The 144,179-nt window shown below is 38.7% G+C and overlaps 6 protein-coding genes across 11 annotated transcripts; 1 reads left to right on the plus strand and 5 right to left on the minus strand.

The window, feature by feature from the left end:
• The first annotated feature begins 24,046 nt into the window (after positions 1-24,046).
• On the plus strand, positions 24,047-92,736 carry LOC138912397 (uncharacterized). Of its 6 annotated transcripts, none has more exons than XM_070213175.1 (3): positions 24,047-24,553; positions 91,524-91,811; positions 91,892-92,736. In XM_070213175.1, the coding sequence occupies exon 3, from the start codon at positions 91,936-91,938 to the stop codon at positions 92,584-92,586; it is 651 nt and encodes a 216-aa protein (XP_070069276.1). In that variant the 5' UTR covers positions 24,047-24,553; positions 91,524-91,811; positions 91,892-91,935; the 3' UTR covers positions 92,587-92,736. The 6 variants fall into 6 exon arrangements, 4 of the variants coding, with proteins under 4 accessions (XP_070069276.1, XP_070069275.1, XP_070069277.1 ...); XM_070213174.1 differs by having other exon boundaries at positions 91,524-91,795; XM_070213176.1 differs by having other exon boundaries at positions 91,537-91,795.
• LOC138912117 (uncharacterized) lies at positions 58,937-59,584 on the minus strand. The gene has a single exon (XM_070211974.1). The coding sequence runs from the start codon at positions 59,582-59,584 to the stop codon at positions 58,937-58,939; it is 648 nt and encodes a 215-aa protein (XP_070068075.1).
• On the minus strand, positions 60,918-61,658 carry LOC138912118 (uncharacterized). Its single transcript, XM_070211975.1, has one exon. The coding sequence runs from the start codon at positions 61,656-61,658 to the stop codon at positions 60,918-60,920; it is 741 nt and encodes a 246-aa protein (XP_070068076.1).
• Positions 64,739-66,464, minus strand: LOC138912119 (uncharacterized). The gene is made up of 3 exons (XM_070211976.1): positions 65,679-66,464; positions 65,493-65,600; positions 64,739-64,819 (listed from the first exon to the last, which is right to left on the minus strand). Exons 1-3 carry the CDS (start codon positions 66,462-66,464, stop codon positions 64,739-64,741), a joined length of 975 nt encoding a protein of 324 aa, XP_070068077.1.
• On the minus strand, positions 67,279-70,437 carry LOC138912120 (uncharacterized). The gene is made up of 3 exons (XM_070211977.1): positions 69,652-70,437; positions 69,466-69,573; positions 67,279-69,087 (listed from the first exon to the last, which is right to left on the minus strand). The coding sequence occupies exons 1-3, from the start codon at positions 70,435-70,437 to the stop codon at positions 67,279-67,281; spliced, it is 2,703 nt and encodes a 900-aa protein (XP_070068078.1).
• LOC138912121 (uncharacterized) lies at positions 71,814-74,315 on the minus strand. Its single transcript, XM_070211978.1, has 3 exons — positions 73,530-74,315; positions 73,344-73,451; positions 71,814-72,965 (listed from the first exon to the last, which is right to left on the minus strand). The coding sequence occupies exons 1-3, from the start codon at positions 74,313-74,315 to the stop codon at positions 71,814-71,816; spliced, it is 2,046 nt and encodes a 681-aa protein (XP_070068079.1).
• Positions 92,737-144,179: the final 51,443 nt, after the last annotated feature.

Below are 144,179 nucleotides of genomic sequence, written 5' to 3' on the forward strand. Positions count from 1 at the left end.
TAAACATTAACTTAAGCAATAGCGATGAGAGTAATGAAAATAATGAAATTGCTCCTGAACAAGTAGAGTTGGGTTATTATCTAAAACAGATAGGGAAAAAAACGAGGAAGAAAAATCAGCAGAAGAAGAAGATGAACCTGTTCAAGACAGGGATTCTGAACCTGAAGCTAAAATGAACCCACATGAATTAGAACTGTGGAATTATCTATATAGGCAACGGGTACAAAACCAATCAAATAAAATATACTCACCCAATTTATAAAAAATTTCCAAAAAAATTTCCCAACACACCCAAATATTTTATATTTAATACTCAATTTATTTGAAATGTATTTGTTATTCGTTCAACTTAATGTTATACTAACAAAATATAAGCATTTATATATATATTGCTTAAGATTTATATATATTTTGTTAATTTTTATTGTTCAACACATCTTATTAAACTTACTAATTAAATAATTATTTTGTATCGTTAAATCTAAAATTGTTTCTGTTTTTTGGGATCGGGGGGCAATTCATTATAAAACATTTCAAGTTCAAGCGACTTGTAAAGTAAATCATGTTCAACATTTTCAATTTCTGTTTTTAGGCGCTTGAGTAAAGTTTTTTGTTGCTCAGTCTGGAATTCAAGACAAATTTATAACAATAAACCTTAGGACGGAGACCAACAAACTCTGACATTGGTCTACCATGAAGCTCATCTTTAAAAACACCTAATACCGCTTTATTGCATATTTTAAAATTATATAAGTTGGCTCTTTCTTCGGAATAACCAGATGTATCAAATTTGAATTCTATATCATTCCGAATATCTCTATAAATATCATCAGTTTTAATTGTGTAGATGAAGGAATCTGTATCCATGTAATTTAATCTTATATTATCTTGAAATTTCGGTTTCATATACTGATAATGGAAATTATACATGTTCCACTTTGATAACTCTAATACTGTAAACCCAAGATACATGGGTTTATCGTATACATATAACATTCTTCTCATTTGAATTGTATAGAAATAATTCTCTAGTTTTGTAGCACTTTGAAAATTAAATTTGGAAATTAATGCTCGTGCTCATAATGTTTTACGACCACTTTTATTATTATTATTATTCTGTGGAGGATCCCAATCACAAACTATTTTAATGTCAACGCGATTCTCGATATTTTCTAGGGTTTTACCGTAGACTGCATTATTTAAAAACTTAAAAAAATCGTTTTCAAATGAATTTTTAGCTTTTTGACGATATTGGGTGTTAAGGTCTATATACGTTTTGAGCCAAGGTTTTTGCTCAAAACGTATCCCTCTATGAATTTTTATTAGCTGCAACCCATTAAGCAAACATTGCTGTAAATTTTTATAATGAATGATATAATTTGTTTTATTTCCGAGGTCGGCAATTAATTTTTTTACTTTTTCGCTATTAGTGGCTAACTTTGTTGTTGAACAAAACGGTAAATCACTATGTAAATCATGGATACTGTATGGATAGTCCGAATCCACTTCTAAAATATAACCATAATGTCCATCGCTTGGAATATTTTCTACTACCAAATTTTCTATGTCTATGGGAGACAACCACTTAAACCCTTGGTAAGGTAAAGGTTGAGACATTGCCCAACCATACAAATTATTTGCATCTAAATACATTAAAAATGATGACTCTTTACTAGCATCATAATCACTTAAATATTTATTATTTGCTTTACTATATCTGTGACAGCATTGTACCAAACCACCCCGAATTCCACTTTGTATAAATTTATACATATCAATATCAGTTATTAACTGTAACTCAATTTGAGTGGTTTTCAGCATTGCCTGCCAAAATAAACCTGGTGTTGTATAAAAATGAGCTGGGTCAAGAGAATAAATTTTCATGCAAATTAAACGGAAATTTTTAAAAACGTCAGTTAATAATAATACATCAGTTTTTAAATAAATCTCTAGATAGTCCTTTAGAGATTTACAGGAAAATTGTGTCCAAACTTTAACAGCATGACTATAATCCTCTTGAGAACAATGCTTTTCAGTAAACTGATTATAAAATTGGTCCCTTGATGGTAAACTAGTTTCCTCTAGTCTATGCTCTGAATCAATATATTCATATGGGAATACACCCTTCTTCCGCATAAGCCTAAATTCATTTTCACAATTAAAATGTGATCTTACTGATTTAAGTTGATCATCTTCTAAATTGGACGGTAAGGCATCTAGACTAGATGACATAAATCTAAATGTGTCTAGAAACCTTATCTCAAAACTGTTTCCACATTCATTTTCAATTTTTTTCATTAGTGCTCCTTGTTTATGGGAATAACTTTAATTTCTCCAGGTATTAATGTTAATTCTTTGAAAAACAAGTGACAATCATACTTGGAGAAATTGTGGAAGAAAACTGGGATAAAATTAGACCTTTTCAAATCTAAATTACATTTCGAATGAGCTGCACCCCTGTACCTACCTGTATAATGACAATGATCTCGAACCCTATCATCCGCTGAAGCCTTCTCACAAATATGACAATTGAGGGCAAACTCAAAATCATATTCATCCTCTGGATTCATTACTATGGGAACAATTTTACTCAAATAATTTGTATGAATAGTTTTTAAGTTATTTACAAGGGAATTGACAAAATTTATGGCTGAATTACCTCCCGTTTGCATTACAAATTTATCTAAGCTAGAATCATATGCACACTTTATAAAGTAAGCATATGAAATTGGTACATGTTCATTTACATTAAACAGTTTAGGACTTACATCAATATTTTTACGTCGAAGTATACACTCGAAATCTGCATACACTGCGAACGGAACTTTTAGTTGATGACGATGTGCCGTATACTTCAATGTCGAATTATATGGGTTTGGGAGAGTGACAACCTTTCTACTGCAAAGCTCCTTGTGGCGAAGTGCGTGACTTGCAGTTAATGAAAAATTTAAGCAGGTATTACAAAACCATGTCAGTTTCTTATGTAGACTTTTTTGTGCAGACATTAGTCTGTTAAATAAAAGAAAAATAAAACAAGTAATGTAAAATAATAAGTAAAAGTAGGTCTATAACGAGTAAAATTCATACTTTGAAATATTTTTTATCCATGTGTAGTGACCGAATCCGTTTCCTTCCAGGAAAAGTATATTTATGTGCGTCGGCTTTTCAACTCCCGATTGATAAAGAGGTCCAATTATAGTTTCACTTTCCTCATCATATCCAAAAAAGTTAATACTCAATGTAACGTTTTTTTGAATGAAAATGTCTATGTCCTTTATTTTGAGCGGGAATGTTAACCCACTGAAGTCCAAATTTATTCCAGATGTTAAAACAAATCTTTCGGCCCTTATATCAACTTTATAGGTGTAGCTTATACTAGGGTTACTTGATACCTTTGTAAGGGCCGAAATCAAAGTCCATTTAAAGCAGTATGAGTCATTCTTATTTTGGACATTAATTATTGCTTTTTTCGAAAAAAGCTTGGGTGGTGTTGGGATAAATGAGGAACCAGAAAGCGGTTTAAATTGATTGAAATTCATTTCCAATCGAATTATGCGGAGTAGGGTCCACCCGCTATCCCTTTCCTGAAACTCTTCCATTTTTATTTTCAGATGGTCTGAGTGATTGTTGAATATGCGGTCTAAATCCGAGTGGCTTGTAACAACTTCCATTTTGCTTTGGAATTGTTTAGTCTCCGTTTTTAAATCGTCATCTTTCACGAGCATATATTCCGCAAAAAGCTCAAAATTAACTTTACCGGACATGTAGCTTTGAAGCACATTAAATAAATGAGATTTTAAAGCCTCTCCTGCTTCGAAGAGGAACTCTTCCGGGTATCTTAATTCCTCTCCTTCATTAACAAACATATAATGAAGGATTCGACCCTTGAATCCATCCGAAATATTTTTGATTCTTCCATCCAAAGGTACCATAGCGTTCATCTTGTGGTTCGCGGTTCGTGCATGGTGATTCCATTGAACTCCCACCGGGATGAAACGACGGCATGACTCACAATATTTTTGGGTTTGGTTATTCATTTTAATTTTTATTTTGGAAAGAATTACAATTGTAATTAATTTGTAGATTGTTTTAAATTTTTATTTTCTTTTCACAAAGTCACTTGTAATGTAGTTAATTTGTAGATTGCTTTAAATTTTTATTTTCTTTTCACAAAGTGACTTATAATGTAGTTAATTTGTAGATTGTTTTAAATTTTTATTTTCTTTTCACAAAGTCACTTGTAATGTAGTTAATTTGTAATTGTAATTTAATTGTTCTCACATAGACACTTTTCACGTTGATAAGATCACTTTACTGTTTTTCGAAACTAGTAAAAAAAGTAGGTCACTTCAAGAAATTTGAAAACACTGATCTGAATTTGGTTAAATTCTAGCTTAAATATAACTTTGAGGTTAGATTATTAGTATGAACCTAAACTTTAGTTTGAAAATTAAAAAATTCAAAGTTTTGATTGGTTAATGAAAATATTAATATAGGAAATTAGAGTTGCAACGAATTGATTGGTTGATGAAAATATTTTCCTTAAATTTAATATAAGAAATTAGACTTGCATTATTTTCATTGGTTGATTCCATCGAATATTTGATGGCGAGGGAGGGGTGAAAGTGAACCGTGTCCTAGCAACCAGGTTGTTGACTACTCGGTTTCTAATCACATTTGCATTTGTCTAACTAATTTTCTCAAAGGGATGATCGCGAGGGAAGGAATGGTGGTGGAAAATTTTTGCTCCCCATATGAAGAGGGGATAAAAGTGAGAAGTTACTGGGAAGAACCTTCAGTTCGAATTGAAAGTCTGGATTAATAATATCAGCAGCAACATAAGTTTGGAATAGCAACAAAACTACAGCCAAAAATCAACAAACCAAATCAACAAAACAACTATACAACAAACAACTAATCAACAACCAAAAATCAACAAACCAAATCAACAAAAACAACTATACAACAACCAAAATCAACTATACAACAAACACCTAAGCAACAACCAAAAATCAACAAACAACAACATAATCAACAGACAAACAGCGCCAACAACATCAAGAAACAACAAGAAACAGCGCCAACAACATCAAGAAACAACAAGAAACAGCAGCAGAATGAATAACAACCACGTGTATAATGAAATCACCAATTTCCTCGAAGAATTTGGTGACTCCATTTTTGAGGATCATCGGGAGTCCCTGGAGATGGACTTCTCCAATCTTCAACAGATAAATCGAGTCGGTGAGAGAGAATCTAGGTATGGTGTACATATGCTAACATGTCCCTGGGCCGACGATGACGTAAGAGAGGGCCCGGATACATGTCAATGTCACCAGGCACCATACATTAGAATTAAAGCTATTGCTTTAATTAACAAATACAAAAATCTTAACCTTAAATTTACAAATAAACAAGAGAGAACGCTATAGTCGGGTTGTTGTCCCGACTATCTAATACCCGTCACTCAGCTAAAGGGAGTGCGAACGCTGTGTCGGGTTGGTGTCCCGACTAATAATCGTAACTCAGCTAAAGGGAGTGCGAGGGAGATAGATATATAATTTTTGATTGCGTATAACTTTTTAATGAATGGTCCGATTTGAAAAATGTCTTTTACATTTCGATAGGTATAAATATACACAACAAAATTGCATTTATACTTCTCGGAAATCTTTAAAGATGTGGGCGCAGGACACATTTTTAAATCGTTAGTGGACAATTGTGGGCGTTAGAAGGGGCGTGGCGCTCGGCTAAAATAAACTTGCGCTTCGTAGGAGGCCCAAGAATACGTGTGGGAAATCTTAACTTCTAGCTTTTGTAGGTTCCCAGATCTCAGCGTTCATACGGACGGACAGACAGACAGACAGACGGACAGACGGGCATGGCTAGATCGACTCGGCTAGTGATCCTGATGAAGAATATATATACTTTATAGGGTCGGAAACGCTTCCTTCTAGCTGTTACATACTTTTGCACGAATACAATATACCTTTTTACTCTACGAGTAACGGGTATATAAACGCAGTTTTTAGGCAATTTTAAAATCTATTTTTTTCAAGTTTTTCAACTTTGATGGAAATTACAAAAGAACTATTTAATAGTATTTTTTTATATTTTACGAAAACGGTTTTTGGACTTTCTTCTTGATATTAGGAAAGTTGTAGCTGCGTCCGCGTGTGTCCGCGGTTTTAAGAGCCAAAAAAAGAAAAAAAAGGCATGGTCCAAAGTGTTGTTTTTGTGTCGATCCCCTGTAAAATAAAGAGCTGTTTTCCGAAAATCCGTAAATGTGTTATTTTTTTAAACAAATTTAAGTTTTTTAAAATTTGTTTTAATGTTTTCACTGAGTTTTCACTTAGTTGGATTTTAACGAAAAAAAAAACACAAAAAACATTATTTATTTTAAAAATAATAATAATAGTAAGAAAAATAATTTTTAAATATAAAATTTAAAAAAAAACTTTTAAATATTAAACTAAAATTAAAAATTAAATTAAACTCGTTTTAGTCGAAAAAATGAATCTGATCATCAATTTTGACTTTGCCGATTTGTAAGGACGCCTCTGCCACGCCCACTCTCCGTATTAAACATTAATTTTAAAAGTAGATCAGATATTTGTTAAACGCCTTTTAAATAATTTAATTATCTCTATTGGTTCCAAGGTTATGATTTATTAACAAAAAATGTCGGTTTTGTTGCTCTAACAACGTGAAGACATCCCTTAAAGAAGTTTGGTTAGGGCCGAATCCAACTTCTGATGCAGGTCGTCTTTGTTGGTTGCTTTAGAACTAGTATTTACCTCCACCACCCAACCACCCATGGTCATACCTTAAAGTCTCGCAAGTTGATTGCTGCAAATTGCTGCGAACAAATTTTACAAGTCTTTGCTTGCAGCAAAATGGTTGCACTAGTGTTTATGCGTGCAAATATGTACCTAGCTTTATCCCTTCTTTAAATTAAGATCAGCCTTCGACGTCACATGTTATGTATGCGACATCATTGGACAGTGTGATTTTGGCTACATCGATCGTAAGTGTACGAACCACTTCTTGACTCTGAGTCTCAAACTTCATAACAGAGGACCTTGCTGACCGTAGGTGGGTTACCAATTAGATATCTGCATGAATAACAAAAAATACGTATTCGAATTGACAATACTCAAAATGAGTTGAATGAGTTGGAACCAGAGCATGTAAAAAACAGTTGACTATTTCTAGCTGTCTCAAAATTACTCTCACTTTGGGACCCTTTGAGCAAATAGTCACATAGAAACTGTTTATTTCCTTTCAAAGGATTTTTGGTCTTTGCTTAACCAGCAACCGATTTCTTTGTTTCTCGATGGACAATTTCTTAGGAATTTACGTGCAGAAGATTATCGGCGGAAGTGCATGGTTCTCTTGTAATTGCATTTCAAGTTGCGTGTTTTGCTGTAAAAACAAAGCAGCATTTGAAAATTATCGATGTCAGTATCGATATTATCGATACTTTTGGTATTTTTCAAACATCGATGTTTATCTGTAACATCGATGTTTTTCTGACTTTTTATTAGAGAAAAACCAACTGATTTCACTCTTTAATTTTGAGGACAAAAATAACTTTAAATACAAAATCACTTAAAGTGGCGACAAATTACCATAAAAGAACCGCGAGTTCTTGGTATCTTATTCTTCTTTGGTACCATAGATATTATAAAACATCTAAAAGAAGGCGAAAAGAGCATAGGTTATGGCATAAAATGGAAAATAAAAGAACCGCGAGCTCTTATGAAGATGAGGAACTTTGGCTTTTTTTAATACCAATAACAAAGTCTTGGTTACAGCAAAGAGTATACATTATACAGAGGGCGCATAACTCTGACTTTCTGTTCACACTGTTGTCGGCAAGGGGAAAAGGGGAATGAGCTTGTTCTATTTTTAGGTTTCGTTTATTGAGTACACAATGCATAAGTGTAAGTGGGCTTTGTGTGCATGTGTGCGAGAACGTGGCAACACAATTTGGACCAAATTTCATTTTTGGCATTTTGACAATCGAGGGCCAAGAACTTTTAAAAGTCGAAAAAGGTTTTCTGCCCATAACATCCAACTCGGTCTATGGTCGTGCTGGCTAAAGCGTTCATCAGAGATGTTGATGCGTGTTCGATCCCCGCAAAGTTTTTTTTTTGTCTCGAAATATATGGGCACTTCCACCAAAAGGTCCACCAAGCCAAAAACCTTGAAACTTGAATAAAACTGATTTCCACATGATTTTGCCCCATTATTAGTTTCTAAATAAATTGATTCTGACTAACTAGACTAACTAAATATTTGGAGTATAGTTTGATTATATTTATGACAAACGCCACCAATATACACAAAAATCAGTTTTAGGCTATTTTTTTTGTTATTTTTTGGACCTGTCTTCAGTTGTTAATTTATCCATTAGGAATGCTAATATGTGACATTGTTTTGTACTGAATGATTCATTTACATGTTAAACTATTAAGTTAAAAGCAAAACATCCGGCAATTGAGGTATAGAGGTAAAGAAATCCACTTTACAAAACAGTCGGAAAAAATGTCCCGAGCGACATGTCCCGAGCGAATGTGTTTGAAACTGCATACCAAAAAAATGGCAAACAATTTTTGAGTAAAACCAAAACCATTTCATAGTGACATGTTTGGACAACATTCCAAAAAAAAAAAAAAAACCCATTCAAATATTTCACCAGAATTCTCTAAATTCTGTTGCCCATTATTAAAATTATAATCCATTTTTTTCCAATTTTTTTTCAACTTAAAAGGTGTGCAAATGTCCCGAGCGACATTTTGGAAGTGCCCATATTGTTTATTCAGCTTTTAACATCAGCTCATCAGCTCGCATCATTCATCGGAGGATCAAACCACAGACCGGCTCTCCGGGAGCGATTCGCCGCGTTGGTGGCAATATATCCAGAGGCATCTAAACAAAAGGTAGTGACCAACCGGTATCAACTCTTCATACGGCGACATGAGTTCTCCTCGCTGGAAGTGTTGACACATCTAGCCACCGCCTTCGAAATTGCTCGGGACCGGGACCCTGTCCGAAACGCAGCACTAGTTCCACCTACAGGAGGAAGCTTCACTACAAAGAGCAGCTCTCAGTCTGGCCCCCGAAAACAAAAGCCGGTACTACCAACGACGACGCCTTTCGGCACACCGAATCCAACGATATCAAAACGGGTTATCGCCCAGAAGGCCAAACCACCCATCGACGCCTGCAGTCGCTGCGGTAAAGTGGGACATTTCGTCTGGGAATGCCAGAACACATCAGTCCTATGCTGCTGGGACTACTGGAAACGTGGTACCCGTACCATCGACAGTTGCCACTAGTCGGGAAACTGCCAGGGTCCTGGCACACGCAAAGAGTAAGCGGCGACCCACTCAGCGCTCCCCCACCACTAGATCCACCGCTCCGTTTGACGGGAGGCAAGATCGTCGCCACAGTTACCATCGAGAGGCACCATCGGCGACCATCGACACGGGCGCCTAGAGAAGCTTCGTCAGCAAAGCGGTCGCAAACCGACTCGACTCGGGGCGAAACATCAAAGAAGTTCGCACCCCAATATCTCTGGCGGACGGATCCCCGAAAGAAGTCACCAAGGCCCTGCACGCACAGGTGCGCCTGGACCGTCAACATGACCCTCCTGGTCCTGTCAACAATATTGAACGAAGTAAACCTCGGGACTAGCTTCCTAGCTTCCTAGCCTGCACCTAGCTCCGCCTGCCACACGAAGAGCAGAACAGCTACCCGAGCGGCTACCCAGCGGGAGCAAAGGACCAACGAGGGAACCACAACAGATCCCAACCCGCACAACGATGGAAACCGGCAACCCGGATGGGGTGCATGTCATAACGCCCGGTGTCATAACGCCCGTGGGCGTTATGACACACTCAAAAGTGTCATAGGGCCCGTGGGCCTTATGACACACTTCAAAGTGTCATAACGCCCGCAGGCGCTATGTCACTTTTTTTGAGGGCCTTATGACACACAGGAAAGTGTCATAACGCCCTCAGGAAAAAAATATATTTAACTAATACTTTAGTAATTAATGTGATTTCTTTTAGATTTTTATGTCAGTTTTGGGTGAAATTTTCTGCTGACCGTTTTTTAGAGTTCCAATTTTATATTAGTTTAGATTATTTATATAAGTAAAAAAGTCGTATTCAGGTTGAGCGCGCGCAGTAAACAATAATGCGGCTTGCACTTTTATTCAAACAAATTTTTGTCTGCGCCCTTTATAACATTTTATTGAAATACTTGTAAGTGCGAGTAACATAGAGGCAATGTAGTAATCAGTTGTGTATAATAATTCAGCGATGAGTAATGTGGTAGAAGTCAAGTATTTGTAGTGAGAAAAAGCGCCGCAGACAAAAATTTTTTTCCAAAAAAATCGCGCGATTTTTTAGAAAAAAAATTTTTGTCTGCGGTCTATTTAACAATTTATTGAAATACTTGTAAATGATTTTCAACTATCTGGCTGCAGTTCGGGCAGAGCATTAGAGAGTTTTTTGAACGCTGTTCCAGATTTTTGAAGCACTCAAAGCATATTTTGAAGTGCCAACATGGAAGGAAAACTACGTCCTGCGGCCTATCAATGCAAATAATACATTTTAGCACGTCAGCCATTTGGCTGAACTGCAAAGTATTTTCCACATCTTCTGAATCAGAACCGGAACATAACTCCTGAAATGTTTAACTGACTAAAATATGAAAAAGCATGAAAGGTATCATAACAAACGGTACTCTCTTCTCGGTAATCTCATTGATTCGAATGGGCTTTACAACAAAAAGTAATTCTCTTATCGGTATTCTCATTAACTCAAAATGCATTTTAGAATTTTTTAGAAGTTGCGGGCGTTATGACACTTTTTAAAGTGTCATAACGCCCGGGGGCACCATGACATTTTTTGAAAGGGCGTTATGACACTCGTAAAAGTGTCATAAGGCCCACGGGTCTTATGACACTTTTTAGTGTGTCATAGCGCCCGCGGGCGCTATGACACCGGGCGTTATGACACGCACCCACCCGGATGTGCCACGATCTCCCCCGGGAAGCCCGCAAATAATTGGGAAGTACCAGCTACTCGCTCAATCGAATGCGGAATACGTTCGGTGGCGCAATCCATTCCGGAGTCACAGCCCTCACGGACACTTGGCCACAGTCGCAGAACCCCCGCGTCATCGACGACCAGGTGCACGAACTGTTACAAGACCATCAACAAAAAAATCAATCAATAGTTCGATTTTATATCGATTTTTTACGTTGGGAAAAACGGGTATTACAGCCCTGTTAGAGCCCTATTGTGTCAGTTAACAGCTGTAAACGGCCAAAAAAACACCGGTTTTAGGCGTGTATTTTTAACGAAGCCATTTATGCCAGCATCTTTGTATTTTTTCTAACTTTTTTAACTTTGGCGAAATGTAGCTTCTAAACTAATGAATGGAACTCAATGCAGTGTATAAGAAAGTTGGCGGACATTCTATTACCTGTAAAATGAGTTATTTATGGTTAAAATCGGTTAACCACAACTCAAGTTAGAAATTAAAAAAGTGTCAAAAACGTTTTTTACACTTAAAAAAAAATTTTATCCCTAAAAAAATTTTAAGTGCCATTTTCTTAATCAGGTAGACGTATCTTATCGGAAAACAAAGGTTTCATTCATGGTATATTTCATCGATTTTTTTTTGTAAACTGGTGTAATTGATCGCCAAATACTGCAGAGAGCTTCATTGGTGTTTGAATTAAGAAAATCCATTGGTTTTTGGCTTTTAATCGTTGCCATGAAAGGGATTTCGACGATGTAACAGTTTAGAGGTTTACGCCGATGGATCGGCGTCGGCGTGGGGGTCTAGAAAAGCCGGCGGCCGGCGGCGTACGCAGTAGAAACAAAATTTGTTTTTTAAATAAAAGTTTCCTCAATTTCTTCAAATTTTTATTTATTTTTCTTTTTAAACAGAATAACATAATTAAGCGAACATAAAAAAATTAAAAACAATTTAAGACTTCTTTTTCTGAGAGATCATTGATTACATTTTCCCTACATTATTTAAAAAAAATTAAACAGAATTCTTCTGCGAGATCAATATCTAAATTTTTAAACTTAAAAATATGAATAAACAAAAACATAACTTAATCTTTCTTTGCATGTTTTTAAACTAAACAAGAGAGAACGCTATAGTCGAGGCACTCGACTATTAGATACCCGTTACTCAGCTAAACAACTTAATATGTTTTTCGCCGCTCGATTTTTACCCAGGGATCTCTTTCTAGAAGAGGCTTTCTAGAACTTTTAATTTTGCCAATTCTTCCGTCTCTCTCTAGCGCAGGTGAATGCACTTGTTAAAAACGTATACGAGCAAAAAGAGACAAAATGCGCGCCCCATTTCAAGTGACCACAGAAAAAAAGGCAGATTTTTTCCAATGCCATTTCCTAGATGGCGCTAGTGTATATTGTATTGCGCCATCTACCGCCTGATATTGGTACTACTGGTCATGAAATGCGGAAATGTAGGCGGTGGCCAGGTTTAAGCGTTTATTGGCTTTGTGGGCGTTAGAGTGGGCGTGGCAATTTTTTATTTGGCCAATCGATAGGTATTGACGAAGCGAATACATATCAGTTACTATTTTCATAATTGCTTCAAAACTGTGGGCGTTAGAGGAGGCGTGGCACCTTTTTGAAACAAACTTGCGCTGCGTAGGAGCTCCTAGAATCCTAGACAGACAGACAGACAGACAGACAAACAGACAGACAGACAGACAGACGGAAGAAACTCCCAGTTGTACCCAAACGAGGCGTTTCTGCCTCACAGCTGGGAAATGTTCAGACCGCTGCTGGGGGGCGTAAGATACTCTCAGTTGTCCCACATAGGAAGCAATTGTTTGTTTCAAGATTTACGCCTGATACCACATCTGAGGATGTTATGGAATTTATTCGAGAAAAATTCCCATCCGAGGATATTGCGGTGGAACAATTTAGATATTCATATGCCCGTAGGATATCGTCCTTCAAAATTTTTGCCCCGCCTGATGGGATTACTATACTACTTTCTGAAAGCTTTTGGCTTAATGATGATCTCGTAGTCAAAGAATTTTTTCCAAATAAACAGAGAACAAATAACAGGCCTTCCACGGCGCCAAAAAACTAAAAAGTTTATTTTTGGCTTACCAAAATGTAAGAGGACTTAACATGAAGCTACCCAAGCTTTATGCTGACTCCTCGGCATTTACGGACGATATCTTGGCTTTCACTGAAACTTGGCTGAAACCAGAGATAACCGACTCTGAAGTTCTGTCTAACAATTTTAATACCTACAGAACCGATCGCCTTTTCCGTAGGGGGGCGGCGTTTTAATTGCCGTCACCTCCACCATAAGTTCTGAGAGAATTCGCTCTCATGCCTCTAATGACATTGAATTTGTTTGTGTGAAAGTTTCCCTGCAATCCTTGTCTATTTTTATTACATATTCGTATATTCCGCCTGGCTCTGACCTAATAATTTATGAGCAACATCTATCTACTATTAAATCTATTCTATCCTTTTTTTCCAATAGAGACCTATTCATCATTTTGTGTGACTTTAATCTCCCTGATATATCTTGGTCCCCCCCTTCTGACTCACTTGTCGCTCTACCTTTATCTACCCATGATTTTGTGGATGGCCTTTTAGAATTATCGTTACAGCAAGTTAGCTTTATACGAAATTCATTAAATAGACAATTACATCTTGTGCTTGTTTCCGAGCCGTCTGAAGTCACAGTATCTAGAATTGACGCTCTTGTGGTACCAGAAGACCGATACCATCCAACTACGGAATTGACAATTTGCCTCCCCTACCTTGATACCCTCTCTCCTTTAGTTTCTCCAACTAAAATGAGATGCTTTCGGAAATGTGACTATAATAACGCATTCATTAAAAAAAGTGTTTAGAACGCTATAGAAAAGTTCAGTTGCACTTTCGATGTCCACACAGTTATAAAGATCTGTCCAATCGTATTGCGAAATCATTAAATTATTTCGCAATACGATTGGACAGATCTTTATAACTGTGTGGACATCGAAAGTGCAACTGAACTTTTCTATAGCGTTCTAAACACTTTTTTTAATGAATGCGTTCCTGATAGGCTTCCTACAAAGCTGAACAGGCCCCCCTGGTTTACAAATGCGCTTCAAAGACTAAAAAATCTTAAAACAAACACTTAGTATAAAAAGTATAAAAAATCGGGTAAGCCATCTGATTTTTCGAAATATGTGGTGGTTCGATCTGATTTTAATGTTCTTAACAGTCATTGCTATTCCATGTATTTAAATCGTTGTAAATTTGAATTTACAAATAATCCGAAGCAGTTTTATAACATTGTCAACGCAAAGCGTAAGTCATCAGCTTTGCCTTCATCGGTTCGATTTAATTCAATGGAGGCATCGACTGACTCTGAAATTGCAGATTTATTTTCCGACTTTTTCCAAACTACTTATAGCTCTTCTTCATGGTCAGATTCAAACTACCTTAATCCCTTAAAAAGGGCAAATTGTATTTTTTCACCTATAATTATCGAAAGTTCTCTCTTAAGAGATTTAACAACAACAACGCCAACTTACTCTCCCGGTCCTGATGGACTTCCTGGGTGTGTGCTTAAGTTTTGTGCATCAACCATTTGCAAACCTATTCTTAAACTCTTTCATTTGTCTATTTCATCATCAGTTTTTCCAACTATCTGGAAGGACTCTTTTATTATTTCACTTCATAAAAGGGTGCGAAGGCGGATGCCCAGAATTATAGAGGTATTTCTAAACTGTCGGCAATTCCAAAAGCCTTTGAACGTCTCATCACATCCCATTTGCAACATTTATGTTCCTCGCTAATATCACCGTGTCAGCATGGTTTCGTTAAGCGAAGATCGACTACCACCAACCTACTTGAATTGTCATCTATTGTAATTAATGGATTTAACAATAAATCACACACCAATTCATTGTCGGTCGCGTGTAGACGTGTTTTTTTAGCGCTCCGGAAAAACAAAAGAAAAACAATCTTTCACCCAGTTGAAAACGTTCGACAATTTAGAACGGCGTGGTCTTGCGTTTCGCGATGCTAATTGCATATTGTAAACTATAGTTTTAATTAATTAATTAATTAATCTTTACGCACTAACAATAAGCAAATGATTAAGAACGTGGATCAGCGCACTCAACGCCAAAAACAACAAGACGAAGCCCGTGAAAAAATTCAGAGAGAGCAAGACAAACGTCGTCTTTCTTTGGCCCGCAACAATGCTTATTTCTCTTTTACGAATAATACTCTAGAACCGAAAGTGCAAGAAAATGCAAGTTTACTGACCGCCGAAAACCAGAGAGCTAGTTCTTGCTCTCCCGCCCTGCTTCTCAACGCTCAAACGCCATGGAGTGAGCAATGCAAAACTCCAACCGAGCTTCAGCCACCTGGTGCAACAACAACAGCAACTACTACGTCAACTACAACGGCCTCTGTCGCCAACATTGCAATAACGACTCCACTCTCTCCTTCTGCAGCGGGTAAAGCAACAACACTATTAAGTGCAAAAATCGGGTCAAACGGCAAAAACAAAGCTACGGTTGAAGAAATGACAAATCCGCAAGCGGGTTCGGCCATGCAGACAGGCATGGATCGCTACATAAATATTTCCAAGCGCAAGCTAACGCCCTCAAAAAATGCTGACGGCAATAAGCCCAAAGTAAACCGTACCAGCAAAGGCCCTAAAAATCTCGGGCCACTAAATGGAAATAGATTTTCCATTCTGGCGGAGCACGAAACAGAGTCTGAACAATTAGCCCCAAGGAAACTGAAGCCGCCACCTATCTTTATTCGGGAGAAGACCTCGAATGCCCTAGTCAACAAAATAGTTGAGCTAGTCGGAAAAGATAGCTTTCATGTTATTCCGCTTATGAAAGGGAATATAAGTGAAACTAAACTGCAAACCAGAACTGAAGACGATTTTCGAGCAGTGTCAAAGTACTTAAACGATGCCAAAAAGAATTACTACACGTACCAGCTAAAAAGCTGCAAAGGCTTGCAAATTGTGCTTAAGGGAATAGAACCCGATGTGACCCCCTACGAAATTACAGAGGCTTTAAAAGAAAACGGTTTCTGTGCAAACAATGTTATAAACATTATGAACAAAAACAAGAAGCCGCAACCACTACTGTGCACCCGATCTACAAGTTGCAGTACCTGCTGCATCGTAGGATCACAGTAGAAGAGCCGCACAAACGGAACGGGCCAGTGCAATGCACGAACTGCCAGGAATACGGACACACCAGGGGTTACTGCACCCTCAGGTCAGTATGTGTAGCTTGTGGAAACATCCACGACTCCGAGCCCTGCCCTGCCAACAAGGAAGACTCTCTCACTAAAAAGTGTGTAAACTGCCAAGGAAACCACACAGCAAACTACAGAGGCTGTCCAGTCTACAAGGAGATGAAAAGTCGGATGCAACGAACGACAACGGCACGCTACCAGAACACACAGAATAATTACATGAGATCACAAACGACACCGGAAGTTTTCTTCGCAAAAGCAGCCAGGTCTTCATTTGGCCCTTCAATTACCACCAACGGCATTTCTTACGCCAGTGCTCAAAAGTCAGGCACAGCTCACATAGAACCGAAAATGGATAACATCCCGCAGGCCATGGGACATCCCCAAAGTGACATGGAAACTATGATGATCACTTTGCAACAAAATATGATGGAATTTATGTCCTTCATTAAAACCACCATGCAAACCCTTGTGCAAACCCAAAACATTTTGTTAAAAATACTCGCAGCTCAGCAGTCCAAATAAACTATGCCTGCCTGACTTAATTGATTTTGCTGTGACAAAAAATATTTCTCGCAATCTAATATCTGCAAAATCGCTTTTGGATCTATCATCGGACCACTCACCAGTGCTAATAACTCTTCTTGAAAGCCCGGAATTAACCCTTGGAGGCTGACGTCGCATCGAACCAACTGGCTGAAGTTCAAAAAGTACGTAAGTTCCCACATTGAACTGACTCCACAGCTCAACATCAAGGAGGACATCGACTGCGTTGCCGATGCACTGGAGTCAGTACTCGTCGCAGCAGCCAAAGTCTCTACACCGCAAGGGAGGGATGGGCGCACACACCAACACAAAACTAACTTGGAAATCGAACAGCTTGTTTTGGAGAAAAGACGTTTGAGACGTGCTTGGCAAACCAGCAGATCGCCATCCTCGAAACAAAGTCTTAAGGAAGCTGGTCGCAGACTTACCAGGGCCCTAAGGCACGAAGAAGTAGAAGCACAACGCCAGTACATTGAGAAACTTTCACCCACCAGCACCAAGCATCCCTTGTGGAAGGCCCACTCAAATCTAAGTGCGCCGTCCGAAACAGTAATCCCCATAAGAGACTCTTCAGGCAGCTGGGCCAGAAGCGACAAAGACAGAGCTTGTTCATTCGCTTTACACCTTCGAAATGTCTTTCAGCCAAACCCTGCAACAAATTCATTCGCACTACCGTCGCCGCCAATTCGAATCAAAACTGAGACGGACCCAATTCAGTTTCAACCAAACGATGTTGCAAAAGTCATCAGCGAGCAATTGAAACCAAAAAAGGCCCCAGGCGGTGATCTAATAACTGCGAAAATGCTAATTGAACTCCCAAACTGTGCAGTTGAGGTCATTTGTAAACTCTTTAACGGGATTACACGACTTGGCTACTTTCCAAAAAAATGGAAAAAATCGGAAATCATAATGATCCCAAAGCCAGGAAAAATCACACAATACCAGCTTCATACAGACCAATAAGTTTACTCTCGTGTCTGTCAAAACTGCTCGAAAAATGCCTTTTGACACGCATAATCCCATATCTGAAAGAGCACAACGTTATTCCGGCACATCAATTTGGCTTTCGAGAAAGCCATGGAACAATAGAGCAAGTCAACAGATTAACAACGGAAATACGGTCTGCATTCGAATATCGAGAATACTGCAGTGCGGTATTCCTTGATGTTGCACAGGCTTTCGATCGAGTCTGGCTTGATGGTCTTATGCACAAAATCAGAACTATTCTGCCGGAAAACACTCATATGATACTTGAATCGTACCTTTACAACAGAGAATTCGCCGTGAGATGCAACACTACAACATCCGACGATTACACTATAGAGGCTGGAGTTCCCCAAGGTAGCGCCCTTGGTCCAACTCTATTTCTCCTTTACACCGCAGATATTCCCACGAACGTCCGGCTAACTACTTCCACATTCGCAGACGATACCGCGATCATAAGTCGGTCCAAATGCCCAATTCAGGCAACAGCACTACTAGCTGATCACCTCGTGGTAGTGGAGAGGTGGTTATCAGACTGGTGTATAAAAATAAATGCGCAAAAGTGTAAACACATCACTATGGACGGCAGTCCATGTAGTGACGAAGCGCACCAGGAGAGTGTGCGAAGGCGACTACTATATATACACGAAGAAATGAAAATCTACTATCTAATCTCAAAAACGGCTCTAACGATTCTCTTTAAAACCTTAAACTGTATAGCCCTTGAGATTCCTTAAATTTTGGTATATAACACATTACTGTAAAAAGTCACGTTTAAAAGTTATTTTTATACGAAAATAGCCACGAACAATTAACGCTCCCTGAGTATTGAATTTTGTGTGAGGGTATCCGAACTGTATTTTAGGGTCATGGAATCAGTAAATTTGCACCTAAGAGTTCCATATAGGAATCTTTTGTTCTACGACTTTTGGAAAAAGCCGCTACTTTAGCGGGAAAAAAGCTAAAAATGGCTAAATTTCGTTAGTTTGTAAGTTCTAAACTACTAAAGGTACAGACATGTGCCATACCTCGTTTAAAAGGTATTTTGAAATACTTTTTAACTTAATTTGTTTAAATACAATGGCTTACAAATTATGATTGACCAATTTAAATTTAAATGTTTATATTAGCACCTATGAGAGCAAAAGTAAACAAACAAAAACTTCTGATATCAAATAAAAACACCTCTTAACGAGGTAAAAAACTAGTGACGAACGCACCTTCAACATACAAAAGTTCTGATATCAACATTTGTGACGAAAAATTATTACACTCGTCATTAAATAGACTTTCTAATATTTTCTCATTCGGCACGCTGCAATAGAAAATGCCTGTGAAGGGAAAAAGGCTGGAATAGTTTGCTAGGGCGGGCCGAATGAGAAAATATTAGAAAGTCTATTTAATGACGAGTGTAATAATTTTTCGTCACAAATGTTGATATCAGAACTTTTGAATGTTGAAGGTGCGTTCGTCACTAGTTTTTTACCTCGTTAAGAGGTGTTTTTATTTGATAACGTTTACTCTTAACAGACAAACGTGTCCCCCGCTAACTCTGAATAACACGCCACTTCCACAAGCTGACGATGTAACGTACCTTGGCGTTCACCTAGACAGGAGACTTACATGGAGGAAACATATCGAAGCTAAGAAAATTCATCTAAAACTAAAATCCATTGGCCTCCATTGGCTCTTGAATGCTCGCTCCCCCCTCTGCCTGGACTTTAAGGTCCTGCTCTACAATTCAACGCTTAAGCCAGCCTGGACATACGGCTCCCAGTTGTGGGGAAACGCGAGCAGCAGCAACATCGACATTATCCAGCGAGCACAATCAAAAATCTTGAGAACTATCACTGGGGCACCTTGGTATGTTCGGAACGACAACATCCACAGAGATCTTGGCATTCTGCCCGTAAAAGACAAAATATCAAAACAAAAAGCGTCCTACCTCACCAAGCTAACTTCCCATCCAAACCAACTCGCCAGGGGGCTAGCCAGGGTCTCATACCGGACCCGATTGCAACGAAATGACCTTCCAGCTCAGCAATAGTTATTAGAGCCCTTTAATCTCGCGTCAGTCATCATGACTGTTAGATAGTTTTTTAATTAAAGATTTTATATACTTATTGTTAGTCTCAATTTAGAGAAGATCCAATAAATAAAATGCATACGTAAAAAAAAAAAAAACAATAAAATGCAGACCGACGTTATATATACAGATTTCAGTAAAGCCTTTGACTCCGTTAACTTCTTTTATTCAAACTAGACTTGCTTGGGTTTCCATGTAATCTTTTAACTTGCATTTCAAGTTATTTAAATGGGAGGACTCAGAGGGTTATATTTAAGAACGCTGTTTCTAAAATGATCCGCGTGACATCTGGAGTGCCCCAAAGTAGTCATCTAGGCCCTTTGCTGTTTACTTTGTTCTTGATCTTCCCTCTATCATAACAAATTCTTGCGTACTAATGTATGCTGATGATGTTAAGCTTTGTTTGACATACAATAATATAGAGTCTGGTTTCGGCTTACAATCAGATATTGATAATTTTCAAGTATGGTGTGAGTATAACCTCTTAAATTTGAACTGCCTGAAATGTAACGTAATGACCTTTCATAGGGGTACTCCTACGTTTATAAGTTATTTTCTTCAGAACTTGCCACCATATTCAGTAAATGATTTAGGCGTTTTTCTGGACCCGGAGCTTAAATTTGACTGCCACATAATGCTGACTGTCAACAAAGCTATGAGTGTTTTTGGGTTTATAAAGCGTTGGTCAAAAGAATTTGACGACCCTTATATAACCAAATTACTATTTACCTCCCTTGTCCGTCCTATATTGGAATATTGTTCTTCGGTTTGGAGCCCACAATACCAAGTGCACATTGACCGTATAGAGTCGGTACACAAAAGATTTCTTATTTTTGCTCTTCGTAGTTTGAACTGGGATCAAAACGTAAGGCTACCTTCCTACCAAAGTAGATTACTATTGCTTAATTTACCTACACTTGAAAACCGTAGAATAATGCTTGGTACTATTTTTATGCAAAATCTTATAAGAGGTGATCAAATAAAAACACCTCTTAACGAGGTAAAAAACTAGTGACGAACGCACCTTCAACATACAAAAGTTCTGATATCAACATTTGTGACGAAAAATTATTACACTCGTCATTAAATAGACTTTCTAATATTTTCTCATTCGGCCCGCCCTAGCAAACTATTCCAGCCTTTTGCCCTTCACAGGCATTTTCTATTGCAGCGTGCCGAATGAGAAAATATTAGAAAGTCTATTTAATGACGAGTGTAATAATTTTTCGTCACAAATGTTGATATCAGAACTTTTGTATGTTGAAGGTGCGTTCGTCACTAGTTTTTTACCTCGTTAAGAGGTGTTTTTATTTGATATCAGAAGTTTTTGTTTGTTTACTTTTGCTCTCATAGGTGCTAATATAAACATTTAAATTTAAATTGGTCAATCATAATTTGTAAGCCATTGTATTTAAACAAATTAAGTTAAAAAGTATTTCAAAATACCTTTTAAACGAGGTATGGCACATGTCTGTACCTTTAGTAGTTTAGAACTTACAAACTAACGAAATTTAGCCATTTTTAGCTTTTTTCCCGCTAAAGTAGCGGCTTTTTCCAAAAGTCGTAGAACAAAAGATTCCTATATGGAACTCTTAGGTGCAAATTTACTGATTCCATGACCCTAAAATACAGTTCGGATACCCTCACACAAAATTCAATACTCAGGGAGCGTTAATTGTTCGTGGCTATTTTCGTATAAAAATAACTTTTAAACGTGACTTTTTACAGTAATGTGTTATATACCAAAATTTAAGGAATCTCAAGGGCTATACAGTTTAAGGTTTTAAAGAAAATCGTTAGAGCCGTTTTTGAGAAAAATAAAAAAAAGCTAAAAAAAAAGTTTTAAAAAATTGTCTTTTGTTCATATTTTTTTAACTGTTACATTTACACAAATTGCATATAGAAGGCGTTTATAGCATTTCAAAATACCTTTCCAACGAGATGCAGCACAAGTCTGTAGCTTTAGTAGTATATAAGTTACGGCTTTCCGAATTTTAGCTATTTATAGCTGTTTTCCCGCTAAACTAGCGAGTTTTTCCAAAAGTGGTAGAAGAAAAGTTTTTGATATCGATGTGATGAACGTCATATCAAATTTTAAAAACTTAAAAAACATGTTTTGGACAAACTGACAAACTGACAAACTGACAAACTGACAAACTGACAAACAGAATTAAATTTTCATTTTGGGAAGATGAAGAAAATCGTATTTTGGCTATAACTTTTGAACGGAGCGTCGGATTTTGACAAATGACCCCTCATTCGACGGGTATTTTTAAAAGGAATACAAATAAAACATTGCGAGGGGGCATTTATCCCCACCGGCCCCAACAGCTCCAAATTTCGAAATTTTCACTTTTTCACTTTCACCGCTCTCTCTCCCAAGCCAATTGATTTTCTTAAAGTCTTGGTATGCAATCCTGTTAGTTTTCGTAATACCTTTCGATAGGTGTATCATTCATTATGATCGGACCATCACAGTAGATTTTCATTTCTTCGTGTATATATAGTAGTCGCCTTCGCACACTCTCCTGGTGCGCTTCGTCACTACATGGACTGCCGTCCATAGTGATATTGATTCTGTAGAACTGGTAAACCGTTTAACTTTTAATGTTCCCGTTAGACTAACACGAAATTATTACCCTCTTAATTTGCCTCGATGTACATCAAATTTTACTCTGCATGAGCCCTTTCGTGTTTTATGTAATAATTATAACAATCTTTATCATTTAATTTGCACTTCTACATCTATCCCTGTATTAAAAACTAAAATTTTGTCTCATTTGCTTTAATCTTAGTTCATAATCTTTATAATCTTTATATGTCCCGTCTCTATTTGTCTCATGTATTTTCCCCGCGAACTCGCATTTTTGCCCAAATTGATAAAGGGTCCCGCGCGTAACAAGCACGTGCTTGGTATCGTTGGGCCACTTGTTTGTACTGCTCGTAGTGCATCAACGTCCATCATATACATCATATATATATATAACACCCTTAATAACTTTCGAGGGAACCCCATAGGATTAAGTTTTTTAATAAGTACACAGTGGTTTACCGAGTCAAACGCTTTGGAAAAATCCATATAAATAACATCAGTTTGTTGCTTATGGAGAAAGCCACGGTTTACCAATGAGGTAAGCTAAAGCAAATTGGTGGTAGTAGATCGGCACTTGGTGAAGCCATGTTGACATGGCGAAATAAGCGACCGACATTGATGCTGCAATTGACTAGTTATTAATTTTTCGAATAATTTAGGGATAGCACTGAGCTTAGCAATCCCACGATAGTTAGCAATAACAGACCTATTAGCGTTTTTTTAACAGCGGAACAATGAAAGATTCCTTCGAAGCGTATGGAAAATTACATTGATTTATAGAAATATTAAAAAGGATTGTTAGAGGAAAGAAAATTTGCACAATTTTTTAAAATACAGAACCATATCCGCTCCTGCTGAAAAGAAGAGTTTCAAGGCGATGGAGAACATCAGCTTCGAGAATAACCGGATTAAAAATTGAGTCCAGATGTGGTAAACAACGTGGATAGTTAAAATCTTTACTACTATCAGCATTGGTATAAGTTGATTGAAAAAAAAATCAACAAATATATAAGAAATACCATTTTCATCAGAAGCAACAACAGAATTAAAAAAAACAAAGAGGGAGGAAAGTATTGAAACTTTTGTTTGGCATTCACAAATGAATAAAATAGTTTCGAATTACTTTTAATGTCACTTTTGCAGTGAGGTAGCTATTGTACCATTCCGAATTATGTTTTAAGTTGTCTGATTTGACTACCGAATATTTGGCATAGTCCGTCTGCGAGCCAGTTTGTTTAAATCGTTTAAAGAGTTGAGGAGTTAGGAGTGTTATTAAGCTCTGAAGTCTAGTTGGATTTAACCGCAATAAGGACCCCCCACCACGACGACACGGACGATCATTTCTATAAATAAAGTAGTTTTTAGACAAGATTTCACTATCATTTACAGTCGAGTTAAGCCAGGTTTCAGAGAAAGCAATAACATTTGCATCAAAAGTAGTACTATCTAGAAATAGTTTAGAGAGCTTACTTAGCAAACCTCGAACATTTTGATAGTGAATCAAGAAGTCTAGTCTTTTGAAGCCGTTGAAACATTACGCGAAGCAGCAGGGGTTCTAACTGTCGAATTGTCTTTTTTCAAGTACTCATGCACAATAGTATTTTCTGGTCAAAAACTCAAACAAATAATTTTACTAAACAGCCCATCCGGAACATGAATTTTAAAGGAAGAGTAGTCCCCTCTGAGTTTATAAATAAATTTGGTGATGACGACAGCATTGGGATCAGTAACGGAGAGTCGTGTGTCAATATGATGTCTTACATCATTCTCGGTTGCAGAAGCCAAGAGTCTCGACACAAAAATACATTTTTTGGGAGCCAAGGCCGCCAGAGTAACAGGTGCAGGAGATCTTTCAGTGGGTGGACTCCGGGCAGTACCCACCAGAGCCTTCACAGGGGCAACGGTTGGTACAGCCAAAGAAGTTGCAGCCGCCGTTTGGTCAATATTAGCGGTTGTCGAATCGGTTCTAGTTGGACTCACGCCTGCATCAGCATGATCACAAACGCCTGGATCCGAATCGCCCCGAACTTCCTTCAGGTACTGTATGTATGGGCTTTACCTATTCCCTTTGAAGATATAACGCTATGAATCAACCAACTAACTTTTTAGAAACGCTTTCCTAAATCATTAGCACTTAGCCCCCAATACAAATGTAATTAGACATCTCTAACCATTGACCAGCTTACTCCACTCTTTTTTCTAATCTTACTCCCAATCCAGTACTGTGCGTTTTTTTGGACAATTAGTGGCAATGTGTCCCTCCTGACATCTGTAGCAAGTTACATTTTCCCCTCCATGACGAGGCTGTCCTGAACGCCACTCCTTTCCAGTCGCCGAAACCTGGGATCCCATTTCAGATCTACAGTCTTGCTTTTTACGACCTGGTTTTCCACACTGATAGCATTTGTGTTCCACAGTTTTAGCACGCTTGGAGTCCGGTTTCCAGTTTGATGTAACAGGGCGCTCCTTCTGCGCTGAAAATACTGGCAGCTCCGCTTAATGTTGATTGTTTACAAGCTTTGTGTGTTTGTACACACATTTGTTCAGAACTCAAATTACGCAAAATACGCGGCTCGCAAAAACAGGCAAGCTTTCACCGATGCTTGGACTACTATTAAGAAGATTCAAAATCACGGCAGCTGATGTCTCTGATGTCTCGTATCGCGGCTCAAATAATTGCCGGATCTGTTGCCAATTTATTCCTGGGTAGCATATTTGTGATAACCACTGGGCCGCTGGGCCTTCCAAAGCTTTACTCTACCGTAATATAAGAGCGCTGTCACTTAATGGACTTGCTCGCAAAATTATGTCAGCCGTAGCGCACCACTGCGTGGCATCCACCCCCGCAATGTCCGGATTGTATTTTGGCAAGCAAATCTCGCTAGTCTGTTGTAACTCGTTCGACTTTGTTGCGACCCACACCAATTGTCACGTAATAGATTCACTATTGCAAATATGTAATCCTTCTTCAAATCAGATTTTTTTGTAAAAGTTATGCTTCTTGAAAATTGACAAATTTACCACTTAATAAAAACAAGAGAGAACGCTATAGTCGGGTTGGTGTCACGACTATCTAATACCCGTCACTCAGTTAAAGGGAATGCGAACGCTGTACTCGGGTTGGTGTCCCAACTAATAATCGTAACTCAGCTAAAGGGAGTGCGAGGGAGATAGATATATAATTTTTGTGGGCGTTAGAAAATTAAAATAAAATTGCGCTGCGTAGGAGGCCCAAGAATATGTGTGGAAAATCTTAACCTTCTAGCTTTTGTAGTTTCCGAGATCTCAGCGTTCATACGGACGGACAAACGGACAGACGGACATGGCTAGATCGACTCGGCTAGTGACCCTGATCAAGAATATATTTACTTTATGGGGTCGGAACCGCTTCCCTCTAGCTGTTACATACTTTTGCACGAATACAATATACCCTTTTACGGATACCCTTTTAACGGGTATAACTATTATCGCTCACGAAGCGTCCTTATTATATTCTTCCTCCTGATGGGGTCTTCTTTTCAATTGATGATCCTGGTTGGGGTCGTCTCTCAATCTGTGCCTTCCTTTAAAATGTTTTTTTCAATTTTCGGTCTTCTTGTAGCAAGGGATTGCCCTTCAGCCAATAATTTTTTCCTTTTTGGTTGATGATGTTTTGTTTTGTTGTTTTTAAATGTTTAATTTTTGATGTTGTTTTTTTTTTTATTTTTGATTGTCCGGAGAAGTGAATTATGTTTTGATCACTATTTTTAATGGGAGTAATTTTGAATTAACGGTGATTATTTCTTTTATTAATTTCCACCTTTTTATTTTTTAGTTCAACACTAATTTTTTTATTTCGTTGGTTATATTTTTAATTAAGTTGAATATTGTATTTACTAGTTTCCTCCTTATTTTATTAGCACAAACTTTTTTATTTCGTTGGTTGTATCTGGGTTTGTTGGCCGCACAAATTCTTTTTTTACTTTAAAATGTTATCAGGATTTCGTTTTAAAGCCTTGCTTTAGAATTTTTAAACGCGCGGCCCCACTTTGGGCGCCAATTAACTTTCTCCTTAGTGAGTTTATTAAAAAAATTTGTTTTATTTTTTAATTTCACTCATTCACTAATCAAATTTTTTTCATAGGTCGAACTTATTTCACTGCTCACTGCTTTATACTTTTTAAACTTCTCGATTCGATTCATAAAAACGGACTGCCTGGACTCAAGTTCAATCATCAATAATGAAAGCTCGGCTTAAGAGATTAATCTCAGAAAAACTGATTAAGAGAATGACTCAAGAGAGTCGGAATAATAGGATGATGAAATTAAACAATTACATTTGAAACTGAATTTCTGCCGAAAATTGGTGTTTATCTTAGCGGACTTCGGACTTCGGACTATTATTTTCCTCTTGTATTTCTATATTGGATTGCCGTGGCTTGAATATTAAAAACTTTCTGTATTTGATTATAAGCATGAAAATTGATATTTGAGTTTGTTTAATTTGAATAAAAGGATTTAGTATGTTAATATTATCGAATGAGAGCTCGGAATCATTTGACATAGGGGAGAGGTCTGTAGGTTGGGACGGTCTGTAAGTTGAGACACTCAATTTTCTCAAAACATATCCACTAAAAAAATTGATTTTTTTTGTAGTCCTTTTTAGTGACAAAACTTTTGGGGAAACATTATGAGCCAGGCTCTAGCCAGATTTAAGCTGTGAGAGTCGTGTACCATTTTTCACCAAAAAAGTTTTTGTCTACTTTATTCAAAATTCCATTTAAAACAAGACAGAACGTTATAGTCGGGTGCCCCGACTATCAGATACCCGTTACTCAGGTAAAGGGAGTGCAAGGGAGATGGAGATAGAGATAGAAAACTTTGATCACGCATAACTTTTTAACGAATGGTCCGATTTAAAAAATTTCTTCTACATTTCGATAGGTATTGACAAACACAATAAAACTGCATTTTTACTTTTCCAAAATATTAAAATATTAAAAGTTTATAGTTTCCGAGATCTCAGCGTTCATACAGACAGACAGACAGACGGACATGGCTAGATCGACTCGGCTAGTGATCCTGATCAAGAATATATATAGTTTATAGGGTCGGAAACGCTTCCTTCTACCTGTTACATACTTTTGCACGAATCTAATATACCCTTTTACTCTACTAGTAACGGGTATAATCATAAAAAATACAAGGAAAAATATTTTGAAAATTTAGATAATTTTTTTTGCAGTTATTATTAATTTTGATTGGGGAAGAACTTTGCATCAAAACACTTTTGTTTTAGGCCCCAGGAAAAAAGTTGAAAATTTGACTTTCGCAAAATTTGTTCACTTTTCAAAGGGGTCTTAATGGGTTAAGAAAATTTTTGTGTCATTTAAACGGAATTGAAGTGCTCTTTCTATAGGTGCCAAAAGTTTATATTATAAGTTCAAAATATAAGTACCACCCCTGTATAGTACTCATTTCTGCATTTTGCGACGTGATTATCAATTAATAATTTTCCATCATTATGTGAAATGGATCTTGAATTGTAGACTTCCCAACGGTCGATAATAATGGGGTATTTTATGTATATAATTAGAATATCCTCGTGTAATGCGATTTTGAATTCGGATATATCAAATAGGTCAGTTATAATTACAGGCTTTTGTTCATGTTTATAAATTTCTTGTAAGTTTTCATTGCTTAGAATTTTAGTATTAAATACATCAATTTTTGCAATTGTAATTGTATCCATTAAATTCATAAGATCGTACGTAATTAAGAGGAGACGATATTTTTTCAGTGGAATTTCTTGATTTTCAAAGGCTGTTGTAAATACTTCAGATAGAGTTTTTATTTCTTTAAATATTTTTGAATTAATGACGAATTGATCATTACTATTTTGTAGGGTAGTGTAGGGTAATTTGACGAGTAGGGTAATGTGACGAACTCGTCGAATCTCACATATGACGTCACGACAAAAATTCCAAATAAATGTAGTCGTCTCCTCTTATCGTGTCGACAATGTATTTACAGTAATATTAATAAGAAGTCCCGTAATTTGTTCGTGAGGTAATTTTCGCTAAAAATGTGATGCGCAAACTAGCAAACCCATTCAATTTACTTGTGTTTCAGCAGTGCCAGAGCAAAGATGAGTGGAAAATAAAATCAGGCAAATACAACCCTAGTCAAAAGTATTTTCTAAAATGTGAATGTTAACTGTACTCATATTTTGAACTTATAATATAAACATTTTGGCACCTATGGAAAGAGCACTTCAATTCCGTTTAAATGACACAAAAATTTTCTTAACCCATTAAGCACCCTTTGAAAAGTGAGCAAATTAGACAATTTTTTTTGAAAATAAAATTTTCAACTTTTTCCCTGGGGCTTAAAACAAAAATGTTTTGATGCAAAGTTGTTCCCCAATCAAAATTAATAATAACTGCAAAAAAAAAATTTCAAAATATTTTTCCTTGTATTTTTTATGATTTTTTGAAAATAGCTATTTTTGCCGCTTTTTCTTCCTTTTCATACAAAATTTTACTGAGAGGTCTCCATTCAAAAAATCATAAAATATGCAAGGAAAAATATTTTGAAACATTTTTTTTTGCAGTTATTATTAATTTTGATTGGGGAACAACTTTGCATCAAAACATTTTTGTTTTAAGCCCCAGGAAAAAAGTCGAAAATTTGACTTTCGCAAAATTTGCTCACTTTTCAAAGGGGTCTTAATGGGTTAAGAACATTTTTGTGTCATTTAAACGGAATTGAAGTGCTCTTTCTATAGGTGCCAAAAGTTTATATTATTAGTTCAAAATATAAGTACAGTTAACATTTACATTTGTGAAAATACTTTTGACCACCCCTGTATATGGACGTATACACGAGATCTTTATCAACAGTTTTTGGTACCTCGCGTTTTTTTCTTTTGCGCCGTTTGAGAGTGACACCGATTTTGCTCCAAGTCTACCTTGTAGGGTATCGTGACGAACTTTTTGTAGGGTATTGTGACGAACTTTTTTTATTCAAGAATTTTAACTGTTATCGTTGATTATTTGTGAAAAAAATATAATAAAACCAGATAACATTTACTGCTGCAGTTTTATTGTTGTTTTTAATAGTGACGTCAGTTTAATTAAATTTTAAAAAAATTTGCACTTTGACCATTTTTTTTATTGTAAGTTTGGATATTATCTTATTACTTCTTTCTTTTCCGTATCGAAAATAACTTTTCCGTAAATAATATATAAAAAAATGTATTTTTTTGTTTGCTAAAAGGATGGTTTACACCAAACGCTGTGGAATTTGGCTACGTTGAAATTTCGAATCCAAATTTTTTTAGAAATATGCTCAGTAAATGTAAGTAACTTTCTGCTTTTACACTTTTAAAAAATATTGATTTTTGGAGAAGTTACATTAAAGAACAAATCGTTCGTCACATTACCCTACAACTTTTGAAAGTGCAAAAAAAGAAGGGTTCACGCCAAACGCTGTGGGATTTAGCTGCATTGGAATTTTGAATTTCGAATTTTACAGGGATATGCTCAGTAGATGTAAGCAACTTTCTGCGTTTACACTTTTGAAAAATATTGATTTTTAGAAAAGTTACATTCAAAAACCGAATCGTTCGTCACCTTACCCTACACTCCCCTATTTATCTTATCTTATTTTGTATTATTATAAAATCATCATGATCTGGTGTTCCTGCTATCCATTTCCCAATAGTGCCTAACTCATTAATACCGCGTTTTGATCTATTGGGTATAATTTGTGAGATAAGCATTTTGATAAATTTTAATTCGTAGGATATTTCTCAAGGAAAATTCGGGCTATTTTTTATAAATTCCGATTCAAGATTAATTATTTTTTTATAAAAACTTAAATTAGTAGTACGAAATAAATCTGCGAATGATTCATAAATTAATTTTCCTTAACTACTTGTTTTTTGTATCTAGAATTAAGCTTATTTCTTTCCCCATGTTTCTTTTCGTAAATTATTTCACCTGCGTGATAGTGTTTTTCTTGTCTACCTTTATTATGAAATTCTAACATTCTCTCCCTTCGCCCAGCCGAAGCTTATATACCCTTGCAGATAAAGTAAATACCTATAGTTTAATGCTCACTCGGTGCAAATCCAGGGATTCCAGATTCGTGTCTATTTAAATTTTGTTTGTAAGTTGTCAAAAATCAAAACGCCTACTTCCTACAAAGTTACAATGAATTTTCTTATATTTGTTTGAATATTCCTATGGGAGCCTTAAGACATATGTACTACATGCAATAGAAAGAAGACTTTCGGGAAAGTTTCATAGCGATAGCTTTAAAACTGAGAGACTAGTTCGCATAGCAACGGACAGACGGACAGAAGGACAGACGGACATGGCTAGATAGACTCGGCTTTTGGTGCTGATCAAGAATATATATGTGGGCGGAAACGTCTCCTTCACTGCGTTGCAAACATCTGACTGAAATTATAATACCCTCTGCAAGGGTATAAAAAAATGTTATAATTCTGTTAATACCACGTATTATTATTATACACATGCATAATACACTTGCATTATTATTAGAAAAAATCACGGTTAATTTGTTTAATTTTAATTTCCGGTTTTCATTATTAAAATGCAATTTCAGACTTAAGGATCCTCCTCTCAAGAACTCGTGGTTTATTTATTTGTGATCATTGAGTTGCGTCACATGTCTAGAAAGACACCTATTTTAGTCAAATATATTCACGGTTTCTTAAGAATTTTTTTTTTTTAAATATCCAATGAGGAAATACTAAATAATAGAACAAACCTTTGTTCCCTACTAGTTTTTGGTACTAAAGAAGAACAAACTCCTCCTCTTCTAAAGAATTCCCGGTTGATTTTTTTTTTTTGATTCTTTGCCGAAATCGCTTAAACGGTCTTTGTTTTGTTTGTTGTTGGTATGAAGAACGAAAGTTCCTCCTTTCCCCAATAAATCGCGGTTCTTTCATTTTCGATTTTATGCCTTAACCTATGGTCATTTTCCCCTACTTTAATTGATACTATACCATAAAGAAGAAAAAATTCATCCTCTTCTTAAGAATTCGCGGTTGTTTTATGTTCGATCCTTGAGCGATTTGGACGCTCAAACGATCTTCGAAAAGCGACCAATTCTTATCGAAGGCTATAAATTACTGGTTTCTTGAGATTTTTTTAATAGCAAGTTGATTGCTGCAAATTGCTGCAAACTAATTTGATTTTTTGAATCATGTATACCTAGCTTAAGAGTATTTATTATTTTTTTTTGTGTTTTGGTATTGCTTTTAGGAGCATTTTAAAATTTTTTTTGGTTTTTGTTTTTCTATTTTGTAATTACTATTGATTAATAAAGGGTAACACTATTAGTAAATAGATAGATCTTAAAAAAATATTAAAAATATTACATATTAGTGATTTTTGATCGACCTACGTTTACTATTGAGTAGGGGAGAGTGGGGCAATTTCGTCACTGGGGCAATTATGTCACCTGCAATATCTCGGAATCCATAAGTCGTAAAAATATATAATTTTTTGGTTTTAGTCCTTCAAAACGGCATGACACAACCAATGCATTTTTTTTTGCACAGAAGGTCAAGATAATTAAGCTATAATATTAAATGTGTTTTAATAGTTCAAAAGCTACATTTAATTCTCGACGAAATTTTTTCTGTATGCCATAATTGAAAAGGGATAAGATACAGTTTTTTTATATAATACAGTGTGCTATAATGTGCATTTCTGCGTTAGTGATTTTTAACTTCGCGCCTAGTTTCGGAAGAAAAATAATTATTTTCAAAAAAGTACTGTGTGGGGAAATTTCGCCACCCTACGCTAAGGGTAAATTCGCACCTATTTTAAATACATATCTTTATATTTGACGAGCTGGCTAACGAACAGACTACCAGCAGCAGCAACAAATATAGGACGTCAACAAAAATGGTACGCTTGATCAGTGTAGGATTTCCCCTAGTATATTGGCTTTACTTTTTAATTTTTTATAAATCACCAAGGTAATTAAAAAAAAGGGGAATGTCACATTTTAAGGCTTGGTGCTAACCGGATTCAACAATAAAAATATAAATATGATAACGTGTCTCAAGATGGAAATTATTTTATTATTTTTTTTTATTTTGTAGCTTTAAAGCTTAATTAACTAAAATAATAAAATAAAAGAAATATGGGCACTTCCATATTGTCTCTCGGGACGTTTGCACACCTTTAAAGTTAAAAAAAATTGGAAAAAAATGGATTATAATTTTAATAATAGGCTTTTCTTTTCACTCTTCCCAAGCTCTATTTTGTGTTTTTCGTTAAAAAACTGTCGTATTCGCTCGGGACAAAAATAGAAGTGAATTTCGGGGAAGTTCATTCAACAACAGAATTTTAAGAATTCTAATGAAATATTTGAATGCGTTTTTTTTTTTTGGAATGTTGTCCAAACATTTCACTATGAAATGGTTTTGGTTTTACTCAAAAATTGTTTGCATTTTTTTGGTATGCAGTTTCAAACACATTCGCTCGGGACATGTCGATCGGGACATTTTTTCCGACTGTTTTGTAAAGTGGATTTCTTTACCTCTATACCTCAATTGCCGGATGTTTTGCTTTTAACTTAATAGTTTAACATGTAAATGAAGCATTCAGTACAAAACAATGTCACATATTAGCATTCCTAATGGATAAATTAACAACTGAAGACAGGTCCTAAAAATAACAACAAAAATAGCCTAAAACGGATTTTTGTGTATATTGGTGGCGTTTGTCATAAATATAATCAAACTATACTCCAAATTTTTAGTTAAGATCAGGATCAAACTATTTAGAAACTAATAATGGGGCAAAATCATGTGGAAATCAGTTTTATTCAAGTTTCAAGGTTTTTGGCTTGGTGGACCTTTTGGTGGAAGTGCCCATATATTTCGAGACAAAAAAAAAAACTTTGTGGGGATCGAACACGCATCAACATCGCTGATCAACGCTTTAGCCAGGACGACCATAGACCGAGTTGGATGTTATGGGCAGAAAACCTTTTTCGACTTTTAAAAGTTGTTGGCCCTCGATTATCAAAATGCCAAAAATGAAATTTGGTCCAAATTGTGTTGCCACGTTCTCGCACACATGCACACAAAGCCCACTTACACTTATGCATTGTGTACTCAATAAACGAAACCTAAAAATAGAACAAGCTCATTCCCCTTTTCCCCTTGCCGACAACAGTGTGAACAGAAAGTCAGAGTTATGCGCCCTCTGTATAATGTATACTCTTTGCTGTAACCAAGACCTTGTTATTGGTATTAAAAAAAGCCAAAGTTCCTCATCTTCATAAGAGCTCGCGGTTCTTTTATTTTCCATTTTATGCCATAACCTATGCTCTTTTCGCCTTCTTTTAGATATTTTATAATATCTATGGTACCAAAGAACAATAAAATACCAAGAACTCGCGGTTCTTTTATGGTAATTTGTCGCCACTTTAAGTGATTTTGTATTTAAAGTTATTTTTGTCCTCAAAATTAAAGAGTGAAATCAGTTGGTTTTTCTCTAATAAAAAGTCAGAAAAACATCGATGTTACAGATAAACATCGATGTTTGAAAAATACCAAAAGTATCGATAATATCGATACTGACATCGATAATTTTCAAATGCTGCTTTGTTTTTATAGCAAAACACGCAACTTGAAATGCAATTACAAGAGAACCATGCACTTCCGCCGATAATCTTCTGCACGTAAATTCCTAAGAAATTGTCCATCGAGAAACAAAGAAATCGGTTGCTGGTTAAGCAAAGACCAAAAATCCTTTGAAAGGAAATAAACAGTTTCTATGTGACTATTTGCTCAAAGGGTCCCAAAGTGAGAGTAATTTTGAGACAGCTAGAAATAGTCAACTGTTTTTTACATGCTCTGGTTCCAACTCATTCAACTCATTTTGAGTATTGTCAATTCGAATACATATTTTTTGTTATTCATGCAGATATCTAATTGGTAACCTACCTACTGTCAGCAAGGTCCTCTGTTATGAAGTTTGAGACTCAGAGTCAAGAAGTGGTTCGTACACTTACGATCGATGTAGCCAAAATCACACTGTCCAATGATGTTGCATACATAACATGTGACGTCGAAGGCTGATCTTAATTTTAAGAAGGGATAAAGCTAGGTACACACGATGCAAAAATTTGATTGCTGCAATCAAATTTGCACGCATAAACACCAGTGCAACCATTTTGCTGCCAGCAAAGACTTGTAAAATTTGTTCGCAGCAATTTGCAGCAATCAACTTGCGAGACTTTAAGGTATGACCATGGGTGGTTGGGTGGTGGAGGTAAATACTAGTTCTAAAGCAACCAACAAAGACGACCTGCATCAGAAGTTGGATGAAGTTTTTACTATTATTATTATTCTTAAAATAAATAATGTTTTTTGTGTTTTTTTTTCGTAAAAATCCAACTAAGTGAAAACTCAGTGAAAACATTAAAACAAATTTTAAAAAACTTAAATTTGTTTAAAAAAATAACACATTTACGGATTTTCGGAAAACAGGTCTTTATTTTACAGGGGATCGACACAAAAACAACACTTTGGACCATGCCTTTTTTTTCTTTTTTTGGCTCTTAAAACCGCGGACACACGCGGACGCAGCTACAACTTTCCTAATATCAAGAAGAAAGTCCAAAAACCGTTTTCGTAAAATATAAAAAATACTATTAAATAGTTCTTTTGTAATTTCCATCAAAGTTGAAAAACTTGAAAAAAATAACGTTTGGAAAATAACGCATACCTTAGAAATGCCGCGGGCAACCTGCAGTTTGTTTTGTTTATTTTACTCTAAACTAACTCACAAATCAGTGGAAACAAGAAGAAAAGCGATTCGAGACCTAGATTTTAAAATTGCGTAAAAACTGCGTTTATATACCCGTTACTCGTAGAGTAAAAGGGTATATTGTATTCGTGCAAAAGTATGTAACAGCTAGAAGGAAGCGTTTCCGACCCTATAAAGTATAGATATTCTTCATCAGGATCACTAGCCGAGTCGATCTAGCCATGCCCGTCTGTCCGTCTGACTGTCTGTCTGTCCGTCCGTATGAACGCTGAGATCTCAGAACCTACAAAAGCTTGAAGTTAAGATTTCCCACACGTATTCTTGGGCCTCCTACGCAGCGCAAGTTTATTTTAGCCGAGCGCCATCATATTGACGCACGACTCTCCGTTACTGATCCCAATGCTGTCGTCATCACCAAATTTATTCATAAACTCAGAGGGGACTACTCTTCCTTTAAAATTCATGTTCCGGATGGGCTGTTTAGTAAAATTATTTGTTTGAGTTTTTGACCAGAAAATACTATTGTGCATGAGTACTTGAAAAAAGACAATTCGACAGTTAGCACCCCTGCTGCTTCGCGTAATGTTTCAACGGCTTCAAAAAACTAGACTTCTTGATTCACTATCAAAATATTCGAGGTTTGCTAAGTAAGCTCTCTAAACTATTTCTAGATAGTACTACTTTTGATGCAAATGTTATTGCTTTCTCTGAAACCTGGCTTAACTCGACTGTAAATGATAGTGAAATCTTGTCTAAAAACTACTTTATTTATAGAAATGATCGTCCGTGTCGTCGTGGTGGGGGGTCCTTATTGCGGTTAAATCCAACTAGACTTCAGAGCTTAATAACACTCCTAACTCCTCAACTCTTTAAACGATTTAAACAAACTGGCTCGCAGACGGACTATGCCAAATATTCGGTAGTCAAATCAGACAACTTAAAACATAATTCGGAATGGTACAATAGCTACCTCACTGCAAAAGTGACATTAAAAGTAATTCGAAACTATTTTATTCATTTGTGAATGCCAAACAAAAGTTTCAATACTTTCCTCCCTCTTTGTTTTTTTTAATTCTGTTGTTGCTTCTGATGAAAATGGTATTTCTTATATATTTGTTGATTTTTTTTTCAATCAACTTATACCAATGCTGATAGTAGTAAAGATTTTAACTATCCACGTTGTTTACCACATCTGGACTCAATTTTTAATCCGGTTATTCTCGAAGCTGATGTTCTCCATCGCCTTGAAACTCTTCTTTTCAGCAGGAGCGGATATGGTTCTGTATTTTAAAAAATTGTGCAAATTTTCTTTCCTCTAACAATCCTTTTTAATATTTCTATAAATCAATGTAATTTTCCATACGCTTCGAAGGAATCTTTCATTGTTCCGCTGTTAAAAAAACGCTAATAGGTCTGTTATTGCTAACTATCGTGGGATTGCTAAGCTCAGTGCTATCCCTAAATTATTCGAAAAATTAATAACTAGTCAATTGCAGCATCAATGTCGGTCGCTTATTTCGCCATGTCAACATGGCTTCACCAAGTGCCGATCTACTACCACCAATTTGCTTTAGCTTACCTCATTGGTAAACCGTGGCTTTCTCCATAAGCAACAAACTGATGTTATTTATATGGATTTTTCCAAAGCGTTTGACTCGGTAAACCACTGTGTACTTATTAAAAAACTTAATCCTATGGGGTTCCCTCGAAAGTTATTAAGGGTGTTATATATATATATGATGTATATGATGGACGTTGATGCACTACGAGCAGTACAAACAAGTGGCCCAACGATACCAAGCACGTGCTTGTTACGCGCGGGACCCTTTATCAATTTGGGCAAAAATGCGAGTTCGCGGGGAAAATACATGAGACAAATAGAGACGGGACATATAAAGATTATAAAGATTATGAACTAAGATTAAAGCAAATGAGACAAAATTTTAGTTTTTAATACAGGGATAGATGTAGAAGTGCAAATTAAATGATAAAGATTGTTATAATTATTACATAAAACACGAAAGGGCTCATGCAGAGTAAAATTTGATGTACATCGAGGCAAATTAAGAGGGTAATAATTTCGTGTTAGTCTAACGGGAACATTAAAAGTTAAACGGTTTACCAGTTCTACAGAATCAATATCACCTCTTATAAGATTTTGCATAAAAATAGTACCAAGCATTATTCTACGGTTTTCAAGTGTAGGTAAATTAAGCAATAGTAATCTACTCTGGTAAGAAGGTAGCCTTACGTTTTGATCCCAGTTCAAACTACGAAGAGCAAAAATAAGAAATCTTTTGTGTACCGACTCTATACGGTCAATGTGCGCTTGGTATTGTGGGCTCCAAACCGAAGAACAATATTCCAATATAGGACGGACAAGGGAGGTAAATAGTAATTTGGTTATATAAGGGTCGTCAAATTCTTTTGACCAACGCTTTATAAACCCAAAAACACTCATAGCTTTGTTGACAGTCAGCATTATGTGGCAGTCAAATTTAAGCTCCGGGTCCAGAAAAACGACTAAATCATTTACTGAATATGGTGGCAAGTTCTGAAGAAAATAACTTATAAACGTAGGAGTACCCCTATGAAAGGTCATTACGTTACATTTCAGGCAGTTCAAATTTAAGAGGTTATACTCACACCATACTTGAAAATTATCAATATCTGATTGTAAGCCGAAACCAGACTCTATATTATTATATGTCAAACAAAGCTTAACATCATCAGCATACATTAGTACGCTAGAATTTGTTATGATAGAGGGAAGATCAAGAACAAAGTAAACAGCAAAGGGCCTAGATGACTACTTTGGGGCACTCCAGATGTCACGCGGATCATTTTAGAAACAGCGTTCTTAAATATAACCCTCTGAGTCCTCCCATTTAAATAACTTGAAATGCAAGTTAAAAGATTACATGGAAACCCAAGCAAGTCTAGTTTGAATAAAAGAAGTTAACGGAGTCAAAGGCTTTACTGAAATCTGTATATATAACGTCGGTCTGCATATTATTGTTAAATCCATTAATTACAATAGATGACAATTCAAGTAGGTTGGTGGTAGTCGATCTTCGCTTAACGAAACCATGCTGACAAGGAATTAGCGAGGAACATAAATGTTGCAAATGGGATGTGATGAGACGTTCAAAGGCTGTTGGGATTGCCGACAGTTTAGAAATACCACTATAATTCTGGGCATTCGCCTTCGCACCCTTTTTGTGAAGTGAAATAATAAAAGAGTCCTTCCAGATAGTTGGAAAAACTGATGATGAAATAAGGTCAGTCGAGCCCCACCCCGCACTACTCCGATCAGGTTAATTTTTTTTTCAAAATTTCGTGCTAATTTGGTGCTAATTTCGGGCCTTATTTGCGAATTTCGTGCTCGAGTGAAAAACATTTTTTTAAATACCCAAAATGCGGGGTGTAGAACGGCAAACGGCCTACACCCCGCATTAAGTTCTGATCATACTAGATGAAAATTAAGTACCACATAATTTTGTGCTAATTTTGTGCTGGCTAAATCCAAAAGCGCAACTTTCGTGCTCAAAGGGAACATTTTTTTTTTTTAAATTTTCAAAATGCATCTTGTTCTGATCATACTAGATGAACATGAAGTACCACATAATTGTACCCGTTTATGTTATTAGTCTAAAATTAAATTCTTTGAATTGTACATAATTCTATTATTAAAGATGCATTTTTATTACACAAACAAAACTTCTGCACTCTTCAGTAAATTATCTGTAAGGATTAAAAATGCTTGCATTAAATTCGTTTTTCGGTCTTTTCCTTTCTTATTGGTTCTATAGTTCATCCTTCCTGTTGACTCTTCAGCAATAAAATTAATTATAAAGTTAAATTAAATAAAAAAAAAAACAAATTAATAATTTTATGATACACAAATAATATTTATTATATAATATAAAACGGTAAAGTTTAAAAATTGTGGTAAGTTGACCTCACCCGTAAAAGTCTATATAAGTAATTTTAGTTATCACTGCGGTCGGCAGTCAAAAACAGTGCCCAGTGTTGTTGTTGGTTTGAAGTTTGTCCTCGAAGAAGGTGGTTTAAGTGAGAAGCAAGCTGATCGACTTGACAAGTTAATGTTAAAGTTCTGACTGTAAAGATTAAACGATTTCCGAGCTCATTTTTTACCAGTTCTCAGACCGAGATTTCCATAGCAACAGGTTGTTGTTTTTCCACCCTTATTTTTCCACCCTTGTTGTTTAAAAGTCATTAAATCAGTTACTTTATTTGAATGAAAGCAGGAATTTAATGCACAGGTGTGTATGTTCCAAAACGTTGTACCTGTTCATAGTTATATTTGATTTTATCCCCTAAGTATTTCACAATTTCTTTTGGTGGTTGTAAATTTCCAAAACTATCAAAATAGAATATGCTGTTTTTGTTTTTGTGGTAAGCTACCCAATGTGTACCCCTTGATTTCGAGACACCCAAGTTAATCACTCCACTCTCATTATTTTTAGGTGTTTTAGGGAGAGAGTCTCTCATAAACACTCCCCTAAAATGCGGTACATTTCTTTGTGCAAATTCCATTATATCTATATTTGTTAATGCTCTTTTGGGTAGCTGACCAATTAGTTTTTTTGTTTCTTCATTCTCCCACCACGACTGTTGTATGGTTTTAGGTATAAGCCGTAACCATTTTAATGGTGTTTTAAGTATAGACCTTCACCCACGGAAACTTCTTCCATCTTTCGGTTGTGTCTTTTATTTTCTTCTAGCTGTTGCTTAGCAATTTTTGCGTTTGTTATTAATTTTGCAACACTAGAAGTTCCTGAAGCTAAACTACCTATAGCACTTAATGCAGTTAAGATGAGTACCAGTGGTAAAAAACCCCCCACTTTGGGAACATTAATTATTCGAGGAACTTTAACGTTTTTCTTAGATCCGATTGAATTATGTATTGCTTTACGTGCAATTTTAATTGCATTAACCACATCCAGGGGTTTTCGTTTTTCCAATTCCCGACTCGCTTCTCTTACAACTGAGGATAGTTATTTATTTTATTTTCATCCTCCTACGCTTCCTCTTCTTCTGTTCTTTCTTATTTCGCTTCCGAACACCCATTCCAAAATGTTTCTTTGCTTTCATAATATTAGTTACAAAATATGCTGCTGCTCGCTCCTTAAGAGAACTATCCTTCGCCTTTACTCGCTCCCAAGCCTTGTTAATTAATTCAGAATCTGCCTTATGTCGATTGCTTAGATCCTTGTTTTGTGAATAGGCAATATCGTGAACCTTGCAAGCTTCATCCAACTGATTAATTCCGTGATCTCCACGCTGTAATCGCTCTGCAAGCTTTACTGTAGTATGCACATATATTGAATACCCACTGTACCGAAAGTACTTAAAGGGTACGCACTGTAACACTTTGTTGCAGTGTTTACATATTTCAAGTCCCGAAATATGAACCGATCGCTATGGCTTAGCCCGCACACAGAAAGTGCTAGCGTCGGCATAATTGCAGCGAACAGACAGCATATGCATACCCCCTCGCGCCACCACTTGAGAGCGCATAGCAACATATATAAGTACATTCCTTTATACATAAGCATATAGGCACATAGCCGTCTCTCTGCCGCCGCCTGCGAGCAGCGCAGCTACGAGACTTAGCCTTAACTAGACTTAAAGAATATTGTAAAAATCAGAGACACTTCGATCGTTGGAGCGGCACCATTGCTGCTCCGACTTAAATGAAATAAAACTAAAAAATAGATACAAAACAAGACTTTTTTTAAATTAACAATTTGAAACTACGGGAGGGACCTATTACATGGCGACCGTGACTAGAGTCACAAGGAGAAGCGGATCGGGAGGATTATGGCAGTAACACTGGAGGAATATATTTCATACAAGGAGGATATACAAAATAAAAACCCGTCTGAGTGAGTAGAGTGTGCGTGATGGTACGTAGAGGACAGAAAAATAAAATTAACAAAAGAATAGCCCGCCTAAAGTGGCTACTGTGGCTACTACCTAAAGTGGCCTGTGCGATGACCGGCACCGGTACCGCCTGAGCCCTTAGGCCCAGGACATCAGCAGCTGAGACAACAAGTGTGAGGGGCAGGCCGCCCCTTATGCCAGCGAAGGAGCATCAGCGAGCCAACCGGCGACGACCAGCTGATGCAGACAAGGACGACGACATCCGAGGCCAACTTTAAATATGAAATAAATTAAAATAGAAAATCATATATGGGCCGTTCTTTTACAAACCGAACAGATTTGGCCAAAAAAAAAATTTCACATTTTTGATTTGCCTGAAACTTTTTTTACACGTACTATTCGGAAAATAAGTAAACACGTGTATCAGGATTTGACCGAAAAAAAATTATTTTCCTAGTTAGAATTTTTTTAAGTGTGCCAAAAATTGTCAAATTTGAAAAAGTACCCTCTCATTGAAAATCTGTATCTCCGGTTATATGAATCCAATTGACTTCATGTCTTTTGCATTAATTCCTCTAAAACCTCTCCTTTCAAAATAAAATTTCTTAAAAAAAAATTTTTTTTAATTTCTTAAAAATAAAAACAAAATAAGATTTCAAAAAATTTTTTAACTATTGCCCCCACAAAAAAAAAAAAATTTTTTTATTTTAACACTTGCGTCATATTGTTAGTTACAATCGGTTTTTGTAAAAAGTTGGAGCCACTTTTAGTTTTTAAAATATCGAATTTGTTTTAGCAAGGCCTCGGCTTTTTTCTATGAAAAAACGTCGCAGCAAGTAGATCTACTCTCTCACTCTTATCGGATCCTAATGGAATTTATGTTTTTTCATTGTTTACTAGTCCTTTAACAATTGTTAATGATTAAAAGTTAAGTTTTAAGTTTTTTGACAATTTCTGAATGACAAAAAGTAAAAAGTCATTTTTTAATCAATTAAAAACTTACAACTATTTATTTAACCGTCTATTTAATAAACAATAATTTTAAATTTATTTTATTTATTATTTTTTTATATTATGTAATTTAATAAACATTTTTAAATATTTATTTTTAAATTTAAAAAAAAAATTAATTAAATTTTATAATTTTTTATTTTTATTAAATAAATTTTTTTAAAAAAATATTTAAAAATGTTTATTAAATTACATAATATAAAAAAATAATAAATAAAATAAATTTAAAATTATTGTTTATTAAATAGACGGTTAAATAAATAGTTGTAAGTTTTTAATTGATTAAAAAATGACTTTTTACTTTTTGTCATTCAGAAATTGTCAAAAAACTTAAAACTTAACTTTTAATCATTAACAATTGTTAAAGGACTAGTAAACAATGAAAAAACATAAATTCCATTAGGATCCGATAAGAGTGAGAGAGTAGATCTACTTGCTGCGACGTTTTTTCATAGAAAAAAGCCGAGGCCTTGCTAAAACAAATTCGATATTTTAAAAACTAAAAGTGGCTCCAACTTTTTACAAAATCCGATTGTAACTAACAATATGACGCAAGTGTTAAAATAAAAAAAAATTTTTTTTTTTGTGGGGGCAATAGTTAAAAAATTTTTTTAAATCTTATTTTGTTTTTATTTTTAAGAAATTAAAAAAAATTTTTTTTTAAGAAATTTTATTTTGAAAGGAGAGGTTTTAGAGGAATTAATGCAAAAGACATGAAGTCAATTGGATTCATATAACCGGAGATACAGATTTTCAATGAGAGGGTACTTTTTCAAATTTGACAATTTTTGGCACACTTAAAAAAATTCTAACTAGGAAAATAATTTTTTTTCGGTCAAATCCTGATACACGTGTTTACTTATTTTCCGAATAGTGCGTGTAAAAAAAGTTTCAGGCAAATCAAAAATGTGAGGCAATAAAAGGTGTTCGGTTTGTAAAAGAACCGCCCATATGTATAAGAAAAAATTGTAAAATTGAGCGGAACCACTTTCTTCCCGATTAGAAGTGTAGCCCGTAAAGCTATGCGAAACCATAGGCAGGAAAATTGTAAACTTAACAAAACAACACTAAAGAAAAAATTAATTTAATTTTGTCTCATTAATGATTTCTAACAATAGTATAAGTAAGACATTCCCTATTGATCAAAGAAAGTCATACATAAATGGCATAAGATTTCAAATAAAAGAATTGGATAAAATTCCCAATATGGGATTAGTAGAAGTTAAGTCAGTGGATTCCACTGCTAACGTAATAAATAAAATTGAATTGCAAAATATCGATTTCAAACTAACAAATATTTTATTATCAATAATTGTTTTTTTTATGAGCGCATTTATTTTATATAAGGCCTATATGTTCCACAATAAATGTGTATCAAAAAGAGCCATTAACAGAAGCCAGGCTAATGATCTGGATAAAATCTAATTTAACGAGCGCAAAACAATTGCTATAATTACATATAACACAAATTTTTTTTTTAATTAAACCAAAATTAAATTTTAAACACAAATCGTATATGTATGAGAGATAAAATACCCGTTTATATATATGAGAATTAAAATACCCGTTTAAATAAACAAATAAATAAAAATCATTAAAAAGAAAAATTAGTCAAAATGAATACAACAGAGTGCCTTAGAGTTACATTGACCAACGAGTCAAATTTTTTGAGAATAGGGTATTAGCTTTAATTAGGAACAGAGCAGAGCCTCTATTAATTGCAGATTTTGAGTACGAATATATGAATAGGTACGATCTTGAATTCTCTCCACTTGTTCATTGCGGCAGAACGCAAAAGGCAATAGTACTGTCTACCGTGAGAAACTGTAAAGTGTTCTCCGAAATTGACATACACCCAGTCTTAGGACATATTAACGTGCTAAAAATTATGCACAAGTAAAAAGTAAAAAAAAAAAAAATAATGACTAAAAATTGAATATGGAATGGGAGCAATTAATACTCCATATCCGAGAATTAAAAGAAACATTTGAAAAGTCTTACAAATGTGTAAGCCAAAAAAGGCAAACACAAAAAGAAACAGTAGATAAACATGCAAAAATTCTTGTAGATTCGTACAATCAGGCAAGAACCCTAGTGCATAAAAATAGGGAAATAATTAACAAAACAAACTTATCAAAATTATCCAAAATATTGATAAGGTTGCGGGCAAACCTAATAACTTTCAAGGATAAGTATGATTTAAAAATATATATCCCGACAATTTTAAATACGCCCTTAACATTAGACCAACAAAAAGCACTAGCAGAAGAAGAAGATTCAGATACAAGCAAAGATATCGAAATATCCCTGCATATCCCTGCAATCCCTGCATTTATTTCAGCAGAAGAGTCAGAAACAGAAGAAGACGAAAATACAGATTCAGATACAAATATAGTAGAAACAAAAGAAAACATAATGGCAGATCCAGTTGCCCAAAGGGCATATATTAAAGAAATATCGAGTGCCATCCCAGAGTTTAATGGGCAAAGGATACACCTTCAGAGATTCGTAACAGCTTTGAAGTTGGTTAACCTTACGAAAGGTACATTCGAAATTTTGGCTGTAGAAGTCATTAAATCCAAAATAATTGGATCAACATTATACAGAGTCCAAAACGAAACAACAATAGAAGCTATAATTAAAAAACTGCAAGATACTATAGTCGGAGAAACATCCGACGTAATTAAAGCCAAAATGGCAAAAACAAGCCAGAAAGGTATAACTGCAGAAAAATTAACCACAGAAATAGACAACCTACGAAAGCTCCTAGAAGCTTCGTATATTGATGAAGGCCTATCGGCTGAACACGCTGACAAATTCAGCACTAAGGAAGCCATCACCACAATGGTCAAAAATTGTGAGCATGGCCGCCTCAAAACAATATTGGAAGCAGGCAATTTTGCAACTATGAATGAAGCCGTCACCAAGTACATACAATGTAGTACTGAAATGACATGCAATGCCAATTCCATATTGTACACCCAACGTGGAAATAATTATCGCGGTAATAATTATAAAAACAATTATCGCGGTAGAGGTAATAATCGAGGTAATTATAACAATACCAGATATTATCAAAATAACGGATATGATCAAAATAACGGATATAATCAAAAAAATGGTTATAACAGAAATAATAATAACCAAAATAACAATTATTACAGATACAACAACCGTGGTGGAAATAACCGCGGCGGAAACAGCCGTGGGGAAAACAACAACGGTAATGGTGGTAACAACAACAACCACAATAACAACATTAGGGTAGCCCAAACAAATTCGGGAAACTCCCAAATACCTTTAGATACACGACAGTAAACAACATCAAAATTCACACTTTAAATCTCAGTCAAAATACATTTGTCACCTTCACGAACGTAGCAACAGGAAAAGAATTAGTTTTACTACTAGATACAGGCGCGGAAATATCCATAATGAAGGAAAATTCCGATCATTTTCAAAACATTCAAGATAATCACATCATAAACATACAGGGTATAAGTAAGGAAGTTACCAAATCAAAAGGCTTAACTTCTATTGAAATTCAAACTTCTAAGTACATAATTCCACATGATTTCCATATCGTAAATATGCAATTCGCTGTTCCATGTGATGGAATACTAGGAATCGATTTTATCAAAAGATACAACTGTCAATTAGACTTCAAGCCGTCTGAAGACTGGCTTATAATAAGACCAAATAACCTCAAATATCCGATTTATGTTCGAATAACATACAGTTCTGGCAACAACTCTCTAATTCTGCCAGCAAGATCCCAAGTCGTCCGAAAAATAGAAATAAATTCAGAAGAAGACAGCGTCTTAATTCCGAATCAAGAAATTCAGCATGGTATCTATATCGCAAATACCATAGCAACAGTATATATAAGATTACTTAATACCACAAACACAGATCAAGTAGTTTATATCAAAACAAGAAAGAAAGCTAGCTTCGGCCAGCCGAAGCTTAAATACCCTTGCAGATCATTCATCATTTAATTAACAAATCGCAAAAATGTTCAATTAATTTCATTAATCTCATTAATTTTCCGATCGTTCCTATGGCAGCTATATGATATAGTCGTCCGATTTTGATCAAATTAAAATTGAAATTCGGAAATATTTAAAAAGAGCCATATCCTAGAGTAGAAGATAATACAATAAAAACCAAAGAAGCTAGAATTTATTTCCTATTACTTTTCCATTAATTTTCCGATTGTTCCTATGGCAGCTATATGATATATTAGTCCGACTTTTTAAATATTTAATTCGAAATTCAGAAATACTTAAAAAATAACATCCCCAAAATTAGAAGGTAATATTTCAAAAAACACCGTAGCTAGAATTTTTTTAACGTTTTCTTTTCCGATCCTTCCTATGGGAGCTATAAGATATAGTTGTCCGATCCGGTTGGTTCCGACATATATACTACCTGCAATAGAAAGAAGACTTTTGGGAAAGTTTCATCCCGATAGCTCAAAAACTGAGAGACTAGGTTGCGTAGAAACAGACAGACGGACAGACGGACATGGCTAGATCGACTCGTCTAGTGATGCTGATCAAGAATATATATACTTTATGGGGTCGGAAACGTCTCCTTCACTGCGTTGCAAACTTCTGACTGAAATCATAATACCCTCTGCAAGAGTATAAATATACATCATGAACCACTTTCAAACTACGAAGTAGTAAAAACGGATTTAGAAACCAGACAAAAAATTGTATTATCCCAACTTTCCGCCACAATTCAATGAACAGCTTACAGCATTATATACCCAGTATAGTGATGTATTCGGACTAGAAACTGAATTGATCACCACCAATAATTTTTATAAACAAAAGCTGAGATTAACTGATGATGAACCCGTATATATAAAAAATTATAGAAATCCTCATAGTCAACAAGACGAAATTCAAAAACAAGTCCAAAAACTCATCAATGATAAAATAGTGGAACCCTCTGTATCACCTTATAATAGCCCACTGTTGTTAGTACCAAAAAAGTCACTTCCAAATTCGCAAAATAAAAAATGGCGATTAGTAATTGACTATCGTCAAATTAATAAAAAACTCTTGTCTGATAAATTTCCACTCCCTAGAATCGATGATATTTTAGATCAACTAGGTAGAGCAAAATACTTCTCATGCCTTGACTTAATGTCAGGTTTTCATCAAATTGAATTGGTTGGATTGAAAAAGTTCACGGGATATAACATCCTTTTCAACAAACAATGGTTCGTATCGCTTCACGCGATTACCATTCGGTTTAAAAATAGCGCCTAACTCTTTCCAAAGAATGATGACTATAGCTTTCTCTGGATTAGAACCTTCGCAAGCATTTCTTTATATGGATGACTTAATAGTCATAGGTTGTTCCGAAAAGAATTTAACTGATGTTTTCAAGAAATGTAGGCAACACAACCTTAAGTTACATCCTGAAAAATGTTCATTTTTCATGCATGAAGTCACTTTCTTAGGACATAAATGCACAGATAAAGGAATCTTACCCGACGACAAAAAATACGACGTCATTCGAAATTATCCAGTCCCACATGATGCGGACAGCGCTAGAAGATTCATTGCATTTTGCAATTATTCCAGACGCTTTATAAAGAATTTTGCTGAATACTCCCGTCACATAACAAGATTATGTAAGAAAGATGTTAAATTCGAATGGACAACAGAATGTCAAAACGCCTTCGAACATCTTAAATCAGCATTAATAAACCCTACTCTGTTGCAATACCCAGATTTTAGCAAAGAATTTTGCATAATCACAGATGCTAGCAAATACGCTTGTGGAGCAGTTCTAACGCAAAATAAAAATGGACTACAGCTTCCAGTTGCATACGCATCAAGATCCTTTTCGAAAGGTGAAAGCAACAAGAGTACTACGGAACAAGAATTAGCAGCTATTCATTGGGCAATAACACACTTCAGACCATATATTTATGGTAGACACTTCACTGTCAAAACAGACCATAGAGCACTTACCTACTTATTTTCAATGGTAAAACCCAGTTCTAAACTTACACGAATGAGACTTGAATTAGAGGAATATAATTTTACGGTAGAGTATCTAAAGGGCAAAGATAACTATGTAGCCGATGCGCTCTCTAGAATAACCATAACAGACTTAAAAAATATACAAACAAACAATACAATTCTGAAAGTCACTACCAGAAACCAAAGTAGACTAAAATCCTGCGCAGGAAAAGAACAAATAGATCTGCATAAGCAATCTATAGAGAAAGCTTCAAAGCCCAACGTATATGATGTCATTAATAATGATGAAGTACGTAAAGTAGTGTTTATTTAAGCACGGAAAGAAAATTACAGTAAGATATGATGTGAGCGATTTGTATACTAATGGAACCATTGAATTAGTTCAATTCTTTCAAAGGCTTGAAAAGCAGGCCGGTATTCACAAAGTCAGCCAACTCAAAGTGGCACCGTGGGAAAATATCTTTGAACATGTTTCAATTGATAATTTTAAAATTATGGGCAATAATATATTGAAATCATTGAGAGTAGCGCTACTCAACCCGGTGACCGTAATAAAAAATAATAAAGAAAAAGAAACTATATTGTCTACATTCCATGATGATCCAATACAAGGTGGTCATACAGGCATTACAAAAACCTTGGCCAAGGTCCAGAGACACTATTACTGGAAAAATATGTCCAAAGACATAAAAGAGTACATAAAGAAATGTCCTAAATGCCAAAAGTCGAAAACGACTAAACATACCAAGACCCCACTAACTATAACCGAAACTCCACAAAGACCTTTCGATATAGAAATTGTAGATACTAGGGGAGAGGTCTGTAGGTTGAGACAGTCTGTAAGTTGAGACACTCAATTTTCTCAAAACTTTTCCACTAAAAAAATTTTTTTTTTTTTTTTTTGTAGTCCTTTTTAGTGACAAAACTTTTGGGAAAAACATTATAAGCCAGGCTCTAGCCAGATTTAAGCTGTGAGAGTCGTGTACCATTTTGCACCAAAAAAGTTTTTGTCTACTTTTTTCAAAATTCCATTTAAAATTAATAACGTCCTTAAATTAACTTGGTAAGAGATTTAAAACATTAGTATATTAACTGTTAACTAATTAAAAAAAGAATCAGCTTAATGTGACAGTCAGAACAAAAGTTATTAATTTTTTCCCGAAACATCCCATTTTGTGTAAGTTGAGACACCCGTTTTTCATACAAAAAGGCCTTAGGCCAACAGAGGTCGCTTTCTGCCTAGCACATTTCTTTGATATTAGGGGAAAAGTGAATGTTCAAAGAGCCTTTTGATTTTAATTGTTATTTGGTCGAAGTTCTTAAAAAATGGATGGGAAATAATTTAGGACGAACTAAAAAAAAATTATTTTTTAGTTTTCCCAAGGGAAAAAAAATTTTTTTTTGCTTTATTTTACAGCTAAAAGACTAAGCTTTCGATCGGTACTTAACACGTGAAGTTTCAAAAGCGAATGTCCAAATGGGAGACTAAAAACAAAAGGTGTCTCAACCTACAGACCTCTCCCCTATTGGTCCACTTCCAAAATCTAATAATGGAAATGAATACGCAGTAACACTCATCTGCGATTTAACTAAATACCTAGTAGCTATACCTATACCAAATAAAAGTGCAAATACAGTAGCAAAAGCTATATTTGAAGATTTTATTCTAAGGTACGGTCCAATGAAGACGTTCATTACGGACATGGGAACAGAATATAAAAATTCAATTATTGAAGATCTATGTAAATATTTAAATATTAAAAACATAACTTCAACTGCACACCACCACCAGACAGTAGGTACCGTGGAGCGAAGCCACAGAACACTCAATGAGTTTATTCGTTCATACATCTCAGTTGACAAAACAGATTGGGATGTATGGCTGCGATACTTCGTATATTGTTTTAACACGTGACTATTGTCCATATGAGCTAGTTTTTGGTAAAACTTCAAATCTACCAAAACATTTTAATAGCATAGATAAAATAAAACCCCTTTATAATATAGAAGATTATGGAATCCAAATTTAGATTAGAACAGGCATTTAAAAGAGCTAGACTAATGCTAGAATCTCATAAGCTAAAACAGAAAATTAATTACGACAAAACAAGTTGCGATTTCGATTTAAAAATAGGAGATCAGGTTTTATTGAAAAATGAAACAGGGCATAAGTTAGATTTCAAATATACAGGTCCTTATAAGGTAGAAAAAATAGGAGAAAGAGATAACATAACCATAATAAATAACAGATAAAGGAATCTTACCCGACGACAAAAAATACGACGTCATTCGAAATTATCCAGTCCCACATGATGCGGACAGCGCTAGAAGATTCATTGCATTTTGCAATTATTCCAGACGCTGTATAAAGAATTTTGCTGAATACTCCCGTCACATAACAAGATTATGTAAGAAAGATGTTAAATTCGAATGGACAACAGAATGTCAAAACGCCTTCGAACATCTTAAATCAGCATTAATAAACCCTACTCTGTTGCAATACCCAGATTTTAGCAAAGAATTTTGCATAATCACAGATGCTAGCAAATACGCTTGTGGAGCAGTTCTAACGCAAAATAAAAATGGACTACAGCTTCCAGTTGCATACGCATCAAGATCCTTTTCGAAAGGTGAAAGCAACAAGAGTACTACGGAACAAGAATTAGCAGCTATTCATTGGGCAATAACACACTTCAGACCATATATTTATGGTAGACACTTCACTGTCAAAACAGACCATAGAGCACTTACCTACTTATTTTCAATGGTAAAACCCAGTTCTAAACTTACACGAATGAGACTTGAATTAGAGGAATATAATTTTACGGTAGAGTATCTAAAGGGCAAAGATAACTATGTAGCCGATGCGCTCTCTAGAATAACCATAACAGACTTAAAAAATATACAAACAAACAATACAATTCTGAAAGTCACTACCAGAAACCAAAGTAGACTAAAATCCTGCGCAGGAAAAGAACAAATAGATCTGCATAAGCAATCTATAGAGAAAGCTTCAAAGCCCAACGTATATGATGTCATTAATAATGATGAAGTACGTAAAGTAGTGTTTATTTAAGCACGGAAAGAAAATTACAGTAAGATATGATGTGAGCGATTTGTATACTAATGGAACCATTGAATTAGTTCAATTCTTTCAAAGGCTTGAAAAGCAGGCCGGTATTCACAAAGTCAGCCAACTCAAAGTGGCACCGTGGGAAAATATCTTTGAACATGTTTCAATTGATAATTTTAAAATTATGGGCAATAATATATTGAAATCATTGAGAGTAGCGCTACTCAACCCGGTGACCGTAATAAAAAATAATAAAGAAAAAGAAACTATATTGTCTACATTCCATGATGATCCAATACAAGGTGGTCATACAGGCATTACAAAAACCTTGGCCAAGGTCCAGAGACACTATTACTGGAAAAATATGTCCAAAGACATAAAAGAGTACATAAAGAAATGTCCTAAATGCCAAAAGTCGAAAACGACTAAACATACCAAGACCCCACTAACTATAACCGAAACTCCACAAAGACCTTTCGATATAGAAATTGTAGATACTAGGGGAGAGGTCTGTAGGTTGAGACAGTCTGTAAGTTGAGACACTCAATTTTCTCAAAACTTTTCCACTAAAAAAATTTTTTTTTTTTTTTTTGTAGTCCTTTTTAGTGACAAAACTTTTGGGAAAAACATTATAAGCCAGGCTCTAGCCAGATTTAAGCTGTGAGAGTCGTGTACCATTTTGCACCAAAAAAGTTTTTGTCTACTTTTTTCAAAATTCCATTTAAAATTAATAACGTCCTTAAATTAACTTGGTAAGAGATTTAAAACATTAGTATATTAACTGTTAACTAATTAAAAAAAGAATCAGCTTAATGTGACAGTCAGAACAAAAGTTATTAATTTTTTCCCGAAACATCCCATTTTGTGTAAGTTGAGACACCCGTTTTTCATACAAAAAGGCCTTAGGCCAACAGAGGTCGCTTTCTGCCTAGCACATTTCTTTGATATTAGGGGAAAAGTGAATGTTCAAAGAGCCTTTTGATTTTAATTGTTATTTGGTCGAAGTTCTTAAAAAATGGATGGGAAATAATTTAGGACGAACTAAAAAAAAATTATTTTTTAGTTTTCCCAAGGGAAAAAAAATTTTTTTTTGCTTTATTTTACAGCTAAAAGACTAAGCTTTCGATCGGTACTTAACACGTGAAGTTTCAAAAGCGAATGTCCAAATGGGAGACTAAAAACAAAAGGTGTCTCAACCTACAGACCTCTCCCCTATTGGTCCACTTCCAAAATCTAATAATGGAAATGAATACGCAGTAACACTCATCTGCGATTTAACTAAATACCTAGTAGCTATACCTATACCAAATAAAAGTGCAAATACAGTAGCAAAAGCTATATTTGAAGATTTTATTCTAAGGTACGGTCCAATGAAGACGTTCATTACGGACATGGGAACAGAATATAAAAATTCAATTATTGAAGATCTATGTAAATATTTAAATATTAAAAACATAACTTCAACTGCACACCACCACCAGACAGTAGGTACCGTGGAGCGAAGCCACAGAACACTCAATGAGTTTATTCGTTCATACATCTCAGTTGACAAAACAGATTGGGATGTATGGCTGCGATACTTCGTATATTGTTTTAACACGTGACTATTGTCCATATGAGCTAGTTTTTGGTAAAACTTCAAATCTACCAAAACATTTTAATAGCATAGATAAAATAAAACCCCTTTATAATATAGAAGATTATGGAATCCAAATTTAGATTAGAACAGGCATTTAAAAGAGCTAGACTAATGCTAGAATCTCATAAGCTAAAACAGAAAATTAATTACGACAAAACAAGTTGCGATTTCGATTTAAAAATAGGAGATCAGGTTTTATTGAAAAATGAAACAGGGCATAAGTTAGATTTCAAATATACAGGTCCTTATAAGGTAGAAAAAATAGGAGAAAGAGATAACATAACCATAATAAATAACAAAAATAAAAAGCAAATAGTAGGGGAGTGTAGGGTAAGGTGACGAACGATTCGTTTTTTGAATGTAACTTTTCTAAAAATCAATATTTTCAAAAGTGTAAACGCAGAAAGTTGCTTACATCTACTGAGCATATCCCTGTAAAATTCGGATTCGAAATTCCAATGGAGCCAAATCCCACAGCGTTTGGCGTGAACCCTTCTTTTTTTGCACTTTCAAAAGTTGTAGGGTAATGTGACGAACGATTTGTTCTTTAATGTAACTTCTCCAAAAATCAATATTTTTTAAAAGTGTAAAAGCAGAAAGTTACTTACATTTACTGAGCATATTTCTGAAAAATTTGTATTCCAAATTTCAACGTAGCCAAATCCCACAGCGTTTGGAGTAAATCATCCTTTTCACAAACAAAAAAAAAAAATTGTTTATATGTAATTTACGGAAAAGTTATTTTCGATACGGAAAAGAAAGAAGTAATAAGATAATACCGAAACTTACAAAAAAAAAAATGGTCAGAGTGCAATTTTTTAAATTATAAAATTTTTTTTTTGTTTAATTAAATTGAACTGATGTCACTATTAAAAACAACAATAAAACTGCAGCAGTAAATGTTATCTGGTATTATTATATTTTTCCTACAAATAATCAACGATAACAATTAAAATTCTTGAATAAAAAAGTTCGTCACAATACCCTACATAAAGTTCGTCACGATACCCTACAAGGTAGACTTGGAGCAAAAACGGTGTCACTCTCAAACGGCGCAAAAGAAAAAAATGCGAGGTACCAAAAACTGTTGATAAAGATCTCATGTATACGTTCATATATTTGCCTGATTTTATTTTCCACTCATCTTTGCTCTGGCACTGCTGAAACACAAGTAAATTGAATAGGTTTGCTAGTTTGCGCACCACATTTTTAGCGAAAATTACCTCACGAACAAATTACGGGACTTCATATTAATATTACTGTAAATACATTGTCGACACGATAAGGGGAGACGACTACATTTATTTGGAATTTTTATCGTGACGTCATATATGAGATTCGACGAGTTCGTCACATTACCCTACTCGTCAAATTACCCTACACTCCCCTACATAAAGACAGACTAAAAATGTTTAAAACGTAGAACAATTAATTTCAATTAATTTCATTTAATAATTGGTTTAATTTTAAATAAAACCCTTACAATTTCGTTAAGTATAATTGATTCAACTTTATTTAATATAATCTCATATATATCACACGGTATGGCCATACCCAAAACAATTTTAATAATGTTAATACAAATAAAATTTAAACAAAATACAAAAAAAATTTGTACTAATAATAAGAAAATAAAATATACCCGTAAATAAATCCATTTTTCTGATAAAAAAAAAAAATTTTAACATATACAAAAACAACATTTTTTCCAAAAACCTAATTTTTAAAATATATAATCTTTAGAAAATAACTCCACTATATTACGTTATTTTTCAAAAGGAGGGAGATGTAGTATGCACATATATTGAATACCCACTGTACCGAAAGTACTTAAAGGGTACGCACTGTAACACTTTGTTGCAGTGTTTACATATTTCAAGTCCCGAAATATGAACCGATCGCTATGGCTTAGCCCGCACACAGAAAGTGCTAGCGTCGGCATAATTGCAGCGAACAGACAGCATATGCATACCCCCTCGCGCCACCACTTGAGAGCGCATAGCAACATATATAAGTACATTCCTTTATACATAAGCATACAGGCACATAGCCGTCTCTCTGCCGCCGCCTGCGAGCAGCGCAGCTACGAGACTTAGCCTTAACTAGACTTAAAGAATATTGTAAAAATCAGAGACACTTCGATCGTTGGAGCGGCACCATTGCTGCTCCGACTTAAATGAAATAAAACTAAAAAATAGATACAAAACAAGACTTTTTTTTAAATTAACAATTTGGAACTACGGGAAGGACCTATTACATTGCACCGGGTCCACAATAGTTATATCCAGGAATGTGAAACTTAATCGGAAGAGAATCTATTAACTTATTAATAAGACCACTTCCACGTTTACGGTGTAAATAATGACTGATGTGATTATAAAAACGTTTCCCCATTATATATTGTCTTTATTCATTGAAGATTTATCACGGAATAAACATATTTAAAATAGGATGCGATTAATAAAGCAAAAAAATAACATTATTGTTAGTAACATTGAGAACGTGAACAATGTTAAACAACCACCACGTCACAGTGAATTATTACCAAACACAATTAGAGCTCTTGTGGTTGGTCCATCCAACTGCGGGAAAACTAATGTAATGATCAGCCTGATTGAGAGTCCAAATTAGAGCCCTGCATGAATCAACAGTGTTAGGATCATTCTGTCACAGTACGTTTCATATGTTTCGGTGATTCGTATGATTCGAAACTTCAAAGTTTCAATGTTTCAAAACATTATAGACGAAATATCTCGAAACAATTTGTTTCATATGTTTCAATGTTTCGAACAATTCGAGATAATTCGAAACACTACGTAGGCGAAACGCCTACTGTGAATAAAAAAATCATTTTTTAAGTTATTTAACCAAAAGTCTACTCCAATTTGAAAATATCGTAAATTTAATATACAAGCAATGACACAAGTAAAAAAAAATGTTTTCTGGGGGACTTAGAATACTTTATAGTGAATATGTTCATGTGAACAATTGTTAATTAAATTTGTAGTTGCTATTTAAAAACATTATTTCATCAACTAAGGTTGGGTTGGATCCTATAGCACTTCTTTTTTCGGAGAGCAAGTTTCTGGCCCTTGAAAATACTCTCTCTGAAGCAGCGCTACTTGAAGGTATGGAAAAAATTTTTCTTGATAACTTGTACAAAGATGGGACATAGTTCTCATTGTTTTTCCACCAAGCTAGGACATCAAAGTCATCAGAGTATTTCACCTGTAAGTTTAGGTAGCGCTGAACTTCTTTTTCTGACTTTTCTTGGATGTCACCACAGGCCGATTTAGTTATATAATCGGAAAAGATATGTTCATCTCCAATTTCATTTAAATTTTCCTCATCCATATTTTCATTGGTTGCCGTCATCAATTCCTTACATAGAGCTATAGTCTCCATTTTTTCTTCTTGAGTGAATTGCAGCAATTGGTTGGTTGGCGGAAACAGGAAATGAGCGAGATTATGAAATTTTGAAATGTGTTTTAGTACAACATTTTTTATACCGTTTTCCAAAAATTCTTTTAGTTTTTTTGCTACTAGTGTATTAATCGAATTGTCACAACAAATTTTGTTTAGTTTTCCAATATGTGGTATGACCAAGTGTAATGTAGGATATTTTTCTCCTTCTAAAGTTTTGGAAGAATTTTCGAAGTGGCCCAATACTTCCGTAACGGAACTAAGGTCTCGCGAGTTAAGATCTCTCATTCTGCTTAGTTCATTTTTTTTTTAAGTATAGCAGTTATATCGTTGAAGTTGGATTCAATTGATTTAAGTGTGTAATAAATAGTATTCCAACGAGTTGGGCAAATACTTTTTAAACTGGAATTTAGATTAATATTTTCGCCGGATTTTTTAAAATACTTTACAATTTTGCTGGATGTCGATAACATTAGTTCAAGTTCTGGAATATCCTTGAACGTTTTTTCAATAACGTTATTTAAAAGGTGGTTCACACAGTTAATGTGATCATAGTTTTTGAAAGCTGAGATCATGTTCGATCCACGGTCTGTTACAACCACTGCCTTACGCATGTCAAGACTAAATTCATTAAGGCAGTCTTCTACCTTACTTCTTATTTTTGCGCCTGAAATATATTGCATATTAATAACGGTTAGAAAAAATTTGACATCTTAATAGTACCTGTGCAAGACTCGCCGTTCATTGAAGTCATCGTAAGCAGTCGGTTAAATAGCTCATCCTCAAGAATATAATGAATTGTAACGCTTAGATATGAACGTTTTAGAAACATATCAGTCCATACGTCTGAGGTTATAGAGAAACCAAACGATCTTACTTGGGCCAGTTCCTGCTTAACTTGAGATACCTCTTTCTGATATAATTCCCTTATGTTGCGAGAAATCGTGGTTGGATGGGGTAGGCTTTTTTTAATGTCGACTGAGGACCCAAGCCGAGCACCAATTCGAACTAAAACATCTGCAAGATCCAAGAGGCCTTCATCTGCAACTATTTGGAAGGGTCGACAATTTTTAACCGACCATTTTGTTAAAGCTAAAGTAATTTCAGCTTTGGTGCTAGCGTCTAATACGGTTTCTCCCAAAGCACTAGATGACGGCGAAGATTTCTCCTTATAGCACTTGTGCCTCACAAGGTTTGATGTGTTCCCAAAGAACTTCATCACGCTGGTGATGATGGTGATCACACGTTCTACAAGCGACGAAACCTGGAACATCTCTGTTTTGCTTGTCGACAACTTTGCCGAACACAGACCAAACTTTGCTTCTTCCTCGTTTTTCGCTAATTTGATACTCCCCGGAACTAAGCTTTATTTGCACAGAATTGGGTAACTAATATTTAAAAAAAAGGATTAGGTATATTTCTACATGATAGATATATAGTCTGGGGAGCCACAGAAATCGCGCAGCGCTGAGGTGGCGTAAATTTATATTGATGCACATAAGAATGCAACACCAATTCAGAGCTGCGCGATTTCTGATGCTACTTAGAATTTTAACTTACAACATCTGCAGGATCAATATTCTCCATTTTTAGCCCCAGCACAGACAAACTGAATTGCTCTACAATATTATACACAGTAGCCCCTTTGCCTACTTCGATGTTTCGAAACATCTCGAAACGTTTGAAACATAGTCTCGAATCCACACTGTTGGCTAAAATTTTTGTTGTGTGTTCATATGATCCGAATCATTTGAAACATAGGTTTCGGATGATTCATATCTCGAAACTGGGAAGCACAGTAGTAACAGTATCCTAGCCTACTACGGTAATACTGTGAACGAAACATACTGTTGATTCATGCAGGGCTCTAGTCCAAATGGTTTGAGATTTGAAAATATATAGGTACGTGTTTTCAAAGAGTCTATGCCAACCGAAATATGATTACTTGGAAAAGCTATTAAAACCGATTAAAGGTATGGGATATCATACATTCTCTCAGAACGAAACTGTTTTACCACCCACCGAAGCAAAAAATAATTCAATCATGATTTTCGACGATGTGGCTTGTGAGAAACAAGATAATATTCGATCATATTTCTGTAAGGGGTCGTCAAAAATATTGATTCTTTTTTTTTATGTCAAACATATACACGGATACCAAAACATCTTATACGAGACAATGCAAATGTAATTATTATGTTTGTTTGCCTAAAGCAAATGAGTATTTAAAGCAACTTGTTGACACCGACAGAACTTAACGTTTTAAATAATTAGACACACGATGTTCTCCTTTGCGCAGTTTTATTCCAAGTGCCGTATGAGCCAATTTGGTTAACATGGTAATAAATTCAAAAGAAAGCCGTTACATGTCGAGCCGTTGGGGGTGTTTTTATTAGCGATTTCAGCAGGCTGTGTCCCGCCTCACAGCTATCTGTGGCGCAACATGTATCAGCTGTACAAAATTCAGAATACTATAAAAAATACGATAAGCATATGAAATGACTATACATCGCCCGAGTTGAAGAGCTCCAGATCTTCAATCCAATGGTAATGGGGCTAGATAGTGATTGCTCGCTTGTAGGTTCCGCATTTGGTCTTGACAATTGCCACTCGCACCTTGCCGTCGGTCCCAGCGATCACTTCTGTGACGACGCCGAGTAACCACATCTGGGGTGGCAAATTATCCTCTTTGATAACGACGACGGTTCCAGTCTTGATGTTTGCTAGATCCTTTGTCCATTTGGCCCTTTGTTGCAAGCTTGTGAGGTAATCGCGAGACCAATCTCGCCAGAAACGTTGCTTGATTGCTGATACGAGTTGCCACCGCTTCAGGCAACTCAGATTATCCTTCATCGATGGAGGCAACTGTACTGGTGGCAATGTAGCGAGGGTGGTGCCAACGAGAAAGTGTGCAGGAGTGATAGCTTCCCCATCGTTAGGGCTGTTGCTATCTGCGACCAATGGACGTGAGTTTAGCACCGCTTCGACCTCGACGAGCACAGTCTGGACTTCGTCTTCCTTCAACAGAGCGTTTCCGACTGCTTTGATGAAGAGATGTTTGGCGGACTTCACAGCCGCTTCCCACAAGCCCCCAAAATGGGGTGCTCGAGGGGGTATGAAGACGAAATCGAAATGGTGAGATCCGCCGAGAGTGCTGTGCGTTTCCTTGTTATCTGCGAGATTGGCTTTGATCTCCTGAAGCATTCTTGCCGAACCCACGAAATTTGTTGCGTTGTCGCAGTACAATTTTTCGAGAGGTCCGCGGCGACCAATGAATCTGCTGAGACAAAGTAGAAAGGAGTTAGACGTAAGATCCTTTATGAGTTCCATATGAATCGCTTTTGTCGAGAAGCAGATAAAAACTGACACGTTCATTTTGAGTGGGGTTTTGCCGCGGATTCCTAATGACACTCTAATTGGGCCGAAAAGATCTACTCCGCTAACTCTGAATGGCCGATTGCTTAGAATGCGATCAGCCGGTAGATTGCCCATTATTTGAGAATACAACCTAGGCTTGTATCGAAAGCAGTGAGTGCATTGCCGTACAACAGCACTGCATTCTCGACGGGCGTTGATCAGCCAGATACTTTGGCGAAGCAAGCCGACGAGTGCGCGTGGCCCAACGTGGCAATTGGTGCGATGAAGATGCTGGATGTACAACCTTACGAAATAATTTCCCTTCGGGATTAATAAAGGAAATTTGGCATTATGTTCTAATGGAGCGTGCAACAAGCGGCCACCGACTCGCAATAATTGTAACGTACAATTACCAACTGTTTCTGTGCTAATGAATGGGTTAAGCTTTTGAAAGGAATTTTGTACGTACTGGTTCTTAGACAACTTTTTAAATTCGATTGGAAATGATTTACGTTGAACAGACTGAACGATCGTTAAAAACGAGAAAGCTAATTCGGAAGCGGAGAGCGTAGTGTAAAGCGAGAAATATAGGCGACGATTCGTATTGTTTTTAGATACGAGGAGAAATTTTCAACGACGCGAAGAATTGGATTCGACTCAACCGTTGAGGTGGTGTGTGATGCAGCATTAGCTCGAATTTCAACCTGGGCGTCTGGTAAAGCCTTCGCCAAATGGTCATTGATTGGCCAAGTACTGGGGTCAGCACTCAAGAACTGTGGTCCATCAAACCAGAAGGACGCGTCTAGCTCCTTGACCGTACAGCCTCGCGATGGCAGGTCTGCAGGATTGCAACTAGTTGGCACATGTCTCCAAGTTGCAGTTGGGGCGAGTTCATGAATGGCTGAGGCCCTGTTGGCTACGAAGTTTTTGAGGGTTGAGAGACTTGTGCGTAACCAAAAAAGAACTACTTCGGAATCTGACCACATTACAACTTTGTGTACACTAAAATTGATCAATTTCTGGACTTCACTCCAAAGTTTAGCAAGTAGATGGGCTGCGCAAAGTTCTAACCTCGGTATGCATAGGCGATTTATTGGCGAGACTTTCGACTTTGCTGTCAATAAAGTGGTTTTGATGCCCTCTGTAGTCACAGCACGGACGTAGATACAGCAACCATATGCTATATATAGCTGCCTGTTTGACTTGTGCCGACGTATCTGGGAATCTGAATGGACCCTATCTCTTGAAAGGAGGAAGCGACTGCATTCCAACGCTTATACATCTCTGGCGGAATTTCTTCATCCCAATCTATCTTCAGCGACCAAAGTTTCTGAATTAAGATTTTGGCAAGCGTGACGAGAGGACAAATCAAACCTAATGGATCGAACAGGCGAGATGCGAATGAAAGGATCAAACGTTTTGTTGGTGGGGCGTTTCCATCCAGTTCGAGAGTATTAAATTTAAACACATCCTGCGTTGGACTCCAAGTAAGCCCTAAAGTCTTAGTGTCTCCAGTGTCGCCAAGAGGAATTTTTGCTTCTTGCAACGGACTTTCGCTAAGGTCGCAGTTCGCTGCCCATTTGGCCAGCACAAAGCCAGCAGATTCGAGGATCTGTGAAATTTCCTGTTTGAGTGATTTAAGATCGTCCAGGGAATCTGCTCCTGATAGGAGATCGTCGACATAAAAGTCGTCGACTATTGCCTGCGATCCTTTCGGATGCGATTTGGCAAATATTTTGCTTAACTGGTTTAAGCAACGTATGGCGAGAAACGGAGCGCTAGCGGTGCCATATGTAACTGTGTTAAGTCGATACAGTTGTAATGGCTCTTCTCGGATGCGCCGCCAGACAATCATTTGAAAATCTCGATGATTCTCCTCTACTAACACTTGTCGGTACATCTTGGTGATGTCGGCGGTCATGGCAAATGGCCGTAAGCGAAATCTCAGCAAGGTTGCATACACGCAAGGCTGGATTGTTGGACCCACCATAAGGAGGTCGTTTAGTGATAGTTGTTTTTTTTTTTTTTTAACGGTATTTTATTTATCGAATCTTCTCTCTTAGAGACTAACGACAAGTTTGCAAATCTTAATCTAGTTTATATATTTTAATTAATTACAAATTAATAATTTTTTTTTTGTTTTTTTTTTTGTGGAATAACGGCCCTAACTATTGCTGCTGGGTGGGGAGGTCTCTTCGCCGGAGTCGTGTATAGCTTGTGGTCCAGATTAGAGACCGCGCAAGGTCTTTAGGATGGGCCTGGAGCTTGAGATTATACTTTGTTTTCGCTTTGTCGAGTTCGTCTTTAACTAAGCCTATGTTTAGATCTTTATGAATATTTTCATTCCGTATATACCACGGCGCTCCTGTTATAGTTCTCAGTATCTTTGATTGAGCTCTCTGGATTATTTCTAAGTTGCTGGCACATGCGTTTCCCCATAGCTCGGACCCATATGTCCAAATTGGTTTTAGGACTGCATTATACAAGAGTATTTTGTATTCTAATTTTAATGGCGAGCGGGCGTTAATAAGCCAATGTAGATTGCTGGCTTTAAATTTTAACTGATTTCTCTTAGCTTCGATATGTTTACGCCAAGTGAGTCGTCTATCCAGGTGGACTCCTAGATATGTTACTTCAGTTGTTTGTGGCATAATAATGTTGTTCAGGGATAGTGAAGGGCAGGTTTGCCTGTTTAGGGTAAAAGTAACATGTTTACATTTTTGTTCGTTAACGTTTATGCGCCAGTCTGCTAGCCATTGTTCTAGAAGCACGAGGTGATCTGCTAGGTGTTGCGTTGCTCTAAGAGGACATTTAGACCGACTTAGGATGGCAGTATCATCGGCGAAGGTTGAGGTTGTTGTAAGAGTGGATGTCGGGAGGTCTGCAGTATAAATAATATACAATGTCGGCCCAAGCACACTTCCTTGGGGTACTCCAGCTTTTATTGGATGATAATCAGAGATGAAATCTTTGCATCGCACTGCGAAGCTTCTTTTTTGTAGGTAGGACTCCAAAATTGTATGCGTGCTTTGTGGAAGTATTAATCTGATTTTATGAATTAAGCCGTCCAGCCACACGCGGTCGAAGGCCTGTGCGACATCCAGAAAGACAGCGGAGCAATATTCTCGCCTTTCAAATGCATTTCGTATCTCGGAGGTTATCCGGTTCACTTGTTCAATAGTTCCGTGTTTTTCACGAAATCCGAATTGGTGCATTGTGCATTGCATTGTGGGCTTGTAAGTATTGCTTAATACGACTGAGGAGGAGCTTTTCAAATATCTTTGATAGGCACGGCAGAAGGCTGATTGGCCTATATGACGATGGCTGGGACTTGTCCTTTCCGGCTTTATGGATCATTATGATGACAGACTTCCTCCATTGTTGAGGATAATATCCCAAATTCATCATGCTGTTAAATATTATGGTTAGAAGATGTATTGCACAGTTTGGCAGTTTTACAATCATTTTTGGGGTGATGAGATCGTGACCCGGCGCTTTCTTTTTGTCTTGGGACTGTATGATTCTTGTAACTTCTTCTGGATGGTATATAATTTGCGGGCTAGCTTCAGGATTGGAGATTAATGGCAGCACAAAGCTATTCGTAGCTGGAAGTGGTTTGAAGACATTTTCTAAGTGGTGGGCAAATGTATTCGCCCTCTCTTCGTTGCTGCGGGCCCAAGTTCCTGTTTGCGTATGTAGGGGTGATTCACTTTCTATTGGTGGACATATGCCTGACTTAGCTTTCCACAGTGGATATCTTTTGCTATTTGGTGAGAGTTGCTTCATGAAAGATAGTTCATCTCTATTTTTCTCAGCTTCTAGTGCTTTGCGGAGCATGCAGTTGGCTATTTTTAGGCGCTCCTTGGAGGCTGGGGATCTATGGGATTGCCACTCTCGACGAAGCCTTCTCTTATTGTATAGCAGTTCTTCGATGTGCCTAGAAGCACGTCTGCTGTTAAATGGTTTATTAGATGTTATAGGTTGCGTGGAATGTTGTGCAGCCAGTGTAATTACACTCACTAACTCTTCAACTGAATTGTCGAGGTCTTCTTCACAGGAAATGTTTGGGCGGTCATTAATATGAGTACTTACATACTTTCTGTATTTGAGCCAGTCTGTTTTACCATTAGTTAGAGAATGTAACCGTTCTGTAACCTGAGGGTGGTCATAGAGGTGAAGCAAGATGGGCGAATGATCTGATGATAGATCTGATAAGTGCTCCACACGCACATGAGCCTGCGGCACTCTTCTTGTGATAGCAAAATCAATCAGGTCAGGTTTCTTATTTGGGTCTGTTGGCCAATATGTAGGCTTACCCGGAGAAATAAAGTCAAGCTTGTTTCGCGGAGTTATAATCGCGTTGTAGAGTTGTTTTCCCTTGGGGTTGATGAGTCGATAGTTGTGAGGTTGTTTTTAAAGAAGCATCGAACACCACCCTAAGCTTTGTAGACGAGCTTTGAGGTCTGAGTATGCACTGGTAGGGGATGAAATAATAAGGTTTGCTGGGAATGACATTGTCTGTTGCTGACATATGTCCTAATGACAAATACTCTTGCATGAAATCTGTATACATCTCAAGCATTGTAGGGTTGGCATACATGCGTCGCTCGAGCGCTAAGAATCGTCTGCGGGCTGTTTCGTACGAGTGCCCTAAGCTATTGGGGCTCGATTTGAAGGGAAGGCTTACTATGAATCGGCCAGAAGAATGTTGACGTGTTGTATCTGCGAACGCTTTTTCGTACGCCGCCTGCTCGGGTGTGTACAACTGGGATTTTGTAAGTTCTGGTACTAGCTCGATTTCCCAAAATTTCTTTAGAAGGGAGTCAACTGCCGGAGTCTCGTCAACCGTCCCTAACATGCAGCACGCTGATGATGCTAAGGGTCGCGGAACCGTCCAACTTCCAGAAGCTACCCAACCGAATACTGTGTTCTGAAGAGTGGGACCGGAGTCTCTTTGTCGAATCTTTCCTGTTGTCAGCAAATCAAAAAACACGTCTGCCCCTATGAGAAGGTCGATGCGCTTCGGGGTGTTAAAAATGGGATCAGCAAGGCGAATGTCTTCGGGAATCCAATCAGTGGGTGCTGTGGAATGCACAGGATGATACGATGAAATGGCTTTTAACACAATAAATTCAACCACGACCTCAAAGGAATTGACACGAGAGCAAATGGTAGTTTGAACTGCATGGCGAGCTGTGAAATGTAAATTGCCGATGCCTGATAATGTCGTGTTGTGTTGATACCTCTTCAATTGAAGACCCTTTGCCAGTTCTTCGGTTATGAAATTAACCTGTGAGCCCGAATCTAAGAGAACCCTCGCCGTCTGTTTTTGACCTGATTGACTCTTTACGTCAACCAGAGCTGTGGCTAACAAAACCTAATTGACACCATTTTGATGACTATGGCTCAATGATGCGTTAAGTGATTGCTGAGTTAGTTGAGTATCGATGATCTGTGCAGTTGCTTCCACATTGCCAGTTTGACTTGGCGGCACCACATTGTTCCTGTGTAGCAGTGTGTGGTGAGGCTTTGAGCAGACTCGGCAAAATGAGGATTTGCATTGAGGGACGCCATGTCCTTTACGTAAACAATTTATGCAAAGCGGACAACTTTTGGCAAATTTAAAACGCGATTCCACTGATGCGTTTGCGAAGGACGGACAAGATTGAATGTAATGTTCCTTTGCTTTACAGAAGTAGCATTTTGTGTTCGCAGCTTCGGTATACAGTGAAACAGTTAGGGAAGTTTTACTAACCTTTCGGCTGATGCCGTCGCGATTGGGCTTAGTTTGCTTTACCCTCCCGGAGGTCGATTCATCAGCTGCAAGATGCTGATACCGCTTGTTAAGTGCGTCAGCGCATTCCTGCCACAAGGGAATAGATTGATAGTCTATTTGTTCTTCCCACCTAGAACGCGTTTTTGGGTCTACTTTGGTCATTACTATGTGGATAATCATAGCGTTTGCTAGAGTTTTGTCGTCACCAAGAGATAGTAGAGACTTATAGATGGCCGTGACCGTGTCGATGAGCGATCTTAACGAGGTGGCAGACGGCGGAGAAATTGTGGGAATACTGAACAGCCGCGCTACGCTATCGAAGAAGATTAAGCAAGGATTGTCATAGACTCGACTTAGACTCTCTAGTGCCTTTGGGTAATTATCGTCCGTTATTTGATATGCCTTGACAGTACCTAGAGCTTCCTTTTCTAAGCACGACAGCAGGTGATTGAACTTTTCTACGTTTGTTAATTGGGGATCTGCATCAACTAAGCTTGTAAAGAGTCCTATAAAGTTTTTGAAATCCGCATAATTACCATCGAACTTCGGCAACTTCATGTGCGGGAGATACCGACTGTGCGACATGGACGTATTTAGTCCCAAGTTGTAAGACGATCTCTCGTGTGCCCTATCTGCATCTGACCTACTGCAAAGTAACTTAAGAAACGACCTCGCTGAAATGCATAATTCTTCCAGGTCCGCACGACTTGCTATGTCCAAGCTGATTTTTTCGATTTCCTGCTGAAGGGTGAATGCCGTTTTAATGTAGTCATTGAGAATGTCTAATCGACATTCCATCTCGCACGGCTCGAAGGGACGCGTCTGCGTGCGAGCTGCCTTGTTGATCCGTTCAATATTACGCCTAACGCGGTCCAGCTGCTCAAGCAGATCATTTGTATCGGAATGATCTTCTTCGACGGAAGAAGTTTTGCCTATACGCTTTTTGCCCATATTTAAAAAAGAAAGATGTTGGCAGTTGTACGTACAAGCACTGCGAAGGGATGAGAGAATGAATGGTAATTTTATTTACGCTAATGCACTGCTACTTCCGACGTATGTATACGTATGTATGTATATAGACCCAAATAAAAACGAAATCAATTGAGCTTGATGCACTCAGCAATGGAAGTAAAGAGCAGCGATGAAATTTCGGCCCAAAAGATATCAATAAGAACACACGGTTCCCCACGAACATGAGAAAGCCAAGGAATACAAATTGTAGTACAACTTATCTGCGAAGATGTAGCTGGTGTCGTTGTATTAGTGTGGCTTCACGTCTGTGTGCGCTTGCAGCGCAGCTAACCTTTGCCGGCGAATATCGCGACAAAGCAACGAATGTAAAACGGCGAAATTTGCTTTTATGTATTGGTGTAGCGACCACGTGCTACAGATGCCTTATGTCCACGAATAGAAATATTTCTTTGCGAAAATGCTGCTTATTAGCAGATGGTTACATACTTTATTTGGTGATACTTAAGCAATTCCAACGGCGAAACGATGACTTCCAACGTGCGCTTACGTGTGTGTGTGTGTGTGAGTGGAGCCGGCGAATCTTCGGAATCTGACCACATTACAACTTTGTCTACACTAAAATTGATCAATTTCTGGACTTCACTCCAAAGTTTAGCAAGTAGATGGGCTGCGCAAAGTTCTAACCTCGGTATGCATAGGCGATTTATTGGCGAGACTTTCGACTTTGCTGTCAATAAAGTGGTTTTGATGCCCTCTGTAGTCACAGCACGGACGTAGATGCAGCAACCATATGCTATATATAGCTGCCTGTTTGACTTGTGCCGACGTATCTGGGAATCTGAATAGACCCTATCTCTTGAAAGGAGGAAGCGACTGCATTCCAACGCTTATACATCTCTGGCGGAATTTCTTCATCCCAATCTATCTTCAGCGACCAAAGTTTCTGAATTAAGATTTTGGCAAGCGTGACGAGAGGACAAATCAAACCTAATGGATCGAACAGGCGAGATGCGAATGAAAGGATCAAACGTTTTGTTGGTGGGGCGTTTCCATCCAGTTCGAGAGTGTTAAATTTAAACACATCCTGCGTTGGACTCCAAGTAAGCCCTAAAGTCTTAGTGTCTCCAGTGTCGCCAAGAGGAATTTTTGCTTCTTGCAACGGACTTTCGCTAAGGTCGCAGTTCGCTGCCCATTTGGCCAGCACAAAGCCAGCAGATTCGAGGATCTGTGAAATTTCCTGTTTGAGTGATTTAAGATCGTCCAGGGAATCTGCTCCTGATAGGAGATCGTCGACATAAAAGTCGTCGACTATTGCCTGCGATCCTTTCGGATGCGATTTGGCAAATATTTTGCTTAACTGGTTTAAGCAACGTATGGCGAGAAACGGAGCGTTAGCGGTGCCATATGTAACTGTGTTAAGTCGATACAGTTGTAATGGCTCTTCTCGGATGCGCCGCCAGACAATCATTTGAAAATCTCGATGATTCTCCTCTACTAACACTTGTCGGTACATCTTGGTGATGTCGGCGGTCATGGCAAATGGCCGTAAGCGAAATCTCAGCAAGGTTGCATACACGCAAGGCTGGATTGTTGGACCCACCATAAGGAGGTCGTTTAGTGATAGTTGTGAGGTTGTTTTTAAAGAAGCATCGAACACCACCCTAAGCTTTGTAGACGAGCTTTGAGGTCTGAGTATGCACTGGTAGGGGATGAAATAATAAGGTTTGCTGGGAATGACATTGTCTGTTGCTGACATATGTCCTAATGACAAATACTCTTGCATGAAATCTGTATACATCTCAAGCATTGTAGGGTTGGCATACATGCGTCGCTCGAGCGCTAAGAATCGTCTGCGGGCTGTTTCGTACGAGTGCCCTAAGCTATTGGGGCTCGATTTGAAGGGAAGGCTTACTATGAATCGGCCAGAAGAATGTTGACGTATTGTATCTGCGAACGCTTTTTCGTACGCCGCCTGCTCGGGTGTGTACAACTGGGATTTTGTAAGTTCTGGTACTAGCTCGATTTCCCAAAATTTCTTTAGAAGGGAGTCAACTGCCGGAGTCTCGTCAACCGTCCCTAACATGCAGCACGCTGATGATGCTAAGGGTCGCGGAACCGTCCAACTTCCAGAAGCTACCCAACCGAATACTGTGTTCTGAAGAGTGGGACCGGAGTCTCTTTGTCGAATCTTTCCTGTTGTCAGCAAATCAAAAAACACGTCTGCCCCCATGAGAAGGTCGATGCGCTTCGGGGTGTTAAAAATGGGATCAGCAAGGCGAATGTCTTCGGGAATCCAATCAGTGGGTGCTGTGGAATGCACAGGATGATACGATGAAATGGCTTTTAACACAATAAATTCAACCACGACCTCAAAGGAATTGACACGAGAGCAAATGGTAGTTTGAACTGCATGGCGAGCTGTGAAATGTAAATTGCCGATGCCTGATAATGTCGTGTTGTGTTGATACCTCTTCAATTGAAGACCCTTTGCCAGTTCTTCGGTTATGAAATTAACCTGTGAGCCCGAATCTAAGAGAACCCTCGCCGTCTGTTTTTGACCTGATTGACTCTTTACGTCAACCAGAGCTGTGGCTAACAAAACCTAATTGACACCATTTTGATGACTATGGCTCAATGATGCGTTAAGTGATTGCTGAGTTAGTTGAGTATCGATGATCTGTGCAGTTGCTTCCACATTGCCAGTTTGACTTGGCGGCACCACATTGTTCCTGTGTAGCAGTGTGTGGTGAGGCTTTGAGCAGACTCGGCAAAATGAGGATTTGCATTGAGGGACCCCATGTCCTTTACGTAAACAATTTATGCAAAGCGGACAACTTTTGGCAAATTTAAAACGCGATTCCACTGATGCGTTTGCGAAGGACGGACAAGATTGAATGTAATGTTCCTTTGCTTTACAGAAGTAGCATTTTGTGTTCGCAGCTTCGGTATACAGTGAAACAGTTAGGGAAGTTTTACTAACCTTTCGGCTGATGCCGTCGCGATTGGGCTTAGTTTGCTTTACCCTCCCGGAGGTCGATTCATCAGCTGCAAGATGCTGATACCGCTTGTTAAGTGCGTCAGCGCATTCCTGCCACAAGGGAATAGATTGATAGTCTATTTGTTCTTCCCACCTAGAACGCGTTTTTGGGTCTACTTTGGTCATTACTATGTGGATAATCATAGCGTTTGCTAGAGTTTTGTCGTCACCAAGAGATAGTAGAGACTTATAGATGGCCGTGACCGTGTCGATGAGCGATCTTAACGAGGTGGCAGACGGCGGAGAAATTGTGGGAATACTGAACAGCCGCGCTACGCTATCGAAGAAGATTAAGCAAGGATTGTCATAGACTCGACTTAGACTCTCTAGTGCCTTTGGGTAATTATCGTCCGTTATTTGATATGCCTTGACAGTACCTAGAGCTTCCTTTTCTAAGCACGACAGCAGGTGATTGAACTTTTCTACGTTTGTTAATTGGGGATCTGCATCAACTAAGCTTGTAAAGAGTCCTATAAAGTTTTTTAAATCCGCATAATTACCATCGAACTTCGGCAACTTCATGTGCGGGAGATACCGACTGTGCGACATGGACGTATTTAGTCCCAAGTTGTAAGACGATCTCTCGTGTGCCCTATCTGCATCTGACCTACTGCAAAGTAACTTAAGAAACGACCTCGCTGAAATGCATAATTCTTCCAGGTCCGCACGACTTGCTATGTCCAAGCTGATTTTTTCGATTTCCTGCTGAAGGGTGAATGCCGTTTTAATGTAGTCATTGAGAATGTCTAATCGACATTCCATCTCGCACGGCTCGAAGGGACGCGTCTGCGTGCGAGCTGCCTTGTTGATCCGTTCAATATTACGCCTAACGCGGTCCAGCTGCTCAAGCAGATCATTTGTATCGGAATGATCTTCTTCGACGGAAGAAGTTTTGCCTATACGCTTTTTGCCCATATTTAAAAAAGAAAGATGTTGGCAGTTGTACGTACAAGCACTGCGAAGGGATGAGAGAATGAATGGTAATTTTATTTACGCTAATGCACTGCTACTTCCGACGTATGTATACGTATGTATGTATATAGACCCAAATAAAAACGAAATCAATTGAGCTTGATGCACTCAGCAATGGAAGTAAAGAGCAGCGATGAAATTTCGGCCCAAAAGATATCAATAAGAACACACGGTTCCCCACGAACATGAGAAAGCCAAGGAATGCAAATTGTAGTACAACTTATCTGCGAAGATGTAGCTGGTGTCGTTGTATTAGTGTGGCTTCACGTCTGTGTGCGCTTGCAGCGCAGCTAACCTTTGCCGGCGAATATCGCGACAAAGCAACGAATGTAAAACGGCGAAATTTGCTTTTATGTATTGGTGTAGCGACCACGTGCTACAGATGCCTTATGTCCACGAATAGAAATATTTCTTTGCGAAAATGCTGCTTATTAGCAGATGGTTACATACTTTATTTGGTGATACTTAAGCAATTCCAACGGCGAAACGATGACTTCCAACGTGCGCTTACGTGTGTGTGTGTGTGTGTGAGTGGAGCCGGCGAATCTTCGGAATCTGACCACATTACAACTTTGTCTACACTAAAATTGATCAATTTCTGGACTTCACTCCAAAGTTTAGCAAGTAGATGGGCTGCGCAAAGTTCTAACCTCGGTATGCATAGGCGATTCATTGGCGAGACTTTCGACTTTGCTGTCAATAAAGTGGTTTTGATGCCCTCTGTAGTCACAGCACGGACGTAGATACAGCAACCATATGCTATATATAGCTGCCTGTTTGACTTGTGCCGACGTATCTGGGAATCTGAATGGACCCTATCTCTTGAAAGGAGGAAGCGACTGCATTCCAACGCTTATACATCTCTGGCGGAATTTCTTCATCCCAATCTATCTTCAACGAGAGGACAAATCAAACCTAATGGATCGAACAGGCGAGATGCGAATGAAAGGATCAAACGTTTTGTTGGTGGGGCGTTTCCATCCAGTTCGAGAGTGTTAAATTTAAACACATCCTGCGTTGGACTCCAAGTAAGCCCTAAAGTCTTAGTGTCTCCAGTGTCGCCAAGAGGAATTTTTGCTTCTTGCAACGGACTTTCGCTAAGGTCGCAGTTCGCTGCCCATTTGGCCAGCACAAAGCCAGCAGATTCGAGGATCTGTGAAATTTCCTGTTTGAGTGATTTAAGATCGTCCAGGGAATCTGCTCCTGATAGGAGATCGTCGACATAAAAGTCGTCGACTATTGCCTGCGATCCTTTCGGATGCGATTTGGCAAATATTTTGCTTAACTGGTTTAAGCAACGTATGGCGAGAAACGGAGCGTTAGCGGTGCCATATGTAACTGTGTCGATACAGTTGTAATGGCTCTTCTCGGATGCGCCGCCAGACAATCATTTGAAAATCTCGATGATTCTCCTCTACTAACACTTGTCGGTACATCTTGGTGATGTCGGCGGTCATGGCAAATGGCCGTAAGCGAAATCTCAGCAAGGTTGCATACACGCAAGGCTGGATTGTTGGACCCACCATAAGGAGGTCGTTTAGTGATAGTTGTGAGGTTGTTTTTAAAGAAGCATCGAACACCACCCTAAGCTTTGTAGACGAGCTTTGAGGTCTGAGTATGCACTGGTAGGGGATGAAATAATAAGGTTTGCTGGGAATGACATTGTCTGTTGCTGACATATGTCCTAATGACAAATACTCTTGCATGAAATCTGTATACATCTCAAGCATTGTAGGGTTGGCATACATGCGTCGCTCGAGCGCTAAGAATCGTCTGCGGGCTGTTTCGTACGAGTGCCCTAAGCTATTGGGGCTCGATTTGAAGGGAAGGCTTACTATGAATCGGCCAGAAGAATGTTGACGTATTGTATCTGCGAACGCTTTTTCGTACGCCGCCTGCTCGGGTGTGTACAACTGGGATTTTGTAAGTTCTGGTACTAGCTCGATTTCCCAAAATTTCTTTAGAAGGGAGTCAACTGCCGGAGTCTCGTCAACCGTCCCTAACATGCAGCACGCTGATGATGCTAAGGGTCGCGGAACCGTCCAACTTCCAGAAGCTACCCAACCGAATACTGTGTTCTGAAGAGTGGGACCGGAGTCTCTTTGTCGAATCTTTCCTGTTGTCAGCAAATCAAAAAACATGTCTGCCCCTATGAGAAGGTCGATGCGCTTCGGGGTGTTAAAAATGGGATCAGCAAGGCGAATGTCTTCGGCAATCCAATCAGTGGGTGCTGTGGAATGCACAGGATGATACGATGAAATGGCTTTTAACACAATAAATTCAACCACGACCTCAAAGGAATTGCCGATGCCTGATAATGTCGTGTTGTGTTGATACCTCTTCAATTGAAGACCCTTTGCCAGTTCTTCGGTTATGAAATTAACCTGTGAGCCCGAATCTAAGAGAACCCTCGCCGTCTGTTTTTGACCTGATTGACTCTTTACGTCAACCAGAGCTGTGGCTAACAAAACCTAATTGACACCATTTTGATGACTATGGCTCAATGATGCGTTAAGTGATTGCTGAGTTAGTTGAGTATCGATGATCTGTGCAGTTGCTTCCACATTGCCAGTTTGACTTGGCGGCACCACATTGTTCCTGTGTAGCAGTGTGTGGTGAGGCTTTGAGCAGACTCGGCAAAATGAGGATTTGCATTGAGGGACGCCATGTCCTTTACGTAAACAATTTATGCAAAGCGGACAACTTTTGGCAAATTTAAAACGCGATTCCACTGATGCGTTTGCGAAGGACGGACAAGATTGAATGTAATGTTCCTTTGCTTTACAGAAGTAGCATTTTGTGTTCGCAGCTTCGGTATACAGTGAAACAGTTAGGGAAGTTTTACTAACCTTTCGGCTGATGCCGTCGCGATTGGGCTTAGTTTGCTTTACCCTCCCGGAGGTCGATTCATCAGCTGCAAGATGCTGATACCGCTTGTTAAGTGCGTCAGCGCATTCCTGCCACAAGGGAATAGATTGATAGTCTATTTGTTCTTCCCACCTAGAACGCGTTTTTGGGTCTACTTTGGTCATTACTATGTGGATAATCATAGCGTTTGCTAGAGTTTTGTCGTCACCAAGAGATAGTAGAGACTTATAGATGGCCGTGACCGTGTCGATGAGCGATCTTAACGAGGTGGCAGACGGCGGAGAAATTGTGGGAATACTGAACAGCCGCGCTACGCTATCGAAGAAGATTAAGCAAGGATTGTCATAGACTCGACTTAGACTCTCTAGTGCCTTTGGGTAATTATCGTCCGTTATTTGATATGCCTTGACAGTACCTAGAGCTTCCTTTTCTAAGCACGACAGCAGGTGATTGAACTTTTCTACGTTTGTTAATTGGGGATCTGCATCAACTAAGCTTGTAAAGAGTCCTATAAAGTTTTTGAAATCCGCATAATTACCATCGAACTTCGGCAACTTCATGTGCGGGAGATACCGACTGTGCGACATGGACGTATTTAGTCCCAAGTTGTAAGACGATCTCTCGTGTGCCCTATCTGCATCTGACCTACTGCAAAGTAACTTAAGAAACGACCTCGCTGAAATGCATAATTCTTCCAGGTCCGCACGACTTGCTATGTCCAAGCTGATTTTTTCGATTTCCTGCTGAAGGGTGAATGCCGTTTTAATGTAGTCATTGAGAATGTCTAATCGACATTCCATCTCGCACGGCTCGAAGGGACGCGTCTGCGTGCGAGCTGCCTTGTTGATCCGTTCAATATTACGCCTAACGCGGTCCAGCTGCTCAAGCAGATCATTTGTATCGGAATGATCTTCTTCGACGGAAGAAGTTTTGCCTATACGCTTTTTGCCCATATTTAAAAAAGAAAGATGTTGGCAGTTGTACGTACAAGCACTGCGAAGGGATGAGAGAATGAATGGTAATTTTATTTACGCTAATGCACTGCTACTTCCGACGTATGTATACGTATGTATGTATATAGACCCAAATAAAAACGAAATCAATTGAGCTTGATGCACTCAGCAATGGAAGTAAAGAGCAGCGATGAAATTTCGGCCCAAAAGATATCAATAAGAACACACGGTTCCCCACGAACATGAGAAAGCCAAGGAATGCAAATTGTAGTACAACTTATCTGCGAAGATGTAGCTGGTGTCGTTGTATTAGTGTGGCTTCACGTATGTAGGTGTCTGTGTGCGCTTGCAGCGCAGCTAACCTTTGCCGGCGAATATCGCGACAAAGCAACGAATGTAAAACGGCGAAATTTGCTTTTATGTATTGGTGTAGCGACCACGTGCTACAGATGCCTTATGTCCACGAATAGAAATATTTCTTTGCGAAAATGCTGCTTATTAGCAGATGGTTACATACTTTATTTGGTGATACTTAAGCAATTCCAACGGCGAAACGATGACTTCCAACGTGCGCTTACGTGTGTGTGTGTGTGTGAGTGGAGCCGGCGAATCCAACGTGAGTTTGTGCCCAAACGGCAGCAATGTATAATGCGGCTTCCACTTAAGTAAAGTTGCGGCTTTACAGCCGGCTGAGATCCAACGATGACTTGGAGTCGGCAGGAGCGATGATTCCAACACACACACGCGGTGGCACTTGAAGAGTTGACGAGTTGAGTGAGAGTGCGCAGTCCACGCAGATCTTTGCGGGCTGCGGCGATCGAACAATTGTCTACAAAAAACGCTTAAATTCTTGCCAATGTCCACCCGGGGGCGCCATAATGTTTGCCTAAAGCAAATGAGTATTTAAAGCAACTTGTAGACACCGACAGAACTTAACGTTTTAAATAATTAGACACACGATGTTCTCCTTTGCGCAGTTTTATTCCAAGTGCCGTATGAGCCAATTCGCCGTGGGGCGAAAAAGCTAACAGCGATCAGGGTTGCTTCGAGTGCAACTTAACATAGTAGGTTTTCAGGGTTGGTTAACATGGTAATAAATTCAAAAGAAAACCGTTACATGTCGAGCCGTTGGGGGTGTTTTAATTAGCGATTTCAGCAGGCTGTGCTCCGCCTCACAGCTATCTGTGGCGCAACATGTATCAGCTGTACAAAATTCAGAATACTATAAAAAATACGATAAGCATATGAAATGACTATACAATGTTTTTAAGAAGGATGATTTAAATATGCGACACATATTTCGGGATCATATCATCCCTGACATGAATTATGAGACATTTACGAAAATTTGTCAAAAATGTTGGGAGGATAAATAAGGATTTTTATTTATAAGTAAGGATGACAATATTCATAAGGGACGATATAGAAAAGGATTTGATCAATTTATTCTTCTTTAATTTTAATAAAAGTTTGGGGCGGGGTTGTATGACACCCAGTTGAACAACAGATTTCAAAATGGTTAGATCATTGACTCTATCAGTGAATGGAAATAGTTCCGTTATAAACACAGTTTATTTTCCACCAATTGAATTAATCGGGGAATATGAGTGTGCGCTAGTTGAGTTTAACATGTACAACTCAATTCCCAACGTGGATGTAAATAACAACCTCTTTCATATTGGTGATAAAGGTTTTATTATTCCCACCGGCTCCTATGAACTCAATGATATTTCTCAATTTATTTACAACAAGTTAAAGGATTATAATCTGGAAAATACAGTGAAAATTGTAAGCAATAATAATACACTTCAAGTGGAAATAATTAGCAGTAAAGAAGATATATACTTTAATAAGGAGAGGGCAATAGGTCATTTGTTTGGTTTTAAGCAAAGAGTGTTAAGGGCAAACCAAAATCACTTGTCCGATAATGCTGTCAACATTTTAAAAATTAATTCCATTCGTTTGGAATGTAATATTGTGAGTGGCTCTTACGTTGATAATATACCAAATCACGTATTACATGACTTTGCAATTTCGGTTCCACCGGGCTATAAAATGACTGTGACACCACACAATCTCATCTATTTACCTATTAACTGCAGAGAAATAAGTACTCTCTCAATACATATCGTTGATCAGAACGGAGATTTATTGAACTTGCGTGGTGAAAACGTATCAATTCGCGTACACATTCGTGCAATAGAATGATAATTTACAATAAAAGCATCGGTATACTTCATCAACCGCGCACCAGCAGTTGTAAAGCTAAAGGAACAGGATTAAATCGAAAGGGTCTTACATTAAAAAACAAATTGTTTTTAAAATCACTGGGCTTCAAAATTCAAATCTGATAATAATAATAATATAAAAGGGTTTAAAATGAATCTAATTTTAAATGTTCGTGAGAGACCGTTTTCAGATGAAAGTATTTCGAAAAAGGAATATCATACATATTCCTCATATCATCAATCATTTAAAGCAAATGATGAAATACGTATTTGTATTCAAAATCAGGACTTGTATGTACTCCCCCACGAAAGCTATCTTAATTTTTAAGGAGTTGTTAAGAGAGGAGCAGTCGATGGTACAAGCACCACTGATAATATCGATGTTACGTTTCGCAATAATGATGAAATTAGATATGAAATAAATGGATACGAAATTGATAGAACATGGTTTGTTTGCATGAGCAGCACTTAAAAATTATCTATCGGAAAGTCGTCAGGATAGTCGCAAACTTTTAAATGCTGGATGGAGTGGTAGAAATGATATTATTACAAAAGGTAATTTTAATTTCTCGCTACCCTTAAAAAATGTAATGGGGTTTGCTGAGGATTATAGAAAAGTTTTACTGAATTGTAAGCATGAACTTATACTTTTGCTGACAAAAAATCTGGACGATGTATATGTTAAAAACAAAGCAAACCATACATATGTTTTGGAAATGACTAATATTAGCTGGAAAATCCCTCATGTAACACCCAGTGATGCTGCAAAAATTAAAATGTACGATATAATAAAGAGTGGCGTAAATTTACCGATAGCTTTCCGTAGTTGGGATACATACATTAACCCAAAACTGATACAGGGCAATCAACACGTCTGGAATTTAAAAATAGGAAGTAATAGAGAACGACCGAGATTTGCCATTATAGCCTTCATGTTGTATGGAGAACTAATTACAAATAACACTGGTCGACAAAAAAAAGCCCAAGAATAAAAGCCACCAAACCTGAAAGGATTTTAGCTGTAGATAACTACCTCATACTTGGAAACTTTCCATCACGTCAAAGTTTTGAGAAATCCGTGGTCAAAGTTCCAAATTTTCGATTTTTTGGCACTTTTTGCGACTTAATAGTAAGAAAACCCTTCGTAGCCCAGAGCCACAATTTAGCGAAAAAGGTACTTTGAACCTTTAACTTCAAGATTGTCCAATCACAAAAATGGGCGACCTCTACTTCTTTAGCTACAATGGATTTTACTGAAGTACTTTTTGTCACTTTTTTTCATCTATAGTAGCCTGATATTTTTAATGTGTTGTATGTGTACGTGTCTCAGTTCAACAAAGAAAATATCAGGCTACTATAGATGAAAAAAAGTGACAAAAAGTACTTCTGTAAAATCCATTGCAGCTAAAAAAATAGAGGTCGCCCAGCTTTGTGATTGGACACTCTTGAAGATAAAGGTTCAAGGTACCACTTCCGCTAAATTGTGGCTCTGGGCTACGAAAGGTTTTCTTACTATTAAGCCGCAAAAAGTGACTAAAAATCGAAAATTTGGAACTTTGACCACGGATTTCTAAAAACTTCGACGTGATGGAAAGTTTCCAAGTATGAGGTAGTTTTCTACAGCTAAAATCCTTTCAGGTTTTGTAGCGTTTATTCTTGGGCCAAGAAAAAGTATTGATTTTGTCGACCTGTGTAATTTATCCAACCTGAAAGTCCACTTGAATTCAGAAACGTATCCATATAATGACTTAAATGTAAACTTTGAAAATGACAAATATGCTCACCTTTATGAGTTATTATTATTATAAGAGTTATTACAACCGCCCAGCAGAACCATTTTTATCACCGGCAGAATTTAAAAGTAAACCTATTATTGTAGTTGACCTTTCATATCAAAATGAAACAGTTAAATCGGGACCTATCGACGTGAGAATTTCAATCGATTTGAAAAAGGCAAACAATGAAAACACTCAAGCATATTTTCTCCTTATTCACGATCGTTTAGTTGAGTATAGTCCTTTAAGTGGGTTAGTTCAAAGAATTGTCTAACAATATATCAACCACATAAAATGAAGAAAGATCTAGTTGCAATTGATGTACAAGGATTTTTTGATAACAACGACAAGTTCATTCTAAAGGAAATTGGAGTTGTATTTAGGAATGAAAATAAGTTTAACAATAATTTCGTTATACAACCTCCATTTGATTTCACTCGTCTTAATAACAAGTCAGGGGCAGTCCATATATTACGTAATCACAATTTCGGCGATTTTTGAAACCCCCCCCCCCATGTAATCAATTCATCATAAAAAAAAAAAAAATTGCACTAGAGTAATCATTTGGTGGACCCCCCCCCCTAGATGATTACGTAATATATGAACAGCCCCTCACGAAAAACTGCTCTCTGGCTCACCAAAAACCATCATACAATTTTTTGGAACGATGGAATAAACAACTTCAAGCAAACAAGAAAATACATTAAACAAATCACTTCGGGAAAGGTGGTTTTATGCAAGGGAATTGAAAAGAAACGTTTTCTAGAAATCTTTCTCAGATCACCGCACATAAGAGATGTTGAGGAATTGGGTTGCCCACCATTAAACACCGTAAACATAAACCAATTCCTATTTTGCTCAATACATATTAAAAGCGGTATTTGTGCTCTGAATAATGCGCACAATATTTTAAATTTTTGCAATGGAACTATGGTCTAACACTTATACATATACAATGGATAACAGACAAAGTGGATTAATAAACCGAATTAATAATTTCACATCCCAATTTGGTGAGGAAATTTTTAAAGAAGATTTAAAATATCTCATTGATACGAGGAATATGTTCATGGATAAAGGAGAAGACGATCTTAACAAAACGGTACATGGTAATCATTTTACGTTTTGTAATAATGGATTCGGCGAAGATGCGTGTGCCTGCTTTTTCTATAAAAATCATCGAGACGGAGCCTTAAAACTAATGTCAACATATTTAGTGTATAAGAAAAGCCTGTTACAAATTTCCAAATAAACATGAGCTAAATTCATGACCTAAATTTAAATTAACATATTCTTTTGTTTGGGGGATGGGTGATTTTTTCTCAGTGGCAAGCAAAGGGATCCCCTTTTCAAGGGTGTTTGTGTCGCTTGCTCTCAACAACTTGATTTTCTGTCTGATCCCACCATCCCGTGATGTTATCCAGTATGATAATTAAGTGACCCCGTGCACGTTTGAAACGGCCACTGAGCAACTAAAAGGGTCGCTTGCTATCAACAACCTGTTGCCACTCTGATTACACATATTTGGCCCGTGAACAATTTTTTGTCCACCACTAAATTTATTTCCCTCGTATTTTCTGAATCTAAGCAAAGGACACCCGTCACACTTCAGTAATTTCTCCCCGATTAACTAGGATAACCCAGGGGGGTGCGAATTCCTGAATACAATTCCTAGATATAAGCAACTTATTATCCTAATTAACGATCACCCGTCACACCCCAGAAATATCTCCCCCGATTAATTAGAGTCCCGATTTCTGGACCGAATTTCAGGATTCCTGATTCCTGAATACAAATCCTAGATACAAAAGCTGGATATAACTATTGTGGACCCTAATTAACGATCACTCGTCACGCACCCATTAACTTTAATTACCCCCCACACCTGTCACATTGTCCTGATTTATTACCCTAATTAGCATAATTAATTACCTCCCCCTCCACTTTTGTATCCAGCCATACGATTCAGAACCCCCATATATATACTACTCGGCTCATATGTATTGAGCATTACGAGAGTAGTTCAATAAGTTTGTCGTTTTCACATTTACCATGCCTCCTAAAAAACGAAGTGGTAATAAATCTTCCTTTGTACAAGATGACGATGAATTGGAACTTCTTCAGCAGCGAGACATTCTTGTCACCAATATAACGCGAATTAAAGTATCAATCACTGAAGGAACTCTAGTAAGAGACCCACTACAGATAGAGTGTCGATTAGATGCAGTGTTGGGACATACCTAGATACTTTTACCTAGGTACGTACCTAGGTACAATTTATTGGTACCTTTTACCTTACCTAAGTATAAAAATAATTGAGTACCTTTTACCTTACCTAGGTACAAGTTTTTATATACCTTTGGAATTATTAAGGTACTTATATAGGTATTAAACATTGCTCTGATAAACTAGCCACATCTGACTGCTACACTGAAATAAGCTAAATCCACCACATCTACACGTCATTGTATCGTTTCGTTTCGAAATTGTAATAGGCGGAACGGAGCATTAAAAGTCATTGGAAATTAGCCGTTCTCATGTTTGTTTTGTAAAGTTACCTTTGCATTGCAATTTTCTGAAATGCACAAAACAATTTGACTTTGCGCGACAGACATGGCGGAAAAAAAACTTTAAACGAGAAAGTGTTGCCAACAATTCGATGATAAATCGACAGGAAATCTGCACACACAGCCTATGCCTTTTTTTTATGTGTGAGATATGTACATATACACATTACTTACATATGTACATATTTGAGAATGAAAACTAATCGCGGTTACCCGTTACTCGTAGAGTAAAAGGGTATATTGTATTCGTGCAAAAGTATGTTATGTAGCGTTTCCGACCCCATAAAGTATATATATTCTTGATCAGGTCTTGTCAGGATTGTCTGTCTGTCTGTCTGTCTGTCTGTCTGTCTGTCTGTCTGTCTGTCTGTCTGTCTGTCTGTCTGTCTGTCTGTCTGTCTGTCTGGCTGTCTGTCTGTCTGTCTGTCTGTCTGTCTGTCTGTCTGTCTGTCTGTCTGTCTGTCTGTCTGTCTGTCTGTCTGTCTGTCTGTCTGTCTGTCTGTCTGTCTGTCTGTCTGTCTGTCTGTCTGTCTGTCTGTCTGTCTGTCTGTCTGTCTGTCTGTCTGTCTGTCTGTCTGTCTGTCTGTCTGTCTGTCTGTCTGTCTGTCTGTCTGTCTGTCTGTCTGTCTGTCTGTCTGTCTGTCTGTCTGTCTGTCTGTCTGTCTGTCTGTCTGTCTGTCTGTCTGTCTGTCTGTCTGTCTGTCTGTCTGTCTGTCTGTCTGTCTGTCTGTCTGTCTGTCTGTCTGTCTGTCTGTCTGTCTGTCTGTCTGTCTGTCTGTCTGTCTGTCTGTCTGTCTGTCTGTCTGTCTGTCTGTCTGTCTGTCTGTCTGTCTGTCTGTCTGTCTGTCTGTCTGTCTGTCTGTCTGTCTGTCTGTCTGTCTGTCTGTCTGTCTGTCTGTCTGTCTGTCTGTCTGTCTGTCTGTCTGTCTGTCTGTCTGTCTGTCTGTCTGTCTGTCTGTCTGTCTGTCTGTCTGTCTGTCTGTCTGTCTGTCTGTCTGTCTGTCTGTCTGTCTGTCTGTCTGTCTGTCTGTCTGTCTGTCTGTCTGTCTGTCTGTCTGTCTGTCTGTCTGTCTGTCTGTCTGTCTGTCTGTCTGTCTGTCTGTCTGTCTGTCTGTCTGTCTGTCTGTCTGTCTGTCTGTCTGTCTGTCTGTCTGTCTGTCTGTCTGTCTGTCTGTCTGTCTGTCTGTCTGTCTGTCTGTCTGTCTGTCTGTCTGTCTGTCTGTCTGTCTGTCTGTCTGTCTGTCTGTCTGTCTGTCTGTCTGTCTGTCTGTCTGTCTGTCTGTCTGTCTGTCTGTCTGTCTGTCTGTCTGTCTGTCTGTCTGTCTGTCTGTCTGTCTGTCTGTCTGTCTGTCTGTCTGTCTGTCTGTCTGTCTGTCTGTCTGTCTGTCTGTCTGTCTGTCTGTCTGTCTGTCTGTCTGTCTGTCTGTCTGTCTGTCTGTCTGTCTGTCTGTCTGTCTGTCTGTCTGTCTGTCTGTCTGTCTGTCTGTCTGTCTGTCTGTCTGTCTGTCTGTCTGTCTGTCTGTCTGTCTGCCTGACTGCCTGTCTGTCTGTCTGTCTGTCTGTCTGTCTGTCTGTCTGTCTGTCTGTCTCTCTGTCTTTCTCTCTGTCTGTCTCGCTGGCTGTCTGTCTGGCTGTCTGTCTGTCTGTCTGTCTGTCTGTCTGTCTGTCTGTCTGTCTGTCTGTCTGTCTGTCTGTCTGTCTGTCTGTCTGTCTGTCTGTCCGTATGAACGCTGAGATCTCGGAAACTATAAAAGCTAGAAGATTGGCATTTTGCATGAATATTCTAGGAGCTCCTACGCAACGCAAGTTTGTTTCAAAAAGGTGCCACGCCCCCTCTAACGCCCACAAGCCCCCTTTAACGCCCACAGTTTTGAAGCTATTATGAAAATAGTAACTGATATGTATTCGCTTCGTCAATACCTATCGGTTGGCCAAGTAAATTGCCACGCCCACTCTAACGCCCACAAACCCAATAAACGCTTAAACCTGGCCAGCGTCTACATTTCCGCCTTTCATGACCAGTAGTAACACTATCTGGCGGTAGATGGCGCAATACAATATACACTAGCGCCATCTAGGATATGGCATTGGAAAAATATGCCTTTTTTTCTGCGGTCACTCTAATTCACGTTATGTTAATGCAAATTTTAAATTATTTGAAATGGGGCGCGCATTTTGTCTCTTTTTGCTCGTATACGTTTTTCACAAGTGCATTCACCTGCGCTAGAGAGAGACGGAAGATGTGCTAGGCAGAATTGAAAGTTCTAGAAAGCCTCTTCTAGAAAGAGATCACTGGGTGAAAATCGAGCAATTATTCATGCCGCGTGTTTTAAAAATATATCAACTATCAAACGTAGAGAAATTCAATCATTTGCTTGGTAAAGGCATTCCAGGTAACGGATAGTAATTATACAAAGGCTCTCCATGCGTTAAAACGTGTATATGGGCACTTCCAAAATGTCGCTCGGGACATTTGCACACCTTTAAAGTTGAAAAAAAATTGTAAAACAATGGATTTTAATTTTAATTGTGGGCTTTTCTTTTCACTCTTCCCAAGCTCTATTTTTGGTAAAAATCTTAATTTTGTACCACTTTTAGTTTTTAAGATATCGGTAAAAAACTTCCGTATTCGCTCGGGACAAAAATAGAAGTGGATTTCGGGGAAGTTCATACAACACCAGAAATTAGCAAATTCTGATGGAATATTTGAATGCGATTTTTTTTAGAATGTTGTTCAAACATGTCGCTGTGAAATGCTTTTGGTTTTAATCAAAAATTCTTTGCCGTTTTTTTTTTATGCAGTTTCAACCACATTCGCTCGGGACATGTCGCTCGGGACATTTTTTCCGACTGTTTTGTAAAGCGGATTTCTTTAGCTCTATCTCTCAATTGCTGGATGTTTTGCTTTTAACTTAATAGTTTAGCATGTGAATGAAGCATTCAGTACAGAAAAATCACATATTAGCATTCCTATAGGATAAATTTACAACAGAAGACAGGTCCAAAAAATAACAAAAAAATAGCCAAAAACTGATTTTTGCGTATATTGGTGGGGTTTGTCATAAAAATAATCAAACTATACTCCAAATTTGTAGTTAAGCTCAGTATCCAACTAATTAGAAACTAATATCGGGGCAAAATCATGTGGAAATATGTTTTATTCAAGTTTCAAGGTTTTTGGCTTGGTGGACTTTTTTTTGGAAGTGCCCATATGATAATGAGTGCCTAATATTTTTTGAAGGTGTTTCAAGGCTATTTGATTTATCTTGCATTCTTTGACTTGCTAGCTGAAGGCCACATAAAGGGAGCCAGTGATAAGCTGTCATTGCAGAACACTGTGTTTGGGTGGGTTGTATCAGGTCGATATAAATCCCTGACTAGTCACCAAAAAGTCACCACGCTCCAAGAGCAATCCCTCGATGTCAGTGTGCAGAAGTTCTGCGAGCTTGAGGAAATTCCTAATGTCGCATCAACAAAACGATATACCCCAGAACAACAGCTATGCGAGAAATTATTCAATCAAACCGTTACAAGATTACCCTCGGGTCGGCTAAGAGTTTCTTTACCCTTCAAAGCTTGGCAATTCCTTCGAAACTGCCAAACGAAGATTCTTCTCTTTAGATTCTTCTCACTAGCCGACAGTGGTATTCCCAATGAACCACACTATTTTATACCGCACCAGTGTGTACTGAGACCGCAAAGTTTGGCAACGAAATTACGCGTTGTTTTTGACGCATCGTGTAAGTCGTCAACCCAGCTATCTTTAAATGATTTGCTTATGGCTGGGCCAACAATTCAATCATCTTTCTTCTCTCTTGCATATGCAATATCTGCAGACATAACAAAAATGTACCGGCAATTCGAGATTGATGAGAGTCAGCGTCAATACCAGATGATCGTATGGAGAGAAAGTCCAACAGAACCTGTGCAAGCATATAGACTAAATACGATTACAATATTCCTGTCTGTCTGTCCGTTACAAGATTACCCTCGGGTCGGCTAAGAGTTTCTTTACCCTTCAAAGCTTGGCAATTCCTTCGAAACTGCCAAACGAAGATTCTTCTCTTTAGATTCTTCTCACTAGCCGACAGTGGTATTCCCAATGAACCACACTATTTTATACCGCACCAGTGTGTACTGAGACCGCAAAGTTTGGCAACGAAATTACGCGTTGTTTTTGACGCATCGTGTAAGTCGTCAACCCAGCTATCTTTAAATGATTTGCTTATGGCTGGGCCAACAATTCAATCATCTTTCTTCTCTCTTGCATATGCAATATCTGCAGACATAACAAAAATGTACCGGCAATTCGAGATTGATGAGAGTCAGCGTCAATACCAGATGATCGTATGGAGAGAAAGTCCAACAGAACCTGTGCAAGCATATAGACTAAATACGATTACAATATTCCTGTCTGTCTGTCTGTCTGTCTGTCTGTCTGTCTGTCTGTCTGTCTGTCTGTCTGTCTGTCTGTCTGTCTGTCTGTCTGTCTGTCTGTCTGTCTGTCTGTCTGTCTGTCTGTCTGTCTGTCTGTCTGTCTGTCTGTCTGTCTGTCTGTCTGTCTGTCTGTCTGTCTGTCTGTCTGTCTGTCTGTCTGTCTGTCTGTCTGTCTGTCTGTCTGTCTGTCTGTCTGTCTGTCTGTCTGTCTGTCTGTCTGTCTGTCTGTCTGTCTGTCTGTCTGTCTGTCTGTCTGTCTGTCTGTCTGTCTGTCTGTCTGTCTGTCTGTCTGTCTGTCTGTCTGTCTGTCTGTCTGTCTGTCTGTCTGTCTGTCTGTCTGTCTGTCTGTCTGTCTGTCTGTCTGTCTGTCTGTCTGTCTGTCTGTCTGTCTGTCTGTCTGTCTGTCTGTCTGTCTGTCTGTCTGTCTGTCTGTCTGTCTGTCTGTCTGTCTGTCTGTCTGTCTGTCTGTCTGTCTGTCTGTCTGTCTGTCTGTCTGTCTGTCTGTCTGTCTGTCTGTCTGTCTGTCTGTCTGTCTGTCTGTCTGTCTGTCTGTCTGTCTGTCTGTCTGTCTGTCTGTCTGTCTGTCTGTCTGTCTGTCTGTCTGTCTGTCTGTCTGTCTGTCTGTCTGTCTGTCTGTCTGTCTGTCTGTCTGTCTGTCTGTCTGTCTGTCTGTCTGTCTGTCTGTCTGTCTGTCTGTCTGTCTGTCTGTCTGTCTGTCTGTCTGTCTGTCTGTCTGTCTGTCTGTCTGTCTGTCTGTCTGTCTGTCTGTCTGTCTGTCTGTCTGTCTGTCTGTCTGTCTGTCTGTCTGTCTGTCTGTCTGTCTGTCTGTCTGTCTGTCTGTCTGTCTGTCTGTCTGTCTGTCTGTCTGTCTGTCTGTCTGTCTGTCTGTCTGTCTGTCTGTCTGTCTGTCTGTCTGTCTGTCTGTCTGTCTGTCTGTCTGTCTGTCTGTCTGTCTGTCTGTCTGTCTGTCTGTCTGTCTGTCTGTCTGTCTGTCTGTCTGTCTGTCTGTCTGTCTGTCTGTCTGTCTGTCTGTCTGTCTGTCTGTCTGTCTGTCTGTCTGTCTGTCTGTCTGTCTGTCTGTCTGTCTGTCTGTCTGTCTGTCTGTCTGTCTGTCTGTCTGTCTGTCTGTCTGTCTGTCTGTCTGTCTGTCTGTCTGTCTGTCTGTCTGTCTGTCTGTCTGTCTGTCTGTCTGTCTGTCTGTCTGTCTGTCTGTCTGTCTGTCTGTCTGTCTGTCTGTCTGTCTGTCTGTCTGTCTGTCTGTCTGTCTGTCTGTCTGTCTGTCTGTCTGTCTGTCTGTCTGTCTGTCTGTCTGTCTGTCTGTCTGTCTGTCTGTCTGTCTGTCTGTCTGTCTGTCTGTCTGTCTGTCTGTCTGTCTGTCTGTCTGTCTGTCTGTCTGTCTGTCTGTCTGTCTGTCTGTCTGTCTGTCTGTCTGTCTGTCTGTCTGTCTGTCTGTCTGTCTGTCTGTCTGTCTGTCTGTCTGTCTGTCTGTCTGTCTGTCTGTCTGTCTGTCTGTCTGTCTGTCTGTCTGTCTGTCTGTCTGTCTGTCTGTCTGTCTGTCTGTCTGTCTGTCTGTCTGTCTGTCTGTCTGTCTGTCTGTCTGTCTGTCTGTCTGTCTGTCTGTCTGTCTGTCTGTCTGTCTGTCTGTCTGTCTGTCTGTCTGTCTGTCTGTCTGTCTGTCTGTCTGTCTGTCTGTCTGTCTGTCTGTCTGTCTGTCTGTCTGTCTGTCTGTCTGTCTGTCTGTCTGTCTGTCTGTCTGTCTGTCTGTCTGTCTGTCCGTATGAACGCTGAGATCTCGGAAACTATAAAAGCTAGAAGATTGGCATTTTGCATGAATATTCTAGGAGCTCCTACGCAACGCAAGTTTGTTTCAAAAAGGTGCCACGCCCCCTCTAACGCCCACAAGCCCCCTTTAACGCCCACAGTTTTGAAGCTATTATGAAAATAGTAACTGATATGTATTCGCTTCGTCAATACCTATCGGTTGGCCAAGTAAATTGCCACGCCCACTCTAACGCCCACAAACCCAATAAACGCTTAAACCTGGCCAGCGTCTACATTTCCGCCTTTCATGACCAGTAGTAACACTATCTGGCGGTAGATGGCGCAATACAATATACACTAGCGCCATCTAGGATATGGCATTGGAAAAAATATGCCTTTTTTTCTGCGGTCACTCTAATTCACGTTATGTTAATGCAAATTTTAAATTATTTGAAATGGGGCGCGCATTTTGTCTCTTTTTGCTCGTATACGTTTTTCACAAGTGCATTCACCTGCGCTAGAGAGAGACGGAAGATGTGCTAGGCAGAATTGAAAGTTCTAGAAAGCCTCTTCTAGAAAGAGATCACTGGGTGAAAATCGAGCAATTATTCATGCCGCGTGTTTTAAAAATATATACACAAAATTATTTAAGCTTATATTTATAAATAATTGGATTTAACTCAACAACTTTAGAGGGTTCATCCAAGCAGTTACACGGACTACGAGGCCATGAACGCTAAGAAAGCTAAGACAAATATGGAACTTTGTAAGAAAAATTAAAAATCGTTTTTCGGTTCCTTGAGCTCAGCTTTTATAAAAAATAAAAAAACAATATATTTATCTTTTACCTTTACCTAGGTACTGGGATATTGAAGTACCTTTACCTTACCTAGGTATTTATTTTTGCCCAATACCTTTTACCTTACCTAGGTAAAAAAACACAGTACCTTTCCCAACACTGATTAGATGTGCTTAACGCTTACGTGGAAAGGGCATTTAATATACAGTGGTCATTAGACAAAATTAATCCGGAGTTGGCATCCAGTGAAGAGCTGGAAGATTTATGTGTTACTACTCGGGCTCTTCTTCAATCTCTTAGAAGCTCACATCAACCACAAGATTTAAAAGACAACACACTAAATACAACTGGTGGACATCATAGACAGCTACCGCAAATGAAGCTGCCAAAATTTAGTGGAGTTTATACTCAGTGCAAAAACTTTATTGGGCAGTTCGAAACTCTTGTGCATGATGATGATCAACTATCAAACGTAGAGAAATTCAATCATTTGCTTGGTAAAGGCATTCCAGGTAACGGATAGTAATTATACAAAGGCTCTCCATGCGTTAAAACGTGTATATGGGCACTTCCAAAATGTCGCTCGGGACATTTGCACACCTTTAAAGTTGAAAAAAAATTGTAAAACAATGGATTTTAATTTTAATTGTGGGCTTTTCTTTTCACTCTTCCCAAGCTCTATTTTTGGTAAAAATCTTAATTTTGTACCACTTTTAGTTTTTAAGATATCGGTAAAAAACTTCCGTATTCGCTCGGGACAAAAATAGAAGTGGATTTCGGGGAAGTTCATACAACACCAGAAATTAGCAAATTCTGATGGAATATTTGAATGCGATTTTTTTTAGAATGTTGTTCAAACATGTCGCTGTGAAATGCTTTTGGTTTTAATCAAAAATTCTTTGCCGTTTTTTTTTTATGCAGTTTCAACCACATTCGCTCGGGACATGTCGCTCGGGACATTTTTTCCGACTGTTTTGTAAAGCGGATTTCTTTAGCTCTATCTCTCAATTGCTGGATGTTTTGCTTTTAACTTAATAGTTTAGCATGTGAATGAAGCATTCAGTACAGAAAAATCACATATTAGCATTCCTATAGGATAAATTTACAACAGAAGACAGGTCCAAAAAATAACAAAAAAATAGCCAAAAACTGATTTTTGCGTATATTGGTGGGGTTTGTCATAAAAATAATCAAACTATACTCCAAATTTGTAGTTAAGCTCAGTATCCAACTAATTAGAAACTAATATCGGGGCAAAATCATGTGGAAATATGTTTTATTCAAGTTTCAAGGTTTTTGGCTTGGTGGACTTTTTTTTGGAAGTGCCCATATGATAATGAGTGCCTAATATTTTTTGAAGGTGTTTCAAGGCTATTTGATTTATCTTGCATTCTTTGACTTGCTAGCTGAAGGCCACATAAAGGGAGCCAGTGATAAGCTGTCATTGCAGAACACTGTGTTTGGGTGGGTTGTATCAGGTCGATATAAATCCCTGACTAGTCACCAAAAAGTCACCACGCTCCAAGAGCAATCCCTCGATGTCAGTGTGCAGAAGTTCTGCGAGCTTGAGGAAATTCCTAATGTCGCATCAACAAAACGATATACCCCAGAACAACAGCTTTGCCAGAAATTATTCAATCAAACCGTTACAAGATTACCCTCGGGTCGGCTAAGAGTTTCTTTACCCTTCAAATCGAGCCCTGCGAGCTTGGGCAATTCCTTCGAAACTGCCAAACGAAGATTCTTCTCTTTAGAGCGAAGGATTCAAAAACAACCTTAGGTCCAAGCTTTGTACGTTGCATTCATGAAGGAGTATTTAGCCTTAGGGCACATGTCACTAGCCGACAGTGGTATTCCCAATGAACCACACTATTTTATACCGCACCAGTGTGTACTGAGACCGCAAAGTTTGGCAACGAAATTACGCGTTGTTTTTGACGCATCGTGTAAGTCGTCAACCCAGCTATCTTTAAATGATTTGCTTATGGTTGGGCCAACAATTCAATCATCTTTCTTCTCTCTTGCATATGCAATATCTGCAGACATAACAAAAATGTACCGGCAATTCGAGATTGATGAGAGTCAGCGTCAATACCAGATGATCGTATGGAGAGAAAGTCCAACAGAACCTGTGCAAGCATATAGACTAAATACGATTACAATATTCCTATGGGAGCCTTAAGATATAGTGGTCCGATCCGGCTCGCTCCGACATATGTACTACCTGCAATAGAAAGAAGACTTTCGGGAAAGTTTCATCGCGATAGCTTCAGTGTTGGGACATACCTAGATACTTTTACCTAGGTACGTACCTAGGTACAATTTAGTGGTACCTTTTACCTTACCTAGGTATACAAATAATTGAGTACCTTTTACCTTACCTAGCTACATATTTTTATATACCTTTGGAATTATTAAGGTACTTACATAGGTATTAAACATTGCTCTGATTTAAAATAGCCAAATCTGAATGCGACACTGAAATAAGCTAAATCCACCACATCTACACGTCATTGCATTGTTTCGTTTCGAAACTGTAATAGTCGGAACATATTTGAGAATGAAAACTAATCGCAGTTTTATTTTACATAGTTTTGTGCACGTATGTATGTTCCCATCACTACATCAATTTATTTATGAAACCAAAGTTTATTTGGCGCGCAAAAATGCCGTACGTACGTAACATATGCACAATATATAGTCAATGTTTCTATATACGGAATTTTTGCGCGCCAAATATGTACATGAGGGTTTCATAAATACATTAATGAAGTGATACGTGCATACAATTATTCATGCCGCGTGTTTTCAAAATATATACACAAAATTATAACATTTAAATTTAAATGAAATGAAAAGACGACTAAAAACGGAAAACTAGTCTTATTTTAAGTTTAAATGATTACATTGAATAAAACAAAAAAATTATAAAAAATAAAAAAACAATATATTTACCTTTTACCTTTACCTAGGTACTGGGAAATTGAAGTACCTTTACCTTACCTAGGTATTTATTTTTGCCCAATGCCTTTTACCTTACCTAGGTAAAAAAACACAGTACCTTTCCCAACACTGGATAGCTTTAAAACTGAGAGACTAGTTCGCATAGAAACGGACAGACGGACAGACAGACAGACAGACAGACAGACAGACGGACATGGCTAGATAGACTTGGCTATTGGTGCTGATCAAGAATATATATACTTTATGTCAAGGGTGCTCAAAACTGCCTTATAGCAGTGCAGTTACAAACACCATTAAAAGAAAAACACACGCATGCACAGTCACACACAGTCATGAAAAAGACAACAACACTTTGCATTGTGAGTTGAGGAGAAAAAAAAAGTTCAATGGAATTTGTTGTTGGCTTGGCTCGCTCTTATTTATTTCGGACAGCGACAAAGAGGACTCGGGGTGTGCATAGGCAAGCATTGCGAGTGCACTGCCGTATGTTTAGTGATATTACAAAAACAATTGTGCTCGTGTGCCATAGGACTGAGCACCCCTGCTTTATGTGGTCGTTAACGTCTCCTTCACTGCGTTGCAAACATCTGACTGAAATTATAATACCCTCTTTCTTTATACCTAGCTTTCTTTCTTGTTATTACCAAAATCGTGTTAATTTGCTTAACTATTCGTAGAACATCTTCACAGGCCCAACCATCAATCAGGCCCACGCATACTTGTCGGTTTACTTCAGCAACAAATCTGGCTCGTCAACGCACGTCAGTTATGCAACACGATCGTCAGGCAATGTACGCATAGCTTCAGATATAAACCTCGATTACTGTCACAAGTCATGGGAAATCTACCCGCTGATAGATTAAACGGACAATTTCCATTTGAAGTCAGTGTTCTTCTGTGGTCCAATTAGGGTTTCGCAAAAGTTGCGCGGCAAGCCACCTGTGAAAATGTATATTGCAGTCTTTGTGTGTTTTATCACCAAGGCTGTGCACTTGGACGTTCTCACAGATTTGACTTCTAACTCTTTCATTATGTGTCTCTCCAGATTCATAGGACGACGAGGGCCTGTTGCTCGGCTATACAGCGACAATGCAACGAATTTTGTCGGAGCAGCTCGCGAACTTCAAGATCTTGTCAAGGCTTTCAGAGCTCGTCTTCATTCCCCCTCGAGCCCACCACTTCGGTGGCTTGTGGGAAGCAGCAGTGAAGGTCGCCAAGCATCTTCTCATTCGGGCCATCGGCTGCGCTTTGTTGAGCAAGGACGAGCTCGACACAATCGTCGTGGAAGTGGAAGCTATACTGAACACCAGGCCAATAGTAGCCGTCACCACCAATCCGAACGACATTCAAGCCATAACCCCAGCAAATATACTAGCTGGTCGAACGCTAGGTGCGCTGCCACCCGTGTCCGTGCAACGCGTCAACGACGACAAACTCTCTTACTTGAGCAGATGGCGGCTCGTGTCCGCCATCAAGGAGCGCTTTTGTACCAGCTGGTTGAGAGAGTACCTTCTCAGCCTTCAACAGAAGCAGAAGTGGACCAAGGATCAGCACAACCTCGTGGAAGGCACCATCGTATTAATTCACGAGGACAACATTCCGTCGCAAGCGTGGATGCTAGGCGTCGTCACTAAAGTATTTCCAGGATCGGATGGAAAGGTTCGAGTGGCAGAGGTCAAAACGAAAAGCAATTATGTCAAACGAGCCATTCATCGACTAGCTCCGCTCCCTATTAACTGATTCGAAGTCTGGAGACGTTCAATGTGGGCGGTGTTAAGTCATTTCGCGGTATTAGATAAACATTAGATTAAATCATGATATGAATAAAATTGTAAGCAATGAAGTAAAAGAATGTAAACACATAATGTTATGATCAGAATTTATGTTAAGCTCTCCTTTCTTGTATTTGTACATGCAGCCGCTGAGCTCGGCAAAGCTCCATGCATATGAGAAGTTCATTAAAGCCAATGAAGGCAGTTGAAATTTTATACTCTACAGATCCACACCGTGTCCCTCATTTTCGTGGCTGTTTCCTGACGGAGACAGATTAATAATAGTTGTTAATTTATGACTATTCAAGTACTATTGACTTTAAAAAGTGTCTCAACTTACAGACCTCTTTTTCAAAATGTCGTTTTTTGGGACTTTTCAAAAAAAATAATTTTTCAGTTTTCCCTAAAGAAAACAAATATTTATTTTTCTTTTTTATTAAGCTAATAGACTAACCTTTCGAGCAGTACCTAATGCGCAAAGTTTCATGAGTGAATGTCGAAATGACAGATTAAAAACAAAAGGTGTACCAACCTACAGACCTCTCCCCTATAAAAATACAGAATGGTAATATACTATTGAAAACTAAACAGCGTAACTATTGCAGACAGATACACCATACCCGACATTAATGGCGTTCTTGCACAACTTGGGAATAATAAAATGTTTTCCGTGTTAGATCTCAAGAGCGGCTTCCATCAAATTCCTTTGAAGAAAAGCGATATAGAAAAAACAGCCTTTTCTGTGAATAACGGGAAATTTGAGTTTACACGACTTCCATTCGGACTGAAAAATGCTCCATCTATTTTTCAGCGAGCCCTAGACGACATTCTTAGGAAACATATAGGGAAAATTTGCTATATTTATATGGACGACATAATCGTCTTTAGCCCAGACGAAGAATCACATTCCAAAAATTTAGAAAAAATATTCGAAACATTAAATAATGCAAATATTAAATGCCAACTAGATAAGTGTGAATTTTTCAAAAATAAAGTTGAATTCTTAGGATTTGTTATATCGGACAGGGGAATTGAGACTAACCCCGCAAAGATAGAAGCGATTGCTAACTACCCATGTCCCAAAACGGTGAAGGAATTAAGATCATTCCTTGGATTATCTGGGTATTATAGGAGATTTATCATGGGCTATGCCGCTTTAGCTAAACCTCTCACAAGTCTACTTAGAGAAGAGGATGGGCGAATTTCAGAGGCAACTTCATCAAGGAAAAGTATACACCTAAATGATGAAGCCATGCAGGCTTTCATCAGCCTGAAAAATACCCTCATATTAAAAGACGTAATATTACAATACCCAATTTTAACGAAGAATTTGTATTGACAACGGACGCTTCCGACCACGCAATAGGAGCCGTACTTTCACAAAAAGACAGACCCATAGCTTTTATTTCTAGAACCTTATCGCAAAGAGAAGAAGACTACGAAACCGCGAAAAAAGAAATGCTTGCCATATCTTGGGCTGTAAAATCGCTTAGGGGTTACCTTTACGGTGGTAGTAAAGTAAAAATTTACACCGATCATGAACCTCGTACACATGATTGTAAATGGAAGGGAGGAATACCGATTAAAAGATGGAAATCATACCTTGACGAATATAATAAAGAATTACTTTACAAACCTGGAAAGGAAAATAAAGGAGCAGTCGCCTTATCCAGAATCCCAAAAGGTAATGACAACACAGCGCTGAGAGCTCTGGACACAGCCTCATTCCTAGCGTTGAAGCCCCAATAAATGCCTTTAAGAACCAAATCTTTATTTATAAGGAAAATCCACCGGACTACAAATTTACTATTCCATTCCCCACATTCCATAGACACACTGTTTCTCGACCAGACTTTAATAAAGACATCCTTATTGAAATATTAAAGAAATATTTAAACCCTTCTGTTTTAAACGGCATTTTTACGACAGAAGAGATAATAGGAGAGATACAAAAAATTTACCCAGATCATTTTAGTTCCATTAAAATCAGGTTTACCGAAAACAAAGTAGAAGATTTAACAACAGATTCAGATCAGGAGGAAATAATATTAGAAATTCATAAAAGAGCACATGGAAACTCCGAAGACAATAAAAACCAATTAGCTGAAAAATACTACTTCCCTAAAATGAAACTAAAAATAGAAACATTAGTAAAACAATGCAGGGTATGTAAGGAAGGAAAATATGATAGGCACCCGCCTAGCCCAGAATTTTCCGAAACACCAATCCCAGAGTACCCCGGACATATAATCCATATTGAAATTTTTTCAACAGAAAAGAAATTGGTATTAACTGCAATAGATAAATTTTCAAAATTAGCACAGGCCAAAATTATAAAATCTAAATCAACAGAAGATATAAAGAAACAATTACATGACATCTTATTCTACTACGGAGTACCAAAATTCGTAGTTATGGATAATGAAAAATCCTTCAATTCAGCAACCATTTCATTTATGATGAAATATCAATTAAATATTCAAATATTCAAAGCTCCTCCATACAAAAGTTCTGTTAACGGCCAAATTGAAAGATTTCATTCCACCCTTTCCGAAATAATGAGGTGCCTTAAAACAAAACAAATATACAACACTTTTGAGGAACTATTAAACAGGGCTATTTACGAATATAATTATACAATTTATTCCGTGACGAAGAAACGACCTTAAGAAATTTTTTTTGGTAGAAATATTACCACTGATCCAGAACAATATGAAAAAAGCAGGCAAAATAATATAGAAAATCTTAAGAAAAAACAAATGATCGATTTAGAAAACCATAACAAACAAAGAAAACCATAAAAACATATTTTCCAGGACAAGAAATATTTGTGAAGCTAAATACAAGATTAGGCTCCAAATTATCTCCACGTTTCAAAAAAGAAGTTGTCAAAGAAAACAAAAATACAACTATTATTACAGAAGCAGGAAGGGTAGTTCACAAAAGTAACATTAAAGGAGATTAAGTCCGATAATTCTCAGGGAAAACCTTTGTCCATATTGGTCCGAAATAAAAAAGATATAAATATAATAATAAATAAAACAAGAAAGGAAGCTACCTTCGGCCAGCCGAAGCTTATATACCCTTGTAGATAACGTAATGCTTACTCGGTGCAGTTCCAGGAATTCCAATTTTGTTTTTAAGTAGTCAAGAATCAAAACGCCTACTTCCTACAAAGTTACAATGAATTTTCATATATTTGTTTGAATTTTCCTATAGGAGCCTTAAGATATAGTGGTCCGATCCGGCTCCGACATATGTACTACCTGCAATAGAAAGAAGACTTTCGGGAAAGTTTCATCGCGATAGCTTTAAAACTGAGAGACTAGTTCGCATAGAAACGGACAGACGGACATGGCTAGATAGACTCGGCTATTGGTGCTGATCAAGAATATATATACTTTATGCGGTCGGAAACGTCTCCTTCACTGCGTTGCACACATCTGACTGAAATTATAATACCCTCTACAAGGGTATAAAAAAGTTAATTAGCAATTTTATTATCCCTCTACAAGGGTATAACAAAATACCCATAACATTCACAGATGTTGTCCGCTTGGGATTTTTAGTCCGTTCCTGAGAGATCGGCCCATAACCCTAAAATACCGTTGTTTAATGTCGCACCTTTATCATTACAGGATGTTGTTCTTAATTATCTTATTACCAATGGCATTCGCGACCACCAAAATAACGAACTATACCGATGCTCACACCATAACAACTTATAAGGGTATAGGAAAACTACAGATATCATCAATAAAATTAATCCATTTAATTAATTTAGAACATATTGAAAGCGAACTACTGAAAATAAGGGAACACACTATAACCAAATTAAGACATAGTTACCATTACCATACTCTAACGCATGATGCGCATAAAGTTAGCAATGCAACTTTTGAAAATGCAAATTTTTTTCTATCGACAATTTGCCGTTATTTATCCGTAAATTATTCGTGAAAGAAAAAAATTTGCCGCTCAATTATTTTTAAAATTATGAGATGTTCTGCTAAGTTGATATCAACACATTAACGCATGAAATAACACAATCACTGTCCGCTCTTAATACACTGATATAAACACCAAAAACTCGACAAAATAGATCTATAAACATGATTGGTTCAGCATGGAAATATATCGCAGGCAGCCCAGATCACGATGATCTAGTTATGATAGGCAAGAATCTTAAGAATTTAATTACGAACAACAACAACCAAATAATCATAAACAATCAACTTCAGGACAGAAATAATAATTTAACAACGATATCAAATATGCTAGCAAACACAATTTAGAAAGACAATCATTTCAGTAACGACATTGCTGTAAGCTTACAAAATCAGGTTAGACTCATTAAAGAAGAAATAGTTAATATAAAATTTGCAATCCAATGGGCCAAAATTAACGTAATCAATACTCTCTTGTTAAACGAATTTAAATTAATTGAAATAAATAAAATTCTCCAAAAAAATAATATTACCTCATTTTCAATAGAGGAAATGTTAGAATTTGTCGATGTGTCTGTCTTACACAATAAAACCATCATATACTATATGGTTAAAATACCTGAGCTTGAGCCAGACAATTATGAACATCTTTGTATAAAACCTGTTATTAAAAACAACTCAATAGTTCATTCAGAAATTAATGAAATTTTTGAATCAAACAGTGTAATTTTAGCCTTACCCAAAGATTGTAAAAATTCTAACCACATCAAAATTTGTAAAAAAGACAGAATTGTTGACCTGTCAGAAGTTAGTTCAGGGAAAGGAAGCGCTGTGTGACTATAGCAACTCGGACCACATCGACGCAATAGAAGAACAGGATGACGGCATAATGACAAATAATATTTCTCATCATCTGAAGGGCACATTTATGGTACACTTTTCAAACGACACTGTAAATATAAATGGCAAAAATTTCACCAATAGAGAAAATTCAATAATGAAACCGGAAATACCACGAATCCAAATAACCCTATTAGAAGCGGAACGTCTGCAAATTTTATCTTTGGAATCATTAAAAGTCCTGCACATAAAAAATAGAAACCACTTGCAAACGCTGGAAAACGATTCCAATATAAATCGAATATCCACACTTGCACTTATTTGCGCCATTGTCATTACTCTTATTATATTTAAAACCTTTTTCCACCGAAAAGGAAAAGTAATTCTACAAATTCAAGAAACGATCCCAAAAGTTTTAAACAACAAAACCAACATTATATTAACTCCAAAATCAATAATATCAGAATTTAATAAAATTCCCTATTTCTAATTCCTCTTGAGGACAAGTAGGATTTTGAGGAGGGAGAGTTAAGCACAGCAATATTTTATATAATTTTCCAAGAAATATTGCAACATTGTTAATCAACAACATTGCAACATTGTGACAATTTCGTCCAGAGTCAGATCTTAGAGTTCAATAACATAAACACGAGCATCCGGTCAGTTGCCACAACGCAAATCCATAAATACCAATTCTGCCGATCTTGCAGTTTATGCAGCTCAGCCAGAATTCTGCCGCCACCAAAATTCGGCTCTGCCGATATGAACGTTGCCTCTGCCGACATTAACGCCGCTGCCGATATCAACGCCGCCGCCAGCGACGGCGCTGCACCAACCCACAGCTTAGATCAGGGTATTCTTAAGTAAAGCAGAATCGGTCCCGATTTGAACATCAAACAAAATACAACGTGAAACTTAAATTTGGGTTTTAATTTCCTGGAAGTTAACTTATATTAATCTTTATTATACCCTTGCAGAGGGTATTATGATTTCAGTCAGAAGTTTGCAACGCAGTGAAGGAGACGTTTCCGACCCCATAAAGTATATATATTCTTGATCAGCATCACAAGACGAGTCGATCTAGCCATGTCCGTCTGTCCGTCTGTCTGTTTCTACGCAAACTAGTCTCTCAGTTTTTGAGCTATCGGGACGAAACTTTCGCAAAAGTCTTCTTTCTATTGCAGGTAGTATATATGTCGGAGCCGACCGTATCGGACAACTATATCTTATAGCTCCCATAGGAAGGATCGGAAAAAAAAACTTTAAAAAATTATAGCTTCGGAGTTTTTTGAAATATTACCTTCTACTTTTGGGGATGTTTTTTTTTTTAAATTTCTGAATTTCGAATTAATTATTTAAAAAATCGGACTACTATATCATATAGCTGCCATAGGAACGATCGGAAAATTAATGGAAAAGTAATAGGAAATAAATTCTAGCTTCTTTGGTTTTTATTGTATTATCTTCTACTCTAGGATATGACTCTTTTTAAATATTTCCGAATTTCAATTTTAATTTGATCAAAATCGGACGCCTATATCATATAGCTGTCATAGGAACGATCGGAAAATTAATGAGAAATATTAGAAAATTGAACATTTTTGCGATTTGTTAATTAATAGGAATGATCTGCAAGGGTATATAAGCTTCGGCTGGCCGAAGCTAGCTTCCTTTCTTGTTTTTAACATGATACCTTTTCATGAACTCTTTTTCATTCTTAAACCGTTTAATATTGACTGTATGATTAACAGGACATAGTTTTAATGGGCACCAAATCATTCTTGAATAGGAACTATGTTACGTACGCCCTCTCCTTCAATTTATTTGATGGAGAAAGATGCACGTAAAGATGCACGGTCATAATTGCCGACCGTGCTGTCAACGACATCAGACGTATTTTTGTATCGCTCCGCCGAATGATTACAAAATATAGTGAAAATAACCGAATTTAATTCGCGAAAAGACAAGAACAAGAACAACAAGACGAACGTCGACTTTCGTCAATCAGAAACAACGCTTACTTTTGTATACGAGCTGATGAGTCAATAGTACCAAAGAAAACTGCAACATTGCAAGTGAACACAGCGAGAGCGCGCTCGCTCTCCCCTGCATTATTATGCGCAAGCGGCACAGCACCCAATGAGCCGTGGAGTGACCAATGCCCGTCCCCCGACCCCTACGACCTTACAAGCAATATTACCACAACTACCAGCACAATGCCCGTATTTACCACTGTGACTTCGACACTAACAACAACAACCAACACAACAACAACTACATCTACTGCAGTCACTCAGCGCCCGGCATCGTCAGTTCTGACCGGCAAGCTCCCCTTCCCCCAACAAAAACCTACGAAAAATGCTAACGGAACGTTAATACAAACTGGAATCGATCGCTATGTGCAAATAAAAAGAAAATTAAGCCCGCAATCTTCTAAAAAAACCAATGCATCAAAAGTATTAAAATCAAATACTACCACTGTCCCGAAAAATACGCTGACCAATAATAGATTTTCGATTCTTAGTGACACAGACGAAGATAATGCTGCCACTCAAACAACCACTGTTAAGAAACCAAGGCCACCACCCATATATGTTCGTCAAGGAAATTGTGCTGAGCTAGTCAAAAAAATAACTGACCTAATTGGAGCTAACAAGTTCTATGTCACTTCTATAAAAAGAGGTAACATAAATGAAACCAAAATTCAGGCAAACGATGAACAAGATTATCGATCAGTGGCCAAATACCTAGATGAGGGAAAAGCCAATTACTATACCTATCAACTCAAAAGTAGCAAAGGCCTACAAGTAGTTATCAAAGGAATTGAATCAACAGTTCCAACCATTGAAATAATAGATGGGCTTAAAGAAAAGGGTTTTAATGCCAAAACGGCTATAAACATAATAAACAGAAACAAAATTCCACAGCCAATGTTCAAGATAGAACTGACACCGGAAAATATGCCTTTAAATAAAAATGAAGTTCACCCAATCTACAAGCTTCAATATCTATTGCACCGCAGAATCACGGTTGAGGAACCCCATAAACGGAATGGACCCATCCAATGTACGAACTGTCAAGTCAACTATGGACTGCCCTCTAAATAAGGAGAACCAATCTGCCAAAAAATGTAGCAACTGTGGGGAAAACCACACGGCCAACTACAGAGGTTGCCGTATTTATAAGGAGATGAAAAACCGCCTAACCCAAAAAATAACTGCAGCTAGAAACCCAGCCATCCGCCAATATCTTCCATACCTACCATCAACAACGACACCGGGAGTCTCTTTTGCTCAGGCGCTGAGTTACAACAACGGGTCTTACGCTTCAGTTCCAACACCTACATTTAAACAAACCACTCCAGGATTGTTGGAGCAACAGGCATCGAACCATACTTCGGAAAGTATCTGCGTAAACACATCCCAATTACCTAGTGGTATAGAATTAATGCTGGCAACTATAACAAAAACAATGGGAGCAATGCAGCAAACTCTGCAGGAGCTTGTGCGCACTCAAAATCTCCTCCTGGAGCTTTTAGTCAAACAAAAATCTTAGATGATTACTTTTAAAATATCTTTCTGGAATGCGAATGGCATTTCGCAGCACAAATACGAGCTTATGCAGTTCCTTGATCAATATGACATTGACGCCATGCTCATATCAGAGACTCACTTAACAAATAAAAACTATTTTCATCTTACTGGCTATACATTTTATTCGACAAATCATCCTGATGGGAAGGCTCATGGAGGTACTGGAATTCTGATAAAGAATCGCATTAGGCATTACGAGATGCCATCATTCGCTACGACTTATATTCAAGCAACAGCAGTACACCTCGAAACCCAAAGCGGCTACCTAAACCTAGCCTCTATATACTGCCCACCGCGCTTCGCTATTACCGAAGCAGAATTCCTAAACTTCTTCGATGTATTGGGTGACCGCTTTATAGCAGCTGGTGACTACAATGCAAAGCACACCCACTGGGGATCTCGACTCATCAACCCCAAGGGAAAACAACTCTACAACGCGATTATAACTCCGCGAAACAAGCTTGACTTTATTTCTCCGGGTAAGCCTACATATTGGCCAACAGATTCAAATAAGAAACCTGACCTGATTGATTTTGCTATCACAAGAAGAGTGCCGCAGGCTCATGTGCGTGTGGAGCACTTATCAGATCTATCATCAGATCATTCGCCCATCTTGCTTCACCTCTATGACCACCCTCAGGTTACAGAACGGTTACATTCTCTAACTACTGGTAAAACAGACTGGCTCAAATACAGAAAGTATGTAAGTACTCATATTAATGACCGCCCAAACATTTCCTGTGAAGAAGACCTCGACAATTCAGTTGAAGAGTTAGTGAGTGTAATTACACTGGCTGCACAACATTCCACGCAACCTATAACATCTAATAAACCATTTAACAGCAGACGTGCTTCTAGGCACATCGAAGAACTGCTATACAATAAGAGAAGGCTTCGTCGAGAGTGGCAATCCCATAGATCCCCAGCCTCCAAGGAGCGCCTAAAAATAGCCAACTGCATGCTCCGCAAAGCACTAGAAGCTGAGAAAAATAGAGATGAACTATCTTTCATGAAGCAACTCTCACCAAATAGCAAAAGATATCCACTGTGGAAAGCTAAGTCAGGCATATGTCCACCAATAGAAAGTGAATCACCCCTACATACGCAAACAGGAACTTGGGCCCGCAGCAACGAAGAGAGGGCGAATACATTTGCCCACCACTTAGAAAATGTCTTCAAACCACTTCCAGCTACGAATAGCTTTGTGCTGCCATTAATCTCCAATCCTGAAGCTAGCCCGCAAATTATATACCATCCAGAAGAAGTTACAAGAATCATACAGTCCCAAGACAAAAAGAAAGCGCCGGGTCACGATCTCATCACCCCAAAAATGATTGTAGAACTGCCAAACTGTGCAATACATCTTCTAACCATAATATTTAACAGCATGATGAATTTGGGATATTATCCTCAACAATGGAGGAAGTCTGTCATCATAATGATCCATAAAGCCGGAAAGGACAAGTCCCAGCCATCGTCATATAGGCCAATCAGCCTTCTGCCGTGCCTATCAAAGATATTTGAAAAGCTCCTCCTCAGTCGTATTAAGCAATACTTACAAGCCCACAATGCAATGCACAATGCACCAATTCGGATTTCGTGAAAAACACGGAACTATTGAACAAGTGAACCGGATAACCTCCGAGATACGAAATGCATTTGAAAGGCGAGAATATTGCTCCGCTGTCTTTCTGGATGTCGCACAGGCCTTCGACCGCGTGTGGCTGGACGGCTTAATTCATAAAATCAGATTAATACTTCCACAAAGCACGCATACAATTTTGGAGTCCTACCTACAAAAAAGAAGCTTCGCAGTGCGATGCAAAGATTTCATCTCTGATTATCATCCAATAAAAGCTGGAGTACCCCAAGGAAGTGTGCTTGGGCCGACATTGTATATTATTTATACTGCAGACCTCCCGACATCCACTCTTACAACAACCTCAACCTTCGCCGATGATACTGCCATCCTAAGTCGGTCTAAATGTCCTCTTAGAGCAACGCAACACCTAGCAGATCACCTCGTGCTTCTAGAACAATGGCTAGCAGACTGGCGCATAAACGTTAACGAACAAAAATGTAAACATGTTACTTTTACCCTAAACAGGCAAACCTGCCCTTCACTATCCCTGAACAACATTATTATGCCACAAACAACTGAAGTAACATATCTAGGAGTCCACCTGGATAGACGACTCACTTGGCGTAAACATATCGAAGCTAAGAGAAATCAGTTAAAATTTAAAGCCAGCAATCTACATTGGCTTATTAACGCCCGCTCGCCATTAAAATTAGAATACAAAATACTCTTGTATAATGCAGTCCTAAAACCAATTTGGACATATGGGTCCGAGCTATGGGGAAACGCATGTGCCAGCAACTTAGAAATAATCCAGAGAGCTCAAGCAAAGATACTGAGAACTATAACAGGAGCGCCGTGGTATATACGGAATGAAAATATTCATAAAAATCTAAACGATAAATAAAATACCGTTAAAAAAAAAAAAAAAAAAAAAAAGAAAGATGCACGTAGAAAAACCACAACTAATCTCAAGGCAAAGGGAGGGGGGCAATCGACACATTGACTCACCGAAAACAAGCTAACTTGACGTTCTTTTGAATGGCATACGGTCAGAACAACGACCGTAACCCTACACCAGTAGCTAGTAAAGTGCATCACCCAACCTATCACGGGGGTCGAGAAAAAGCTGGTATAAAAGAGCGTAGCCGGATAGAGAAGGTAGACAGAGTTCACTCTGATCTCACAGCATTATAGTGTAAGCACTATATTCCCGAAGCCACCAATGACTACAGCCAAGACCAGGAATCCTGAAGATAGTCCTGTTTGCCATTGATGAACCACAACATATCCTGAAGGTAGTCCTATTACAGTGGCTGAATAAATCAACGTCCCCGAAGGAAGTTCTGCTCGCCGTCGATGAACAGCAACATGAAAGAAGTCCATAGGAGCTAGTGAACATATCCTGGGAAGAAATCCTACGGTATCCTCGTCCTGGAAAAGCGTTATTATCATTATCAAGGACTTCACCATGGGTGAAACCAGTTCCAAAGTGGATTACAGTACGGCCAATGTGATCAACACCGTTATATTATTTTATCACAAGGACGACATTCAGGACGTGAACCATAATCTGAAGATCGTCATCGCTATATTTGTTTTCTTAATCATCCTTAAATTGGTCAAGATGTACAAGCGATCTGTACAAGGACGTCGGGACCAAAAACACGCCCTGGAACAGGCGATATGTCGCCAGGTCTAAAGAAAGATAAAGTGCCAGAACAAGACCCAAAAACTATAACAAAGTGACAAGAATAAAGGCAATTAAATGCCTTAATTTCAGACAAACGTGAATCAAAACAAAAAGATAAACAAATTGTGAACTCAAGCATTTAGGAATGCAAGTGCAACAACAACGATACAAAGTGAAGTGAGCAAGACATCGGAGACGCCGCTGCCCGCAACTCAACTCAGCAGGGAAGACGTGTGCCGCCGTGGGATACACCGACATACATGCATAAACATACATACCTATCTATATATATAGGGGAGAGGTCTGTAGGTTAAGACGGTCTGTGAGTTGAGACACTCGATTTTCTCAAAACTTATCCACTTAAAAAATTGTTTTTTTTTATTTTTTGTAGTCCTTTTTAGTGACAAAACATTTGAGGAAAACATTATAAGCTAGGCTCTAGCCAGATGAAAGCTGTGATAGTCGTGTACCATTTTTCACCAAAAAAGTTTTTGTCTACTTTTTTTCAAAATTCCATTTAAAATTAATAACGTCCTTAAATTAACTTGGTAAGTGATTTAAAACATTAGTATATTAACTGTTAACTAATTAAAACAAGAGAGAATGCTTTAGTCGGGTTGGTGTCCCGACTATTTAATATCCGTCACTCAGCTAAAGGAAGTGCGAACGCTATACTCGGGTATAGTCGGGACACGAACCCGACTAAAGCATTCTCGTAGCTGAGCTAAAGGGAGTGCGAGGGAGATAGATATATGTAGATATTTTGATTGCGTATAACTTTTTAATGAATGGTCCGATTTGAAAAATCTTCTACATTTCGATAGGTATAAATATACACAACAAAATTGCATTTATACTTCTCGGAAATCTTCTCGGACAAATTTTTAAATCGTTAGTGGGCGATTGTGGGCGTTAGAGGGGGCGTGGCGCTCGGCTGAAATAAACTTGCGCTGCGTAGGAGGCCCAAGAATATGTGTGGAAAATCTCAACCTTCTAACTTTTGTAGTTTCCGAGATCTTAGCGTTCATACAGACGGACAGACGGACATGGCTAGATCGACTCGGCTAGTGACCCTGATCAAGAATATATATACTTTATAGGGTCGGAAACGCTTCCTTCTACCTGTTACATACTTTTGCACGAATCTAATATACCCTTTTACTCTACGAGTAACGGGTATGAAAAGAATCAGCTTAATGTGACAGTCAGAACAAAAGTTATTAATTTTTTCCCGAAACATCCCATTTTGTGTAAGTTGAAACACTTTGAGCGTGTAAGTTGAGACACCCGTTTTTCATACAAAAAGGCCTTAGGCCAACAGAGGTAGCTTTCTGCATAGTACATTTCTTTGATATTAGGGACTTTCCCCTAATGAATGTTCAAAGAGCCTTTTGATTTTAATTGTTATTTGGTCTAAGTTCTTAAAAAATGGATGGGAAATGATTTAGGACGAACTAAAATTGATTCAATTAACATAAATAAATAGTTTCTTATAGTTTGGAGTACTTTTTGTGTGAGTATTATTGACTTTAAAAAGTGTCTCAACTTACAGACCTCTTTTTCAAAATGTCGTTTTTTGGGACTTTTAAAAAAAATAATTTTTCAATTTTCCCTAAGGAAAAAAATTTTTGTTTTTATTTTTTATTAAGCTAATAGACTAACCTTTCGATCAGTACTAAATGCGTAAAGTTTAATAAGTGAATGTCGAAATGGCAGATTAAAAACAAAAGGTGTACCAACCTACAGACCTCTCCCCTATATATACAATAAGTGATTGTGTTTAAGAACCACCTTTTATTTTGTGTCTTTCAACGATAGTGTTTTGCACGTATATATATATATGTTTCTAATTTCTTCAAAAAGCCCAAGGATCCAGTGAGTCGAGATCTCATCGCCCAAGACAAAAAGGGGTAAGTTTGTCGGAACACGGTTCCTTTTCATTTACCAAATCTAAATCAATATTTGTCTTGATTAAAAAAACGGTCAGTAGCAAATTCCACCCAGAACGGATTGACCTAAAAATCTAGAAAAATCACAGTAATTACTAAAATAATTAGGAGCCGCGTAAGGGGTACTTCGTAGAAAAAAAAACGACCCCAAAGTGCCCCAAAATTCGATTTGTTTTTTTTTTAAATTCTTTCTTTTGCCATTTCTCTGTTATAAATGTTGTTAAAATGGTTTAAAAATGTGATGTTCATAATCTTAGGCATACCCGCAAGTAACTGCATTTAAATTTCTTGAAGGTTCAGCATCCTTAACCAAGTCCCCAATATTTTCAAATTTGGCTAACCTGATGTGACGTCACGCGTCCCCATATGTTTGCATGTATGTTCTGCTGGCGCATGTATGTATGTATGTCCTGCTGTCGCAATTTAAGTGTGACCGCGCAAGGGGAAAATGAAAATACCACAGCCAAAAAAAATCAATTATATCGCAAATCTTAAGTAAACGTTAAATTTTAAAATATCGGTAGACCTTACAGAAATCCCATTAAGCTGAATTTTACAGTCGAAATTTTCCTTAAAATTGCTTTTGTTTTTTAAAATGCAAAAGCCCGATAAGCAAACTTTCAAATTTTGAGTTATCGACAAACTTTGGATTTGTATAAAAAAAACAATATTTTGCTCTGCTATGTACACACACACGCACAAAATAAATATATCCAAAAAATGCGTATTTTACACACACAGCCATTAGATACATATGTATATGCGTGTGTACGTTTGTGTGTGTGCATTGCAGCTGACTAAGGAATTGAGATTCGCTCAAATTTAAATTCAAGATAATACTGATATCCTTTTGCTAAAAGAATATTTCATTTACATTTCCACAACATACTTACATAAGACATTTTGTAACCGATTTTTGTGAACTAAAACTCAAATCGCATTGATAATATTAAAAGAACATTAAATATTCAAACCAATTGATTCTCTTGCTCTTTATTACACGTGCCTCATATTGTTTGAACAAATTCAAATGTTTAAACAATTTGATTCACGGCTTCCCCGCCTATTTGCCTTTCTTATTATTTATATAGTTCTAATCAAGGTGAAAAATTAATGTGAAAACAAAAATACTGAAACAAAATATCAATGGTAAAATGCAGTAATTTGGAATTGCCTTTCTTGATATCTTTTCTTAAATTAGTCAAATACATAAAGCAAAACATTGCTCCGCATATTTGTTTCCCTTATAATAGTTGTCTACTGTGGACACCTTCCAAAAACCCCCCGGTAGCAAATTCGCCAAGAGTATTTGGTTTGTACTTACCCATGTGCATAAAATTAGCTTTGCTACATTCTTAGGTAACTAATTAATTATCAAGAATTAACATAAACATAACTCGGTTTAAATAGTTTAAAAATTGCATCTTTAAAAAACAAAAAATAGAAATAGAAATAGAAAATGTAGAACGAGGTAGCAAGGCCAATATCAACAGGATTTGTTTTAAGGGACCGATGAAATCTGGCAATCATTTTTTTTAAATAAGAATTGGAGACATTAATTTTTTTTAACTGTCGAAGGATAAACATCCCATCACATTTTGAAGCGGTTGTAACATTTCAAGGCGAACTTAAATTAAAAATATTCCCTCAAATTTTTTAAATCTTAATAAAAATTATTATATTGGTTGTTGGAGAGCTATGTAAAACTTTTAGCAATTTTTTTTAAGAATACAAGTTTTTTTCCAGAGTTAAACGCTAATCGATTTGGAATTGAATTACAAACTTAACGCGGCGTGATAATCCATATTTTGGCAGTTTTTTGCTTTGTTTTCGATAAAGTACTGCTTTGAAATTCATATTTTTGCACTCTTAATTCATACAAAAAAAATGAATAAATTTATTTAAATAGCAAGACAGCAATAGTCAAAACTCTCAGAAATTGAAAAAGAGTTTAATATTTTTAACATGTAAATTTAATCAAATTCGTATCCTATCTATTTTTTTCTTAAAGAAATTTTTTTTCAAATAATGTTTCTAAGTTTTAGTGGCAATGAATTGGGAATGTAATTACAGGCCCAACGCAGTATGACATTCTATATTTAAATAATATGTTTTGGACAAAATACTAATGTTTTGAATGAAATTAGTTAACTTATGTAACCAATCCATAATAATTTTAAAAAGATTTAAAAAAAAACACATGTTTCTAAGTAGTTTTCAAAGGACAAAATATTTTTGTTTTTACGGATATCAAGGGAAAAAGTTCTGATAAAATCTTTTCTCGGTTTATAGAATAAAAATTAGGAATTTTTTAAATTTAAAATAAGTACCAAAGATAAAGCAATGTTTAATTTTCAATTTTAATTTCCGCAGGCGTAGCTGCGGGCTACAGACCCTGCTAGTATATATATATCCGTGCACCATGGTTAACCATCAGGCCCTAGCGGTCACTCTTAGAAAGGAACCCCATTTTCATATTAAAGTCCAGTATCTATTGTCTAAAGTAATTTCGCCCATTACTATAAATGATTTAGAACTTCTATACATTGAGACCTTCAGTCTGGATTTTTCCCCAATTTTACATTGTACTAAAGTAGAAAAAGCCATAGTTTGTCCCAAGACTACTGTTTATTCTAAATACTTCTCTAATGAATTTCTTGGGGATGTTAGCACCTTTGTCATTCATCTGATGAACTAATTAGCTAAATAATACAATAATTGAAAAGACACACTAATACATTACCAGCTATTTTTAACTATATCTTTACCTAAGTTAATATTTATAATATAATAAACATTGACTTTTCAGCGGCGAGTATCAACCTTGTGTTTGTATGAACAATCACAAGAGCCCTCAGAGCGACGTTTTAGTCGTGAATAGTCAGCAATTTGCTGACGTGTGCACCCTGAACGAGTGGTAAATTCGATACTCTCCGCTAACAAACTTTGTTGGTCAATTAGAATTAAGCTCATCTGTATTCTCCATAATAATATTACTCATAAATGGCACTAGCCAATATTTTATTCAATAAATTTGTAATGTGAAAACGAACTTAAATCATGCTGTGCTAAGTTTTCAAGCGGGGGTTGCCGACGCGATAACTGGAGTAGGTGAAGAATAATGACATAACTTTTGACGAACAACCTTGACAAAAAGGGATCGTATTGCGCGGCCCGCGACGATCCATTTGGCACACGAATGTGTGAAGGGGAGGGAAACATTGCCCGATCGTGTTACGGTCAAGCAAAAGCTTAGCTTGTGGAGCAATGTAGACTGATGACCGACGGACGTTACGACTCTTACTATTTTTCAGGCATCTTAATATTTATTCTCGCTATGTTGGAGAGGAGAAAGGCTTACCAAGAACCCACCCCATCCGGCGAGCTTATGCCGGCAAAAATTGGTGCCTGAACATCGGATGACTTTCCCTCGGCCCAAGTCTTTTCAGGACTTGGGCACTAATATGCTTACGTAACAACTATTTTGCTCTACAAATTTGTATGCCTTGATTATCCTAATTGACTCGTACCCTGCCGTAACTGTGTGCACCGATGGTAGTGCGATTATACTGTCCCCGTGAGGGCGGCTGGAAGCAGGTCCATAGTCTAGCTATGACTATGGATGCTGACGAATCGTAGTCGGGCGGATCTGGGTTGGTCTTTAAAGTGCCTACCCTCAAGTCAGACGTGTCAAGCGACCCGTGCCCACTGACTTTCAGGTTCGCAGCTGAGGGGTAAATCCAGCTGTGTCTTAACGGAGCCTTCCCAGGGCCGGGCAACCCTGGGTCGAAAGTGGCTTTGCCGTGGCTTTGGGGCGGAGTCACGGTCTACCTTTTTATAGAGCCCCAACAACCCTCAGGCCCGCCGCTCTTGCCTGGTCGAGCAACGCGGGCGATCATGTAATGAAAATGGAAACCAACACCGTAGCTTCGGATCTCACGGGGGTGGTAAAACCCCAAACCGTTTCCGCTACCATCGAGGAAGGGCCACGAACACCCAGCTTCGGCCCCGATGGGAACGGAAGGGGCTGCTAAGACCAGACAACAAAAACACCCACCCAACAATAGCGGAACCCAGCCGGGTACCAGCAAGGCAGCCAGCAGCTCAAGGCCAAGGTCAGTCGGTTTTATTCTCGGCAAGATTGCCAAGAATGAGGCAGAGGGCAAAACTGACCACCGCGATGCGAAGGACAAGACACGATGCCTTGCGGAGATCGCAGCCTTCGAGGAATATATGAGGACGCGCCCGGAGGCCACCCAATCGAACACAAAGCGGGACCGCTCGCACGAGGCAAGCGTGAGCGTACCCAAACGGGCAAAGGACGCTCAGGGGAGGCCACCATCCGGTACGGTCTACGGAAGGCCAAGATCAAGAGCCTTCCTGGGAGAGCCGGATGATGTTCCCGAGGAGGTCAATAACACTAACAAGCTGTTGGACGACCTGGTCATCGACGACAAGACCCCAGACGTGACACCCAATACCGAAGGCTAAAGTCGTGCAGATTAACCTGAAGCGCAGCACGCATGCTTCAGGCAATCTTGCAGTGAGAGGAACATTGACTTAGCTGTTGGACGACCTGGTCATCGACGACAAGACCCCAGACGTGACACCCAATACCGAAGGCTAAAGTCGTGCAGATTAACCTGAAGCGCAGCACGCATGCTTCAGGCAATCTTGCAGTGAGAGGAACATTGACTTAGGCACCGTTCAACAACCATGGACTCGGGACAGACAAATCTCGGGTCTAACACAACAAGGATATACACTCTTTTATACTAACTCGGCAGGTAGGCCGAGAGCAGGTATTATTATAAAGAATAACTATAACGCGCTTCTATGCCCCAATCTTAGCACACCGGATCTAGCAGTTGCAAGATTCGAGGCGACGGATGGGACATCGATGGTGATAGCCTCATCTTACATGGCCCATGATGAACCGGCTCCACCTGAGCCAATCATCAAGATGGCTAACGCCAGGCACACACTATGGGGCAGCTCGGAAACCAACGAAAGGGGTGAGTCTATTTTTGATAATATTATCTGCCGCAACATCACCATATGTAATAGAGGTAACACTCCCACCTTTATATTCCCAAGCACTAGGGAATTTCAGGGATGGGAAGAGGTGTTAGACCTCACTTTACAGACAGAATTTAGTAGATATAAAAGTGGATATTGTCGAAACAAAATTCCTTTTCAGATCACAGGTACATTTTCTTCGAAATTTCGATTCCGATTAGAAAACCGGAACCGAAACGTAACCCCCCCAGAACAAACTGGGATAAATTCGGTAAGATTGTCTACTCAAAAGTTAGCAACAGAAGAATACGGGTACAAACCTCTACGACGACCCTGGACAAGGAAGTAGAGGACCTAACAAACATTCTAAACAATGCATATAAGGAAACATGCAAGGTTTCATACTCTAAGAAACAACACCCTTTATGGTGGACCAAAGAGCTTTACACTCTGAGAAAGAGGGCAAGAAAAGCCTATAACTCCAGCTATGCTACCAAGGAATGGGAGCCATACAAATAAGCACAAAAAGCATACAAAAAAGCGATATACGCAGCCAAGAAAGACTCTTTGAGGACTTAGTGCGAATCGCTCGAAGGAATAAAAGACTCGGCTAGCCCAACTCTATTACACAAACAAGACGGATCAGCGACTACAACAGTGGAAGAATCCCTAGAGACACTAGTGGACACACACTTTCCAGGCAACCTTCGAGAAAAGCCAGCACCTACTGAAGGTCAGAGGGCTCATCAATCAACACACACAAGGGTATAATAACCATTGAAAGAATCAACTGGGCGATAAACTCTTTCGATAAATATAAGAGTCCGGGACCAGACAGCATTTTCCCGGCTATGCTTCAAGCAACACAGGTCAGCATCAGTAGGTGGCTGCAAGACATTTGCACGTCTTTTATCAGACTAACACACATACCGCTTCTATGGAAGGAAGCCAAAGTTGTATTTATACCAAAACCAGGAAGAAGGGGTCACATCCTAGCAAAGGACTACAGGCCGATCAGCTTCATCTCCTTTCTAATGAAAACGCTGGAACGAATGATCGATATTCATATCCGGGAAAACACCGAGAAGCAGCATCTATCGGACGCTCAGCATGCGTACCGAAAGGGCAGATCGACAGAAACGGCACTACACGAAGTAGTCTGCCACATAGAAAATTCGCTACATTTTAACCAATATACAATGGCCACCTTCTTAGATATAGAAGATGCGTTCAATAATGTAAACGCCGAATTTATACTGAGCTCCCTCAACTCGATCGGCATTGAAGGAGACATCAGAGCTTGGATCGGAGTTATGCTCACGAGCAGGACGATAACAGCCGAACTGAGTGGCACTTACCTCACACGCTTTGTGAGGAGAGGCACACCTCAGGGCGGGGTTCTATCGCCACTGCTCTGGCTTATCAACATGAACAACATATTGAGAGAACTCAATAGCGGAGGAGTAAAAGTAGTAGCCTACGCAGACGACGTAGTGTTGCTAGTATTAGGACCATTCCCAGATGTTAATAGTACCCTTACCCGACTCAATGAATGGGCAAAAACCTGCGGACTAGGTATTAACCCGAGTAAATAGCGCAAAATGCAACATCTGCGCCAAAGTTCTAAAGACTGCGGGTAACACGACCAACATGAAGGACCACCTGCGTTCCCTTCATAAAATTGTTCAACATGTTGAAGGGTTTGCAGTACCTGATTCTAGCTTTCCGGCACCAGTTTCTATTGCTGAAAGCTTTAGAAATATAGCGGAGTATGGCACTGATGGGGAAAAAACCAAAAAAATCAACGATGCCATTATTTACATGATTTCAAAAGATGTGCAACCATTTTCTATAGTCGAAAACCCAGGCTTTATATATTTGTTGAATACGGTTGCAATTTTGTAGCGCAAAATACCGTCTCGGTATATGATTACAAAATGGGTTGATGACAAGTTTTTAGAAATGAAGGAAATGTCGAAAAGATTGCAATACGGGAAAACGCTAACAATAACAATGGATGTATGGAGCGACCAGATGCCAACGCGGAGTTACTTGGGCATTACTGCTCATTTTCAGCTTGAGCTTGAAATGACTTCTTTGACCAGCGGAGTTTTGGAGCTAAGCGAGCGTCACACATCAGTGTACCTCACTGAAATGTTGGAAAGCTGCTGCATAGATTGAAACATTGAAAAGGAATTAGTGACAGCCGTTGTTACCGACAATGGAGCGAATGTTGTCAAAGCTGTTAACCTAGGTTTTGGACAATCAAAGCACATACCATGTTTTGCTCACACACTAAATCTAATTGCACGATCTGCTATGCAAAGAGATTCTATAAAAGTATGCATTGCAAAGGTAAAAGGAATTGTAACTTTTTTTAAGCAGATTTGCATTGCCAGCGACAACTTAAAAAAAGTAACGGACAAAGTTTTGATCCAAGATGTGGCTACTAGATGGAATAGCACATATTATATGATTGAGGGTTTTTTGGAGCTTAAAAATTTCGTAAACGATATTGTGTTAAGTGTCCGCAACGATCTAGAGATGCTAAACGGAAATGAATTGCAGTTGCTTAATAATATCATTCCGATGCTGCGCCCCCTGAGGAAGCAACAAAAATAATTGGCGCAGATCCGTATTGCACAGCCAGTATGGTCATCCCAATGGTAAATATCTTAAAAACAAAAATTGCTTAACGTTGATGACATCACTCCCGACGCAAAAGACATTAAGGAATTCTTGTTGTTAGAAATTGGTAAGCGTATGGGTTCAATAGAGCAGGTATGCTTTAAATGTCATTATTCATTTATTTCTTTAAATATTTTATTTTCAATGTATGGTTTCAGGTCTCAATTCTAGCAATGGCTACAGTACTTGACCCGAGATTTAAGAAACTGCATTTTAAAGACACTCAGGCATGTTCAAACTCTATTATAAAAATCAAGTCTATGGTTAACCCGATGGGCAACGACAACAATATTAATGATGACCTAACAAGCACAACAACTAAATCCAATTCTTTTTGGGACCACCATCACCAGCTGGCACAGTCTCATAAGTCTAAGGGGGATATTGATGTGGAGATGATAGCGTACCTGCGAATGCCATTAGCGGCATTTGAAAGCAACCCTCTACAAGTATGGGAAGGTATGAAAAACACATATCCCAATTTACATAAATTGGCGTTGCAATTTTTACCGGTAGTAGGATCATCGGTTCCTTCTGAACGGGTTTTTTCAGCGGCGTCATATGTATTAAGCCAGAGAAGAAACAGGCTAACCCTTGACCGACTAAACCGCATTTTATTATTGCAAAGCATTGACAAAAAATACTTTTTTGAAAAAATTTAATTACATTTTATAATTATAAAAAGTAATATTGCCTTAAAGGAATACCAAAAAGGCTGCAAAGGAAGCACTTGTTATATTATTTTTATAAAAAATACTGCTAAATATTGCTATAAATTGATATAGTTTTAAGTTATGTTTATAAAATGGTTAACAATGGTTAACTTAATGAAAAAATTAAAAACTAAGGAAGCATTTGTTTTTGTAGTCTTAATTCCTATTTTTATACCCGTTACTCGTAGAGTAAAAGGGTATATTAGATTCGTGCAAAAGTATGTAACAGGTAGAAGGAAAAATGTTTTCTACATTTCGATAGGTATAAGTATAAACAACAAAATTGCATTTATACTTCTCGGAAATCTTTAAAGGTGTGGGCGCCAGACACATTTTAAAATTGTTAGTGGGCGATTGTTGGCGTTAGAGGGGACGTGGCGCCCGGCTGAAATAAACTTGCGCTGCGTAGGAAGCCCAAAAACAAGTGTGGGAAATCTCAACCTTTTTAGCTTTTGTAGTTTCCGAGATCTAAGCGGTCATGCTCTGCTTCCAATACAATATTGTTCTTAAAATTGTTAGGGAAATGTAAATTATGCGTCTTAAAAACTTTTTAATTACTCTGCCTCAGCCGGTTTTTGAACCGGGGACCTCTCACATCGTAGTCAAACGTCTTACGCGTTCGACTCTTCACGAATCTTGTAGATGTGAGGTTAGGTTAGGTTAGGACGGCTGCCAGACTATGATCTCTATAACACTCTACTGAGTGTTGGCTAATTTGCTGAAATGGTTTTTAATAATTAACTTGCAGGTAGCCATAGGCATGCCAACATTCTTCTTTCCTGGAAGGGGAGGCATGGTGGTGCCTTTCCTGGCTAGCTCGTCTGCTATACAGTTGCCTACGATATCCCGGAGACCCGGAACCCGTATCAGGCTTGTAGTAAACTGACTAGCCATCTCGTGGAGAGATTTGCGACAGTCTGCTATTGTTCGGGAGTTTGTATTCGTCGAGTAGATTGATTTAATAGCCGCTTGGCTATCACTATATATGTTTATGTGTCTGTTCTGGGTGTTTAAACCCCTTAAACAGACGAGTGCTTCCATTATAAGATACACTTCCGCTTGGAAGACACTGCAGTGGTCAGGAAGTCTGAATTACTGCCTGATCTCTAATTGCTCGGAGTATATGCCTCCACCTACGTGTCCGTCTAGTTTAGAGCCGTCTGTATATCAACAGATTGCGTCTATTGAGCCCGGTCGACCCCGATCCCATACTTTCCTGCCTGGGATCAGAGCTTCGAAGGGTGTGTGACTGTATTCACGGGTTTTACATAGATCCGTTTTTGGCGGGATCAATTTGTCATGCTGAAGAATCTTAGCGTGACCATATAGTTGGGCTTTCCATTGCCCCGTATCCCTTAACCGAATGGATGCTGATTTCGCCTTTTCCATGCCTGCTAAGTCCAGGCTCTGGAGGTTCAAGATCGCATTCAGCGCTTCGTTTGGGGTAGTTCGAAGGGCTCCACTAATACACAAAGACGCCATGCGCTGTACTTTGTTAAGGGGAGTTAAAATACATTGTTTTTGTAAAGCGGTCCACCACAGAGCCACTTCATATTGTAGGATTGGCTTGACTACCGCTGTGTATATCCAATTGACGATTTTAGGGGACATACCCCATCCTAGCCCGATTGCTTTTTTACAAGAGTAAAGTGCAATGGTTGCTTTCTTGGTTCTCTCTTGGTTGTTTAAGCCCCATTTAAGACGCTTATCTAATACTAACCCCAAGTATCTTGGGATATTTGTTGTTGCACTTCTGATTGTCGCCTTTTTTTAAAAGTGATTTAATAGTTTAAAACCGATTTATTCCGGGCAAAAAATAAGTTTAGATTATTTTAATGGTGTTTATGTTTCTGCAGTTAGCAGTTTTTTTTTTCAGCCGAGTTTTAAGTTTTATTCGGTTTTAAGGCGGAGCTTCTCAGACGCGCGACTTGCTTTCGGTGAAATATCAACAATGTATTTGTAAAAAGGACTAGTTCCGTTTTTGATGGATTTACCCCAAGTCCGTTTTTTGTAGTCCATTCCGATAGTTTTGCGGTCATAAGATCGCATAGCGTTTGTGGATACTTACCATTAAAGATGATAGCGACATCGTCTGCGTATGCCACTTTTTTACAGCCTCCTCCTTCAAGAATCCGCAGTAGTTTATTTACCGCGATATTCCATAAGAGTGGTGATAGTACACCTCCTTGCGGAGTGCCTCTGTTCACTAGTCTGGGTCGAGGTCCCTAGTGTGGCCGTAACCAGTCTGCTTATCAGCAATTTGTGGATCAGCCCCACAAGCGTTGGCTCAACCCCTAGTTCAGTGAGGGATTCTGTTATTGCCGTGGAAAGCACGTTGTTGAAAGCTCCTTCTATGTCAAGGAAGGCGATTAAGGTGTATTTTTGTATACTGAGTGATTTCTCGGTGTTGCTTACTACCAAGTGTAGCGCCGATTCGGTCGACTTACCTTTAGTGTATGCGTGTTGCGCCTCTGATATCTGCGTCGGGTCAATGATGTCTCTAATGTGTAGACCTGTCACCTGTCACACTTATCGGTCTAAAATCCTTCGCTGTAGTATGGGTGGCCTTCCCTGCCTTAGGGATGAAAACGACTTTCGTTTCCCGCCACGCTGTAGGTAGTTCTCCTACTGCAAGAATGGTCTGGAAGATTTTTCTCAGCCAGTTTATAGCTAGCTGTCCTGCTTGCTGAATATGTGCTGGTGTTATATTGTCCGGTCCCGGCGATTTGTACGGCTTAAAACTATGAATGGACCAGTTTATATTACGGTCTGATAGTAGGAGATTTAGGTTTATTCCTTCTCCAGTGTGTCTTCCTGGGGGATGTCCTGTTTGCAGGCTCCCTGGGAATTGAGCGTCTAGGAGTAGGTTTAGGGATTCTTCACTAGAGTCCGACCATGATCCGTCAGCCTTTTGTAGATAGCCCAAGGATACGGCTGTCTTAGAAAGTATTTTTCTGAGCCTTCCGGCATCAGTTGTCTTTTCAATATCCGAGCAGAAGTTCTGCCACGCAGTTCTCTTCTCTTTTCTGATGGCCTTTTTTATGTGGCTAGTTCCTTTTTGTAGCTTTGCCAGTTTATGTCCTCATTTGTAGCTTTCGCTCGGCTGAACAGGCTTCTGTATTTCGCTCTGAGGATTGATAATTGCTGGGTCCACCAAGGAGGTTTTTTTCTTTCCTCTAGGTTTTCCTAACGGGCATGCAGCTGTGAATGCCGCGTTGCATGCTTCTGTGAAATTGTTTACTATCTAGCTCCTGAGTGCAAAGAGTGCTTTCTGGTGGCTCCCTGGGGAGGAAGCTCGATAGAATTTCTTTGTATTTTTTCCAGTTTGCCCGCCTGGGGTTGGCAAAGCTGACCGGCGTAGGTGACACGAGGGACAAAGTTGTCTCTAAAAACCTGTGATCTGAAAATGAGTGCTCGTCGGAGACAGCCCAATTTGTGACTGTGCTTATGAGTGAATCTGATGCCAGGGTTAGATCTATGATCGTTTGGCACGTTTTTGTTATAAAAGTAGGGGTATTTCCCTTGTTACAAAGAAATAAGTTCGAATTTAGAATGAAATCAAATAAAGACTCACCTCTGTCGTTGTTGATAAAGCAGCCCCACTGAGAATGGTGGGCATTTGCATCGCATCCTATCACCAAACCTTTCTTAAGCTCTTCACATTCCTGTACCAGTCCTCTGACTGGCGCGTCGGGGGGTCTACCTTTTCAAAAGGCCGATAGCATCCTAATAGAGCCGCTTTGCAGCTCCAGGCTTATTGCTGTGTTGTCTCCGTTGCTGTAATTGCGAAGCAGAAATGTACTAAGATGCCGTTTGGCTAAAATGCAGGTTCGAGTTGCCTTCAGGACTTCCCGAGGAATCAGAGTCCCCTTTATAGATTTTTATATGTATGGCACTGAAACCATAGTTGAGTGTTCCCCGAGTAGCCTCTGTGGGAGCGACCGACTCCTTATTTAGTACCACGATCGATTGGTTCACGTCACCTGCGTGCTCCTCCACCTTAACGACTTTCCAGTCTTTTGTGGGGAGATGTTGGTTGCATTCTTGCAACATATAAAGGATGTCCTCCGGTGATACGATTGCTGCTGGGAGCCAAATTCTGGCTCGTGGTCTACTGGGGACGTCACACCAATCTAGTGCGACTATGTTCGCCCCTTCGTAAACTGCTCCGAGCTGTGCTACCGCCTGTTTGTATAGGTCAGCTGATCGCTGATTATCGCAGGCCACCACTTTTACACTGCCCTGGTACCAGCCCGCGTCCATACAGCAAGGCGGTCTTTCTGTCCCCCGACATCCCTAGTTTAGGATGGGGCCCCTTCTGAGCCCTACTGGTGCCTGCAATGGAACCGTCGTTCGATTTCTCTCCCTTTTCTTGTTTGTGTTTTTAGTTATTGTTTCCATAATTGGTCCCACGAGCTGCGGAGAAGGGGAAAGGTCCGCCCGGGCAGAGATCCGCGGTACCCGGGTAAGGCGGTAGATAGAACAGGGGGTCGCTATCTCCCTGAGCCCACCGTTTGAGATTGAGCTAGTTGTTGATCCGGGCCCCCAGCCATGCTGACTCTTGGCACGGTCCGAATTACACCGTAGCCCGGCCCGGAGTGAGATGTTGTTTGGGATAGGAAGTGGGTAGGTGGTGTGTGAGGGATATTGGGTTTGTGTAAAGCAACTGTTTAGATGCGGCTGAACAAATCGCATCGCCGGTATTGCGTCGTTGCAAGATAGCCGCTGGTTTGTCCGTAACTGCTTATTTGCTGGGGTTTCCGTCCACGATTCCGTGTTTGACTTCCACCTCCGGCTTATTCGCAGTTGGCCTCGAGTGAGGTCGTCCGCTATCCGCAACCTGCGACCCGCTCGGTCGCCCCAGCTAGGCGGCTTCAGAACCATCTCACAAGTTCCTCAGACCGAGTTGTAGATGTGATTACTTTTAAGTTGAAGTTAAAAGTTTCAACAAATAAAAAATATAATATAGGTCGTATGTCTTACTTGTTTCCTAAAATAAATGTATTTGTTGATTTGTACGGCTTTTTTTAGCAGATGAGTACGTTGCTTTTTAAGTGCCTTTGAGTGCCATCCCCAAATCAGTTTACTCCTTCAAAAAAAAATTGGTTGATCAATTTACTAAAAGCGTATACCGCCGACTCTATGCGGTTTTGCCGTAGTTTTCGGTAATTAAAGTTTTAATTGAAGGCTTAAATCGAAATCGAGCCATTTTGATGAGCTTTGCTAAGAGAGCCCAAAAGTATGCCGTACTTTTTTTTCTTCAGGTTTAAGTGAACATTTTGTGGGAGGACTTAAGTATGCCCAAAGGCTTGCAGCATTTCTTGTACTTCCTTCAGATGAGAACTAAAATATGACTTGTCTGGACTATGCAAATATAAATGTAGCATACATTTGTGATGACTTCAGAATATGTCAAAATAACATTAAACAAATTAAAAAACCATATTTTTAAAACAATTTTTTTTTTAATAATTTGATTAAAATATAAATGTAGCATACATTTGTGATGACTTCAGAATATGTCAAAATAACATTAAACAAATTAAAAAACCATATTTTTAAAACAATTTTTTTTTAATAATCGAGTTATACTATAAAAGAGTAGATGTCGATTTGCGTCATGTTCCCCCAGTCCAAACCATAAGACCTTAAATTCTGGAAAAAATTGGGTCTAAATCGTGTGTTAGAGGAGGTGTGCACTAAGAAAGGATTTTTTAAAATTCGGCTCCTAAGGACTCCCAGGAGTCTCGAAAAATGCAAAATTGGTTGATTAAAACATCAACCATTCCCACAGTTTTTAACTAAACAAGTTGATATTTTTTTTTAAGCTTTGTTTGTGGAAATCTTTGAAAGCCCAAAAGATGAGCCCCCACCGACTTCCGGTTGGGGCACTTAATTAATTTTTCCGCACCGATTATGCGATCGCATCCGTTTTTGTTTTAAAGTGCGGAGCTATGCCATACAATTAGTAAGGTATTTTTTTTTTTGTTTTTTGGACCCACGGTTGATTTTATATGACCCTTTTTATTTGCGCGGGTTGCGGGGGGCCTCTTTGGCAGCACGTTGTTTTTGTTTTTCGCAGCACTCACGAACGTCAGCAAAAGCAAAGCGAGAGAGTAGTGAGCAGAGAGAGAGAGTCATTTGAAGCGAAAGAGACGCCGCCAATGTCTTTTTTCTGGCTTAGAAACACCTGATAAAATGTTTACTATTTGGATACCAGAACGGATTATCTAATGGATGCAATTCTAAGTCAAAGTATGTAGCCAACCCATTAAGGAATTTATGTTTTGATTTTAAAAACATTTTGGATTGGCTTTCAAGGAGAGCAGGGAAAAACTTTCAGTCGTCACATTTGCATGTTAGAAACGCAATGACACACACACACATCGATAAATTGGCATGTACATACATAAGTACGTAATGATTAAATTAGGATAAAATAACGGATCACCCAATGCAGCCATTCTAAATCAAATATTTTGCAAAAAATTTAAATTATGTTAAAGACGAGGGGCGCACGACGAAAATTTTTGGCAAATTTCGTCTCCAAAATTACACCTACTGTTTTCACCCAAAAGAGTTGCAGCTTTAGGTGCTGTTTTTAATTTTCCTCATTTCCCGAAGTACTTAACTCCAGCTGTTGATCCCCAGCCGACATTGGGGCACTTCTTTTTTTGTTTACCTACCGATCCTGCGAGCGGATCCGTTTTTCGGTTAAAGCATTTTGGCCGTAGCCTTTCATAGGTATTTGTGTGTTATTTCTTATATATTCTTTTTTATGTTTTTAAGGTTTTTGGGGGTTAGATCTGTTCAAAATAAACGGTAAAAAAGAGTAAAAGTTTTTCTCTGCATTCGCTTAGCTAACCAAATCTATAAAATTAAGTTGCGATTAAGGAGGTATAAAATACATTAGGGAAAAAGAACTGTAAGGGAAGGGTGAAGGTGAGAAAGATAAAGTTCGTTTTGGACTTTAGTGAGGATAAGGTCAAGGTGACAAACAAGTTTTACTAAGAAAAAGTGAAGCTAAAGTAAGTAAGTATAGTAAGGAAAATTTGTTTCCAGGTGAGACTAAAGTTAGGTTAGCTAAGAAGAGGAAAAACTGGTGCTAAGGTGGGTTAAGACTAGGAAATAGTGAAAACAGCATTAAGGTGCTAAAAAAGTGTGCCAAGAGTTAGAATAAAATAGGTGGGGTTAAGGTGAGGTAATATTAGGGTTAATGCGGTGTTAAGGTAAGGTATGTTATGGTTAGAAGGATTAGAATATTAGTGCGTTGTAGGTGGGTTTACTGTTTAGCTAAGGTTACGCGGGATTTTACTCTGATATTAATTTGAATTTGAATATACAAAAAAATCAGCAATAAATGCTTTGCTAATAGTAGCGGACAACGTCGCTTCGGGTATTGCTAGTTTGATTATAAAAATCTTAAGTAAACTAAAGAAAAACAATCGCATAATGCAAATTGCATTAAAAAAAATGCGTACGTTTCGAATACAACAATTAAGTAATTATACCCTTGCAGAGGGTATTATAATTTCAGTCAGTGAAGGAGACGTTTCCGACCACATAAAGTATATATATTCTTGATCAGCATCAATAGACGAGTCCATCTAGCCATGTCCGTCTGATCGTCTGTTCGTCTGTCCGTCTGTCAGTCTGCCAGTCTGTCCGTCTGTGCGTTTCTATGCGAACTAGTCCCTCAGTTTTAAAGCTATCGCGATGAAACTTTCCCAAAAGTCTTATTTCTATTGCAGGTAGTACATATGTCGGAACGAGCCGGATCGAACCACTATATCTTATGGCTTCCGTAAGAAAAATCAAAAAAATAATAGAAAAACTATTGTAACTTTGTAGAAAGTATGCGTTTTGATTTTTGACAATGTAAAAACATAATTTTAAGTAGGCATACCTGCAAGGGTATATAAGCTGGCCGAAGTTAACTTCCTTTCTTGTTAGTTGTTTTTACTCACATCTGAAAATTGGGAAACAGATTGTTTCCAAACAGACAACGAATATAGCTTTCACACACTTTAGAAGTTTAGCGACTCACTTGCTCATGGCACGCCTGCGCCCTCTCGTCTCTCCCTCAGGCTAGTGCCGTCTTGCCCTGACGCCTCTCTTGTCTCTCCCTTTCTCTGGGTTGGTACTCTCCCAACTCTTTCCAACCTTCCACTTCATGGTCCAGAGTCCGCGGTTTTACCGTTTGACCTTTCGCCCTCTGCGCACGGCACTACACTAAAGTCCAAAGTGCAGACGGTCTCCATGTAGTTCTCCATGTATCTCTTGGGTTTATTTGTGCGGAATTATTTAACTTCTCACACTGTTTTCTTGGCTGTTGCTCTCTCGGCCGTCGCTCCCTGGGTCGTTCTCTCGACAGGCTCCCACAAAATAACAAAAACTGCATTCTTCTAACTGTCCTAGGAAAGAAATTACAGATTTTTCAAAACCTTTGTATTCCTATTGTGTTTTAAAATCCTACATTTTAAAATTTGTATGGCTAAAAATTATTTTAAAACGTTCTGTATTGGAATGACATTTTAAAACGACATTTAAAAATTTTTTTTTTCTCTGTGTATTACAAAGTAGCTGTATTTTGTTAAATGTTGTTCCAGGTTGTGTTGAAGAACTTGCGGCATTGTTTACACCAATTTACAAAAAAAAAAAACGACGTCACCCTAATTAAAGACAACCTTAATTTTCTGGTAAAAAACATCACCCTGACTAATAGTTTTTCTTTAGGTGTCAATTTTTTGATAAATGTAGAAAACGTTTTTGGGCCTTTTTAGTTTTCCATTTTTTTTCTGGTAAACGTATTATGGTCATCTTATTTTACAGGTAATAGAAGGTCCTTTAACTTTATGGTTCCAGTCATTAGTTTAGAAGCTACATCGCGTCCAAGTCAAAAAAGTTAATAAAAATGCAAAAGATCTGGGACAAATGGCTTCGTTAGAAATACACGTCTAAAAACTGAAAATAGTAAAAATTGGTCCTATTGATGTGAGAATTTCAACAGAACTGAGGACACCAAGTCATGAAAATACCCAAGCTTATTTTCTCCTCATACATGATCGTTTAATTGAGTATAACCCCTTTAACGGACTAGTACAACGAGTTTTTTAACATTAGGAAAATGTTGAAAGATATTTTTCAGTTGATGTGCAAGGCTTCTTTGATAATAATAATTTCATTCTAAAGAAAATATGAATAGTATTTGAACAAGATCGTAACTTGAAAAATAGTTTTGAACTTAAACATCATAACATTTTTTGGAACGATGGACAAAATATTTTTTCTCAAACTCGAAAGTATCTAAGGTCATTTGCAAATGGAAGACAAATTATTTGTAAAGGTGTGGAAAAAAAACGATTTCTTGCGAAATTTTTTGTAAATCGTCAGCTATTAATATTAATTAATATTCGGAAATCGGGTTTTTTACTCTAAACAATTCATACAATATTTTATAATTTTTTTAAAATAGAGAAGAAAAAACTGTATTTGAAAATATTCCCAAACCTGAGAACCATTTAGGGTGTTCAATTGCGTTGCAAACTTTGTAAAGTGTAAAAGTATAAATCAATTCCAACAACAATTTCTATACAAAATAGTTTTAAAGGCCTACTTGTGTTGTTGGAACTGCCTTACAAACTTGTGAGATATATTTGCAATCATGAGACATATCTTTCCCCAACATGATGGAACATGTTTGTCTTATATAACAATCTTTGGATACTTGGGTGTGCGGCCTTTCTCACTTACATAGAACTCCCAATTGAATACACTAGTTTACAGCCGAAGTGCTTCCCAGCAATTGATGGCAAATTCTGTTAGATTTGGACCCCTAGATCACGAAAATAGCACTAAATTTTTTTTCGATGGCACAGTTTTTTTTTAAAGATTTTTTAAAGTTTGAAATGTTAAATTTCGGACTTTTTTCGAATTTCTTCTTATATCTCGGCAGATATCCACTCGGTTGGGCCAGTTTTAGTTTTATTTTAAAGTCAATAGATCAGAGCTTAACTTTGCCATACAGATCAATACGATTGGATGAGTAATGGCAGCGCAGAAGCTCGACAAAGCGGAAAAATGTGTTTTTTGGTCGTCTGTAAGTCGGCTGTATATATCGTAAAAACTCGAAATAAATCCGTTGAAAAATCATAATGGGTACAAACTTAAAGATTACATCCTACCGAATAAAACAAATCCATGGAAATCTGGATTTATGGTGGATTTTTAAAGTTCGGATTTTTCCACTTTTTTCGGTTGACAAAGTCCAAATTTAAGATTTATCATAGGCGGTGACATGTAAACAAAAATAATTGGTGTTGGCAGCCGGGTCACTAAATAGCTAAATCAGATATTTAAAAGCTAGAAAATTATTAAAGTGAATTTAATTTTTTAATTAAGGTTACTTTTTTCATAAGAATGAACTATCCAAATGGATAGTACTTAGTTAAAAATACTCACAGTCATAACGCAAGCAATTTTATATTTTTAAAGGAATTTTCAGAAATTAAATTTATTTTATAATTTTCTAGCTTTTAAATTTAGCTATTTTTTGACCCGGCTGTCGTCACCACTCATTTTTGTTTACATGTCGCCGCCTATGATAAATCTTAAATTTGGACTCTGTCAACCGAAAAAAGTGGAAAAATCCGAACTTTAAAAATCCACCATAAATCCAGTTTTCCATGGATTTGGGCCATATCCGGCTTGTTTTATTCGGTAGGATGTAAGCTTTAAGTTTGTACCCATTATGATTTATTTCGAGTTTTTACGATATATACAGCCGACTTACAGACGACCAAAAAACACATTTTTCATCTTTGTCGAGCTTCTGCGCTGCCATTACTCATCCAATAGTATTGATCTGTATGGCAAAGTTAAGCTCTGATCTATTGACTTTAAAATAAAACTAAAACTGGCCCAACCGAGTGGATATCTGCCGAGATATAAGAAGAAATTCGAAAAAAGTCCGAAATTTAACATTTCGAACTTTAAAAAATCTTTAAAAAAAACTGTGCCATCGAAAAAAAAATAAGTGCTATTTTTGTGATCTAGGGGTCCAGCACTAACAGAATTTGCCATCAATTGCTGGGGAGCACACCAAGAATATTATTTTGTAAACTAGTGATATTAATTACTCATAAAGGTCACGTTATCAGTACCCTTCAGTTCTGGAGTGGTGACACATGACAAATTTATAAGGCCAAACGAACAGTGTTGGGAAAGGTACTGTGTTTTTATACCCGTTACTCGTAGAGTAAAAGGGTATATTAGATTCGTGCAAAAGTATGTAACAGGTAGAAGGAAGCGTTTCCGACCCTATAAACTATATATATTCTTGATCGGGATCACTAGCCGAGTCGATCTAGCCATGTCCGTCTGTCCGTCTGTCTGTCCGTCTGTCTGTCTGTCTGTCTGTCTGTCTGTATGAACGCTGAGATCTCGGAAACTATAAAAGCTAGAAGATTGACATTTTGCATGCAGATTCTAGGAGTTCCTACGCAGCGCAAGTTTGTTTCAAAAGGGTGCCACGCCCCCTCTAACGCCCACAATCGCTTATATACGATTTTAAAAATTTCAATATTTTGGAAAAGTAAAAATGCAGTTTTATTGTGTTTATCAATACCTATCGAAATGTAGAAGAAATTTTTTAAATCGGACCATTCGTTAAAAAGTTACGGCGGATTAAAGTTTTTCTCCATCTCTTTCGCACTCCCTTTAGCTGAGTAACGGGTATCTGATAGTCGGGGCACCCGACTATAGCGTTCTCTCTTGTTTTACCTAGGTAAGGTAAAAGGCATTGGGCAAAAATAAATACCTAGGTAAGGTAAAGGTACTTCAATTTCCCAGTACCTAGGTAAAGGTAAAAGGTAAATATATTGTTTTTTTATTTTTTATAATTTTTTTGTTTTATTCAATGTAATCATTTAAACTTAAAATAAGACTAGTTTTCCGTTTTTAGTCGTCTTTTCATTTCATTTAAATTTAAATGTTATAATTTTGTGTATATATTTTGAAAACACGCGGCATGAATAATTGTATGCACGTATCACTTCATTAATGTTTTTATGAAACCCTCATGTACATATTTGGCGCGCAAAAATTCCGTATGTAGAAACATTGACTATATATTGTGCATATGTTACGTACGTACGGCATTTTTGCGCGCCAAATAAACTTTGGTTTCATAAATAAATTGATGTAGTGATGGGAACATACATACGTGCACAAAACTATGTAAAATAAAACTGCGATTAGTTTTCATTCTCAAATATGTTCCGACTATTACAGTTTCGAAACGAAACAATGCAATGACGTGTAGATGTGGTGGATTTAGCTTATTTCAGTGTCGCATTCAGATTTGGCTATTTTAAATCAGAGCAATGTTTAATACCTATGTAAGTACCTTAATAATTCCAAAGGTATATAAAAATATGTAGCTAGGTAAGGTAAAAGGTACTCAATTATTTGTATACCTAGGTAAGGTAAAAGGTACCACTAAATTGTACCTAGGTACGTACCTAGGTAAAAGTATCTAGGTATGTCCCAACACTGCAAACGAACGTCCGCTGCCGACGTCAGCAGAGAAGTCGGCGCGACGTAAAAGACTGCGGAGGAAATCTGTCGTGCACAAAAGGTGTAAGCAACTTTCTAGGGCTGGGGTAGGCTCAGTCTGCCCAGGATCCTCTACAGATAAATTTGTAGATAGCAGAAAGTCGAGGTGGGGTCACTGGCCTGTGCCGGCCGGGAAGGGTTGCGGCGCGGACGGCAAACAGGAGTGCTTATTCGGAGATATCACCAGCCAAATAAGTCCTCTGGCTCTCCGCTGGTTCCGTGGGTTTCGGGTGTCGGCGGCGAAAGGAAACCTACAGCCTGGGATCACTTACTCTCGTGCCGACTAGAGTCAGGGTCGCGCGCTGGTTCCGGCGGGAAACTACGCTTATTTGCAGAATATGACCAGACAAATAAGTGGTCAGTTCCTGGCGCTGGTTCCGGCGGGAAACTTTACGCTTATCTGCAGAATATGACCAATAAGTGGTCAGTTCCCGGCGCTAGTTCCGACGGAAAAGGACAGGGCATTTATTCGGAGATATGACCAGTCAAATAAGTACACTGCCTTCCGCTCGCTCCGTGTGGCTCGAGTGGCGATCCCCGATTCCCAAATTAGTAGGCGACTCGGGACGGGTAGATTTCTGATTTCACTTTTTATTCTTGGTCTTGGGTCTTTACCCGCACTGTAGGATTTAGTTTACTTCGCTAGTCCCTGATTTTGGTCCGGAGCCGGTGTCCTGGCGGTGATCTCGCTGGGTGCGGTAGCCATGCAACCGATGCGCTCGGGCGTAGAAAGCGGTTGTGATGGCACTTATCGTAAAAATATTCACACGAGTATTCTTAAGAATACTTTCCTGGCACCAAAATACCAACCAGTAAACACTTAAATACTATATTTAACTATCGATATATTCATCCAGGGCTACGAGTCTTTTGTTTATTAAACCTAATAATGCATCCGTGGCCATATTCAAGTCTTGCCTCCGTGGCTGAGTACCTTAATAGTGTCCAAAATGTGGGGAGTCAGTTCGGTGACTCCTCACAAAGGGAAGCTGATATTCATATATTGCTCTCTCTTTTTCTGTCTTATAATCTGCCTGCACTCGGCGGTAACAGAGGCAAATTTCGGCCGGTCAGTCATTCTCTTTTGCCCTTAACCGTTGTGTTCAGCTTGCGACCGAAATTTGGCTAGAACAATTTTCGTGAAGCAGCGACATGTATATGCCCTCACATTTTAGGAGCATTATTGTATTTCGAAATAAATAAATTAATTTCCTGTTATAAACTTAAATTGTTAATTCATAAAATTTGAATTAACAAACAATTCATTTACCTAATTCAATTTTTTATTTAACTTGGTTTTTAAAGTTAATTTTTTAGTTTAGTTAAAAAAAAGGTCCATTAATATTTATTTATTTATTTATTTGGGTCTTGCAAAAAAAAAAATTTCGAGTTTTAAAAATAAGATTTTTTCTTGTAGATTAACATCTTAAGATTGTACAAAAAAAGTTTTAAGTCAGTCGGAAAAAAACTTTAGAAGTTATGGTAAATCTAGTACCCTTACGTCTAAGACTTTAGGTACATACATAAGTGCATCTTAAGTGCGTTTTTCTCGAAACCACGTTTCGAAAGTCTGTGTTCATCGGCATTTCTAAATGGCTTAACCGATCGTTTTCAAATTTGTCGCACATTTTTCTGCATAAAAAAAACCCGCCACCTGGGAAGCGTTTTCTTTATTTTTTAGCTTTAAATATTTCATTTTTAACCGGAAAGTCAAATTTTTAGATGAAAAACGTATTTTTTACTTTGGAATCTCAAAAAAAATTGTTTAATTAATTGTTTGTTTGTTTTTTATTTTTAAGCGAAATGTAAAAAAAAAAAATTGAAATCCGATTATTTTTAGCGGAGGTTCAGTGAACACCGCAAAACACCTTTTTTTAAAAGTGTTTCAGCAATCGCTTTGCCACCGATATATAAGCCGATAGTATCGGCTATAAAAATTGGTGGATGTTACTAAAATGGCACTTAAAAATATATTGAAGGCTTGAATTAAATCCATCCAACCTGTTTTTATAGAGTAAATCGCAAAGTTAGTCGATTTTTTGGTGCCAAAGACCCTACTGCCCTACTGCAAAATAAATAAGAAATATAAATAAATGAAATGAACTAAATAAATTGAAATAAATAAAATTAAATAAATGTATAAATTGGTATGTAAGTTTTTTTTTTGGATGAAATTGCTAATGACATTTTGGAAGAAGTCACTCGTGAAATCATGCGTGACATGTCACAGGGTGGTGACGTCTCAGATGACAAATTCGTATAAGGCACTGGTGATATCGACGGTGACTTCGAAGAAATTGTCATTTGAGCTGTCACTATGGTAGGGGGTAGGACATGTCGAACAATTGTCTCTATGGAACGTCACGAGTGCCAAATGACATGTCACGAGTGATTCACGAGTGAAAACTGATTTCTGGAACTGAAGGGTATTGTTACATGGACATGTGATGGATGGGCGGAAGGGGAGCGCCCTTTTCTCACGTTTGTAATCACCTGTTGACTATTAGTTGATTACAATCAGAAAAAAAGATACGTAATCAGTATTGTCAGGACATGATAGTGACATTTTTATGACATCTTTTTTTTTTTTAACGGTATTTTATTTATCGAATCTTCTCTCTTAGAGACTAACGACAAGTTTGCAAGTCTTAATCTAGTTTTTATATTTTAATCAATTACAAATTAATTATTTAGAATAACGGCCCTAACTATTGCTGCTGGGTGGGGAGGTCTCTTCGCCGGAGTCGTGTAAAGCTTGTGGTCCAGATTAGAGACCGCGCAAGGTCATTAGGATGGGCCTGGAGCTTGAGATTATACTTTGCTTTCGCTTTGTCGAGTTCGTCTTTAACTAAGCCTATGTTTAGATCTTTATGAATATTTTCATTCCGTATATACCACGGTGCTCCTGTTATAGTTCTCAATATCTTTAATTGAGCTCTCTGGATTATTTCTAAGTTGCTGGCACATGCGTTTCCGCAAAGCTCGGACCCATATGTCCAAATAGGTTTTAGGACTGCATTATACAAAAGTATTTTGTACTCTAATTTTAGTGGCGAGCGGGCGTTCATAAGCCAATGTAGATTGCAGGCTTAAAATTTTAAATAATTTCTCTTAGCTTCGATATGTTTACGCCAAATGAGTCGTCTATCCAGGTGGACTCCTAGATATGTTACTTCAGTTGTTTGTGGCATAATAATGTTGTTCAGGGATAGTGAAGGGCAGGTTTGCCTGTTTAGGGTAAAAGTAACATGTTTACATTTTTGTTTGTTAACGTTTATGCGCCAGTCTGCTAGCCATTGTTCTAGAAGCACGAGGTGATCTTCTAGGTGTTGCGTTGCTCTAAGAGGACATTTAGACTAGACATCTGCATGAATAACAAAAAATACATATTCGAATTGACAATGTTCAAAATGAGTTGAATGAGTTGGAATGTGTAGGGAAACTGGCTTGAATAAATAAGTGTACTGACGTAAAACTCAGTCGAACCAGAAATGGTGATGGAAAACGAATCGAGTAAATGAGTACACGAACAACTCAGACGAATTTATTCGAATCCATTCGAGTTCTTACATGACGTCATAAGGGCAAAATGGAAAATTAAATTTGTTTTGAAATACTTACATAAATATTTGGTTTTTTGTCTTTTTTTTAATTACAAATCTACCTTTAGTTTTAGCTCGCCACTGAATCCAACCATGCCATTTTCATATTTAAATCCTAAGAATTCGCGGACCAAGGAGGAGAAGTATAAAATAGTGTAGTGAAGAGGCAGAAAGGAATGGTCTTCCTTCTACCGCAAATCCTAAGAATTCGCGGACCAAGGAGGAGAAGTACAAAATAGTGTAGTGAAGAGGCAGAATGGAATGGTCTTCCTTGGACCGCAACTTCTTAAGAATTTATCTAACAAACTCCAGGATGACAATACTAAGAAGTCGCGGTCCAAGGAAGACCATTCCTTTCTTTATCTGTGGCGATAGAGGCGAATCTTTTGGTTCTGGGATATGTTCATAAAACTAATTGCTTTTCCATATTTTTTTTTAATTCTCGTGGATTTTTGCATGTGTTTTGAGTTTAAACTAAGGGGAGCTTGGTAATTTCGAAAATAAGAAATCACAAAAATACTTATTTATAGACATACATATATGTATATCAAAACAAATTTAATTTTCTATTTTGCCCTTATGACGTCATATAAGAAAATCGAATGGATTCGAATAACTCGAATGATTTCAGCATATTCAAATATGACATTCTGTTTTTCGTTATCACTCGTTTAACTCTAGGCCTTTTCTGTCATACTCTATACGGACCAAGATGCAATCCATTCTAGTCATAGTGTGCTGAGCATTTACTCAACTCTATTCTATTCGAATGGAATCATTTCAAAGCCTGTTTGATTCCAGTCATGCAGATGTCTAATTTAGACCGACTTAGGATGGCAGTATCATCAGCGAAGGTTGAGGTTGTTGTAAGAGTGGATGTCGGGAGGTCGGCAGTATAAACTTGGGGTACTCCAGCTTTTATTGGATGATAATCAGAGAGGAAATCTTTGCTTCGCACTGCAAAGCTTCTTTTCTGTAGGTAGGACTCCAAAATTGTATTGGTGCTTTGTGGAAGTTTTAATCTGATTTTATGAATTAAGCCGTCCAGCCACACGCGATCGAAGGCCTGTGCGACATCCAGAAAGACAGCCGAGCAATATTCTCGCCTTTCAAATGCATTTCGTATCTCGGAGGTTATCCGGTTCACTTGTTCAATAGTTCCGTGTTTTTCACGAAATCCGAATTGGTGCATTGGTACTGCATTGTGGGCTTGTAAGTATTGCTTGATGCGACTGAGGAGCAGCTTTTCAAATATCTTTGATAGGCACGACAGAAGGCTGATTGGCCTATATGACGATGGCTGGGACTTGTCCTTTCCGGCTTTATGGATCATTATGATGACAGACTTCCTCCATTGTTGAGGTCTTCTTCACCGGAAATGTTTGGGCGGTCATTAATATGAGTACTTGCATACTTTCTGTATTTGAGCCAGTCTGTTTTACCAGTAGTTAGAGAATGTAACCGTACTGTAACCTGAGGATGGTCGTAGAGGTGAAGCAAGATGGGCGAATGATCTGATGATAGATCTGATAAGCGGTCACCCAATACATCGAAGAAGTTTAGGAATTCTGCTTCGGTAATAGAGGCTAGGTTTAGGTAGCCGCTTTGGGTTTCGAGGTGTACTGCTGTTGCTTGGATATAAGTCGTAGCGAATGATGGCATCTCGTAATGCCTAATGCGATTCTTTATCAGAATTCCAGTACCTTCATGAGCCTTCCCATCAGGATGATTTGTCTAATAAAATGTATAGCCAGTAAGATGAAAATAGTTTTTATTTGTTAAGTGAGTCTCTGATATGAGCATGGCGTTAATGGCATAACTGCATAAGCTCGTATTTGTGCTGCGAAATGCCATTCGCATTCCAGAAAGATATTTTAAAAGTAATCATCTAAGATTTTTGTTTAACTAGAAGCTCCAGGAGGAGATTTTGAGTGCGCACAAGCTCCTGCAGAGTTTGCTGCATTGCTCCCATTGTTTTTGTTATAGTTGCCAGCATTAATTACCCAGTGGTAATTGGGATGTGTTTACGCTGATACTTTCCGAAGTATGGTTCAATGCCGTGTGGTTTTTCCCACAGTTGCCACATTTTTGGCAGATTGGTTCTCCTTATTTAGAGGGCAGTCCATAGTTAAATGTGCATCCCCGCAGACAACGCAGAGTGCGCGAATTTTGCAGTATTTTCTCGTATGATCATATTCTTGACAGTTCGTACTTTGGATGTGTCCATTCCGTTTATGGGGTTCCTCAACCGTGATTCTGCGGTGCAATAGATATTGAAGCTTGTAGATTGGGTGAACTTCATTTTTATTTAAAGGCATACTTTCCGGTGTCAGTTCTATCTTGAACATTGGCTGGGGAATTTTGTTTCTGTTTATTATGTTTATAGCCATTTTGGCATTAAAACCCTTTTCTTTAAGCCCATCTATTATTTCATTGGTTGGAACTGTTGATTCAATTCCTTTGATAACTACTTGTAGGCCTTTTGGTTTGGTTAATTGGTTTTTCCCTCATCTAGGTATTTGGGCACTGATCGATAATCTTGTTCATCGTTTGCCTGAATTTTGGTTTCATTTATGTTACCTCTTTTTATAGAAATGACATAGAACTTGTTAGCTCCAATTAAGTCAGTTATTTTTTTGACTAGCTCAGCACAATTTCCTTGACGAACATATATGGGTGGTTGCCTTGGTTTTTTAGCAGTGGTTGTTTCAGTGGCAACATTATCTTCGTTTGTGTCACTAAGAATCGAAAATCTATTATTGGTCAGCGTATTTTTCGGGACAGTAATAGTATTTGATTTTAATACTTTTGATGCATTGGTTTTTCTAGAAGATTGCGGGCTTAATTTTTATTTTATTTGCACATAGCGATCGATTCCAGTTTGTATTAATGTTCCGTTAGCATTTTTCGTAGTTTTTTGTTGGGGGAAGGAGAGCTTGCCGGTCAGAACTGACGATGCCGGGCGCTGAGTGACTGCAGTAGATGTAGTTGTTGTTGTGTTGGTTGTTGTTGTTAGCGTCGAAGTCACAGTGGTAAATACGGTCATTGTGTTATATTGCTTGTAAGGCCGTAGGGGTCGGGGGACGGGCATTGGGCACTCCATGTCACAATCGTGACATTTTTATGACATCTGAGCCCATTAAAATCAGTTAATTTAAGTATTGTCCCAGAACCCGCATACATTTATGAGGGGGCGGGGCCATTAATATGCTAATTAGAGAGAAGGTGATTAATATGCTAATTGTGCTGGAATCCGCGTATACTAACTACTAGGTCATAAAAAACTAATTATTTTATTTCATTGTGAAGGATCACATTTGGAGCTAAATATAGTCTTATGATTTTTGTTTAGATTTCAGTAAATAGTTTAAGTATATACGGCAGTAGGTTAGGAACACGAATCTTGAAGAATATAATTTGAATTAGCCCTAAGTGACCGCCAAAACTATCGAATAAGCTAGGAGAATAGTTAGGTCTCCCCGCCGAAGTCAGAACACACCACTCGGAGACTTGAAGAGCAATTGTTAAAAAACCCAACGGGTAAATCCGAACGAAAGAAAACGCAAGTCAAGTGGCGAAGGAGTTAAAGAGGCAGAACGGAAAACACCAGGACACTGGCTTCGGCAATCAGGGTGAGCATAATGAGTGCGACAGGGACAGACAGGGCTTAGAAAAGGTAATCCTTTGAAAATAAAACGAGAGTAACTCAAAATCAAAGCACTGAAATACTTTGTGCAACCAGGGTAACCTGCGATTATGCCGTCTGTGAGTGTTCCGGGCCTGTTCGCAATAATTAGGGCCACCAGTGTTACATACCTCTGATTATGCCGTCTGCGAGTACTCCGGGCATTTTCGTAGAGGTTTCTCGGCAGGATCAGCCGCGACAGTGCCGTCTGTGAGTATTCCGGGCCTTTTCGGAATAACTAGGGCCGCCAGTGTTACATACCTCCGATTATTCCGTCTGCGAGCACTCCGGGCATTTTCGAGGAGGTTTCTCAGCAGGATCAGCCGCGACAGTGCCGTCTGTGAGTATTCCGGGCCTGTTCACAATAATTAGAGCCGTCACTGTTACCTCCGATTATGCCGTCTGCGAGTATTCCGGGCATTTTCGTAGAGGTTTTCCTCAGCAAGATCAGCTGCGACAGTGCCGTATGCGAGTATTCCGGGCCTGTTCGCAATAGTTTGTACCACTAGTGTTAGCTTCATAGAGTTTTCAGTGTAGTGTCAACCGCTACGTGGTCACCGGTGCGCGTCCAGGCACGACCACCGCGTTTTGTACACGACTCGGTGATCCGAGTAAGAATTTCCCAAAGAAAACATAGTGATTCCCGTGTCTCAACTATCTCGAAGATAAAAAATTTTATCTGATGAGGATCCTGGGCGGACTGAGACGCCGACCCCAGCAAAAAGCATCCCTACAGATTGGCGCCCGAGCAGGGACTAGTTAGGGAAAAGTCAGGGAAAATTTCAACCATCGTGGCCTAAAGAACCACTAGATCATTGTGTTTTCCACCATTGAGTGTTGGAAAATTTTGTCAAGGGGTCATTTGGAAGTCGGTAGCCGTTGCCAAGCATAGAGTCTTAAGCTGGAAAATTTGGGAACCCAAGCTAAGAACGTCGCGTAACAAGAACTCCGTGTAGATCCTTACCATATGGGAGTCGAGTGGATCTCGTATCGTCGAAAACCGGAACTCGAAACCATGACCGCCGCGTTCAGGATAAATAGCATTGAAACTGTCGAAGAATTGCGCCAACGACTCGCCGAGTTTTCGAGGCGGGAGGTTCTGTCGCCGGAAACCCAGACAAAGTTGGCGAAAATGGAAGCGGCGTGCGGGAACGCCGTTACTCCTGACCAAAAGTCGCCCCTTTCTGTCGTGGTCGACCACCCGAACGGGAAAGGACGTGACGACTGTGGAAGCAACACTCTTCAGTTACCACGGACCAATTCGGGCCCTAATTTAACCATGCTACTACAGACCAACGAACGTCGTGGGGCACAGGCGGGACCTGAGGCCACTTCCTGCACCACATTGGTGGACAAAATGGCCCGTTGGAGGCTTACGTTTGATGGATCAGGCGACCCGCTACGATTTATGGAGCATATCGAAGAACGGGCAGCCACGTATCAAGTCGATCTGCGCGCGTTACCCCAAGCGATGCCGGTGCTACTAGCAGGAAGGGCGGAGAGCTGGTTTCGTACGAGCAGACTACAGGGCACAACATGGGAAACTTTTAAGAAGGAGTTCCTTGAGTTTTTCTTACCACCACGGTACTTCCAAAGACTGGAAGACTAGATCCGGACACATACGCAGCGACCAAGTGAGCTGTTTAAATTTTATTTGTTCGATATCCGCATACTCATGCAGCGGGCAGGATACATCGTGGCGCAAGAACTTAAACGCGTGTACGAAAATATGTTGCCTGAGTACCAACTGTACACCTGGCGTCAGAGGATTTTCAAACATTAACTGAATTGACACAGCTCGTAGTAAACTTTGAGGTCATAAAGAGCCGAGGAGGGGGAATCAAACAAGTATTCCAGAGCGCGAGGGATCTAACCCCCCACATCGAGAAATTCAAGGTGCCCCTATGGGTGCGCGAGTGCACTCAAACCGGGAAGGGTCAACAGGGAGAGGTACCGAAATACAACATGGGACCATCATGCCGGAGTCGGAGGCTCCGATCAACGTGCATAACGCCTGCAGGAACTGCGGGGAAAACGGCCATTTCCAAAGGGAGTGCCGACAGCCCCAAATTTTAGTCTGCTGGAACTGTGGCAGACGTGGTCTTCGTACTGTGGAATGCTGCCGAAGATCGGGAAACGGTTACGGGCCTCGAGCAGGCGGAAACCGCCCGAGGAACCCGAGAGATTCCCCAAACCACTAAGTCAAGTTTTAAAGTTAAGGCAGGGCAGGATCCAGGCACAGGTCCGCATCAAAGGGAAACCGTTTAAGGCCACCCTGGATACGGGAGCCACACGGAGCTTCATTAGCGAACAACGCGCAGCGGAAATCGGTCGTGGAAGACACTGGCGAGAGATTCGCACCCGGATCCGATTGGCCGATGGATCCCACCGTGACCTTACGAGGGGCCTGGTAGTAACCATCCACCTTGGTCTCCAACAAATACAGCTGTTCCTGCTAGTGATGCGGCATCAAGTCCATCATTAGCTGCGGAGGAGAATTATTACAACTGGACTCAAGGCTGCGCTAACCAGCGATCGGCGAGGCGACGAGGAAACCGTGGAAATTTCAGCGAGGAACAACGCACCGGACAAGGAGTGCGTGACTGCTCGCTCTGAAATATCCAGGAGCAACTAGGACACAACGGAGACCCCCACAGTAAATCCTAGACGACCGAATTACACTCGACGGACCCGAAACCGCCACAAGAGCAAGGGAAGCCCAACCTAGTTGGACTGCGGCCTTGCCCAGAAGAAACCAAGCGGCTCAGCAGCGTAACCTTTTCCGACAAGGTACAGGATCACCTCAATCGACCAAAAGAGTTCGATTTCGGGATCCAGTCGTGGAAAGCGTACACGAGTCTAGGCCCGACCAATCGTCGTCGATAGACTTCCGACGCGTGGAAAGTCTGGCCATCATCGACACCAACTCGAGCTTGACAACTGCGACGGAAGCTATGGATCCAAGGGTGAGTACTTCTCTGCAGACCGAGCTAGACAAGTTCGACCATCTGAAGGGCACATCTAATATCGCGGAACATCACACCGTTATGAGGGACGATAAGCCCATCAAACAGCAATATTACCCGAAAAACCCAGTGATGCAAGCCGTTATCAATAAGCAGGTGGACGAGCTATTGCGTGATGGACGGATCATACCATCAAAGGGTGCCCATAGCGCGCCCATAGTGCTAGTCGGCAAGAAGGCAGGTGATATCCATATGTGCATGGACTATCGGCAGCTGAATGCGCGATCCATATCCGATCCATACCAGAATCCACATTCTGGAACGGTTACGAAACGCTCGGTATATCTCAACGCTCATTCTTAAGAGTGGATACTGGCAAATCCCGGTCGCACCCGTCAGTCGTGAATACACCGCTTTTACTGTACCGGGACGAGGCCTCTTTCATTGGAAGGTGATGTCATTCGGGTTACATTCGGCCCCCGCGACCTTCCAAAGAGCCCTCGATAGTGACATAGGTCCGGATTAAGAACCTTCGGCATTCGCGTACTTAGATGACATTATCATTATCAGTACGACCCTCGACGAGCATATCGAAAACCTGCGCGAAGTCTTTAGACGACTTAGGCAAGCTAACCTGAAACACGAGCCGAGGAAAACTACTCAGTAACTGAGAAAGAGTGCCTGGCGATCGTACGGGCCATTCGGAAAATGCGTTGCTACCTTGAAGGGTTCGAAGTCGTGACGGACCATCTGGCGCTGAAATGGTTGAATTCAATTGACAACCCGACTGGGCGAATCGCACGGTGGGCGCTCGAACTTCAACAATATCAGTTCGACGTTCAATATCGACGCGGAAAATTCAACGTAGTTGCGGTGATGTGATGTGGAGCCATCCCAGTGCAAGTGGATACGTAAGATGACGCTGCAGGTAACTACGTATCCACTTGCACTGGGACGAACAATATCAGTTCGACGTTCAATATCGACGCGGAAAATTCAACGTAGTTGCGGTGATGTGATGTGGAGCCATCCCAGTGCAAGTGGATACGTAAGATGACGCTGCAGGTAACTACGTATCCACTTGCACTGGGATGGCTCCTGAAAAATTTCCAGACTATCGGATCGAAGGTGGCCATCTGTACCGAATGACGGAAAATACACCCCAGGAGGAAGATTAAGTTCCGTGGAAACTTTGTGTCGGCCAGGAGTACCGCCAACGGGTCTTACAGCCGGACACCTGGGGACACGGAAAACCAGCAAACGCGTAGCACAAAAGTATTACTGGCCAGGACTTTTCAGGGAAGTTACGAAGTATGTACGACGCTGTTCCACCTGCCAGAAATACAAGGTAAGGCAACTTAAACCCGCCGGCCGGATGTTCACACGCCAAGTCAAAGAACCATTCAGCGTAGTATGTGCGGACTTCTCGTCACGGAAATACCATGCTATTGGTATTTTTGGACGCATTCACTAAATGGGTAGAGTTAGTTCCAATTCGAAAAGCGACCACACCCATCTAGAGCGATCATTTCGAGATAGAATTTTAAGCCGCTTTGGAGTTCCCCGTACATTCGTATGTGACAATGGGACCCAGTTCACCAGTCGGTCTTTTAAAGCATTCTGTAAAAGCCTTGGAATGGAACTTCAACACACGGCCCCTTACACGCCCCAACAAAACCCAACAGACAGGGCAAACAGGACCATAAAAACCATGCTGGCCCTGTACTTGGATGGAGCCGAGCAAAACACTTGGGATGAGCTGCTCCCCGAACTTTTGTTGGCCATAAACTCGAGCATTTCAGACACAACAGGGTTCAGCCCCGCCTTCATCACGCAAGGGAGAACCGAGACTACCCAAAACCTTATTCGATCAAGCCACACCTGACCACACGTCGAACGAACCACCACCCGGAGAAAAGGCAGAGCAGATGCGGGAATTGTTCCGGATCGTCAAGGAAAACAGCGAGCGAGCATCGAACGAACAGAGACGACACTACAATCTCAGACGCCGGGAATGGCGTCCTCCGTCGTCACGTGCTATCCAAGGCCTCAGAGAGATTCACCGCAAAACTGGCGGCCAAATACGACGGACCATACACTGTGTCTGTCCCCTAATCTCTTACAATTACAGGTACCTGGGAGTCGGCGGCGACGCACAGCCGGCCTAAGTGATATAAAGGAATACCATCACAACGACACCGACGACGACAAACCACCTGATGCCACGTCCTGAGTAATGGGGCCACTTTCTGGTAGTCGCGACTACCCAACGTCCCTCCCCGCCAGGGGAACTCAGTGACAAGCCACCAAATAATTTTACGACCAAGGCTTATTATTATTATTGAATACTTAGAAACCCATTGTTAAGATAATGCATACAAATGAGTTACGTAGGAGGGAGTTAGATTTAGCTTAGCCAATCGCACTCGTAGGGACATCGATTACTTAAGATATACTAAGTTTCTCTCCCCACAGCTCCATGAGTTCCAGGGATTCGAGACGCCCAGTGACGGGCACAATGGCCGACGACGAAGACTACGACGTCATCACCAATCAGATGGCCGAGGCTCTACAGCTTTTCATGAGAGACCTCCTGACTGACCCGTTGTGGCGGCCAGACGAACTCATGCAAGAGGCTGAGGCCACCGGTCTTTCCATCGACGACGTGCTCGACCTCTGCGCCCCAATAGAAAGACCTTGGTAGCGCCAGCGACATGGACGTGGACAACCAGACGGCCGATTCGGAAATTACCACAACCCGACCCCACCAAGGCCCAGCGACGTCGTGATGTCCATTATTGGCGAATTGTCCCATCGCCGCTGTGCTGGCTAATACTGGCGAGTTTCCCAGCGCCGCTGTGCTGGCTAATACCGGCGAGTTGCCCAGCGCCGCTGTGCCGGCTACTACTGGAGAGATGTCCAGCGTCGCCGCCCTACCGACGAGGTATGAGGACATTTCCAGCGCCGACGAATCGGAGACCACGGCCAGGTCAACCGCCACGACGAACGGAAGTACGGCGTCCAGAAAGCAGTCATCCCCCCCTACTCCAGTCGAAGTCATCGAGCTCTCGGACTCCGACGACTACCGCCCAACCCTGTGGAGGGAGATGCAACCACGCAGGTCACCCCACCGCCGTCCTATCGAAAGAACCACCAACAACGAACCGCTGTTCGATGTCCCCAGTACTTCCATCCAAGCAGCCAGGGCGCGGACCGAACTAAAACGACGAAACCCCCATAATCCGGACCCCGACGACAGCCGAAGAGGCAACGTCGACGTTTCAACGGCAACGTATGGAAACTGTCCACCAGACATCGGAAGAGGTCCAGTCGATGTAAGTCGATGTAAAGAAGTCCTATGATTTTTGGTTAGATTTAAGTAAATAGTTTAAGTATATACGGATCAGAGTTAGCATTGTTTTTGAAATATCATGAAAAAAGTAATGCTACTGAAAACAAATTTCATTAGATTGTCAAAAAAGTAATTCTACTGAAAAATATTTCATTGGCATTGGAAGCTTTCAATGCTACTGAAAACACATTTCATTGGCATTGGAAGCATTCAATGCCACTGAAAATATATTTCAATAAATTCCCCAAAAACAATGCTACTTAGAAATTTAATTTCAAAAAGTAATGATAGTTAAACAAGAAAGGAAGCTACCTTCGGCCAGCCGAAGCTTATATACCCTTGCAGATAAAAGAATGCTCACTCGGTGCAGTTCCAGGGATTCCGGATTCAGCGTTTCAGCGTTTAAATTTTGTTTTTAGGTAGTCAAGAATCAAAAAGCCTACTTCCTACAAAGTTACAATGAATTTTCTTATATTTATATTCCTATGGGAGCCTTAAGATATAGTGGTCCGATCCGGCTCGCTCCGACATATGTACACCTGCAATAGAAGAAGACTTTCGGGAAAGTTTCATCGCGATAGCTTTAAAACTGAGAGACTACTTCGCATAGAAACGGACAGACGGACAGACGGACAGACAGACAGACGGACAGACGGACAGACGGGCATGGCTAGATAGACTCGGCTATTGGTGCTGATCAAGAATATATATACTTTATGTGGTCGGAAACGTCTCCTTCACTGCGTTGCAAGCATCTGACTGAAATTATAATACCCTCTACAAGGGTATAAAAAAGCTAATTAGCAATTTTATTATCCCTGGCTAAGAATTGGTAGCTTTTCCGAGATTGCCAATGTAATAACGACTCAAGAAGGTAAAAACAATAAAACCGTGAATTCTTTAAAAAAGGAGGAACATTTTCTCCCCAGGTCAGAGAAAACAATAAAACCGCGAATTCTTTAGAAGAGGAGGACCCTTTGCTCCTTGCCACAGAAAACGATTCGCTGACACCAAGTATAAAAAAATATTTATACCGCGAATTTTTCAGAACTTTGTCTCAATGTTCGAAGAATCAGTTACTTCTTGATTTCGAAGGAATTAAAATACATAAATCATATATTTCTGCGCTAAGCTATTTAAGATTTTGTAACTACGATTTTATTGATGACTCTTCTTGGGCTAAGGAGATTTAAAAATGTAGATAATTGAATTGAATTGAATTCAAAAGAGAAATAGCCTTTGCTTGTTCGGTCATGAATATATATAACTTTCACCGTGCCTGTTTCATTAAAAGTGTCGGTCAACCAGTTCACATCCCCTCAGTAAGAGAGCAAATCAACATGCACACGAGACGCTACTGGCACACAACAACCAATTTGCTGCATCCTTGGCGAATCCATCCACCAGAAGAAGGCTAAAGCCTCTACACCCTGGCAATTTCTGGATAAGAGGACGTCATCAAACCGTATCCTGAGACAATGTAGTATTGTCACCGTTATAAAATTGTAAAATTTCCACAAATAAAAATGCCTATTTCCAAGAGTTACATATCTTAGGAGCTAATAAAATTTTTTAAAATTAAATAACATGTTCTAACGTTTCTCGTAATTTGATATTTAAAGCAATTATAAAAGTGATGATCTAAGGAGCAAAGGGTTATCTTCTAAAGAATTAGCGGTGTCAGCGAGTCGACATGCGTTTTCTGCGCCAAGGACCAAAGAGTCCTCCTCCTCTGAAGAATTTGCGCTTCAATTATTTTTCATCCTGGTTGGGGTCATCCTGACCTGGGGAGCAAATGTTCCTCCTCTTCTCAAGAGCTCGCGGTTCTATGGATTAACATTCTTAGTTAGTCAATCTCAAAAAAGCAACTAATGATAAGCTAGGGATACGAACTAGCGTCTTCTTGAGATCTTTTTCTTGAAAAGTGATAGCTTTAATGGACAACAAAGTAGGTTTTTCCAAAAACAGTGGTAATTAACATTTTTTAACTATCATTACTTTTTGCAATTATATTTTTATGGATCATTATGATGACAGACTTCCTCCATTGTTGAGGTCTTCTTCAACGGAAATGTTTGGGCGGTCATTAATATGAGTACTTACATACTTTCTGTATTTGAGCCAGTCTGTTTTACCAGTAGTTAGAGAATGTAACCGTTCTGTAACCTGAGGATGGTCGTAGAGGTGAAGCAAGATGGGCGAATGATCTGATGATAGATCTGATAAGTGCTCCACACGAACATGAGCCTGCGGCACTCTTTTTGTGATAGCAAAATCAATCAGGTCAGGTTTCTTATTTGGATCTGATGGCCAATATGTAGGCTTACCCGGAGAAATAAAGTCAAGCTTGTTTCGTGAAGTTATTATCGCGTTGTAAAGTTGTTTTCCCTTGGGGTTGATAAGTCGAGATCCCCAGTGTGTGTGCTTTGCACTGTAGTCACCAGCTGCTATAAAGCGGTCACCCAATACATCGAAGAAGTTTAGGAATTCTGCTTCGGTAATAGCAAAGCCCGGTGGGCAGTATATAGAGGCTAGGTTTAGGTAGCCGCTTTGGGTTTCGAGGTGCACTGCTGTTGCTTGGATATAAGTCGTAGCGAATGATGGCATCTCGTAATGCCTAATGCGATTCTTTATCAGAATTCCAGTACCTTCATGAGCCTTCCCATCAGGATGATTTGTCGAATAAAATGTATAGCCAGTAAGATGAAAATAGTTTTTATTTGTTAAGTGAGTCTCTGATATGAGCATGGCGTTAATGCCATATTGATCAAGGAACTGCATAAGCTCGTATTTGTGCTGCGAAATGCCATTCGCATTCCAGAAAGATATTTTAAAAGTAATCATCTAAGATTTTTGTTTGACTAGAAGCTCCAGGAGGAGATTTTGAGTGCGCACAAGCTCCTGCAGAGTTTGCTGCATTGCTCCCATTGTTTTTGTTATAGTTGCCAGCATTAATTACCTAGTGGTAATTGGGATGTGTTTACGCTGATACTTTCCGAAGTATGGTTCGATGCCGTGTGGTTTTTCCCACAGTTGCCACATTTTTTGGCAGATTGGTTCTCCTTATTTAGAGGGCAGTCCATGGTTAAATGTGCATCCCCGCAGACAACGCAGAGTGCGCGAAGTTTGCAGTATTTTCTCATATGATCATATTCTTGACAGTTCGTACATTGGATGGGTCCATTCCGTTTATGGGGTTCCTCAACCGTGATTCTGCGGTGCAATAGATATTGAAGCTTGTAGATTGGGTGAACTTCATTTTTATTTAAAGGCATATTTTCCGGTGTCAGTTCTATACTGAACATTGGCTGGGGAATTTT

The sequence above is a fragment of the Drosophila takahashii genome, chromosome 2R, assembly GCF_030179915.1.
Source record: "Drosophila takahashii strain IR98-3 E-12201 chromosome 2R, DtakHiC1v2, whole genome shotgun sequence".
Classification (NCBI taxonomy): Eukaryota; Metazoa; Arthropoda; class Insecta; order Diptera; family Drosophilidae; genus Drosophila; species Drosophila takahashii.

Coding starts and splice junctions, on each gene's coding strand:
- LOC138912117 (XM_070211974.1), bottom strand. CDS start 59,584: ATGCTTCAGGAGATCAAAGCCAATCTCGCAGATAACAAGGAAACGCAC.
- LOC138912118 (XM_070211975.1), bottom strand. CDS start 61,658: ATGACCGCCGACATCACCAAGATGTACCGACAAGTGTTAGTAGAGGAG.
- LOC138912119 (XM_070211976.1), bottom strand. CDS start 66,464: ATGGGCAAAAAGCGTATAGGCAAAACTTCTTCCGTCGAAGAAGATCAT. Junction 65,601..65,678: donor ACGCTATGATTATCCACATA/GTAATGACCAAA, acceptor CCCTTGTGGCAG/GAATGCGCTGACGCACTTAA. Junction 64,820..65,492: donor GCGACGGCATCAGCCGAAAG/GTTAGTAAAACT, acceptor TGCATTCCACAG/CACCCACTGATTGGATTCCC.
- LOC138912120 (XM_070211977.1), bottom strand. CDS start 70,437: ATGGGCAAAAAGCGTATAGGCAAAACTTCTTCCGTCGAAGAAGATCAT. Junction 69,574..69,651: donor ACGCTATGATTATCCACATA/GTAATGACCAAA, acceptor CCCTTGTGGCAG/GAATGCGCTGACGCACTTAA. Junction 69,088..69,465: donor GCGACGGCATCAGCCGAAAG/GTTAGTAAAACT, acceptor GGTGTCAATTAG/GTTTTGTTAGCCACAGCTCT.
- LOC138912121 (XM_070211978.1), bottom strand. CDS start 74,315: ATGGGCAAAAAGCGTATAGGCAAAACTTCTTCCGTCGAAGAAGATCAT. Junction 73,452..73,529: donor ACGCTATGATTATCCACATA/GTAATGACCAAA, acceptor CCCTTGTGGCAG/GAATGCGCTGACGCACTTAA. Junction 72,966..73,343: donor GCGACGGCATCAGCCGAAAG/GTTAGTAAAACT, acceptor GGTGTCAATTAG/GTTTTGTTAGCCACAGCTCT.
- LOC138912397 (XM_070213175.1), top strand. CDS start 91,936: ATGCAACGAATTTTGTCGGAGCAGCTCGCGAACTTCAAGATCTTGTCA.